General features: G+C 33.7%; 2 protein-coding genes across 2 annotated transcripts; both read left to right on the top strand.

Annotated features, from left to right (window-relative positions):
* The first annotated feature begins 17069 nt into the window (after positions 1-17069).
* On the top strand, positions 17070-80389 carry TBC1D9 (TBC1 domain member 9). Its single transcript, XM_051216223.1, has 38 exons — positions 17070-17130; positions 18865-19046; positions 19076-19147; positions 19185-19312; positions 19349-19402; positions 21341-21417; positions 22783-22839; positions 25055-25256; positions 27018-27128; positions 29262-29341; positions 31018-31124; positions 34691-34917; positions 36816-37005; positions 39939-40308; positions 41591-41651; positions 42849-43184; positions 44201-44431; positions 45749-46231; positions 47447-47593; positions 54510-54659; positions 55307-55448; positions 55493-55625; positions 56502-56577; positions 57473-57577; positions 59647-59960; positions 60927-61036; positions 62751-62842; positions 65188-65464; positions 66572-66655; positions 71511-71631; positions 72028-72085; positions 72440-72708; positions 73647-73692; positions 73824-73932; positions 74900-75252; positions 75947-76031; positions 77311-77403; positions 79164-80389. The coding sequence occupies exons 2-38, from the start codon at positions 19037-19039 to the stop codon at positions 79244-79246; spliced, it is 5643 nt and encodes a 1880-aa protein (XP_051066793.1). The 5' UTR covers positions 17070-17130; positions 18865-19036; the 3' UTR covers positions 79247-80389.
* Positions 80390-104280: 23891 nt separating this feature from the next.
* Positions 104281-114056, top strand: MS3_00007882 (uncharacterized protein). Its single transcript, XM_012936325.2, has 3 exons — positions 104281-105658; positions 109460-109923; positions 114023-114056. The coding sequence occupies exon 1, from the start codon at positions 104411-104413 to the stop codon at positions 105365-105367; it is 957 nt and encodes a 318-aa protein (XP_012791779.1). The 5' UTR covers positions 104281-104410; the 3' UTR covers positions 105368-105658; positions 109460-109923; positions 114023-114056.
* Positions 114057-144179: the final 30123 nt, after the last annotated feature.

The following is a 144179-nucleotide window of genomic DNA, read 5'->3' on the forward strand; positions in this document are numbered from 1 at the left end:
TAATTTGATAGTTAAAACTAGAAGCTTATGACCTATGGTTTCGAACGCTCTACAATGTATATGTGTACTTATATGATAAAACACAGCGTTTAGACACCATCTCATGAAGGTGTAATTTTGTGTATTACCTTAAATTGAACTGAACTGATTAAATAACCTTATGTAGATTTAATCTTCAAACAAAGATAATTTACATAATCAATTAAAATTTCAACAGAGTTCGAAACATTGAACGATATTCAACTAAAAATCTGACTATAAGACTATAATAGTTAAATTTTAATGATCCTCCAAAGTTCATTCACAATAATGTTACGGGGATTACTTTTCGCTTTCACCGATAAGTGGATAATCACTTATTACTTAATCCTTTGTCTATAACTATGATTTTCAATCTTATGAGCTCATCAAGTATTTTTTATTCTTTTCTATTATTGTGTTAACTACAATTTCAAAGCTCTAAATTGACCTTCAAGCTAGAAGGATTAGTTGAAATCCTAATTAGGAAGTTTTTTTATAATTTCTATGGTCACTTTTAATGAAAAGTGTTTTCAATTTAATTAAGATTAGTTAGTCCACTGATTTGAAATGTGAACAATAAAAATGAGCGATTTTGAAGTTGAATTAGTTACTTTTGTTTAATGAATTTTTATTAACTTTTCGTAAGGTTATTCACAACTTAACAAACAGATTTAATAGTAGTATAGGGGTTGTGGAGATTATTACGTTTTTGATTGAGATCATGAACCGATTGATGTTAGACCACCTTTGGAAACCTGGAAGCACTGAACATGATCTCAATCAAAAACTTAATAATCTCCACAACCCCTATACTAGTAATCAACGTGTGCTCGCTAGTGACTAGCTTCGTGAGGGAATTCTCGGAGTTCTAGTGAGAAGCCGTGACCAGTGGAGCTAATCCATGTCGGGTAGAGACAGGTGTCTACCTCAGTACAATGGAAGTTGGTCGCGCAATGTCGTGAATTGGTTGATGTTTAGTGCTTCCATGTTTCCAAAGGTGGTCTAACATCAACCGGTTCATGATCTCAATCAAAAGATTTAATGGTTTTTACTAGTCTTTAATAAGTTAACTTACCTAGTAAAATAGTCTTCCATATCAAGTAGTCGAAAAAGTCGGTATGTAGCTCTAAGTTTAGGGTTCAGCCAAAGTGAAAGATATTAGCCAAACTTATCTGCAATCATGAATTCCTTTTATGCGAAATCATGGATATTATCTGAATTTACTCTCAAATAATCAACACTTATACTTACTTTCAATTACTGTTTGACCAGACCATAGTTATTATTGACAGGAATAGAAAAAACTACATAGGAGAATTTTTGTGAGTAGCGTTATATCTTATAATTATTTGGTTACTGCATAATATCCTAGCAACATTCTACACTTTGGATGATAAGTTGTGGAATGGTGACAGTCAAAAATTAATCAAACGATAAGTTCACGTGGTTAGTCGGGAAACGGCTGAAATTTCCTAGGGACAAGACACACACCAATGGTGGCTTCGTTTCCTAAAGAATAGACGTGTATGTGTTTATAAAGTCCAAACTTTCAGTCTTTTCACTTGCGTAGCCAGTTGAGTTTATGTACAAGAAGACTACGTATCAGCATCAACTTTCGGATGTCGCATGTAACAACACTGTCTCTGTATTTAGAGCTGTTTTCGGATGAAAATCGTGTGAAAATATTAGGACAAAATATTTTGTAGTTTCAAAATAACTATGAAATTCTGTCTACTGTCTTCAGTCATTCTTCGTCTTTTATGGCTTAACGTAAAAGAATCTAGAAACCTACTGGATATTATCAATTTAAAAAGCTAAAACTCGATTTATCACTCCTTGGTGCTATGGCGAGGTTATTTGTATCTAATTAGCGAAATAATCGGTCATACCAGATAACTTAGTCCGGTTCAAAAATAAAAAACAACCGCTTTTACAATATTTAGTAAAAGAACATATGTTTGGATTTGGTTTACAACTAAAAATGTAACAAAAAAGGAAGGTATTTTGAAATTCTTTCTAATCAATAAATTCCCAATTTCAGCTTGCTTAGTTTTTTTTCTTAAAAATTAATTCTACAAGATCTTTTTCTATCCAAACTCATCAACCCCACCTAAATAAACACCTTAGGTTACAAGAAATCAGAAGATATATATGTAAGTTTACTGATTAAATTAGTTGAACATTGATGTCATATAAATTAAAACTCCTAACCACAAAATCAATTAAATCAAAGAAAAATTCTGATGGAAGTGCTTTGGTTCAAGTCAAACAGTCAATAACTTTTAAGCTCACCAGTGAGTTCATTGTATTGCTATTTAGAAATGGTTCATCGTTTACTTACTTACTTACTTACGCCTGTTACTCCTCGTGAAGGAGCATTGGCCGTTCATCAGCATTCTCCATCCAACACTGTCCCAAGCAATCCTTCCCAGTTCTTTCCAGTTGCTATTCATCCTTTTCATATCTACTTCTATTTCCCGACACAGTATGTTCTTTGGTCTACCGCTTTTCCATTTCCCTTCAGTATTCCATGTTAGTGCTTACCTCATGATGCAGTTTGATGAGTTGCATAGTGTTTGTCCAATTCATTTCCATTGTCTTTTACTAATTTCCTCTTCATCTAGATGCTGGTTTGTTCTTTCCCACAGAAGGCTGCTGCTGATGTTATCCAACCAACGGATATTGAGTACCTTATCCAGATGATTGTTTATCAATACTTGTACCTTCATCGTTTAGTAGAGAACAAAACACCACCAAAATCATCCACCTGAGCTACAAATCTTCTCCACCATCTCAGAAATATGTTAGAAATGATTGGAATGTTTACTTCTATCAATAAATGTACAAAATAATCAAATGTTTGATACTAGATTCAAGCTTTATACTTAATTTTTTAGTCTATAATATTTACAATGCCAACTTCTATCATCGTTTAAAGATATATTCAAAACATTATTAATTATCATTTTCCCATCAAATGTTACTCGCAGTCTAGTTGTATTTTATGATGATAAAAAATGAAACATTTTGTATCTCAGTTTGATATACCTTTTAAGATCATAATACATATAGTTAGTTAATAATGTTTAGTACAGAAAAGAGACTTTTATACCTAAAAATGTTCATTCATTTATCAATATCCATTATGGTAATAGTATTTGGTTGAAAATGAACCAATCATATGCACATCATTTGGTCTGTTCAATAAACTGAAGAATTGAGCTAATAAAGCTTTCACGGAACTTGCGAAAAACTCACAAAATTCTTGAGTTGTTGGGGAATGGTTAAAGAAATAATAAAATGAAGAAAATGACTTTTCAAATGAACTACGGGAATCAATGATGGGCATGAAGAATGAAAGACTGATCCGTCGTTATGATAGCTGTCAACTTTATTTATTGATGGAATCATCGATTTTTTGTGATTTATAGTTAGTAATTCACTGTCCAAATGACTGCTTAAGGACCAAAGTCTGTAAAATCATTTATGTAGCACAGCATCAAAAGCGTAAAAAGTTGAGTGACCACAACACAACTGAACAGTCTGACTTCTGAAAATTTTCAGAGATGTTTTGAAAATTTATAATGAAGTAGGACAGACACCTACCCTGATTTACTCAAAGTTTTCTCAAACTTAAGTTTTTATTGCTCCTGTTAGCGAATACTTCGAAAGTTTGATATAGTCAATGAACAATGAAGAAATTATGCTAACTAGATACTAGAGTTAACTTACTGACCTAAAGTGATCAGATAAAATGTTTGAAGAGAAGGTTCAACAATGAACTCAGTTTTTCTGAACGATAGGTGTGATAAATTCATTTAAAGAACGATAACAATAGCAGTAATACAATGATTCAAACGTTTTCGTTTGTTCAAAATAACAAAGAATAAATCACTCTATAAACTGGTTTGTAGTGTATATAGTTTTATTACAAAGTTGTTTTGATATGACCTTAATTAACGTATAGTTATGCAATTAAACACTATCTTAGTTTTGTATTGTAACACATGTACGGACATAATAAAACTAGATTTTGTTCTTCACCGAAAATATCACTTCAAATTTATGTTTAAGAACTTTAAAGTCATAAATGCTATTAAGATAAATCTTTATTTTGGTAATTAAAAAATAACGTAAGCTTTTCACAACCGTTATACTACAAGAATGTCCATAATAAATGTTCGCGGCTTTAGACTTCTTTCACTTTAACTCATTGTTTGAATGAGATATCGGAAAGCAAATCATTTATTTCCCTTCATTATATCACCTTTTAACTCCTCAATAGTTGCAATTTAATAAATGATCTCTTGAGAGTCGTTTTTTTTATTTCTTAAGAGATTGGAATTTCCGTGATCGATAATGCCAAACCAAAACGTGGCATCAGTGCTTGAAGTCACTAACTTCTAGTCTGAGCCATGTTGGTAGATGCAGACTACTTGGTTGGGGTCCGCGTGACTATCGTAACCAATGATTGGGGACTCTTGGTGACACGGCTCAGAATCGATCACAATGGCGTCGGTGTATACACTCCCTGTCTTCCCTTAAACTAAGAGATTAAAATCGCTTCATACCTTTCTTTCTACGAACCAATTTTTTCTTCTTGTACTATATCTCTATATGCAATCTTTCTCTTATATATTACCACCTTTGACCTGACCACTGCTATGAATCCGGTGTTCATCTTGTGTGCTGATGCGGTATGGCAACCTGGACCGTTGCACATATGTGCCTGGTCCTACGTTGTAGCTGACTGACTGACTGACTGATCGATAATAAATGTGTCAAAAACATCTAGTTAGCTAGGTATTTCACAAAAGAAGAAACGAAACTAGAAACATTCGTCAAATGAACTTTAGAAATAACTTGTCTTTTAGCTTCATATAATTCATAAACAAAGAAGAAAACAAGTTTGATAATGTTTACTATCGTTTGTAAAATAAAGAAACTCACGATATAAAAGTTCACGATTGTGTAAAATGAATAAAAAGCTAATCAACAAACTTTGATATTAAATGGTTCGTAATCATTATCCTGTAAAACATATTATTGTACTTATCATAAATAAAAGAATATTTCGGAAACTTTTATTTTAACGGTTCGTTAACAAGATGAAATATTTCTTTGTTAGAATTGAAAAACTTAGAATATCATACTCTAAAAAACGTATTCTGTGGTTTCAGTATATATATATATATATATATATATATATATATATATATATATATATATAGTGTTTGTTCATTAAGCAATTGACTTATTGCAATTTATTATATTATAACAGCAAGCTTTGATTTGACTTATTAGCTATCGGTATATTCGTTTCCATTCATAAATTACTGTAAACTGCTTATAAAGCTCATATTGAGATTTCTGTTGTAAATGTACTAATTTTGTACATATTATAATTCACTATTTATCGTGAATCACAGTCCTGTATTTTAGGCATATCATCATTTGCAACTAAAGGTCTAAATAATACAAGACCATATGAAACGATTGGCTAGTCTTCTTAGCGTTCCGATTGATAGATAGAGTGATGGATAAAAATTTGCATAGAATATTGACCATTAGCATTTTACAAAATCAATCTGACTTCAGATCGTTACCATCTTTGATACTTTATAACACTAAATATAGAGTGATATAAGGCCACTAAGAGCATTCAAATAAGTTGAATTCATGGATAATTATCATTAGGGTAATAAAAATCTTTAAAGACAATTTCTGTCAGAAATACCTGTGTAGATTCTATTTACCTGTCTAGATTCATGGCTTTAAAAAGCCTAAAGATTATGGGTCGTGGAACTTTGATGATTTTTAAGGTGATAATCCCACAAACTTTTAAAAAGCTCAAACATTTAACATCTCCTGTATTAATCAGTAAACCCAAGCACCTTTGTAAAATAGATGATCCAGCTGCCTCTAAAATAATGTCATGATTAAGTAACAATTAATGTCACGCAGTGTTTTACCACGTGATCCAACTTTCTTATCACTTAGTTTTCTGTATTTTTATATTTAATGATGTTTACTGTGTAAACTGTTGAGTGCTTCATTCCCATTTCAATATACAGTACATTCAAGCAAGTTTGTAGTGTTCTCTGTTTGCAGTTCTAGTCACTTCGTGATTAATATAGCACGTAATAGTTAGATCTAGGTTTCACTAAATCATTTATTATTTCAGAAGCTACTAATACTTCAGATCAATTTTATTTATCTTAAATTAAATTTAATTACCCATTTATGTTATATTTAATTGAATATCTCAATGGTATTGTGTTTTAAACCAGAGAAAACAGGATGCAGTTAAGCTAAAGACTATGGATTCCATGCGTATCACAAGAATTCTAACATGACTTACGAAGTGTTTCACATTTCCAAATCTTGACCGTAGAAAATATTTTCACCTAACCCCGAAGTCAATCAGAAATCCTAAATTATACGACGATCGCATTATAAACTGTGAATACATTAAGAATGTTATTGTAACTCTTATATATGGATGTACATTTGATAGAACTTAAAGTGGTTTCTTTATAGCACTGATTCATGAATTGGTTATTCGGGGATAAGGAAAAGATAAACTAGGGTCGCTCTGGAAAAATGCTTTAACTATAGGCCAACTAAAGCCACGTGCAAATAAAAAGACTTCCACTTCAGCGTATATCTATCAGAGATGTATAGGCAGTTACGTATATACTTATTGAGCATCATCCTCTCGCTTGTAAACTATATAAATAGAATGACCCAACCCAGTATCTTACACCTTGGCTTTCCTCTACACTCAAAATCTCCAATAAACACAGTATTTTTTGTGCTGCTTCTCGGTACCAAGTTGGTTGAATGATTGCCAATATTCTAATTCGAAATTTTGTTAGATTCATTATCTTTATACTCGGTGACCGGGGGAGAAATAAGTTAAGTAAGAACTTGAATACAAGTGTTTCTGACTTTATACTTAAGAAATTTAATTAACAGTATTAATGGTAGTAATTGAATAAGGCAAGGATTAGACCACTTTTTAGTTAAATTTAACTAAGATTGATACTGGTACTTCGAATCACCAGTAGCAATATTAAAATAGAAATGACAGTGGCAACAGAATATTCAACACTTGTATTGAAGCGGAATCAATCCAGGACTATATTAAACATCTTTGGCCAGCTGTGGTTTGACTCTGATTCGGATGAATGTATGAATATACTGTGAACATATACTTTTCATTTAACTACCTAAATTACCTGAGCTAACCCCATGGGTGTGATGGCAGTTATAGGAAGCCAAACACGGGTTTCGTTGGAAAAATTTATTTCAAGCATTCGTTTATCTAGACAAACATTCAGAACAAGAAACGGTAAAGCGAAGTAGAGCGGAGAAGGAGAGTAAACCTAATCGTTTTGGTAAAGCGTGACTCAACATATATAGTCAGAAAAAATTAAGTAACAGATACATAATAAATAGGGTGAACATTTAAAAAACGAATAATTAACATGGTCAGAAGATGACTTGAAAAGAATGAATAAATTAGTCTGTCCAGAAACAAGAAAAACTCATGTGAGCTTGACATGGTACTAGACGCTACAAATCCCTTAGTAAGAAATAGCACATTAACTTTAAGGAAACTATCTGTAGATGTTCACAATAGGTAGCGAAAAAGTATTATACTACTTCTGATGGAGTACAGTGTCACATGAGGGGTGAGTGTATAATATGCAAATGTCATACCTATGTAAACAAAATACATGAATGTCATGAAGACGCGAACAAAAAAGAAATGTTAACATGCGATTATGAGAAAATAAATAGGCAGACGAAAAATGACATGCTTTCACATCGTGATCGTCTAAGCAATTCAAATTTCTGTGGATACAGAGTAATAAATCGTTTATCGTTAACGGGTATGACAGTGTAATAAATCGTGGAAATAAGTAGGGTTATATCCTATAGCCCGTCAACTATCACGTGGCAAACCCGCCAATCAGGACACCGACGAATATGACTTTGTCCCTGTGCTAACATAATGACTCATTAATCAGAACAGCTAGTACTTAACCCCACTGGTTCATCAGCCTCCGCAATATAAATCGTGTATTTCAAATTGGACCGTATCACACCATAAAATGAAAAATAATACATATACAAGACCAGGCCAAAAGTGGTTGTGAAGGTAGGATACGGTCGCTGATAAATTGCGAATAAGAATGAAAAATCGTATAAGAATAACCAATCTATCAAATGAAAGCTTATTATAACAGAAATATAAATATACATAATTCAGATACTCAGTGGTCATACTATATATATATATATATATATATATATATATATATATATATATATATATATATATATATACTAGTTCATAAATAGCCCCAGAAGAAACCCATAGTTTAATCTTCGGACACCACATATAGAATATGACAGAAATTTATCTACTAATACATATGATTGTTCATGACAGGCAAGTGAAACTGACTTGGATGTGACGAACAGGAATGCATCATTGAGAAACTAGCTTTAAACTCTGTGTTCTGATTTACAGTTCTATGGGAACAGAATATTAATTACAGCAATGAAATACTGTTTGTGGGTAATGAATGGTGTAAGATGCAGTTATACATGTGAAGAAATAGATAAGATGGACATAAAGGATAATAATCTGTTACTAATGCGACGTCGAATATTCGATGCATATATAAACGTGACATTAAGGTTCATCGATCGAAAATCAATAACTAAATTTTGGTTACGATTGTCACTAAAAAAACGGAAAGCGATTATTTCTGACCGCAAATGCGGTGAACATAAGTTCCTACCGCCGGGAGTGTGACTCCAAAATTATATCTACGATAGCATTGCTAACGTTGAGGTAGTTGCTAACGTGGAGCTGTCAGTCCTCAGGAGGTCCGCTCGACTGTGCATGCGCGAGTCACTAGACCGCCAGTTTACTTTGCAGGTTACAGGTTGTTCGATGCACGAGCAGCTAGTAAGTACTTTGAAAATATATGATATTATCCTAGCAGAAGGTTTATTAGAATTAATGGATTCACAGACATAATAGGTAACATATACTGGTACAATCTGTTGTGTAGTGAGATGGATTAAAGCTGTCAACATTGTCAATTGGCCATGACCATATTTGCGTCACGCCGGAACCTGTGACTGGACAGTTAGATATAGGCTAAAATGCAAAAGCCATCGAGGAGTAAATAGGATTCTATTACATCAATTAGCTGTACGAATCAAGGTTACATCTATAGGGGTTTAATTAACGACGATTTCCGTCTTCGTGAAAACATTAAAAACAATCCATTGAAGAATTGCAATGGAATATACAGATGTGAGCCCGAATTTGGCAATTGCTTATCATGTGGCAAACTCTATTCACGCAAATCATGTACACCTCGTCATGACACGTCAAGTTTTTCTGTAGAGCTACTGTTCATTTCGTTACCAGTGATAAAAAATCCATGTTAGTTGGGTTTTATTATGTTCAGCAATCCTGTCAATCATGCGTTATACTTATTACTAACTCCAGAGAATTCACTTCATATTTAAAAACGGTTATGTTTATCCAATGGTGCTTTCTACCATTTTATTGTTCACACTCGTAGTATCGAATCTGTCATTTCAGTCCGAAATTTGGAGTCATTAAATTCCAATGCTACAACATAACCTACAAAATTTTCCATTACGAGTACTTTTGTTCATCGACTTCTCAAATATTGTCATTTGCTAATCAGAGATGAGATATCTTCAACTATAACTTGTGAATTCCACATCACTAATTAAGGAACATCTATCCTGGGGATTGAAGTTTAAGAATGTCTTAAGAAAAACTTTCCTTATTGACACCTTGATCAACAGAGAATTGTTGTGCGGAAAATTGAGCACTACCCCAAAACTCTCTTATTCCGATTCTCATATAGAAACTGTCAAGACGTTGCAAATAGCAAATAACTAATACTGTGTAGCGGCAAATAAACCCCCAAAATCAATAGCCCTATATGTCTTCGACATTTAATGCTGACCGCGTTAGTTTTAGCAGGCTCACCTAGCTGGAGGCACACGGTTATGCATTCGCACGAGATCACGAGTGAGTACCTCGTGCTTCACTTCTCCTACAACTGCTAACCAGTTTGGCTTAGTTAAATCTCGATACATCGATATTTTATCAAATATATCTTCGAGCCTCTTTGCTTCTGACTTATGATTTCACTGGGTTGGCACGTTTTGATTATAAAAAGTGTTACTGGTTAAAATGGTGTCAAATACCGAATTTGTTGCATCAGTAACTGTAGCAAAATTAAAAATCTCACAGGGCGAAGTAGATGAAATCTCTCTGTACAGAGATGCTAAACTGTATACAAAATAAACAAAACACATTCGGAGAACCCAGGTATGCTTACCTCAACTTCTGATGTCTATTTTGGTACTAATGGGCTTATTATAAACAATACTTCAAAAAAGAATCTGTGATGCATTTGACAAAGAGGCCTGAAATTGGAATACTCTGAGAATTATTAGCAACTGAAACGATTCGACTTCATTTAATTATCATTCTTACGCAAAACTAAAATTGTCCACCTTTTTGTCTCGTAAAAGTAACTGTTCATAAAGCGTGTTTAGCTTGTAGTGACTCACTTTTATCACGAGAATACGATTGGTTTGATGGAAACAATTAGTATTATTATAACCAGTTGTACCTGTGCTTGTTTAATGTGTTCTTTGTTTAACTGTGCTAAAAAGCATCCATTATTATTCACACACTTTGATTGTGACTTCGCGCGAATTCGGTTACGTTCTGTAACCAAGCTTGTATCCTGGCACGATCTCGGTATCCTTTCGATACCACGAGATCGCCAGCAAATATATCTCGACTTGGTCCATTAACTGCCTTCTGATATTTGGCTTCCGTGGGATTTTTGGAGTCATTTGGCACGTGTTTCTCTGTAGCGGTGCTCATAGTCCACCGCGACTCGACACCACGCTACAAGCTCATCAACAGTAGGACATGTGGATATTTGAAAATTTAACTGGTATATATGACTTGAGTTTTTAATAGGACGTAATTAGTCACCTTCCAAATAAATTATACATCATAAAGAAGTAACAATAATTCCTCTAACTTAAAACGTAAGGTCACTATTGAGAATTCTGTTGTGAAGAGGCAGTTTCTAGATGATGCCCTCTTAAGTGTTGACTTAACATGGATTCAGGACATACCGCACATAAATTTTGTACCAAAAATGCATTAAACTGTTCCCCAGTGTGTGTGTTTTCTACAGACGTCACAAAGAAACTATGATCCTATGTTACGGGAGAACTGAAGACATTTGGCGGATCAAAACCTTTTATCGTACAATAATAATTTACTGTGTTTTTGGATGTAATTGTTTTACTTAACTTTTGAACTTGTTTGTTTATATCTATATTTCGGACATTTTGGTTTGTCTTTGGTTTGGTATTTTGGTGCTCTCTTTGTCTATGGTTTGGTATTTGGGTGTTTTGCTCTGGGAACCTACAAAATTAAAGGTTGTTTTGTAATTGTTATAATTATTGTTGTTAAACGACGTTTCGTCGATTGTTTGTGAATTACGAATAAATTTGGTGTCTAAATTGGAGCTTGGTTCTGTTGTTAATTTGGGTTCGTAATTTGCAAGTAGATCGATAGTCCGTATTTCAATAACTGGAACGAGAAAAACTTGGACGTAACATCCTACAACCTCAACCATGCAACTTCATGCCAACTTATTATAAAACCCCCAAAAACACAAAAGCACGAATATTAGCTAAGCGCTATGAAGTGACTGTGATTACTTAAATCATCAGGATAAGCTTCAAAAACGCAAGTGGAAGTAGATAAACCAGGCTCACAGCCTGATGTGAAGAGCTCAACGGCGACGAAATTTATTTGTGGATGAATCCAAATGTCAGACGCGAAACGAGTACGAAGAACGTTTTGCCCGTAATTTCTTGCACGTTAATATTTTACTATCACATTATAGTACCAAGATTTAACAAGATGGGCTCAAAAGAGATAATGTTGGTAATAGCGCGCTTTACGAACGGGAAGTGTAGTCCTGATGTGATTTGCGTTTCTCAAACATCCTCTGTGTTCTTACGCAACAAAAGTACCGTTTCTGATCGAAAGAATCAATTATGAGCTATACGTTCGGTAGATTATTTTTTTCGAGTTTCCCCCAGTTTAATAGTTAGCTGTGGTTTTGCTTCACCTTACTATTCGTTTTTTTCTGTTTTTCGCGTAAAGGCTAGTTCAGATGATCTCATCCGTTTTTATCCATCTTTACCCGTTTTTAGTGCATTTTGTACGGTCTTAGGCTTTTGGTAGCATCTATAATACAGTATTCGTCAATATAGTCATGAAAAATTCATGCAAACGACCTGGATGCCCTTTTTCTGTTACATCTGGCATGCCTTTCGACAACTGCAAAGGTTGGTTCCATGAAGCGTACACAGTTCTCACAGCAACTGCTTACAACAGACTCAGCAATTCGGATCATAAGTAGGTATGTGTTACGTGCAGCACAGATGCTGTAGTTTTGCTGAGTAACATCATTGTCCTATTGACAGGTCTGCGGAATAAGTTGTCAGCCAACTTGGTAAAAGACAGTCATAAAACGGGTAGACAAGCAAGGGCGCTCAACGAAAACAAGAATGGGGATGTCGACAGGTCTACCATCGATGGAGCATGCATTGGCACTAATGATGACACGTTGAAACTCAGCACCATCACTACGTCGACGGTAATAGACTCCATCAGTAAACTAAGGTCTCCGAGCTCGGGGTCCTTGAATGCAACAGTAGTTCCCCAAAACTCTGTGGGTGATTGGAATCACGTCAACAGAGCTAAAAAGAACCTGGCGTCACCGTCTAAGCTGAACATCCCAAGTGTTGTACGGAAATCATCTGGTGATCTAATCGCACAGTCTACCCCCAAGAATATCCGTCCGGTCATCAAAGAGCCTAGGATTCACAAACGTGCTTCGGCCTCCAAACAGCACGGTGCTGAACCTGAACGCACTGAAAAACGTGGGAAAACAACAACGGTTCGTGATGACTCTCTCATAATCACGGACCTCAAAGACAACCCTGACATTCCTCTCAGTTTACAGGAAAGAAATGACAGGATGCTTTGGGGTGAATTGAACAAGAAGCCTGAACTTGCTAGAATAGAGCCTTTTACGATCACATGGCTCACTCGGGGAAAGGAATCTAAGCACCAAATTCACCCGAAGCTACTTAGTGTAACACTTAAGAATGCTACCGACGTACAGGATGTCTTACTAGCGAGTCATTTACTGAAGTCAGATGGGAACGTAAGAATACTGCCCGACATACCGTATTCTGAGCACAGTCTTATCCGGAACATCCCTAAAGAATCTCGCGAGAAGTTTTTCCGCGAGAGAAATATAATTGTGCAAGGTGTACCGGAAAATACAAACCCTATTCCAGCAAACTCTGATATAAGGGAATGGAAATTCATCAAACAGTCCTTGAGGCCCAAAAACATACTGACTCAACAAGTGGTGAGACTAGCCAAGAAGGACGGTGATTCTAGACCCCGGCTGATGAGGATAACTTTCCCATCTTCCCATATGGAGGCTGCAACTCTGCTAGCATTTTGTGCCAACAGACGTCGGTTGCCGACTGGAATCCGCATGCACCCGGACAGGCCATATGAAACTAGGACCAAGCATAAAGGCAAGTTGGAACTGACCACTCCACTTGTGGACTGTCTTGATGATAAAAAAACGTGTAACAGACAGGGCGTACCAACTTGGCAAGCATTATATAGATAGGCTGTCTGTCCATTCACGTAAGGCTCATACAGACAAACAGGAGGAATCTCACGTGTTTCAAACTGAGAGCATAAACTGCTTATACATGAATGCTGCGAGTCTACCAAACAAAATGGATGAGCTACGTGAACTAAGCAATGCTTATAAGGTTCATCTGATAGGAATATCTGAAACTTGTACTTCTTAGTTTTCAGACCAGGAGTTAGCAATACCTGGGATGTCTTTGTTTCGAAGCGACAGAAAAACAGGAATTGGGGGTGGAGTATCCTTGTACATACGATCTTGCTTGGAGGTACACCAAGTCCACAACCATGAGTTCAACAATCTTGAGGAATCCATATGGTGTTCTGTAAGATTGTCTACTACTTCGAGGTGTCTAGTCGGAGTCATATATAGGAAGCCCACTGCCGACATCGAGTACGACAGTCGTATGCTGGAAGGACTATCCCACTCTACCCGTCTCGGTTTCACTCATATCCTGATTCAAGGGGACTTCAATCTCCCTAGAGTCAATTCCGTGGAGCATACGTATATTGGAGGTGAAAACTCAACTGAAGCTCGATTCTTCAACCTCATTGAGGATTTGGGATTATACGAAAATATGAAGTCGGCAACTCGTTGGAAAAACAATCCTGGCCTATTTGGGGCAAAGCAATCACGCTGTTATAGCCTTCAGTTTCGTCAGCAAAACTGAGCCAAGATATCACACCGACAACAGGAACTGGAATTTCAAACGGTTAAACGTGTCAGCTCTACAGAACTATCTACAACAGGTGGATTGGGATGTTCAACCTCAACTTGGTGTGAATGCTCATTGGGACTTCTTACTGTGCACGCTCGTATGTTCTACTAGGCGGTCAGTTCCTCCAACGGTCCCCAAAAGCTACAAGCAACCTGCAATCATCAAGAATCGCACTCTTCGCCTGCTAAGCCGCAAAAGGCACTGTTGGGCAGAATACAAATGAGCTGACAAAAACTGCGCGTACAGGCAATATAAACATATAAGGAACATATGCACGAAGGCTATAAGCGAAGACAGGCTTCAGTGCCAGATAAAGTTTATGGATAAATTTGTCTCCGATCCGAAAACCTTATTCTATTATGCAGCCTCTCTTCATCAAGCCAACACTGGAGTTTCTCAACTGCTAGGTCCTAACGGCCCAACCAATAACGACAGCGACGCCTCTAACCTTTTCACTGAACAATACTCCCGGACATTTCAAACGACACACATCAACTATACTGATGACTACTTCATCTGAAACTGCACAGGACTTTCTGTAGTAAACCTGAGCTCTGAATTGATGTTCCGAAACTGCAGCACCTAAGAAAAGACAATCCTCCTGGCACAGATCTGGTCCATTCTGCCATACTGAAAGAAGCAGCCTCAATCCTGGCAACACCGCTTAGAGTGATGTTCTCACACTCGCTAAGCCGAGGCAAACTACCGGAAAATTGGAAGCTGACTCACACCACACCGATTTTCAAGGGAGGTCGACGCAGCGAACCTTCAAGTTACCAACCGGTGGCTCTTCTCTTAATACCTTCAAAAATCATGGAGTCCCTGATATGCGATGGTTTACATGACTATTTACTGTCCTTAAATTTCTTCTCACCCCAACAGTATGGTTTCGGTAAGGGTTACTCTTGTATAACCAACCTTCTGACTGCGGTGGACTAATGGGCAAGCATCCCCAATCGCAAGGGGAAGGTTGATAATATTTACTTTGATTTCTCAAAACCCTTTGATAGGGTTAACCATACAGGTCTCATCAATAGGCCCAATCGATTAAGTATCAGACCACCTCTAATCGATTGGCTCACTTCATATCTGAAAAGTAGACATTTTAAGGTAAGAGTTAATTTCACTTCATCTCAGGCTATGGAATGTCCTAGTGGGGTCCCCCAAGGGTCAGCACTTGGACCTCTTTTCTTGATTTATATAAATGATCTTCCTCAACCGGTAACGTCAGACCTATTACTTTTTGCTGATGACGTGAAACTTTGGAAAGAGATACGCAACCAAGACGATATACAGGCATTTCAGGAGGATCTGACTCGACTTCAAAGTTGGGCAGACGATAACGGACTTACCTTTAACACTTCAAAGTGTAAAGTAGCCCATCTGCGACATGTCGCAGACTACAATTACAACTTAGAAAACTCTTTTTTAGTAGTGTCTCGAGTCAAAAAAGATTTAGGAGTCCTAGTGCCCTACGATTTAAAGTCTTACTCTAACTGTGACAAAAATGCCTTTCGAGCAAACCTTGCACTGATAACATTGAAGCGCAGTTCTGGCCAGTATAACGGAAGAACTTTCTACGTAATCTTCAACAGTTTTATTCGTCCGCTTTTACAGTACGGAAACATAGTGTTTCCTCCCTCACTCCAAAAGGATGAGGACACTCTGGAACGTATCCAACGATGAGCTACAAAATCAGTTCGAGGACTTAAATTTAAATATTATTAAGAGCGCCTCCAATCACTTAACCTTTACCCATTAAAGTATAGGCGTCTTAGAGGTGATCTATTTATGGCTTATAATATTCTCAACACTTCTGGACATCCTCTTAAACACCTACTTAAGCTTAGTTCGAACACTAACCTAAGGGGTAACAACCAGAAACTGTAGACAGAACAGAGCAAAACGAAACGTAGACATAAATTATATTCCTTAAGAGTTGTCGAATGCTGGAACTCGCTGTCGGCCGAGCTAGTCCAAGAGACTTCCCAGAAGTCCTTCAAGAGGCAACTTGACCTATTATTAAGGACCAAGGACTGCATCATACTATGATTTACCAATTTCTTTTTCCTCTTTTATTGTTAACATACCTAGGTTCCTGCCTGGAGGTATTGATGATCCCCTGCTGCTAGACACGGAAGCCTGTTAAGCGAAAGCTCCACAAACATTTGAACAATTTGAATTCCTACAATCAGGCTACGAAAAGGTGACTTTTTCAGCAACAGACTGAATACCTTTTATCAAAAGGAAGAAATACATAAGTGGGTGTTTTGGTCATCGAACTTTTACTGTTCTTACGAACAACATCAGCACAAACGTCAGGATGATATACATTTGCAATGGATGCTTCAAAGAAGCCCTTCATATGGATCCGTTTTGCAGGTGTTCTTTCAAATTCCATCAAAATTAGGTTCACATGTGTTAAATGCAGCAAGTATTTTAACAAACTTTAATGATCGTTAGTTATTGAAGCAATGTAATGTCGTCTGCAAACGCTCTTGTTTCAAATATAAGCGTTGCGTCTTTACTCAACTGGGCATTTAGGTAGTTGTTCCTTCATATCATTCTTAACTGAAGCATGTTTTCGATAAACAAATCTCCCCATTATTTGAATTTCAACCAAAACAAAAGTATCGAACATTATTCATATTTGAATGTCTAAGTCGGAAGATCCTATGTTTTTATTCAAATATGACGTATGAATAGTTTTCTCTCCATATTTCTTTACAAATGGAGTAGGACACTTGTCTTTTTCTACAGAATTCAATACATCAAGGTGTTTTAGCATTTATGAACTTTTGAAGTGCTGTGATCACATGCGAACTCTGAATTCGAGTTCATAGTTCTCTACATTATTTAAGTAATTGGTATCTTTCGTACACATGTATCGATTTCCTAAGGCCTAACCACTTATCTTTTCGAACGAAATGTTGTAAATACGTGTTCAATTATGTTATTTTGGAGTTGTCTTTCGTCAACACTACAAAGTGGCTACTAAATTAGTCACGATGTATTCCCAATGATTTTCAAATATGACAGCAAATACTATCTTAGGGTTTTATAATCAAATTTAGTCCCACATTCAAGTGGCTAGGATATTTCACAGCGCGGCTATTTTATCAGACCATGCCTTTACGTTACTTAGTAATGTACATTAATCCCTAAACTTCCTTTTATTCTTCAAAATGCATAGTGGATTTACTTCAGGATCGAAACTATCTTCAGTGAAAGCTTGATATCAATACAATATTGATAAGGAACTGACATGGAAAAACTCAATTTCAAACCACCTAATCGCTGGTTTGTTGATGTATAATCCCTAAATATAATATGCAAAGAAAAAAGTCAATCTTTACTTCTCAGCTCAGTCTGTGATTTTCCTTCCGTTTACTTCAACGCATTTCGTAGATTCAAGCTATTCTAAGTGAATGCTGTCCATCAAATTTCCGTGTATTCCATTTCTACTTAGTTTATGTGATTCGCAACACTTTTTCTCTACGATTTGTGTTCGGTGATAGTAACTTAATTCACAAATCATACGTGTTTTGATCGTTACATGACTGATTAACTTAAATACAGACGTTATTCTTTCGGGATTACGACCTACAAAGTCTCCATGCAAACTGGATTTCTCACTAGTTAATGGATCAGGGAAGAAAAGCATAGTAGTCTCGTTCATCGCACTGAATTTGAAGCTGTAAAATAGTAGCTTGGTGTACAAACGTATAAGGGTTTGGACTTATTCTGACTTGCACAGTTAAATAAAATAACTAGCATATAGAGGAAATATATGTCGTCCACAGGTGAGTACATAAACAGACACTTATATAAATAAGTTGCATGAGCTAAACCTATTCGTTTTGGAACCCTCAGCAACTCATAATTCAGTTTAGCGACATTTTGTATTTTTTTTTCAGCTCAACAGATTGTCAGACGTGTTTCATCTAATGAATGTGATAAGATGCAAAATACCATAGATATGCATTTCGTTTGTTTGTTCATTAAAAGTAGCCGTGGGTGTTTTACATCGAACACAATCGTGGTACATACATGGTATCGCGTCCTGTAAAACTGGGTTTAAGATCACTATACACTATACAAAGTTTCAGTTGTTTTCCCCGTTATTGTAAATATTGAAGTTTATTCATCAAGAATTTCACTGGTAGTGCCGCAACACAAATGAATGCTGTTAATACTTCTTTTGGTTGTTTTCATTTTAACTTCAAAACTCGCTGCTTTACTCCCCATGTTTTTGTTTTGCGCTTCATCTATTTATAGCTATTGTAAAACCAATCTCTTTTGGTCGAAAAACAATCTAAACCCAACAAATGTTCACTTCACTCAACAATTCATTGGATTTGTATCTTTGATAATGATTGTTATGCTGTAAAAATGAGCTTGGTACCTCCTTCCATGTACTGGAGATTCTAAGGATTTTCACCCTGGAAAAATGGAGGATAGTGAGTTGATTGTATAGATTAATCTTTAGAAAGTGGTAGCTATACACCAGAGAAACTTCGGCAAATATTCAACTTTCCGTTTAAGGAAAGAGAAGTGATTCGTAAGAATGGACATTTTTGAAACTCGAATCTTTGTAGATTATTTTTGTTTTCTTGTCAGTGGGAAGGAGTCACGTCCAGGTTGGATGATCCTAACTTTGAATTACTTATGCTTTTATCCTAACGTATTTGGCACCAAAATATGCACGCCCTGGATTCACATTACTGTATGTCCATGTCTTTGTTTAATCTCAGTATTATAGTCTGTCTTTCAATCACGATTGTACAAAACTTGTGTACAAACACGCAACCAAACAGTAAGTTTTGTTCAATATTTAGAGAATTAGCTGTTCTATTTCGATAAAAGTATGGTATGTTCTAATGTTGTTTATAGTTTGCTGTACTTTTTAGTTTATTCACATCTTTACTTACTGTACTTAATCAACGGTTAAGTATACATATACGTCATGTAGTGCGTAGTATTATTAGCATATTTGTATTGCTGTGTTACTTGTACTTCTCTTCTAAAGAAATATTTATTTGACAGTCATTTGAGTTGTGAGCGCCCCCTTATCTTAACAGCTCTGTTGAGGTTGAACCTAATAATTAATCATATGTAATATCAGGGCATTATCGGGTTTTAGGATCGATGGCCCCTTCCTGTTACAAGCTCTCTTGTTAATTCTTAAAAGTATCGCGAGCTCTTTTGGAGTAAAGGACGTTAAGTATTCTACTACATATTAGTTGGCCAAATAATCATTGCAGTTGCCGAAATTTTTAAGCGGATAATATCTTTAGGTGGACTTTTGCCCTCTAAACTGGATGGTTTGGTCGTTCTTGTGAACGACATCATCAGCACAAACTTCAGGTAGAAGTGAAGTGTTCGAATTTTTTCATATATAACCCACACCTTATCCTCTCGACCTCGATCTTGGTTGGTCATTGCTAACCTTTAACCTGTCATTGTCTGCTTTATTCTGATTGTATCTCCCATTGATTTGATTCTGATTCCCATATTTGTCCATGATTTTTCTGAGTGGCTGATAGATTGGATCGATTTCAGTATGTTTGTTGATTACCAACTGACATGAGTGCCAAGATTCTAAAAAATTCTCTGGTGCTTTTAGTATTTCCTCTATATACGATCTCAACATTTCCCCAGTCGCATGTATGTCAACAATTGTCCACATGCATCGATAGAAGCGAGGATTTGTCATGGCGTTTGACTGCTGATTGATGTTCGTGCTGGCGAAGCTGAAGGGGTCATCCACTTCTTCCTATATGATGATTTGCGCAGTTGCAACAATTTATTTTGTAAATGATATTCGGTTCTTCTTTTGTCATTTAGTCCTTTGGTTTGCATAAGATTTATTGAAGTGATTTTGCAAGGTTGTGTGCTACAACTATTCCGAACGGCTTCAATAATCTCGTTGTAGTTTCTGATGTCTTTTGTACATGGTGGGGTGGTACGTTTGTTGGTTTCCCTACTTGATTTTGGTTCTGCTGATGCGTTGGGTTGATTTTTTTGATGTTGATTAGGTAGCCGTTCTTTTGAAAGATAGTCTTAAGATATCTTGCTTCAAAAAATATGTAAATATGTATGAAGATGGCTATTTTCTCCAAAAATATTGTTTAGTATACTCATTGTTGTCATAAACAATAGTGAGCTTCAAAACCAAAATACTTCCGATACAGACAAATTATAATTAGCTATCAATCTGCATGTTGGTAACTACGTGATGGAGTGTCGTCCCCATTTGTGCTCCGGTCCATTTTTCGTCAAGTATATTTTACTACTGTCTTATTTATTTCTGTTTTGGTCTTTTTTGTCCATCAAAGGGAAATCTTTGTTTGCAGGCGAATATAGAGTCACTATATGACTGACTGTAGTAATAAGTTTAACGACTTTAAAAAAATTAATATTTACTTTGATCTGGATTTTACCCAATAATCTGGATTCAAGTCATTCTTTTCCCAAAGTATTTTCTGCCTTGTGTTTTTCTATAGGATATATTACATATTTCGTGATTAATGTACACTGATTGAGTCACACTAACAAACTTAAATAATACTGCCTTGATAATTATAAAGCTTTCAGAAGTAATGCTTCATTAGATAGCTAGAGAAAACCCACGAAACAACAACAAATACCAAATAAAAGTGTGACATTAAAGGAACGAGATACTGTACAACAAATTACTTAAAATTTGTTCGCGCCAACTATTCAATGATCTTATCTTTTAAATATTTTTCAGTATCGCTTTGTTATCCCAGCAGGTTCCGACGAAGCACTTCATATGATTTTACAATTGGCTAATTATGGTGTTAGACAGTAGGTTGACCGTTTAAATTTATAATGAGTATATCTAGATAAACGTTTTATTGTTCTGGTTCTTTTTCATTTTTTTTTATTTCATTTCTGTGTTTTAGTTTGTCCTCAGTATAACCCACCATGAGGAATAATAGATTAGCTTATTATCGTAATAGTTGATCTATGGTCTTTTCGAAATCTTAAGTGTTACTTCATTGTTTCAGACTTTTGTAGATTGGCGAGTGCTCAAATATTGTTAGTGGCCAACATATTAATGTGATACAGCCATAATGATAAAGAAAAGGGTCTAGAAGTCCAACCAATTAGTTCTTTATTTTCAAAGCAAGTTATTACACACAGTTCTGAAACACCATTTTACATGTACGTATTTGAAACATACCATGCACCCTCAAGTTTTTGTTCAGGATATTCAGGAGATGTGGCATTTTTGTGTGATAAAAATCTACATATATGCTGTAGATTGATCAGAGAACTCATAAACTATTATTCAGTGCCAGAGAGGCTGACAAAAACGAACTACCTGTCAAATTACATCGAAAATCTGGATGTGGGTGGTAAAGTTTGGTGTTGTTCATAGATACCACTGATTATATTCACCTGATCACAATCCTCTATTAACTACTATATAGTTGTCTAATTTCGATTACGGCGTCTCTAGTGATACATTTTACTTGTTTGCTACTGCTTTTGAGTTCAGATACTGCGAAAACGTCTTTCGATCGATAGTACGAAATACAATGATGCTGTTATAAATATTAGGTAGTAGTCAATAAACGACACCAAAAAGATAAGAAATGGTGATAGATTGGAGAGAGTTTTGTGTTATTCAGAGGATATGGGAGTGTGTGGCTTCTTAGTTGATAATCTTATCAAAATACTGAAGAGAAAGTTTGGTGTTTGTTCTTCAACCCCTTAAATGACAGGTGAATTGACTGGATCATTTAGCTGATGTATTTATTGTTGCCCTAACGTGAACTGGAAAAAGTGTTATTACCATTAGTTTGCTTAAACAATCTATATGCAAACTCCCACATATTGCCTAATGGATAAGTGATTAATACTACGTGGTTTGCACTGGTTATTTTTCGCTCATTTGCCTGAATTTAGTTGCAATAACTAAATCAACTTGAAGTAATGATAGAGCAAATCGGACTTATTCTGATCAATGCAACAGACTTATTTGAATCACATTACGTATGATAAACTACACACTTGCCTAGGCTAGTAAATGAAATACAATTCAATTTTAACAACCCTAGACTACTAAATCATAGCTAAAGTTTTTCTCAAGTCAGGTTGATCTTGTCACTCGTATTTTTTGTTCCGAAAAAATACTCAGTTTTTTCTGCTTTCTAAATTCATCAGGCTCTTGGTCGATGACTGTTATACAAGTTGGTCGCAGTTCGACTTGCACCTAAAAATGTAAGCGATTTATTTATGTTTCTGTCTACGTTGCATCATTAATGAAGGGGTTTTCTAATTCACAAATTTGCTTAACGTCCTTTATCTATTTACCTTGGATCTGTTGTGTTGTTTCCATGAGGCGTACTTTGTTACTGAAACACCTTACATCTCGAACACTGCCCATGAATACACAGTCAGTCAGTCAGTAACAACGTAGAACTTCGTACATACGTACATCAGTTTGAGTTGCCATACCACATTAGCACAGAGATGCAGTTGTCGATTCAAATCCCGTAGTGGTAGAGGCGGTAAGAGTATAAGCAGTAATCAGGAAAATTAGTGTTTGGAGATGTTACTTAAAGGGTATAATACAGTGAAATAAACTTGGAAAGAAAATAAGGGACAAGGAGGAATAAGGAGATCAAAATTTGGGAGAACACAAAGAGTGTATGCACCTGCGCCATTGCAAACGATTTTGAGCCATGTCATTCAGGGTCTCTGACCATCGGTTGCTATCATCTCGCGGTCCCCAACCACGTAGTCTACACCTACCGACATGGCTCAGACCACTTGTCAGTGACTTCATGGACTTGTGCCATGTTTTGGTTTGGCCGCCCCTAGCTTTCTTCCAACCTACTCCTATACCACTGAACATCGCACGTCGAGGCAGTCGGTCGTTGGGCATACGTAACACGTGTCCCAGCCATCTCAACTGATGAATTTCCACTACTTCGTCAATTGATTTGCTATCCTTACCTAGTACCCGTTTCCTAACAACTGCATTACTTACTCGATGGTCCCAGGATATACGAGCAATATTTCGAAGACACCTATGATCAAATACTAGTAACCTACGAATATCCTCTACTCTTACCGGCCATATTTCACTGCCATAAAGTAGGACAGAACGAACTGCTGCGCGGTAAACCCGTTCTTTGGCTGATAGACGGATATCTCGCCTACGCCATAAATGACGCAAGTTGGTAAAAGCTAGTCGAGCCTTCTGTATCCGTGCTGAGATTTCGTCACACACCAGACCACAAGGGCTGATGAGACTTCCAAGATAAGTGAAGCGGTCGACACGCTCAACTACTTCACTCCCTATCATTAGTTCGGGTGATGAACATACTTTAGCTTTTACGAAATCATATAACTCTGAAACTCGCTTGTTAAAACTGATTGTAATAAATTACAAAATGAGTTTTCCAGATATCAATTTTATATGAATATTTGTTTATTGCTAGTTTGATTACTATGTCTCCCTCTTAAACGATTTCTATTATGCATGTAATTTTATAAGTTACGATTCGTGCGGTTATTAGTAATTACTTGAAGTTATTTCAGTATAGGATGGTGAAGATAAGTTCAAGCTTACTTTTCAAGATGAATCCAAGTATCTTCAGTTCTTCAAGTACGCTTTGATGTTTTCATCAACACTGCATATCCGCTGTTTCAGGAACTGTATTGCAACTCAAAGTTCCAGGTATTCTATTAGATATGTGGGTCGGGAATGCTACTTCTGAGATGCGAGTTCAGTGATTAGTCTGTTGTAAAATGGTATTGTTACTTCTGCTCTAATATGATGTTCCATCTACCCATCTTAAAGACTCAACCATATTGTATTGGCCACGACATATGTTCGATGAAGTCTTATAATACTAAGAAAGTGGATTAGGAAAATAGCATAACTGGATATGGATAACGAATATTCACAAATTCGGCCTATTCTTGATTCTTATAAACATAAGGTTAGGTTCGAAAATGTCTTTCCCAAAGTTAGTACACGTTAATATTAAGTGAATCCGGTTGACCGTAAACAAATATTCACAAGGAAGCTCTATGTGACTGGTTTTTAGCTGTGCTGAACTTTCAATAAATATGACTACCTGAATGATGTAATGTGTACGAATTAGTTTTCAATTTATAATCATTTAAAGTTAAAAGTCCTGTGTTCGAATCTCGAACTGAACATTAAAACCGGAATGCAAGTACGTTTGACTAATGAGACGTGCTTCCTGTATTCTACTGCTATCCACAATTCAACTTTGATAAGTTAGAAAAATACAACAGAACTTCTGAACTTTTCAATAATTTCTTAAGTATACTATTCAGGTGAAAAATTCTTTGAAATTTCTATCTTAACTAAGCCAAAGTAACAAGTGCTAAATTTTATCATTTTCTCATCAAATCACTTAGTCACAAGTATCTATGTTCCCTCTTTCTTTTTTATCAGTTTACTTACTCAGAACTCGTCCAATTTACTGGATAAGTTGGATGTACTAATCCGTAGTCAACATTTTCAAGATTCGTTTCATTTACCTGCATATGAAATTATAGAAACTTCTTTTGATTGTAAACTGCAACGGTTGGATAATACTGAAACTATTTCTGGGAAAATGTTTTTATCTCCTCAATTTATTTGTTACTGTTCGTCGGTTAGTTTATTTATTTGTTCAGTGAATTTTCAATTGATTAGACTTTTTGTAATGATTTGGAACAGTGTAATTACCTGAATCAAATAGTGATTCCTGATACTGATACGACTGTCTACCATGACTGTGGAATAGCTACTACCTGCTACCTACTATTGACTACAGTGGAACAAGACACAAGGAAAAAAACTACAGAAGACTGTTATATTCATTAGTTGATAACTAAACGACATTCATAATAATAATAACTGACATATCATTTCAAATGTTCAATCAACTGTAAATTTGAATGAATTATGCTAGCAGTTAATCAGTGGTCTAATGTGAATATCATCATTTGCAAAATTGAGAAACCAGCTGACTTGACTGAAAAGTGTAATCTATCACTGAATTATGTATTTGTTTCCTCTTTGACACTTATTATACTCTAAACAATGATGCTATATTGCCTACAATGATAAAGAGATTAGGTCAATATCTGTGTGATCTGTTTTAGTTCATTCCCGTTTTTGTAAAAATGCTGGCATTCGTAATTCATTTTGACGAGATAAATTGTGGACTTCTTATAAAGTTTTAGCTGATTTATTTTCGTGAATAGGCACTAGAGAAATAATTATTATAAACCACTGAATACTAAGAATTTGCTTTTAATCTCTTATTACAGAACTCATCAGCAGTTTTTAACCATGGCATCCTTTCTAGATTAGATCCCAAACTGTCTAACTCCTTGAAAGATATTGGCCTTTAAAATACAAATTCATATTTAAAAAACCGAATAGATTGAAACTTGTACCAACTCATTGTTTGGTTAATCATATCTTTGGATGACATGTGTGTTGCTTTCACTAAAGAATACGTAGTTGATGCTAGAAATCGCAAGGGATTTCTGGATAGCATGAAACAACTTTCTTATACCTCCTAAGTTTTACTAATTGTTCAACTTTTATCACTATTTATCGGCATCACTTACAGAAATATAACTAATAAAATCCCCTCCCTATAAAAAGTTATGTCTTCCAATTTACTCTTGGAATATTTCTTATCGCCCAAATGTTTGATAGGTTAATAGTAGAAATTTATGTTCATGACTAAGAAATTTGTAACCCCTGAATAATCCAACTGATACATAGTTACAGTAATCAAAAGAACATGAATATTAGATTTAAGAGAAAGCTATGTCTGTTTTTTCAACTGTGATTGCAGTACCGTGCTATTCACATTGTTACTATTTTATAGCTCTTTAGCTTTATGTTGTTTTACCTATCAATCATGATGTTAAAACATATTATATTGCAATTATTTCCTCAGTACTTTATATTAATGGAGTTTGAACATTATAAGTCTTTTTGTCTGTTTGTGATAAACTACAGTCAATTTAATTCGATAAGTATATTATTAGAGCGTTTTGGCTTATTCATTACTTAACAAAACCTGGGGGGGTATAACATATGGCTAGTTGGTATCACGAGTTTCTAGGTAAACAAATGTTGGAGAAGATTTGTAGCTCAGATGGATGATTTTGACGGAGTTTTGTTCTCTGAGCTGGATGGTTTGGTCGTGGAGCTTTCATCGTTCTTCTGAACGACATCACCACAAACTTCAGATAGAAGTAAACAAATGTTCTACATTTTTCTGGATATATTCAAGAAGTGTTTTTTTTCACTCATATTTTCTTCTATGCATTCTAATATCAGTCTTTAGCAAATGTAAATTTTAGTTCATGTTTTTAGTAACTGTTGTATTGTTATAATTTAAAATGTACAGGGTGAAAGCACTAAGATTATTCTTCCTCTACGTGAAATAATTTCAGCCGAAGAATTTCCACAAAGGGATTCAACTTCCACAGGAGGAGTCATCATAATAACAGCTGATAAAGTTAGTTACTGTTTAATTGTTAATGTAAATGGTGATTTTCTGGCGTCCTGATCAATAAGATAGCACTCAATAGTTTTTATACACCCATTCACTTGCAACAAAGACCATTACGACGTCAATTTTTGTCTCCTGTTATAAGCTTTTTGAAGATGGTTCTCACTATGAACTGATATCGGCTAGAAATTCATTAAAATCTATGACCACAATGTCTTACTGACTAACATGTTATACTGATGCTAAAACCGATGCTACACTAAATAAAATGTTATATTGTGAATGAAAACAATGTCTAACTGTTGCACTGGGAATAAAACTAGTGTTATGAAATGTTATATTTAGTCAGAGAAAACCCGTGAATTAACTTTCTTATCCTAACTTATCACTTTCCTAATTGTGGCTTTTCACTACTGTCGGTCATAATGACTTTCTCTTTGTCTTTCTGGCCGGTAATTTCCCATTCGTCTCTTTTGGTGGAAAATATAACAATTCTGATTAATTCACATTCATGGTAGTTGATTTGTTTATTTCTGTCTATCGAACCACCTTAAAATCGAAACAGTTTCTCAGAACAGTATGAAATTAATCTGGTCACGTTCCATAAATGATTGATGATGATAGGGTTGGTCGATTCATATCTTACAGTGATTTTAAATACACTTGGAAGGTTTATTTGAGATATTATTGTACCTGATACTTTTCAGCACTTAATTTAAATCTATAAAACCAAACAAAACGGATCTTAGGGCACACTATCACAATACTGTTTTCCGGGACCTATTTGTTCAGTCTATAAAATACCTGTCCACAGAACTGCATGTCTTACTCATTCAGTTGAGGCTGTATAACGTAGATATTTTACGCTGCTGTTTGGGAGAAATGGCTGTATGTAGATAAAGTTTCAAAAGTAACGGTATAGATTTTTCTCATTACCTCATGTTCAGTTTATCGGGGTACTTTGGTTACGTCTGTATTTGGACGACTTTATAATGTTTCTAGCTGATAAAGGAATTTCTACTATTTGGCTTCAGACTGTAAGGTCTCAAATCCGGGCTATTTATTTATTTGAATACATAAACATTGGTACAAGGGGACACCAAGTAAATTTACGCCACACAATAGCAGTGAGACCAGCAGTAGTTATCATTGATTTGTGTGAGAGCTGTGATACTTCCCGGGCGTACGAACTCTTCACCTACCTGGGTTTGGAGATCTGTATCGTTTCATTAGGTCTCACACAAACAATGTGAAGCACATAAATATATACTTATCAAGTATTTTTCACTGAACGAATTAGAACCATTTTAAGTTTTTTAAAACGAGAAACTTGTTTTTTGGTTAAAGAACTCTGTTCTCACCCAACAGATTTAAATTCCATTTCCTTTTTTTGGTAACTGATTAGTATCATTAGTTGTTACACGATAAATGCTGCTTAAGACCAAACATCTTCATTTGATCACTGAGTCATATTCATGATTTTTTAATCAACCCAAGTGCAGTAGTGACTTATCGGTCAGGGTGTCCGACTTTTAACCACTAGAGTTTAGTTCCAAACCCTACTTCGGTTTAGGAAACAGGGTGGTATCATTAGCCCTTTCATCTAAGGTGTGGCCCTATATTCAGTCAGTCAGTCAGCTACAACGTAGGACCAGGCACATATGCGCATCGGTCCAAGTTGCCACACCTCATTAGCACAGCAAGATAAACACCAAATTCATGGGAGTAGTTAAGTCAATGGTGTAATATATAAAGGAAAGATTGCATATAAGGATATAGTACAGGAAAAAAAGTTATTTCGTAGAAAGAAAGATGTGAAATAATTTTAGTCTCATAGTTTAAGGGAAGACAGAGAGTGTGTACACCGACGCCATTGTGATCGATTCTGAGCCATGTCACCAAGAGTCTCTAACCATTGGTTACGATGGTCACGTGGGCCCCAACCAAGTAGTCTGTATCTACCAACATGGCTCAGACCAGAAGTTATTGACTTCAAGTACTGATGCCACGTTTTGGTTTGGCCACCCCTAACTTTCCTCCAAGTATCTGGTAAACCCATGAGTTAATTATTAATTAATGAGTCATAAAGTTTTATGTTTAATAAGTCTCGTTTAAATTATCTGTACTGTCTTTTTTTAGCTTGTTTATATATTTACTGGTATTGTCGGATCCGAGGATATTCTAAAGAAAATTGGCAGTAATTTGGAAGTATCAAGAGGGTAGGAATTATTTGTGTAGTTTTTTTGTGTCACAATTAAAAGCATTTATCTACTGGCTTGTACAATGATGTGAATTCTAATTCATATAGATACTAGTCGTTTGGATCGTTCCATTGATGTTTAAGACTGCGATTGATCAGTCTCGTTTAGTAGTATAAGATTATATCTTGATGAAGTTGTATTAATTCTTACTAACCACAATATTGCAGAACCTTGTTATCCTAACAGTATTCATACACAGTTGAAACAACACCACGAAGCAATGGATTTATAGTTCTTAGTTTCAGAATTTCAAAACTATGCTTGTCAAATTTCTCTTATTTTAAGCTTTCATAATCACCTCTTATCACTAGAATACAGTTTACTAGGTAACATTGTTTAAACATTTGGTAATTTATAATTTTGCTCAATTATTATACAGTTCAGTCAATGGTTTTATTCACTTTTTCTCTTGGTCTCAAATGCGTACGTTCATAAGTCATAGTTCTTTTTAAGTAGGGATTTTCTTTCTGTTTTCGACTGACTCTTGGATAGTAAGATCATCGTTTCAATTCAGAGGTTTTTTAGTTTGAAAATATTTTTTCAGCAGAAAATTACAAAAAGTGTCTGGTAAAAATGTGCTGATTGGGTAAAAAGAAAAAGGTGTTTATTGAAATTTAATACATTTAAGTTATCTTAATACTTAACATAAGGCGTTTCTTATGAAAACCTAATTATTATATTATTTTAACAAGTTTGCAGTTATATTTGTTTAAATAAAGTGTACAATCAGTTTGTAATGTGCACTTGAGTTTGTGTTTTATTCTTAGTTATAAACTCAGCAGGCCTTGAAATATCTTACGTTTTTTTAACTCTACTTCATTTTAACCTGACTGGTAAATGAATCCGTTCAAGTCGTATCAGTTGAGTTAGCTGACCCTGAAGAAATCGATAGACGAAAACAAACTAAACAAAAAAAAATCATCACTAGCAGTAAGCTAAGATAAACAAAACAAAAAAAGAAAGGAAGGCTGATAAAAATGACGAATCAGAACTATGAGATATTGTTTACTTACCTCCTGAAGTCTAAAGAATCAATGTGCAGACTACATGGCTTTATGCTGTAGCTGGGAAGCTTATAAATTTTCAGAGGCTCGTAAATGACCTTGATAGGGTAAAGACGATTTTTACTCAACAAGAAAACAGGTGATATAAATAACTAATTTCTTACATGGAATCCAATAAGGACTGAGAGTTCTGTCAGAGATTTTGGGTTAAGAGTTTCATTCGGATTTAGGATTAGGAGTTTCAGTTAGACTTAAAAATTGGAATATAGTGTTAGTTGTTAGGAGCAATTATAAGAAATCGAGTAGACAAGTGCTTTGTAACCCGTATGAATAAATACTTATGTAGTTAGTTCCTTGATTTTTAGTAACAATAAACTTTGAGTTAAAGCTATAGGTCACAATCCCTATTCTTTATTCCTCTCATATTTACCAATGTTAATTAATTTAATAGCCCTAACACTGATAGAATTTACTTAAATTTCATTCAGACACAAGCTATCTGTCACAGCGCCTTGAATTTCGTACGAAATTGAGTAGTCCACTACTATCTCACCGGTGAATCTTCATAATAATGTATTTTATCTACTATTTTTATGAATCATAATAGTTGTTTGCTTTTATTTATTTCAGCACTAAATCTGAACCTTCAGATGTCATAACTTCAATAGCAAGTTCGTTTAACGATAGTCTAACAGTTATTAGTTCATCAAATACTACTAGTCAGTTAAATTTTTCAAGTAAGTTGTGAATGATTAACCTGGACACTTTGTATTTATGGTTTATAATAAACCATATATCTTAAACGACAACTAACACTTTACTATAGTAGTTAGTACTAGCTCTAAGTTCATCATTCAAATAGTAAAATATCTAATCAGTGAATTTATTCACTGTCGCTTTTTGGCCTATATTTTGTTCTGTTTTATAATAAGTAGTCAGTCAAATAATTTACAGTTAGTTTTATAATGAACTTGTTGTAATATTTTCAGTTGGTTGTTGACATTTATCATATTTGGTAAATTTAAGTGTATTTTGATAATCCGCCTTAAATAATTCATCATTGCTTAGATTACATTAGCCATTGATATTCAATTTTTGGGTAGTAATTAACAAACAAAGAATTTAGTGATAATGTTGCGCTTAACCTTGGTATAAACATTTATGCTACTTTACTTATATGGATTTATTAATACTTAACAAGCTACTTATAGTCGATTGGTACATTAAATAAAACTTACAATAATTCGATTTGAAATATGATTAGTTTCAATTTCACGATTAAATGGCTTTCTGGACTTAGTAGCTAAGTGAACAACGCGATGCCATTTGAAGCGTACACTGCTGAGTTCAAGTCCTGGAGTGAACATCAATTCTGGAATACAGGTACAGTCAGTCAGTTACAACGTAGGACCAGGCACATATGTGCATCGGTCCAAGTTGCCACACCTCATTAGCACAGCAAGATAAACACCAAATTCATGGGAGTAGTTAAGTCAATGGTGTAATATATAAAGGAAAGATTGCATATAAGGATATAGTACAGGAAAAAAAGTTATTTCGTAGAAAGAAAGATGTGAAATAATTTTAGTCTCATAGTTTAAGGGAAGACAGAGAGTGTGTACACCGACGCCATTGTGATCGATTCTGAGCCATGTCACCAAGAGTCTCTAACCATTGGTTACGATGGTCACGTGGGCCCCAACCAAGTAGTCTGTATCTACCAACATGGCTCAGACCAGAAGTTATTGACTTCAAGTACTGATGCCACGTTTTGGTTTGGCCACCCCTAACTTTTTTCCAACCATCCCCAAAACCAGTTAACATCGCGCGTCATGGTAGTCGGTGTTCAGGCATGCGTAACACGTGACCCAACCATCTCATTCGATGAAGATTCACAACCTTATCAACTGATTTACCATCATTCCCTAATACCCTGCGTCTAACCTCACTATTACTTACCCGGTGATCCCAGAATATGCGAGCAATATTTCTAAGGTATCTGTGGTCAAATACTAGTAACTTACGAGTATCTTCTACTCTTAATGGTTACGTTTCGCAACCTTAAAGTAGGACGGAACGAACTGCTGCGCAGTGAACACGTCGTTTGGTTGGTAGACGGATATCTCGCCTTCGCCATAGGTGACGTAATTTGGCAAAGGCCGGACGAGCTTTTTGCATCTGTACTGAGATTTCGTCAGACACCAACCCATTAGGGCTGATCAGACTTCCAAGATAAGTGAAGTTGTCAACGCGTTCGACTACTTCACTCCCTATCCTTAGTTCAGGTGTTGACGCAGACCAGTCCTGAAGCAACAACTTGCATTTAGAGGGAGAGAAGCGCATTCCAAACATTCTGGCATTGTTGCTTAGTGCTACCAAAAGACTGCATTTTATCAGCGTCTTCACCAAACAGGACTATGTCATCTGCGTATTCTAAGTCATTAAGTGGACCTCCTGGATGGAGATCAATACCCGAGAACTCAGTCGACGAGAAAGTTATTTCCATCAGTAGATCTATGATGAAGTTAAACAAAAATGGGGAAAGTGGACAGCCTTGACGGACACCACTTGAGGTTGCAAAAGTAGATGACAGTTCTCCATAAGCTCTGACTCGACTAGTAGTGTTCGAGTAAAGAGCCTTTACAAAGTTTATGTACTTCTGGGGTACGCCTTTCAATGACACACTGCCACAGAACCTCTCGGTCTACCGAGTCAAATGCTGATTTTGGGTCAAGAGAGACCACCATTGTCGGACGCCGATAAGTATGCCTGTGTTCTAGAACCTGACGAATGGTGAATATGTGGTCAATGCAGCCACGACCAGGTCTGAAGCCAGCCTGATTTTCACGTGTTTGCAGTTCACGAGTCTTAGTTAGTCTCCCGATAATTATTAAGGCCAGCATTTTATATGCTATATTAGTTAAACTAATCCCTCTATGGTTGTCACTGGACGATTTTGATCCCTTCTTATACAGGTACATCCAACTAAGAAGTCCCTCGTATAGGACGAAACGCTTGTCCTCGATTTCACTACTAGTCATATTCCATCTATTCTTTACTGATTATAAATAAGAAGTTTAAAGGACAAGTTTTTCAAAATTTCTATTGGTCAGTACACTTTACAACAAATAAAGTTTTTAATTTTCGGGTTATCTTTGATTAAGCATTCGGCAAACTCACTAGTACTCAGTAATTTTGTACTACAAAAAATTAGGATGGAGGGCGGTACGATCATTTTAAGAAATGACTTTTGACGATTATCTACGAAAGTTTATACATGATATCGTCACAAATCTATATATAACTTGATAGCTGAACTGCCAGTCACATTATCTCTTATTTAAGTTCTATCAAGTCATCACGTTTAATTAATATTAAACACTTTTCCGTTGTATGCAGTGATATATGGTCTGAAATATTGATCCTCTTAAAGGGACTTGTAATCACAATTATACTGTGAAGAACTACAGTTTTATTGACATATGTTAATTGAAACAGCTATTCAAAATATATGATCAGGTGATATTTTGTAGTGAATTATACCAATCAATAAGTTTGTGCACGTATAGCTTTTGTTGTGATAACCTGGATTTACTGATCATTTTATAAGATTAGAGTATGTTAGCTACAATCGATTTTAAGTTTATGGCTATCCTCGTTATTTGTGTTCTATCATTACAAACATACATATTCTAAAATCTCTTATCATGGGTACATATAAATGAAAATTTGCAGAACTCTATTGCTTTATGTGTTTGTTGATAGCAGTTTTTACTTTTAGTAAACAGTAAACTTATCCTATCACACTGCTTGACATGTATATAGAATGGTTACCAGTCATCAAGTTGATTCAGAAAGGAATGTAACATTTAGATGTAAAAGGAAGCGAATAAATTATTCGATAAGATACAGTTCATAAACTGTTTAATAAAACATTTGTCACAAAGATTATAAATGTTCATTTATATTTATTTGTTTAGTGTCAAACAATTAAAGATTATCTCTACATAGTTGTTAACTTAGGTTCTGTACCTATTAGCATAATGTAGTTTTTATTCAGCACTGAATAATCCGATATTTTTTTGGAGTCCCAGTTTAATACGTTTAGCAATAACTATTCTATTCAAACTACATGTAACTTATGTTTGGAATATATATATGAACAACCAATATTATGTTCTGCACTTGAAATCATCGTGTCCTTTTCAAAAAGTGTTTAGTGCCTTCGTCATTTTAAGTTGTTGCTGTTATTTTCTGAATCCTCTTTTTTCATTGAACTATTATCTTTGTGTTTGTCAATTAGATGGATCCGGATGCTTCGCTAGTCGTTATTCTTATAATAATCCTTTCAGCGTAGATAATCCTGATGCTGAAAATAAACGTTTAGATGATTGGAAGGAATATTTTGAAGAGTTTGGGTCTGGCATGTCAATGTATCGGAATGAACGTCTTAAACACCTTGTTTTAAATGGATTACCTGAAGGAAAACGAGGAATTTTATGGATGATTTTAAGTGGAGCTGAAAATGAGGTAACGAAGATTACAAATTTTTCTAAACTCCTACCCTCTTATTTAATGAATGTCATTTAGTCATTTTAGACTCTTATTTTTATACTTGTTATTAAGTTAATGTGACTGTATGGTGTTGCTGGCGTTTCGATAAAATTTCTTATATGTGTGTGGACACCTATACGTATGGAAATGTAATCAAGCCATATGATCAAGTATGATGATACACTAATCCATATTGTTGAACAGATCGTTAAGAAACCTTACCTTTCAGTTTATAGGGGGTTTCCGTTACCTAATAGATTACTTGTTTAGGTAAAAGTACATGTGCTACAACATGTCATATAGCATTTATTTATTCATTTTCATATCTCGAACTGTCTTTACAGTGAAATACTACAAACTGAGCAAGAAATTGACATTTATTAAGTCTTTTCTAGCAGTTAAAACATAAGGTAAACAGATCAGTAGTGAAATTAACATTTGCTTTTTTTGTTTGTTTGAAAAAATAATTCTTCTTGTTGAAAAAAGTAAGTATATTTTTATTGTAGTTATGTTCCTGGATAATAGTTGCTTTAAATAGTTGTTTACCAATTCGAACTTAACGTATCCACTTCGTTATGTTATGAAACATGTGGATACTATCAGTCTGTCATCTTGAATATTTTAGTTAAGAACATTTCATTTCACAAGTGAAATTTTATTATCGGGAGAACAATAAACATTTTTATTAAACGCTGTACTATTTACTATAAAATTAACCATGGAATCTGTTATTTATTCATTTTTAAAAAAAATTATACCAGTTTTACCTCTCAATCTCTTTCCACTTATTTATAAGTCACTTAAAATTTTCCCATGTGAATTTTTTTTCGTTTGAGTTACTCAATATACATTAAAGTATTCTTAAAACTTTTTCAAGTGATTATTAGGTTAAGTAATTAAAATAGAGCGAAAAATAAATAAGTAGTTCTCTATGAAATACCATGTCAACATATGTATTTCACATGTTTATTCAGATAAAAATGACATAACTACTTCTTCTTCTTCCTACATGTGTGCTTATTATCTTTTATTTATAAAAAAGAGAAGTAATCATATCATTGTTCTTCACCATCGATCACATGACGAAAATCATTGTAATTCTTATTAATACTCTCCTTGGGAAATAAACTTTTTGGTTAATGTAGAGTTTTCAACTGACGCTACAGACCGACATTACTTAGACAGCCATTGAAAACTAGGAAGCACTGGACAGGAGTCTTATCCTATTATGGAACTATTCAGCAATGTTTATCCATGGCTCTACTGGGGATCGAACACAGGGTCTTCAGGTCTCTCAGCAAGCACTTAAACTTTAGATCATAGGGCCGGCATCCAATTTTTTTTTACGTTTCTAATCTCAGCCCATTCATCCTATTGCTCGGAAATCTTTCAGTGCCGTTGGTGAGCGACTGCTTCACACTCAAAATGGTTGAACTCCACTAGTCACGTCTTCTCACTAGAAATTCTGGAATTATCTCGCTACTGTTCACATGAGTCATTAGTATATAGGTTTAAGAAGACTTAATATTTTGACTACTTTGATATTCATATTTTTAATTCCCTGTTTCATCTCATCGAATGATGCGAAATATGATAACTTTGATCAATAGACAACCCTATATTATTTTGGTTAACTAGATAGCATATCGCATTGATTAATCTAAACACTTGGAGAGCATTAAGGTGATTAGATACTTACAATATAAAGCAGGGTTTGTTGAAATAAGCGGTAGGCTTTACCAATTGTTTGAATCTATGCTTATCAATGGAGCGCTTGATTCGAAGGCGTTCAGAATATGCAGTTTTTTTAAAAGTTGATTTAATTCCGCACATAATTATCTCATATATTATTTGTCTGTAATTATATTTCATAGATGTTTGCCAATCCAGGCTATTACGATAAATTAATCAACGGTGTTCAAGGATGCAATAATTTTGTCAATGAAGAAATTGAACGAGATTTACACCGTTCATTCCCGGAACATCCTGCTTATCATACACCAGAGGGTATTCAGTCTCTTCGACGAGTTCTTACTGCGTATGCTTATCGTAATCCTAATGTTGGTAGGTTGGTTTGTTTGTCGACGAAAGCGATGTTTTTTTTTTGAAAAAAAAACATTTTCGTTGGCTAGTTAGTAATTTCGTACTAAGTGTTTATTATTCAATATAATCCAATATTTAATTAGTATACTTATTTACTAATATTTTGTTCTGTTTTGAGAGTTGATATCTCCACGTAGAAACCACTGGTACAACATCGGATGTAACGTCGTGTGTCTTATATATGATAACTGTTCAGTCATACCAACCTCCTCACACAGCGATAAAAGATCATACTGACTTATGTGAATGTCTTTTTATGCTTTAACTAAAGGAAGTAGACTGATCGAATTAAACAATACAGACAGCCTCGAAACGACCAACCAGCTTAAAATGTCAGTCGTTGAAATGAAGCGGCATTTTCAGAGCACAATTGCAGATCACCTGTTATAGGGAACCATGTTTCTGATGAGATTCCATATTCTGGCTAGTTTGAATGATGGTATCATCGTTCACTTACAAAACCTTGTACTAAAGAGAAATACTATCTTATGTAACTGTGGGCACCAAATGACATACAGAGAAGGTATGAATAACAGAGACAACGTTATTTTACGGGGTGGCGTATGTTGAGATAAAAGTCTATTAGAGGTGACAAGTTTTGGCTAAACCAGTAACAGTCTATTCTTTTAATGATTGAATAGATTACAGGAACACATGTAGCCACTGCTTCATTGATGATAGTCGCTTACTTAACCTGAATTCTGATTATTAAGGTTAAGATGCTAAAATTAGAGTGCTAAACCTAGCAAGTTAAGATATTAGGATTAGACAGTCATCCTATAATTTATTGAACAACCTTGAGTGATTCTTAAGTGACTTTTAGCAACTTCAACCACTTACTAGGATTGTGAATCAGTGTGAGGAACTAGAGTTTGGATTTTCATCACAAGCTGAGATCAGCTATAATGCCAAAATACTATTTAACTATTTAAACAAATGACATTCGCTCAAAAATCCGTGTCCCTATCCTAAATTTAATTGGCCTATCCATAATTTATAATTTCATCAAAGAGACATGAACCAACAGGATGAAAGACTAATTAGACGTCTTATAGCTAACACCAAGGACCAATCAATACACGACAGTAGTAATTTACAATACAGTAGTGTTTTAAGAGCAATCCCCAACAGCTCAAAATGTAGTTGTTTGGCACAAATGATTCTCATCAATATTTCTCGATCTCTACTTAAACTCCATAAAGGAGATCGAAGTTAATGGTGATAAAGTCATGAAAAAAACTTTCGTACTGAATAACTTTAGAGTATTTAATACTCACCATTTAACAATGATTAATGTTCTGATAGTCCATATCTTGTTTATGTTTCAAATAAACTTCCCGATTTTAGTTAGATTTAAAGAAATATTGAACAGTTTCGTTTCATTCTAAAACCAATCAATAATAATAATCATTTTGTCTTTTACTATGTGTGTTTGATCGTATGAAGGCGTTTTGGGGCACGGAAAATAAAGTATTACAACAATTAATATTTTAACCGTAAATACTTTAAAAAAGTATATGAAAATAAGTTTTTGATTTGTTCTATTCCTGCACCTTGTTCCACCATCCGATATGTGTATTAGATAACGTACTGTGACTTGTCTATATAGCCTTTTGAATTTATGAATTTCAACTCGGTTATATCCTGTTTCCCTAAATGACATACCTGGAAGAAAATATAAATCACTTTTAACGATATCACCACTTGAGGTGTGCAATATTTATGGTAAAAGTATAATCTACTGATAACCTTGGACGCCTTATCAGCCAATCAGGAAACGCCTAATTATAAAACAATTAACAATGAAAACCAGTGGAATAACAGCTTTGATTTGAATAATTAGCCCTCACATGTCAAATTATTCCTTGTATTAAAGGAAAAATCCCAAGTTTACATATAAGTAGTCGAACTACTGTTGTGTATTAGGGTTATCACTGCATAGAGTTTTCATTATCACATGACATCGTTTATAACGTAAAAGAATAAGATTAGGTATCAAGAATGAGGTTGAAGTTTTGAGTTGGGTTTACAAATTGGGGTTGGTGTTTTCATCACAAACTTACATCAGTTTTAATTCCATGCTTTGCCACCCTTTTGTTTACAAACTTAGGGTTGTGATTGACAGTAAGAGTGAGAATATCATATAGCTTCACTAAGCAATCTCGATTATACATTAAGCACTTTGGCGCACAATCCACCTTAGGCGCATCTATGCTGTGTCATTTAGGTTAAACGATATCTTGACGTTTTGGTTGCGCAAGAAATATTTTTATTGACTTCGATCATTTTAAGAATCAATTATTGTCAACTTTCTTCTATTTAATAACATCATGCAAGTTGTCTATCACTGCCCTTTGAATTTCTTGCAAAATCGATGAGGAGTTATCGTAATTTGGATCGTTTAACTCAAGGATGTTCGCATATCATACTTTTACCACATTTATTGTCAGTTTTAAGCCCTAATTAAAAGTATATAAGAATATTATGTAGTTAACATACATAAGTAGATATTTAAGATAAATCAGAAATAGGTAAATGTACCTCAATATCTACATAGTTACAAAGGGAGGTGATTTAGAGATTTATGGAGACCTCTATTGCGCACAACTAAATATTAGATCGTGTATCTAAGTAACAAACGTCTTCTGTCTATAATTTATTAAATCTAACCGGAATCACTTATCTTTTCAACTTCAAGTAATTTGAAATGCTTGATATACAATATTAAAAGTATAATTTTCAAGCTAATTCTTTATAATAGGCTGTATTTATGTCTTATTATTTATTAAGAGTTTTTCACTGTATAAATTGCACAATATGATTTTGTTAAAAATCATCATTATTAGTACAATACGAAAAATAAAATACTTTATTTCTTATAAATTATTTTTCAGGATACTGTCAATCAATGAATATAGTAGCCAGTGTTTTATTACTGTATTGTACAGAAGAACAATCATTTTGGTTATTGACAGCAATCTGTGAACGTTTACTACCTGATTACTATGATAGTCGTGTTGCTGGTGTACGCGTTGATCAACAAGTACTTCATGCTTTAGTCGTTGAATATATTCCAGAATTAAAATCAGTTTTACAAATTCCAGTACAAGATAGTTTGAAAAATATTGTCACTTCTGAATATAATATTGAATCAATGGTTGGCGGTTTTTCAACAGCTTCCAATCATCATTATATGTGTCAGTCATTAGGCTCAGAATTAATCAGTATGCTACCATTAAGCTGGTTCTTGACGTTGTTTTTAAAGTAAGTATCATTTACAGTTAATATTTGTTAGATTATTCTGAAGTTCTATTCTCTGATTGAAGTAGAGCATTCGTTTAGCTTTCATTATCTCTCTAGACAAGATCAATAGCGCAAACTTCAAACAGGAGTGAGTTATTCGAAAATCTCTATATGCAACTAACAACTTGTTCCATTAACCTTCAATTTAATTGTTTGTTAGATAGATACTTGTTCTGTCACCTAATTGTTTTTGCTGGCCTCCCGCTTTCTGGGGTTTGATGGAAAGAGAACCTTTCTGATTAAACTATCCAACTAAATGGGCTGGAATAGTTCCTTTTCATTAATACCATTCTTAATCAATATGATAAGCTTTCATGAGATAATATTAACTATTTTACACTACTAATTATTTTCATTTCTCTTCAATATATTTGGAAAGTATAATTAGACCATGTGGTCATTGTTATGTCCTTATGTGCTGTTAATATATTATATGACAACATCGCCAATTAGAACACGGCTTATTTGACATTGACACTGAGCCCAAACCAATGACGCGTAAATCTGTACGAGCAGCTTAGAGTCAACTCTAAGTTCTTACTGGTCCTCTGAGATAATGGCTTCTCATCTAATTCAGCCGGTTCAGTCCAGAACACCAATATTAGCCTCTGCTATATGAATCATGTATTTTAGACATATGCAGTTTATATACAAGCCAATCAGACCGCATCTTACCATAACTCCTAACAGTTGCTATTTATTTATTCTTCGTTAAAATATAACAATCATGATGATAATTGTTCCTAGTTCTCATATGGTTTTTGAATTTCTAATAAGCATCAAATATAACTTGAGCTATACTATTTTTGTGCATTGAAGGTCATCGTTTAATTTCAAACTTAAACCTGTAAATAACTATTTTTACTTGTTTGTCTTTTTCCCGCCATGTTTAAAACTATAACTGACTAGTCTCTGTTACCATGTATACATACTGAGAGGATTGCCTTGAAATTACCGTTCAGTCACAAGTTGCTTTTTGAAGTCAAATAGTGGTTAGTAGTAAAATCCTGAACGCACGTTTCGTTGTATTTAGGACTTTTTAGTATCAGCACTTGGATGCAAGTACATTTAGCCAACGTATCTCAAATAAGAATGAGCTCATATCCTAGATCTCATTGCTAGTCACTATCTAACTTTAATAAAAATTATTTATTTTTGACGTTTTCTTTTAAATATATTTTCTTATTTCTATATTAGTTTTTTTCTGACCAACTTCCATTTTACTGATTTTTTCTTTCGTTAGTACTATGTCCTTTCATTGTTCTGTTTACGTTTTGGATTTTTTCTTTTATGGTGGAGCTCGTGTAAGTTATTTGTTTAATGTTTACTACAGTAATACTCGTTAAATATCATTTGTCATCTCAAAGCCTCTAGTTTTGTTTCCTTATAGTGGTGTCAATGTTCTAGGTTTATTTTTCTCATATTCTAGGGTTTAATACTATGTTCTTATATGTTACGGTAGTTCTAAACAATAACCAACCAATGCTATATGAATCGTCATCCATCAAATGCCACAATTGAATTGATGATTGCTTATTCTTGATGAAGAGATTTTTTGGAGATTTATTTAATTACTTGGTGGTATATTTCACAGATTGAATTCAGTTAGGGTAGCATCAAAAATCAGGGAACACTGTACTACTATTTCTTCCTAGTGTAGAACTTTTCATCAGTGTGAACTCACAACTTTTACAACGATCGAGCTCAGGACCTTCAAGTCTTGTTGGTAGAGCTTTATCTTCGTAACACTCAGCTGAAACTCAATGGACATTCAGTCTGCCTTTAGTTAATTCGCTATGTAGCTCACTCAGTAGATAAATGCCATAAATTCCACATAGCAATTGATTTTGTTTATCAGAGTCGAAATTTATAGTCTATACACAGACTGGAATAAATCTCAGAAATCATGATTTTGCTAGAATCTAATGTGTACTCATAAGGGAACATCAAATTATGTAAACATCAAACTTTTCACGAAGAGTGATGGGATTCTTATGACAGAAAAAAAACCAGTCATTAATTGAAAGTATAGTGTATTTAATATCTCAGGTCAATTAGACTTGTGACTACAATCCAACGTGATCGGTAGAATAGACAGACATAGTATTGGTTAACAATCAATATTATATTAGCTTCACATGATCCAAAGAGAAAATGAATTCCTTTAGATTTATCACTAAGTAATACATTTAATAATTAGGTCTTATATAGTTATTATCTGCTAACAATTGATATCATATAAAGTATTCCCTTGTTTTCATTTAGTGTAATAACTGGATTTGACTATTTGGTTAATTAATATGAAAAATATCGTTGATTTCTTTAGTTAACATCACTCTGTTCAGTAGTTTTGTGTTATAACAAATATACAATCGATATTCATTTATACTCCCGTAGTAACTTAGTACTCTTCAAAGTATTTCCGTTTGTTTTATGTATATTTTAGTGTTCATTTTGTTATTGTTTCTGGTGTTTCTTTCACTTCTCTCACCACTCACTAGGTTATTTTCCAAATAGCATTAGATGTACTTCGTCAGCATACATCGTTTATCAAAAAGTCTGTTGAACAAAACGATGACAGTAGTGTTTTAACTAAACTGAATGCATATTTTAATAAATTACGTCATCAAGATCATACATCAAATGAATCTATATATAATCTGTTGACTTCAGCTGATCGGAATTTTAATATTACAAATGAACTTATCGATCAGATGCGTTTACAATATAGACCTAAAGTAATTCAATCACTTAGTGATTACACGTCTAAAGAAGTTGCAAGAAGTTTAGATCGTGAATGTCCTGGGGATCTGATATTGCTTTTTGAATGTTACAGAGTAAGTTCCTTCAGGAGAATAATAGTAACAATTTTTAACTTTTAATAAAGTGTACATAATTCGCGCGTGCAGGATCGTGGATGCGCACTGTTGAAGAGTCCCATACTAGGACGAAACGGCCGTTCAATGCTTCACAGTTTCCATCGCCTTATGATTTCATTGGAATTGGCATTAAATATTAAACAACTATGGTATCTTAAAACGGAGCACGATGTGAAAGTACACTTAATTCGACTGCAAAAATCTTATACTAAAAGCACATTGCAAAATCAAAGTATATGTTAACCTACGTAATGAAAAAAATTGACGTTTTACTTTTCAGTCAACAGTTGTGTAAGCTTAATGATTTGTTCTAAGTTATATCGTTGCGCTTCAGTGATTTACTTGTTTGGCTGCTTATAACAGTTAGTTAAAAATTCATATCTTATGTAATTCTGTTTATCTGCCTTGATGTTTTGTAACTGTCGCACAACTAGCTCAGTAAATTGAGCTATCCCCCTGTTGTCGGCCTGCATATAAATCGAATATTTCATTGATCATTATCTTTTTGGAACCAAAAGATGAACTTTGTGTTAGAACATTTACATTCTGTCGTCAGTATTTCTTTGTTCATGATGGTATTTTGATTATAATTATGTGAATTTTTTCTCGATTGAAATGAAATCTACACGTTACTTTATAGTAGTACTACTGCTTACTAGTAATGAGTAGTATGGTATGGCATACCGAAAGGCGATTCTAAAAGAAATGATGTTATAGCTTTCTGTCGGCAACCTCCAACCACCCCATAAAATTCTTAATTGCTTTAACTTTAAATGATATTCCACCTGAACATTTATGATGTCTTTTAATAGTTGACAATAATACATCTTGATTTAGTTTTATGCCAATGTTTTACATATTTATTCAGCAACGCGTATTACGTTATTGTAGCATTTATATCATAAATAAACATATAAAGGTACTTCCTGTTTTTTTTCGAGAAAAATCACCTTGATAATAATTCTATTTTGTAGGACCATTATATTCTTTCGAAATATGAGCGAATCCATCAAATAGCGCCAGCTAAAACTCATAATGAAACAAATAATCCAAATCGTCCAGCTTATGATGTTCATCGTATTGACGCACGTCAATTTAATAGTCTATTTCAGGGATTAGTTCCATGGGGTGCTGCAGCTGAACGTTTAGGCCTTCCATGCTTTCATCTACTAGATCAAGATGAAGATAATCTAATTAACTTTAAGGTGAGAAATTGAAAAAATATGTATATGAATTTATCTGACGAAGATGAGATAAGTAAATTTGAATTATCCTTTAATTAGTATTTTTGATAAAACTATACTCTTCTGATGGCCTTATGTCATTTTACAGTTGAGATTGCGATTACCTAATTAGAATATAGCTTTTGGGAAAATCGAACGTATTAAAGCTAACTGTATAGAAATTTTTCTATGAATCATAGTGCCATACTAAGAAATCATATAGAACTTATGAAGGCTCTCTACTCAGACACTGTTTGTTCGGACAGGGCTTATGAGGAACTGTCACTAGAATTATCAACTTCAAGCTGTATTCGTCATGGTTGTCCACTTGCTCTTTTTTACTTAATTCCATCATATATGTCCTAAATATGACATTTCATCCCTCCAGTTTTTCAGGCGTTCATTTCCTACCAAGTGGTTCACTTACCAACTTAGAGTACGTTTATAAAATGCAAAGTCATCTGGCCTGTTTGAGAAACAATCCATGCATGTTTGACTCACTTCTCATCTAAATCCGAAATGTTGCTTTAGGTCTGATGTACATCAGTGCCCAGACTAACGATGGTGAGTGAGGTAGTTGAGTGCACTTAACCACTTCACTTATTTAGGGATTTTCACCAACTGTGGTGTGATTGTATCCGACGAAATCCGGCCATGAATTCAGAAGGCTCAGTTGGTGTTTGCCAACCTGCATCACTTGTAACGTAGGCGAGATATCTGTCTACCTACCAAAGGGGTTGTTTACTTTGTAGCTCTTTCCTTTATATTACTTCATGACTATGAAACATGGACCTTCAAAGCGATGTGTAGGCTATAAAATTTTGGAGTTTGACACTTTTGTAATTATCAGTAACGAGATTTGTGGAGATTGTAACATTTTAACAGTTGAATTCACTTTTGTATTTGTTCAATCTTCGTAGATAAAAAATTGACAAATATTCTAGCGTTTTCTAACATTTAACGATAAATGTAAGAGATTCTTCATTAGTTCCAGTGTTTTTTTAGAGAAAATTCTTTGTCTTACTTTATTATGGCCTTATCAGTTATGTGGTTGGTTATATATTTCTTGTTTATGTGTTGTGCTGTGTCCGATTCTGATACTGATACTCAATTTTCCTATACACGAATGTATACATATATATATCCTTTAGGAACGCAATTCATTCCTTGAACAGCTATGTGCACTTATAGTTTGGATGATTTCTTACTAATCCAATATATTAGTTTTTCACTTAGTTACTTTGTTTTTCAGGCGACGTATGTCTAACTTTTTCAATTTCCCCTTTTCTATTTGTTTAGAGTTTTGTTTGGTTAATGGAAAGTATATGTGGTCATGATCTAAATACAAAACTACGTTTATTATTCTTATTACATCGATCTCCTTACTGGGTTACATCTGAACAAGGAAATGAATCCAAGTGGAATATACTAGGTGGTATGCTGCCATTCAACAATATTGAAAGTTGTAAAAAAGATAGTAATAATTCTATTTCTTGTGATACAAGTATTGACAGTTATCATATCTGTTCTAAATCAGATTTCGATACAGTAGAGATCGGTACTGATATTATTGCTGAGGAGTCTATAGAACAACACCACACAGCTGATAATGAAAATGATGAATTTTCAAAAAGTCATGTTTCCGGATATACTTTAGAAATTGCACATGAAATTCCAATTGTTATTCCTGATCCTTTAGGCTTCATCAGCAATAAATACAGTTCAAGAGATATAAGTGAACAGATTTCACTGAATTATAATCAGTTTCAATGTTTAACGGAGGTAAGAGATCATTCTCGGACTTTCAAAGTTTCAACCGTTCACTTTGTGTGCTAACGTATAAGAAATGTAGTTGAAGTTTGATTGTCTCATATGTCTTTTTAAACAAGGAGCTCAGGTTATTTTTTTTGGTGTGTGGTGACGATATATGGTTATCATAAAGAAAATAATTTGGAAAAGTACAGTCTAATGATTTCTAGTGTGTACTTTTATCAATACGTGTCAAGTATTATTATGAAAACTTTTTTGTAAAAAAAAATCAGCGATGACTGTAAATTCTTTTTATATGAATGCGAAAAGTTGTTTGGTTTGGAATTGTTGTTATGATTATGAGTATTTGAATTATAGTACATACTGAGAATCTTAGAAATAACGCAATTTAACCAAGGAGTGTTAGATGAGCACGAACAGACGTATTGTATTTGGAATTCGAAATCATAGTCAACAAGCACAAAGGAATCATTAGTTCATACAAGCACCATAGTTATCCATGAAATAGAGAAACAATGCTAAGCTTTTTTGGTTCTTTTTAGTTTCTCAATGCGTTTGTTAGATTGAATGTACGCTTTCATAGAAGATGACACTCTCTTTCCTCTATTGAAGACTCAAAAATGATCAATAATCGGAGGAACATTTTCTCAAATTCTATGGTTATAGAATCCTTGGAACGGTGTACGTACGTACCAGGTTCTACGTTGTGACTGACTGAGAATTTTCTTGGTCAACTATTGACAAGAATATTTTGATTGTACATCTACAATCTACCCAGTATTCAATCAGTAAAACACTGATTTAAATCATTGACTATTTTATCGGGGTTTTCGTAGACAATAAGATCTGTAAACACAGTGTGTATACCTCATAATGAACTAATGAAATTTCACTCTAAAATATGTTTTAAGTCTTACTAATTTCGGATGGGTTTTTGTGGAGATTGTAGTAATTTCAATGGTTAAGATCATGACTCAGTTGAAGCTAGACCACTATGGAAAACCTGAAAGCACTGGACGGCCGTTTCGTCCTATTGTGGGACTCCTCAGCAGTGCGCGTCCACGATCCCGCTTGCGGGATTCGAACCCAGGGCCGTCCAGTGCTTCCAGGTTTTCCATGGTGGTCTAGCTTCAACTGACTCATGATCTTACTAATTTGTTTATTCTTCATGTTCACAACATTCTAATGTGTATTTCAAGTTTCCTTTTTTATCACTGATATTTTTAGACAATACGAGTAATCGTAGAAAGTGTAGACGAAGATAAAGAAGAAATGTTGGATTCTGTCAATTGTTTATTCCTTGAATTGTTCACACAAGAATTACAAAATATTGAACGGTTTAGTAATTATACTTCGACCAGTTCAACTGACAACGTTAGTACGCATGGCACGGAATATAACGACGGACGTCCTAGTGTTGAAAGTATGATTCAGTCATTTTGGAGATTGAAATTATGTGATTTTCAGAAAGCTTTCTGGAAACAGGTATTGTTACGCAACCATTTCTCCAAAGAACTATCTATTGAAAGACAATGCTCTAAGTTTCGGGATTGGCTTTATTGTGGCTAAAATGGTATATCCCTCAACTATTTGACTGCTTTGGTTCCCCTCTGTGTTCTAAAGTCTCATTATCATTGTATTTCAATATTTCATCCCTCCACTTCCGTACAGTGGTGTTAATTCTGTACAAGTTTATAGATGTCTTTTTCTGTCTTGTTTTCATATTTTTGGTAAAGAATTTATTTATTCACTGTGTAACTATAATTTCTATTGTTTTTAGATAGTATCGTTGCATAATTTTGTGGCTTTCCTGTTTTTTTTAAATCAATATCCCTCCCCCTCCTTTCAACCCGGTAATATTGATCGCCCTAAATGATTTGAACTTTTTATAAATGAAAACTTCATTTGGCAAAAATAAGTCTTTCCAAAATAAATTTATTGTCTCTTTTACCAATGGTAATAACTAATACTTCATGATCACATATTGTCACAGTAAGTGACAATATCTCAGTTCTTTTGTTTTCCTTATTTTAATTGTTCAACATATGATCTGATTAGCTCCCGTTAACTTCCTTATTATTTGTTGCACTCTGATTTTGTTGTCACAGATGTTTTCTTTGCTGACTTTTTTTAAAATAATATCGTAAATGTTACAAATTTCTCGAATCTCATTCAGAAATACTTTAAATAAAATTGATACAGTAGAGTTTCGTTTTTATTAACTTGGTGGTTAGTAAACATACAATTCAGTTAGCCTTAATTTTTCATGTACTCAGGCGATTGATATATTTCTTTGGGGATTCAAATAAACTTAGTAGAAAAAGAATATTCTCTTTCTTTTCATCAGTGAACGCATAATATTTTATATTCACTTTCATCTGCTTTGTCACTTACAGGCCAAAACTGAATATAAATTCATTGGCTGTCAAAATGACCAGTACAAACATGTGCGACCCACCTCTTCAGGGTCCAAAGGATCATTGGAATTAATAACTGAGGGTGTTATGTGGTATAGCTTGAAATCGGACGTAGTGACGTCCGTACACTTACGCTTCCTCATTTTTTATTTCTTAAGTTTCAAAATTATTGTACACTTTCAAATACATGAACTCATCCTCCTTTCTCAAATAATTACTTCCGTGGTTAAAACTTTCTAATAATGTTACTTGTAATTCTACTACTCAGGGTTTTTTCTCGGCAATTTTACCACGCAGTGCTAATGGCAGCACGAGTTGATGTACCTGTGCGCGTGTTAACACGTATAACTGGCTGAAAAACAACTAGTGTCAAAGAATCTACAATAAGTTATTAACATTATGCTCATCAGAGTGTGGTAATGAATCTCCTCAAAATAGTCACAGGCCCTAAGAGGAGGCGGTTTATTCATACAGGCTCATATACGTTCATACATTTCCATCCCTTAGAAAAGATGCCATCAGATTAGTAGATCATGTCATTCTTCGCGGTCGGTATTAAGTGGGCTCTGGGTTTTCTATAATGGTACGAATCATAGTGTTCTGCAAAATCCTTCAGGCTTAAACAAACACGTAGGTAAACTGATTCATGTTTCATTTAGGAAATTAGGCCATCATATTTACATTGGCTATCACACCACTAAATCCTCCAGATTCAGAAAGCCGTTTCGACACCTTACTTTTTCATTCATTAGTACGTCTAGACATATTACACCTAATAAAGTGCAGTATAATTCTTTACTTCTCAGCAGACCAATGGTAATTAGTATTCGATACGTCTGTCACAAGCTTGTGAAAGCCAGTCGATCTCTTTACAATCGCTCCTCGTCCTCTAATGGGTAGTGGTCTAGTCGCTCGACCGCACTAATTCTAGTCAGTCTGGTAGTTGTTCATGTGTTTGCACATTTTAAAATCTGGGTGTGTTGGTCTCAGGGCAGTAAGGCTTCTGAATAGCGGTAGCTATCTCGTTACCAGGCAGGGAGTTTAGTGAGTGCAGAAAGAAATGAGTAAGTCAGCCAAATAATTAGTAATGCAGTGTTGGGGACGTTAGATCCCCAGAACTCACTTGGGAAAGGACCTAATTTTATAAGTCTATTTAGAAAATTTGAATTTCTTTGTTTTCGCGCCAAAGGCGCTTTTGTCATCTTCATGTCGTATTTCCCACTGGGAAATATCTTAAATGCTATCGGTCCGTTGCGTCTCTTAGTATGCTATTTGGTAACTCTCCCAAAGAGAGTTATTGTCGCTCGTTTCTGGCTGTTTGTAGATTATGATTCCCCATTCCAAGCTTGAAATTCTCCCTCTAGTTAGCGGGACTGGGACGCATCAATAGCTAGCTTACTGATCTTTGGTCACCGAGTCCTGTTTCTCGTTCGCAGATTAAGTGAACTCTTGGTATCTTCAACCATAGCATGCAGAAACCCGTGAGGAGATCAAAGTGTAGAAGTAAGAGGAACGAAGATGATTGTGAGATACGGGGCAATTACTTAAATCTGATAATGAAAACAGAATATAAATTATCGGACTGTAGTGGCTGGCGCTATGTTCAAGCCGTCATAGGCTATTCTAGATTCTGTAAAAACCAATTTATTCATTCTATTCAAGCCGCATTTTGACATTGTCGCTTATTGAATCAATCGTAGGTAGATAGGGTACACGCGAGCTGGAAGGCTTCAATATCAGAAGGTTCCAAAAGACAATTATAGGTCCACTCCTGGTCCGGGACTTTGTTAACTAACTTTTAGATAAACTGAGATCAGCGGCACTAATCTATGTAAGCACTGCAAAGGTCTGGAGGTCTGTTAAAATTCAAAAGAATTCAAAAGTACTTCACAACATAGGAATCGATAGTAGACAACGTATTAAAACTTATTCAGTCAAAATGTGATGTCATAAACTTTCTGCCCTATTTGGCACAAAGCACTTAAACCTGTAGTGACTCACTATTATCACGGGAAGGCGACTGGTTCAATGAAAACAATTATTATTATAACCAACTGTACCAGTGCTTGTTTTAATGTGCTTTTGTTTAGCTGTGCTAATTACAGCCTTTGCTGTGCTTCCATTACCTTCCATCATTGTTCCGCGGTTTTTGGCTTTGTTCGCACGTACTCCGTCCTCCTGATTTCGCTTGCACCATTTCTTGGCACGATCTTGGTATTCGTTCGATACCACGAGATTGCCAATTGAATAAACTTGTTTCCAATCCGCCTTCTGATTTATTTGGCGTGTTTCTTGGTAGCGGCGTTCATAGTCAACTGGGACTCGACGCCACGCTTTAAACCCACCATAGAAATGCACCCCTGGTTGCTTCCTCAGAGTGCGAACTCAGGCTACTAAATACAAGGAGACTATACACCACTTCAGTTTACACAGTAGATATAGCTAAGGCAAACATAGCTCTCTGCATCATATTTAGAAAACCTGGCACATTCATCAGGGCTGTCCCTAACGCTGTTCGGAGTATACGCACAGCAGCATCTTCGAGTCTACAATATCATTGCGCCCCTCTCTTCTAAAGAGACAGAAATCTCTTAGGCCATGTAGAGAGACGGCCAACAAAGTGGGTGACAGTTGTAATACAAATCTTATGGGGACAGTTTACAACGCCATGGGAAAATAAGAGGTGGGTTGATAATAACACCTGGCATATTAAGTACTCCAAGCATCTTCAGTACTATCATATTATCGGAAAATCACCACAGCGCTGCTCGAGAGATTGCATATTAAAAAGCAAAAACTCAAGTAAGCCTCCAATTTTTCTTGTTAAAAGTCGCACTCGGTCGGAATGCTCTCGTAACTGAAGTAAACACGGCCCCACTAGTGGATAACATTAAGAGGAGACCTGAAAACATGTACTGACACAGTGATTACCATCTCCACCTTGATACGACTGCGCCTGATGCATGTTACATAATTTGTCTACTTTTACCATGCATTATTGATACTTCGAAGGATGATATGTGCCGTCGATATTATAATGGTGTCCGATGTACATTTCATACTTTCTGGTATACATTTCTATGTACCAATCCGGAGACCATTTAACCAGTTTGTGTATTTAAACACGCAAATCAAGATGATCAGCTTCTCCACATATCATTCTCCAGAATTTGATACCATCTGAAAATTGCAGTTTTGACAACTGAAGTAGTCAAATTCGTAGAGCTGAAAAATGGAGGACATACTATGATGCGTTGGATTACATCTCTTTTGACCGGTTTCCATTCAGATAATATCCAGTTTTCCTACACACACTGTTTTAACATTTTACTCACTTTTGTATGGCACCTCTTATTTCAATGTGCGAGAGTTTCTGTATTCATGTTCGTGAGAAGCCTTATCGAATGCTTTGCTAGAACCTGTGAATATCACAAAGACAGAAGGACCGTTAAATTGAGCTTAAAGATGCCCTCAATAATTAGGGTTTAACAACATTTTTGCCCGTAACAGGTTTATAACCGAAAGATACTAATCCAGTCAGATCAGAAGTAATATCGAAGTATCTATCACAGCTACAATGAATGACACTAATTTGTCCACTCAAGCTTCTGGTTCATAGAATTTATTTCTTAGGCTGCGAGCATCGATTTGTAAAACGCCGTGAAAGAATGGCCCATACACATATGCATTGGTAGCATTCGCTTCCAAGACTCGACTCTTCGAAGACCCACTAAACGGAGATTCTCCTCACCGTTTTGTTGACGGGTTTCTAGTTCAGTTATATATTCAAGAACCATATCAGGTCTTACTTGGGTATGACTACGAGCGCTACTCATCAGAAGATCACTTTGCTTCTCCAACCCTAGGATTACCTTAACCCAAATTATCTTAAAAGTAACATGACAACTAACATTGAGATGCGACAGCCAAGAAATCAATTAGTTTATGTGTAGCATTCAAACATTAGAGGGTTTTTGTGTGCCTCCAAGGTGTTTTGAGAACTGAAGGGTTGTGAGGAGCATTAAATGAAGCTGTCTGGAAGATAGAAGTGAACCGACGACTCGAGGACATAGAATGCACTTACACTTGATAATGAGAGAAGTAGACAGCAGTTAAAATAACACAATAACGAGAATAAGACAATCTGGTTATCGAAGCTAGAAGTTTATAGCGTAAGGTTTCGAATCCGTGGCATATCCGAGCTCGTCATAAAAATATTATACATTGAAAGTCGTGTCCAAGGACAAGCGACTTTTCAAATGTGGGTTAAACTGTTTCGTGATCCACCTGTTTCTGCTTTACATATGAATTAATTCTAGTATGTGATAATTATTCAAATGATGGCGATTTATCTACTTCGCAATTCCATCATTTCATCTGCGTTCTAATGAAATTGGTTGATCACTGGCTTTAAGTGGCTTGACATTCTGAATCCTTTGTATGAGTCCAAAATTAGTTTTGTAGCTCACTACAAACATTTGGCGGCTTTTCCGCCCATCTTAATAATACAGCATGGTAAATTTGCGGCATATCTTTGAATTTGGTTTTCGTATCTAGCGTAAGTAGTCATTTTACTAACCACCAATACTCAACAAACCGGGAAGTTTTAGTTTCTTATGTCTGGTGTTAAGACGTTAATCGAGTACAAGTGTCGTTAACTTGACGTTTCTAGTTCATCATTATGGCCAACTGACTGTTGGTATCAAATGTAAATTATTCAGTGAGACTAATATATGGACGACCTTTGAGCTACCCTAAAGAGTCCTTGAGAATTCCCACCTGCATGCTACGGCTCAATGAGGGTTATAAACCAGCGTGAGGAATTAGGATTAGTATTTACAGTTGATGGCTAGGGTTAAGAATCAGATATGGAGTTTTCATCACGAACTGACAACATCTATAATGCCAAAAACTCAAGACCTGTTGTCGTTAATCTGATTGGTCCACCCATAAGTTATGGTTTCGATGCTTGCGTGAAAACCACCATATTTAATGGTCTAGAGTTGATACTTTTGTGCACGAATGTACTACTGTTCAACTCCAACGTCAACACGTTGAACGCGACTATTAATATCTTCTTTCCTGTCCTTTTAACTAAAGTGAGTAGTTAAGATTCTACATAGAAGATTTCTTGATAGATACCCTGTGATAATCAAGTTTAAATTTAGGTTAGCTAGTTATCGATCATAACATTTATAACATACGGACTTGAAAATTTGCTCTAAGTACAAATCATAGTGAACAACTCACCGAAAGCCCTTTAATTAATGTGGGAACGTTGGGATTCGACCTTACATTCATGTTGACTTGGTGTTGATCTTCTCTACCATAAGTTATATTTGAGGATTTCACATCCCCAACAGAAGCACTGCCAAATTATGAGATGCGATTGCGTCTGGCAACTCCTTCAATTGCTGACTGTGAAATGTTAAATTATTGCATTGTTAAATTACTGTACAAATAAGCTCTTCCTTGTCAATCTTCCTGAAGGACTATCGGGTGGCGAGTCTGATAGCATTTTTCGCGATAATATTGTATATAACATTTAAATGGTAGTAATCTGCCCACATAATTAGTGGTGTAAATAAGTTTCTCAATCTGGTTATCTTTCTTACCCCAAATACATGAGGTGTACGTAGCATCATTGAAATACAGAAATACCAACGACTTCGATGCGTGGTAGCTAAAGTATACTATCTGATCAAGTAGTGCTCCAACATAGTTGTATCATTTATTTTTATTTTATTATAAAATGTATGCAAGACTACTAGTTTCTGTAACTTTTATCCTTTTTTTCAAATACGTACGTACTTTGATCGATTGTACATCCGTTAACAATAATTTCTTTATTACATTAAATCTAACTCTAGTAGGGAATGGTGCTAATCGTGAATAATCCTACTATTTCACCAAAAACGTCCACTGTTCTATCAGTAAAAGATCCCATTTGTACTACTGGAGGATGTGTAGGTTCTTCTGAAGATAAGATTGCCATTCCAACAACCGAAAAATTATATATTTTGGTAAGTTTTACCCAACTATATAGTTACTGTCAATTTGATAAGATGTCCGTCAATACTACATAAATGTAATAGCACTTGTCTCATCTACCACTCTTTAATGATATTTGCACTTCTAGGTTGGTATGTGATCGCCTAAATAAAGTACTAATAAACTCCCTATTTTGTGTCCTATGTAGTATGAAATTCAAACCTCTTGCTTTAGTTACTGGATTTTGTAATGATATATATATGAAGTGATTTTTGTGCAAAGTTTGATTTGTTTTTTAATATCGGAAACCGGTTAATCAACTCCTTGACTTACATTGCTTACTGCTGTACTCACTTCGGGAGTCCATCTAGTCAGTATTTTGGTGACTCGCCAGTAGTTTGCACGGGTTGCATTAAGTCACGATAGTGTTCCAGAGGGTGTTTGTTAAATAATTCGATAAACGTTTGGTGTGGGTTTAGTGCGTACTCCTCACGGGTAAACTAAAATCGGATTTCTAAAAACAGCTATTGTAAGACTCAACGACTGCTGAATTACTTAAGATTTTCAGTGAGTTATCTCAGTCATCTACTATTAATTCCCACTATCAACTTCAACGACAGTTCTTGTGAGCTCATATCTGTCTTCTAATAAATACATTTATTTTTTCCCTCCTATTTAGAATTTTTCTCTTTCACTTCATGACGACCATTCTAAGAAGATAGCAATTGCTCAAGAAGTTGACTTTGTTGCCCGTGGTTCTTTAAGGATCGAACTTGATAATGATTGTGTGTTAAAAGGATCTGAAGTTGACCATGAAGTCAGTAAGCTCAATGATTTTGTCTCCTTATTGTTTTTTCAAACACAGAATCCTCACTCAAAGAAAACGTAAACAGATCTGTTCTCTTTCCTTATGAACAAATGAATCGAGATATCTTGAATCTCAAGAATGGAGCTCGGTTAGTTTCCTGGAGTCCAAGAGGAGTTGACAAATATGAAAGGTTGGTTTTCGCAAATTTGGAATACGTTATTTCTTGTGCATGAAAGTTGCTATCCGTAATACTCAGGATTTAAACTTTCCTCGTGTTGTCTGACTTTGTGTATGTGAGATATATGTTTTTTTCTAAATAGTGCTCTATTTTGGTTCAAATGTTTTCATAATTGTCAATGGTTTCATGCGCAGAACATATAAGATTTATTAATTTGATATATGCTAATCTACCAGTGAGTCACTATAGTTTACGATGTTCTCGATACGTCGTTAGTGTGTGTACTCTATGGTTGATTAGCATCGAAAATATCTTTGTAATTAACACTAAGATCTTACATTTGGAAAACGCTCTAATATGAACCGTCTCAGTGAATGCAGATAAGTATTTGGAAAATTGGTGTAGAAGTAGAACGTATCCTTAGGGTTACTGAAATGAGTCTGTATTCAGTGAGCTGATTTGGGACTAGTAACCGTCTCAACAAAATAATCCATTCAGGTTCATGCGTCATTCTTTGAACCATATCCTTTGTGTGAAGGTATTATGATATATTTTTCTGTCCATTCTGTAGTTTATAGAGTAGAACGTAAAATGATGAAATTACTAAAAGTTAAGTGTTCTGGTCACTGAGTTCTCCATATCATTAAAGCACGTAGAATGTATAAACCCTCTGAAACGTAAGTTTTATTGACTTTTGCTCATGCGCTTTGTTAAATGTGCGCTGTATTTTTCAGTCTACTAAAATTTTGTTGAGCTTGGTAGGTGGTTAGAGCACATAACAATGAAAGGAGCATTTATGAGACAGATCATATTATGGAGTTGATTTTCAATAATTTGTATACTTCATAGACAGCTTCTAAAGTCACCAATTTTCTTTCAATTCTATAGGTGTATAATGAGTTTAACAACAATGGAAAATCGGTCATTTTTGTGCACACTTAAAGGAACTGAATCTTGGGAAGAAGTAAGTTGTATTTCTAATCCATTTAAGTATTTTTAGTTATTACCTCGATAAAGGAATTTCTTGTTTATAATAGTTTGGTTGATGAATAAATTAACCGCTATTTGAACTGGCCTAAAGTGTCTAACATTAAGATATTACTTGTGTTTACTATAAAGTCAGTAGGTCTTATCTACTAGTTATCCTGATGGAAAAAATGGTGACCGGCTACCATGGGACCGGATATCCTAACGTTGCTCCATTGTCTCGTGGATTAGGGTTGTACGTCAAAGGTTTAAGAAGTGGCACTCTAAGAAAACGACCTGTTTCTGTTCAGTGACCGAGACAATATCCCAGCCCACACACTAACTGAATGATTGAATATTATTTCAAGTGTGAATTGAAGATTTACGGAGGTTAATTTCATCATGCTTTTAGTATGCCATAGCTGTGACTTATTTCTGAATCAAACTCACGCCTCCAAGGATTATATCCAGATTAATCGTCAATTGGATTGACTCCCACTGATAGTGTGCCCAGAAACCCTTTCTTGAAGTTGAAATATATCATAATATGTTCCCAGGAAAACTGAGTTCTCTCCGATGTAAGTATCATAATGTGATCTCATTTACGAGTGCAAGCCATCAAGAATTAGTTAAATGCCACAAAAGTTAAACTTCATATCGTAATGTCTGAAAAACATCGGCACTGTTGTGAACGAAGTCATTTGAGTGTACTACTTTTTAGCTTTCAATCCGAACAATAAGACTTTCGCAGTACGTTTCTGTTCTCAATGATTATTCATGTGACATCAAGTAGTTTCAAAAGTGATTATCCCATCCGTTCAGTATCTACTAACTGTAATTTTTTTCTTTTGTACACTACTCCTTTATTTATATCCTTTTGATTTTTTTATCAGTCAGTCGATCTATCATTAATTTGGCAGCAATACTATGTTGAACATGGTAGGATCGCGCAAAGTCGAAAGGTGGTTGTTGATAGTCGACCACAGTTTATTTTCAAAGTTAGTGTTCTTATATTTATTATCCTAACTTATTATTCCTAAATATAAATCCCTTAAACTGGTGTTAGTACGCAGGGTATCAAAACTGCCTAGTTGTTCTTATAATCACTTGTCTTATTTAGTTCTGTCGTACATTTAGTAAAATCTTGATGTGTCATATTATAATGAACAGTAATTAACCTCTGGACTGAATAGAGCTTCTCTATTTAGACCTTTTTTAAATTTGTGCAGCTTACACTATTAATTACCTAGCTTTATTTAGTGGAAATTTACCAAAATGACTCTTCACTTTAAGAATTCCAACTAAAAGGCTCTTGAAAGTGTTATAGAATAAAACTTAGGTCTAATGGAGATGCTTTTGTATGAAAACGCACAAATGGCTTAGATTTGAAGTTACTGACCGTAAGCTCTTGGGTTCGGTTCCTAAGATGACAGGGGCTTCCACTGTCCACTCCTCAGTTGATAAGACGCGCTGTTATATCTGCTGTATGGTCAGCTGACTTGTGCTTGGCATGAAAACCCCAATCCGATGATGCATGGTAAGGGTGTAAAGCACGACAACGGTCGGGGAGGGATGTGTATTTTTTGTGAGAAATTACAAAGTATTTACATAATGCATATACTTAGCCTTCAATCGTCCATTTTCATCTTTCGATGTGTTCTGTTATCTGAACTGACTTCTCATCTGGTCACCGATTGTTCTACCAACACCAACGTTTCGATGCACTGAAACTGTTCACTCCATCTGACGATTGTTGCAACTTCGACGTCATTTCCTGCCACGCACTACTTACAAACATTCTTGTGAGTAGTAGAGTCACTACGATGGTATAAAGACTGGTGATATGGATTTATTTGATGATTAGTTAATAATTATCGGATATAGAAGGAATACACAGAATTAATACAAAAACTGAAGCTACGAGTATCACACTGAATTAATACAAAAAATATTGTCTTGAACAAATATCATGCTAAAATATTTCACTGGTATACTGGACAAAATATCACATTGCAGATAAAAGAAGTATTACACCTAATAAGCATCATGCCCAAATTAAACGAAAGTGGTGTTGAACGAAAATCACAATGAATTTAAAACGTAATTTTGCCTTTCTATTCTGTTACATCACCTTCCTTTCCTAAAAATAGGTCTCAGATTCAACTAAAGGTGTTTGGATGGGCTTATATCATCTCATTTTCCTAACGAATGTGTAACCACTGAGGAGTGTGCTGATTCTAGCAACCGATATCCTCTTGTAACTATGCTTCTCTTCTGATTGACGTAATTGAATGTCAAGACTGTACGATTACAATTTATCATTAATCTGTAGGACACTTTTTTGCCAATATAACTATATGAATGAAAAGTAACACACCAATTAATGTTGATAATGTGATTATCAAATCGATAAATACCTTCGAATTAGTACACAAAAGTTACTTGTAACTCATTTGTAAATAAGATGAATATTTGCAACCTAATCATTAATAGAACGAATACTTTTCGCATAATCATTATTAGTAGTATGAGTACTGGTAACATCAGCAGCTAATAGAATAAAACATTTGATCGACAAAGCTCCGGACATAGTTTACATAAAATGAATGGAATATTTAAAGCAGTTTTTAACTGCCAACTTTCAATCATTAACATTAGGAAGTATATAATTATGACATAACTTTTTGATATAAACAGTAAAGGGATTTCCAATTGACTGGTCACTGCTCAGTGGTCAATCAATTATTAATACATCTCACTTCTGCAGGAGGTCATTCATGAACCAAGCAGCACAGTGGTAGCATCTCTGATTATGAAACTGAGTGACATAGGATCAAATCTATCAGACAGCATCAGCTCTCCCAAGATTACAGTTACTCTATGTTGACGAGTCGGCTATCTCCAACCCTCACCCTACAATAAAAAATTTATTTATCTAATTACTCAAGCATCTTCCAATTTTGTTTATTATTAATAATTATCATTATCATTAACAGTAATATTCTTCGTTTTCTTCATCATTATCCGCATAGTTATCCCTCAGTAAACTCTCTTGTCTATTATTTAGCCTACTGAATGTAGTAATATTCCACCATTAATATGTAAAAATATTATGGATTATTTCGATGCAATAGAAGATGTTATAGTTGTTTACACAAGTTGGTGTCAGATAATTCGACAACCTCAAATAAAATCCACTAATTCAATGAATTTGAAAACTGTACCTGGCTTAAATAATAACAGGTCCTATTTCGTGATACCAGTTGACACAACTCAACTTGTTACTGAATCATTTTCATTATGCCCAGTGACATTTTTGGCAGTCTTAATGAAATCTGGTGCATTCTCTATATGGATGGTTTCAGTACCATTTTCTGGAGTGTAAGTTACTTTATTTTTGTTCATTTATTGTATTCTCTTGACTTTCACAAATCTGAATTAAAGACACACTTATATCTTAGCGGTCAACTACCTGCAATGTTGATTTCCCATCCAATAGGTACGATGCCCAAGAATTAGACCTATTTATCATATTTGAATTAATTGGGGAGTGACTGACCTGGATACTAAGTTCTTTCAATTCTCTATGACATTTTATCATGCCTGTTTCACATTGATACGTTGTATGGAAGCATGTCATTTCATTAAATGAAAACATATTCTTCTGGTTAGTGTTCTTGTATTTCATTTCAAATCGTTTGAAGGATTAAGTCAATAATTTTCCCTCTTCACCATCCATACTTAGTCATATCGTATCATTGTGCATCATCTATCGATAAGAATTTTTTTCTTTTGTTTCAATGATCGAAAATTTATTCGTAAAGATTTAATATTCTACTTACTGTAGAACATATATAGTGTTAAGCCAATATTTTGTGACCCCTCACATAAAAACTCGTTTGATTCTCGACCTGTTGTTTATATTCCTAACCTTATATTACACACCTCTGGAAAAGTAAAGTTTACTGTTTATTAGATATTTATTTACGCCTGTTACCCCTCGTGGGAGCATAGGCCATCGATCAGGGTTCTCCAACATACTCTGTTCTGGGCTCTTCTTTTCCAACTGTCTTTTAGAGCTATCCTAGGGTTACTGTCGATCCCAAGCCCGGGTAAGAAAGAGGAGTTGGGCATTTGGTTACCTACTCAACTCCCATCAAAAAAGACCTTACTAAAAAATACGCTAACCAGAAAAAAAAACATTTAAACTATTTATTGCTAGATTGTTGCCAAAGTGGATCCTACCTTGTTCTTTTTGACCTCATTTTACTTTTCATGAAGATAAATAGTTGATATTCATTTGATTGCTTTATTTTCATCTGGAATGTGGGATAATAAATGACTCAGGTCATCAATGTCATTGTTGTGGGTAGATTATACATACACTGTCGGGCGCAGCGATTCGATGGATAAACACCCAAACTATATCAAACTTTATGATTTGGATAGTCTCAATCGTAAGTTATCACTTTTCCCTCAATGTTTTTGCTGAATAAAATTTCTTGAAAAGAATTTCGCTGTATTATGTATAGTTTCAGCTCTCGATAGTTATTGTACTTACGAGCGTATAGAGAGTTCACACTTCCTCTCGAAATCCTCTCATACTCTTATGCATTTATAGTTTTTGACTGAAAAGTTCTACTGACTGAATCCAGAAGGCAAGGGTATTGTTTATAAAAATGAGGTGAAAAAAGCGAACATTGGGCGCTTAAACCGGACCAGTGGGCCCACTTAGGGGTATTGAAAAACCCTCATTCCAAGCCAATCTTGTACATATGTTCCAGAACCTTGTGGAAACGAACTTACTTCGGTTGCCGACTAGCATGGGACGACATATCCTGATGATTATACACTGCACTGTGGATTAGACCTTTACATCAAAAGCTGGGAAAGTGGGTCACCGAAGAAAACCACCTGTTTCATTTCGAGCGTTCGTTCAGTATCCTAAACCACATACAAATATTATTTGTATGGCTCATACTGTTTTTTGTCCCCGAATGTACCAGATTACATGTGGATTATATATATTATCGTATCAAGTGGAAAAGTAACTAAAAATCTCAAGTGATTATATCGGATGTAGTGTTAATAAAGTTGATTGATTAAAATTTATACTGGAATGTTTCTGTTTCTTTATTCACTTCATGGACCGTCTATATTTCGTTCGAAATTTAAATTGAAGCTGTAAAAAAATGAAGGTTTTAGTTGAAGTCTGAGCTTTATCTCTTACAGCGAGCATTACCTTAAGACTACTAAGTTTTATTGCCCTTAAGAAGACTTGAAGTTCTGTTTCTAGTAAAGTTGTGAGTGAGCGATTCTGAAGTCCCAAACTGATTATTCAGCAAGTTCATCATTAATGCTAACTTCAAAGTAAACAATCTTCACTAATTCCCATCTTAATGATAAGAATTTATCTGTTTTTCGAAATTCAAAGCGTTGATGAGGTTGTGAATCTTCATCGATTGAGATGGTTGGGCCACGTGTTACGTATGCCCGGACACCGACTACCACGACGTGCAATGCTAACCGGTGTTCGGGATGATTGGAAGAAAGTTAGAGGCGACCAAACCGAAATGTGGCATCAGTACTTGAAGTCAATAACTTCTGGTCTGAGCCATGTTGGTAGATACAGACTACTTGGTTGGGGTCCACGTGACCATCGTAACCAATGGTTAGAGACTCTTGGTGACATGGCTCAGAATCGATCACAATGGCGTCGGTGTACACACTCTCTGTCTTCCCTTAAACTAAGAGATTAAAATCGTTTCATATCTTTCTATGAACTAATTCTTTCTTCCTGTACTATATCCTTATTGCAATCTTTCTTTTATATATTAACACCTCTGAATTAACTACTTTTATGAATCCGGTGTCCATCTTGTTGTGTTAATGAGGTATGGCAACTTGGACTGATGCATATATGTGCCTGGTCCCACGTTGTAGCTGACTGGCTGACTGACAGTTAACGCTCTTCATCCCATTCATTTATTGTTCTAGATTTTTCTGAGTTTCAAAGTTGACGAGAGTATAGTATAAGATTAACTTGAAACAACCGCTAATAATTTTCAGTCGTAAAATGAATGTAGTAGTAGCGATAGTACGTATATATTGTTATGCTCCTAATCAAAACTATTCTTATACACATGAACTTTGTTTTTCTCTTTCTTTTAGTCTTACTTGTTTTGGGTTTTACTGATGGTTCAGTGAAAGGTTTAGTGTTTCCTATTGAATATTCTCCAACTGGTATTCTGGTATTAACAGTAGTAAGCGAAACTAAACTTATTTTTAAATCTATGTTGCTTAGTACTCGTGTAAATTTCCGTTCTTCTGTCACTTTGATTGCTATGATTCTATTAATTGATCAACTAAATTAACCTAATTTATTAGGTACATCCAACTCGTAAGTCTCAAATGGGACGATACGCACATTCTTATCCAGTTTGTAACTTTACTAAAGAAAACCAATTGTTAGTTTAAAAACCTTAGTTTCAAATCCGTTATTGTTTCTTCTTTTTCTTTGTTTTCAACAAAGACTAGTCGTTTTACTTCTGTTAATTTACTGACTGTTTACGATCACCGCCGTATACTTTTGCTTCGTACCCATCCTTGATATAGATACTGTTAGATTCACGGAATAACGTACCGGGTATCGATTAAGCTCATGAACCTATTTGGGTTTCCGGGGTATTTACATATAAATATATAAAGTGGTTCTATTGTAAATAAGAATTAGCTTAGATTAAAAATCAAAAGTGCTAAGCTCAACAGTAACAACTATCAATACTCATCACAGAACGGTAAAAATATGCCAAGTTCAGTATGGCTAAACAGATTAAAGATCTATCAACACTACGTTGCTTGTGAAGATTATTAAATATTATAAGGCTGGTTTATGATGTGAAAAAAATTCATCAACCATTAAGGAGTTTGGGATTAACAATGGAAAAAATTATACGCTTAAAAACTAGTTACTCATAAGTAATACAACTATAGTACTCAAATCTCTCAGGTACTTCATATTATTCACCAAATGATCTCAATCTAATAATTGCTCCATTTTATAGATACGTGGACTTACTGGTCGAATCTTATCATAATTGCTACGAGTCCTGGCTGTTTAGCATTTAGATCAATCTGATGTTTCGGTACCTTAAGCATGAAATTATCCACTAAAATGGATGGTGGTTTTTATTAACCAAAATATTTCAATCTGATGATTAACATATTGTTATAGACTCATAAAAAGGAACTTCTGCCTTTAATTGTTTTGAACCAGTTTTTTCTATTAGTTTCCACACTGTTATTGTTCACTGGCTTATCTGAATATCAAAGAAAAAAATTGGTCTGACCATAAGCTATGGATGACTTGTGATGACTCTGAAGTGACTTGGAGACAACTCACCTACTTACTAGTATCAATAGAGGGTTAAAAATCATTAAGAGGAATTAGGATTAGGATTTACAGTTGAATCTAGGGTTAGGAATTAAAGCAATGGTCTTACCACGAACTGATGTAAGCTATAATGCCGAAATACTATTTATCAATGTGAAGGAATAAATTCCGCGCTAAACCCACGACTTACCTGTGACAAGACTACCAATCACAATATCGATTTTTATCACCTTGTTTCTGAGCTAACCAATAACACAACAACCAGCACTAGTAGCCTTAAGTCGATTTCGAATCCTTATTGGTTCTTGATAAAGTTGCTTCTCTCCTTGACCAGTTCGTTGAATCCAGTACACGATAACCAGCCCCCACTATATTAGTGTTATCTTTCAAACGTACGTGGTCGATACATAAACAGCTCAGACTGCATCACACCATAAAATGAAAAGTAACAACTGTGCACGATCACGCCAATAGGGGCTGTGAGTTTATTTATTTATTTATTTAAACACATAAACATTGGTACAAGGAGTCACCAAATACACATGCGCCACACAGATCTCATTTGATATGTGTGAAGGCTGTGATACTGCCCGGGTGCCCAAACCGAAGCAGGTGGTTTTCTTAAGGGGACATACACGGAGCCTTCGACCTGGAGGTCTGATCCACAAGGCAATGGAGCAACGTAACGAGATGCAGTCCCATGGAAGCCGGTGACCAACGACTGGTTCATACGCCATTTGTTCCTTCAGGATACTGGAGCCCATGTGCACCATTGGTTTGGAATGAGGGTTTTCCAACTCCCCTAGGTGGAGTCTCCATGTCCACCAACCCGGTTAAAGCTCCGGACATTCTCTTTTCGTCCTCTCAATTTCGTAAACAACACCTCCGCCACAAGAAGGTAGTCAATAAGACTTCCCTGGCAGAGGCTATATACGCGTGGCCATGTGAGTGCATTTCGAGAGGGAGAGCGGACTCTTCCCACTCTCGACCGTATTTGGGCATTTGGGCAGAATGTAACTAATAGTTTGGGAATGAATTAAGACTACTAACTTGTATTATAGTAGTTAATGTGCCAACCGAAAGCTTATGCTAATAGGAATATAAATGTAAATATTAATAGTTTATAAATAATTCCTTGAAGCTACCATTCGTTTGGTCTTCGTGTTATATAACAGCTTTGCTTCTTTTTTTCCTTTCTCAAACTTTATCATATAGCCTTATTTATTCAATCTATGGACAACTTCATTGTATCATGTAACCATTTTAGCATCAGCCTGGTCAATGTCTCGTCGTTTATTATGCATTGGCTATGGTCGTCATTTGTTATTATTTCATATAGCTAAGGAAGATTTAGAGATTTGTTTCCAACAACAGAACCAGCACCAAGAACAACCAAGTAACCAATCAACACCATGTCGTGGACGAGATCCACTGTATTTGGTTAAAAGTCAATTTGTTAGTCAACCAAGTCCTATTTTAGGCTATATTACTGGTATGTCAAGATTTTTAAAAAAAGTAAACTGAACTTTAAAAGTTTTTTTTCCGATTCAGTAGTTTTTAAAATGTCCTCAGTTGTATTGTTAATAAGGGTGTTTATTTGAAGTGTATGTTTCTAAAACAAACTGTAGATCAATTGTGTTGGCTATTTCATGAATGTTCAAATACCGACCATATGAATGGGTTATGGCTAAGAATTCTGTTGATAGTTCTTATAAAAGACCCGATTAGTCAGTAAACTTCGAAAATTATATATTACTAACTCATATCATCTCAAACGTGTTATTATTTCACTTAGATGTACAGATTTTATGATTTTTAGAGTATTTATAAATCGTAGTTTTAGATGCTTCAGTGTTGAGTTCTCATTTTCCGTCGGTATTGAGTAAGTCTTTCACTATCCATTAATGGTATGTTTTCTGAAATTCTGTTCGTTTTTAGCTTCTTTCAGTAGTGACATATTTCAAAGCAAAATATTTACGAAACCTCGCCATTAATTAGTACACCTTATCATGTGTGGCGCATATATATTTGGCGCACTCTTGTACCAATATGTATGTGTTCAAATAATTAAATAAATAATAACACCTTATCATATGCGGCTTATTATTATTGCTATTATTGTTATTATCATTATCACTACTATTATCATCATTACTATCATTTCTATTGTCATTATTGTTACTATTGTTATTATTATTATTATTACTAGATTGTCCGAATAATAGGAAGTGTGTCTGCTTTTATTCAATGCCGAATTTCCAAAAGTACTGGTCGAATTATATTGATGATTTTACAATTTGACTATCAGTCTATGCAACTCTACCTCCCATGTACTATGTTAGATGTAGTTTCAAGGTAGTCGTTTCTCATAGTCTCCATTATTCACTGTTAAGGACATTTAACTCATTTTTCACTGCCATGTTTAGATTTTTTAAAAATATCCGTTTTATTTCTCAGTTTAAAAATTTGATACATTCCCGTCACGAACTTTTTCAAACATGTAACTCTACGATTTATTTCAATGAAAAATCCAATTTTTCACACTACATATTCAACATAAACTTTTGTAAAATGTTTGTGTAATTATATCTCTGTTTAGGTATGCATTTGGACAATGAACAGTTATTACTGACTAGTGTGGATGGTTACGTAATGCGCACCAGTCTTGATGAAGTGTCTGAATGTAAGTATTTTTTGGTTTAAATTTTATTTTACATTATATATATATGATATTAGTATAGAACTTTCGCTCTCATAGAGAATCGTAGACTTAGTTTTTGCTAAATACTTTTTGGTGTTAGATCTTACTTTGTTGTATGAATACGCATGTGTTTACTGGCCTGATCAACATAGCTAATGAATTTAATTTATATGAAGGATGTATACACGATGGAAATTCTCAATATCTTTTGTGAAAGAAAATAATGAAGTTTGGTTTCATTTTTAATCGTTTTATTGTATTTTAAATATTGGATTTGACTGGATCAAAACAGAATAAATTAATCTCCAATATCAGGAATATGACAACATTGATGATTGAAATATTAATAGGATAGTAATGTAACTTTACTCATTTTATGAAATAAGATGTATAAATTTATCGTTGCCACTGTATAGTCTTTTAAAATTACATCATTTCACTTTTCAATGTACTTTATATCAAACACTACACAGCTTAAATGCGGAAATTGTAGTCTTCATAGATTGATGTCATATCTCTGGGTTGTTAATTTGTTGGTTTATTTTCAATTGTATTGTATTCTGTTTAGCATGCTGAATTAGGATTGGTCATGGTTATACGTGTATATCTTTCAGTTAACTTAATCAATAATGTTTCACATTTTCAACTGATTTACCTTATTCCCCTCTCCATCCTTTTCTTAATATTGTCTATCTGATAGTGTTAAGATACTTGTGATTTTGTGCCATTAATTTTGTACTCACTAATTTCAATAATTATCTTTATTTTATTTATTATGCTGCGTAGTTTACATATTTTTTGACATTCAGTTAATTTATCCCGCCAGTTGCATAACAAGTGATGTTTAGAGAGAAAATAATGTTAAGATTTGTTAGATCATCTACGTTTTAGGTGTGAACCAGTTTGTGAAATAAATAAATTGATCAATATATGTGAGAATGCCTTCGTGTTTCATTCTTAAACTGATCTCAGGAATAGATCTATTCTGCCGCACCATTTTGTATTGAAAAACTACGAAAAATCCAGAATATTTCATCGTTTTTCGTCTTTTATTATGATAAGTTTTGAGATACTTTTCGTCTGGAAGCCATTAAAAACTAAGTTAGACTAGACAGATCATTTACTGTAGTTTGAAGTTCGTCAACGGTGTGGACCCACTAATTTAACAGGGGATGAATCTAAACCGTTTATTTCTCATGGCAAGCATGTTACTTTTAAAAAACACCGTTGGTTCATGTTTCCGGCGTCAGTTAATTTTGCGACATAGTATGGCCACCATCTTGACATCGATGGTGCCTACCGCGTTTCCACCAGTTATAAAATTGTTCTAAAACGTCCAGAATCTATTTTGACGTTAGTCGGCTGTCAATCACATGTTTATTGTTTGTTTGACTAGTTGAGCCAATCTTCACAACCCCTAAATCCTCTGTTACAGATGATATTGGGGGAAGTTGTCTCTCCCTCTCGAAATGCTCTCATATGGTCACGCGTATATACACACTCCTGGAGAAGTTCTGTTCACTGCCTTCTCTCAGCAAATGTTGTTTACGAAGATGAGAGGATGGAAAAAGGTTGTCCGGTGCTTTAACCAGGTTGGTGTTTACGGAACATGGAGTTGGAAAACCCTGATTCCAAATCAATGGTGCACATAGGCTCCATTATCCTAAGGGAACAAATAGCGTATGAACATATTGTTGATGACCGGCTACCATGGGACCGGATCACCTAAAGTTGCCTCGCTATCTTGTGGATTAGACTTCTAGATCAAAGGCACAGGGATTGACTCCCTAAGAAAACCACCTGCTTCGTTTTGAGCTCCTGGGTAGTATTCTAGACTTCACACAAATCTAATGACGAAGTATGACGCATATCTATTTAGTGCCTCCTTGTACCAATGTTTGTGTTTAAATAAATAAATAAATAGACAAGATTTTAATAAAGTTTCTTAAAAACTCGAAATTTTTCTGTGTAACCAACATGCATGTTATGATTCAAGATCTATTATATGAATTAGGGTTGTAATTGATCCCTAGAAGTGCCCCCAAATGCCCTGGTACGGCCGAGAGTGAGGAGAGTCCGCTCTCCCTCTCGAAATGCTCTCATATGACCACGCGTATATAGCCTCTGCCAGGGAAGTCCTACTCACTGCCTTCTCGTGGCGGGGGTGTTGTTTACGAAAATGAGAGGACGAAAAGCGAATGTCCGGCGCTTTAACCGGATTCCAAACCAATGGTGCACATGGGCTCCAGTATCCTAAAGGAACAAACGGCGTATGAACCAATTGTTGGTCACCGGTTTCCATGGGACTGCATCTCCTTACGATGCTCCACTGCCTTGTGGATCAGACCTTCAGGTTGGAGGCTCGGGGAGTGGCCCCTAAGAGAACCACTTGTCTCGGTTTGGGCACCCGGACAGTATCACAACCCTCACATATATCGAATGAGATTTGTGTGGCGCATATGTATTTGGTGCCTCCTTGTACCAATATCTATGTGTTAAAATAAAATATAATAATAATAATAGGGTTGTAATTGTTAAACTGAATAAATAGAATTCCGTTCAATAGATGATATACGGCCATGTAATGCCTGGTCACGAAATGGAATTATTATCATAAGCTTCCAACTGAACTGATATCAGAATATAAGAAACTGTACACGTGAATCGGCTATTTTATTTCTGAAATAACATGATTGTACTCAACATATTAACAGGAAAATAAGCAGAATAAAATCTTATATATGATTGCCCTTTATATCGATTCTTCGTAAAAGAAACCATCATTCCACCCCTTGTTTCGGGAAATGATATATTTTTAAAAATCTCAGAATAATGTGATACATAACGACAACATATTCTCACAATGAAATTACCTGCAGAATTTATAGATTTATCCAGTTTAAACTGAAAATAGAATAGGTTCCAACTTTCATTTTCTGAAATCCTATCTCTTTTCCACTTCATTTTTTCTATTTTAGTGGAAAATAGTATTGTATCGTCATTTTTTTGTTTTCAAACAATAAAGGGCGTTCTTTAATTTAGAATAGGAGGCGGGTGATTCATTTACAGAATTTTAAATATTATTAAAAGGTTTCAGTTCTCCTTACTTTTTTTTTATCAAAAAGTTTTAAACTTATAAATTGTCCTGGTAAATTCATTGTATTGCAAATAACATGGAACGGTAGCTTGATAACTTTCAGTCACCAAATTCCAGATTTAAACATCGCTCCACCTACTTCAGTTTATGGAAGCTCTTAATGTCATTGGCTCTCACTTTCACTTAGTGTGGCTCATACCCCATGGACCCGGTGAATAAATTGACTTATTTATTATATGTATATCTTTAACCCATGTGTTTAAAAAAAGACAGTTGAAATTTCCCTTGATTCTTTTTTTATTTGATCGTAGACCTTCACATATGTATCCTTTTTCAATGATTCCAAGTATTTGTCACTTGTCCATTTTCACTAATGTTATTATGAAATGTGAATGTCTAAAATCGTTTTAATTGCTCTTTAAAAGTCACTTTAATAGAACTTTAAGTTAATTTATAATTCAAAGATAACGCCTTCACATTGTTTATCAGTGTTTCTGGTTATTTGAACTAAATGACTTCGTCATTAATAATCCTTCAATGAATACAAGGAATATTGTTTTCAACGTGTTGACTATTCTGATTCTATTCATATCTATACATATAAGTTTTAATTAACACAAAAAATCTATTTCTCCTCACAATACACAGTACAATATTCAAACTCAGTAGTGCAAGTGGCGTAATATTTGAAGCATTTAGCTTTCAACCACAGAATTCACGTTTTTGTATCCATCTCTGCCTCTTTCAGTTTAGATAGTCAGGTAATATCATACATAGACAGCTCTCACATAACCAAAAAAGGACGTATACGATTCAAGATTAAATCATTTATCTGGTACATTTTATTATCTAAATTTCATTGGTGTTTGTAAACATCTAAAATTATACAACTTTGGTCTAAGTATAATGTTTTCGAAATTGACAATGAAACAATCAACTAGAAGTGAGCCGAGTGGTGACCGCATTGCTACGCTGTCAGTTTGTTTATACGACTTGTTTTTGAAAGATCAGACAATGACAACTGATATGAAAGCATAATAAGAATAAGAAATAAATAATTAGAATTCATAACTTCATTTTAAATAAAAGTTCATTTATGAATGAATTGTATGTGTTTAATTTTGTTGATTACTTTCTGAATGAACAAATTATAAAAACCAATTTCCCCCTCCGAAATATTTCATTTGTATGTTCAAATCAAAAATAATCATTCTGCATTTAATATTCACTATTTTATAATCCTTTATAAGTTTTGTTTCTTTGTGCGTCGTTGTACCTCTAGGATCGTTGCAAAACTGTAGTTGATTATCAGCCTCATTATCTTCGCTCTTCATTCATATTCCACTGAATTGACTAACAACACCGATCCAGGTAATTGGTCCGGACAATCAATAAATGTCTGACAGATTTTTAAAAAGAGATCAACTAATATTATTTATTATTTACACAACCGTTATCATTTGGTTTATAACAATGAGGCGATTTTCAAACTCATATATCAGCTACAGATTTGTGTGCTTGATTTTGTTTCATATTCTAATTGTGGGGGCAGTGATGCTATTCAGTTACCCAAATTGAATTAGGTGGAGTGGGGGTTCATACAGCCCTTGTAGTGTCTCTACGCCGAGCCTCTTAACCATTGAGTTTCCGTTCGACCAACTTATGGGGTATACTGTATATCGTATTCTTGTAGTTTTCATGTATATAACAATTTCCTTGTCTATATTATTATTATTGTAGGTAAGTTGAATTGGCAAGTTGTTTGGTGTAGTTCTAATTACGATAAATCTGATGTAATCCATTGGGAATTTCATGGATTATCAGTTTCAACGAATGGGGTTTATATATGTTTTCTTGAAAAGTATGTTGTATTTAATTATTTCACCATCTTTTTGTCATTTGATATTTGATAGTATTCTTTTTCGTATTTAGTCATTACTAGTGTTTACAACGCAGTAGTAACCAAATAAATTTTGTGTTATAGGTTACCAATTAGGCGTACATTGTATTGGTATTCATTATCACGAAAGGCGAGTAAAACAATTATCACTCTGATACTTGTAAACCTTATGAATTATTTCCATATGATGAAGATAGATAATTAAAGGTCGGAGATGACATAGTGATTGATTTTATTGACAATGTTGTATACGCACTCACATATTAAAATAAAAGCTATTCAAACCACTTAACTCTGTGGACAGTGTAATTTAATGAGTTTAAATTAGTTATATCTTATTTTTCTTTTTCTTTACAGACCATGCAATTATTTAGATAATAATCGTGCACGACGCAGTGCTCTACTTTCACCTAGAGTTAGTGATTCTTTATGAATGTGTACATATGTTTATGTTTTTATTGGGTATCAATATGTGTTTTATGAATTTCACCTTGAATAGGTTGTAATTCTTATTACTGATGAGTAGTAGTGCTAATAAGGACTTGATTATGAACTATTGTGACTTCTTTTCTTCTAATTACATTTGTTTTTCTTTCTATTAGAAAAGTTGTGTAGGAAAGTAAACGTTTGTAAATATTAGTGTAATATTTTCATGTTGGATTACACTAGTCAATTAATATACTTTGTAGATCCAGTTTATCTCTAGCTACATTATTCTTCATAATTTTTATCAATTATCAGCCTTAACTTATCTCTCATTCAATTTTAGGTCCATTTTTTATCGTTTTGGTCAAATGATAGTTTACAAGAAATTATATTTAACCCTGAATTACCTTTAAATCGCAAAGTTGATTGTTTACAAGAGTTACTACAAAGATGGCATTTATCAAACGACAAAGCTGATAATTTATCTAGCGATACAACAGATTTACGACAGATATGTTTGGAGAAAATTGATTTTCACCAGTCTTGTCTCACTGATTCTTCGTTTCCTCATAGTTGGTTGAATAAGCCACTTACAACGCTTCAAATTTACAGGTGTAGTTTTAATTGTTACCATGACCTTTAACGTAAAAAAACTGTTCTAATGAGCTTCCTCGTTATCATTACAACTGATTCTGAAAAATGTCCCCTTCAGTAGTTAGTCATAAGTGTTTATTATAGTATTCGACTTAATAATTGATTGATCTATTGTTTACAATAAGGTCTGTTGCTTGTTGGTTAGATTGGCGAAGTCAGTTGGTTAGCTGATGGTGAACTTAAATCTAATTTAAACAAGGTAGCTACAGTGACGTGTAAAATTTCTTATCTTACACAAAATATGGCATTCTGTAACGGGAACAAATATACTAAAAAGGACGAAATAATTTTCGAGAGTAAAAGAGAACCATTGGAGATTAAAAAAAACAGATCAAGTAGAATAATATATATTTATCAATGTTATTGGTTCTATCTAACTACTTACATAACTAACAAGGTTTAATAGAAGAACTTATCGGTTCTTGGCTTGGTCACGATTGAGGACTTTGGATGCTAATTATTAAAGAAGTTCAACTTAATACATGTTACCAGTAACTGTCTATTACTCGATGGATTTAAACGACTTTGTAGCTAATATCAGTCTTTTATGAAAAGCCTCTTGATATTAAGTTAGTCTCTACAATGTACTTAACTATACTAAGTGTTTCTTATATAACTAAAATGTGGGATTGCAATACTTATAATTGAAAGTAGGGGAATTGGCGGATGGTTTCGTTAATTATATACATTACTTTGGGTACATTTGGGTACTCTGAAAATGTTGTACTACTCATAGGAAACTTTTTAAAAAAAGAATTCAACACTTTTTTCCATCAGTTATTCAAAGAGTTCGCTTCATCTTTAGTTTCTGTTCGTTAAATTGTATTCTTATATTCCAATTAGCTATGATATTTTCAAGGATTTTGTAACATCATAATATTTAATATTGTTTTCAGGTTTATTCTGTGTATGCTCAACAAAGACACCGATGAATCTATCAAAGTGAGAAATTTATTTCGTTTTTTTTCTAGAAGAATAGCTGTTATTCTGTCATACTGTCCTGTTCTTAAATTTTATGAATGACAGTATCGATTGTGTCTGACTGAGGCTTTTTCATTGTGTTTTTTCCCCAGTCTCGTGCACAACTTTGGCTGACTAATTTAGATAATTTTATCCAACAACGTCATTTGGAACGATGTTTTCGTTTATTTCTTAAATGTTCTATACAAAGACAAGCACGTGGTATGTATTGTTTTCCATTTTACCTTGTTCGAGTGAATCTGTTGAACTGTTTATATTTAATGGTGTTGTTAGCATGAACTTCCATTCCAGGTAGTATCAGACCACCCAAGTTTACCAGTACACTTTACTGACAAGTGTTAAATAACACGAAGCATTACATAGTAAACTGTATATATTATTCACGAGAAATCATTTAGTTTATCAGTTATGGGGAATTGATGGTAGTTTTACATTTCCAATAATAAAATCACATTTTTCAAATGGTTACATAATTACTAGTCTTTTGGTAATTCACAGACAAATAAAACTTTCCGAGCAGTCATTTTCTCACTTGTTTTGAATATCTTTTGATATATTGTTTTTATCTCAAAATGTGTGTGCTCTCTGAATTGTACTAGTTTAGTGTATACTAATAAGACGATATTTGAACTGATTTTAATCCATCTGCCTAATAAAAAGAAGGAAATCAGTCTTTTGTAGGACAATCTCTATTATTTCTACAAGAATATGGTCTGTTGGTAATCTCACATGACAAAACTTTCGCATATTATATAGTGATGCAAACAGTAATGGAAAAGCAAATATCTTTATGGTAACTATGGATTCTGAAAGTATGATGAATGTTTAAGGTTTAAAAGTGTGATTAATACTAGTTTCTTGTATATTAAAATGATTCTTTAAGTTTCTGCGAAATACATACTATCGGTGAATTTATTGCTTTCTTCCTATTAATATTCTATTATGTTAAGGTGTTTTCAACACGAATTACTAATAGTAAACAAATGTTCATAGATTTACTTTCAAATCCATACTTTATATTCGACTGATTTAACCTTAAGATAAATGAATTAAGTCTCAAACAAACAATGTCACTTTCTTGTATCAATGGTTTTCATATTTATTATTATTTGATTATTAAATAATTTCATTTTTCAATATTTTTTTAATTTGTTTCTACTGATAACAGATTGTTTATTAGTTTCACAAATGGCCACAATAACTTTAAATATTTTCCGACCAACGTCACAAACATTGACTAATACACCTAGCACTACGACAACGACGACCACGACCACCACTACCTCTACCACCATTGATACTGTATCTAGTTGTATATCTAATAAAAACGAAGATGATACAATGATTGTCAATGGAACTTCGAATAAATATATATGTTTTGTCAAAGATTTACCTCAATTAGCTAGAAATGTTCACCAATTAGCTATACAACTCTATGTGCATCGTTTTAAATTTCCATATGAAAATATCATCAATCAATTACAGAAATGTCCAATATGCTCAGAAAATATCCTTTTGTTTGTTTGTTCTTTATTATACTGAATATATTAAAATTTCTATGTATTTGTTAATTTAATTTCTTCCAATAATTTCCTAGAATAATAAATATAATCGAACAAAATAGGGTTTTCAATTTGATTTTCATCATCTACACTACTCTCTAATGCATAGTAAGAAATTTATATGCGTCTATATAAAAATATTGGACTGATGAAGTACAGTTTTTCTTTCTATATTCACATTCCTTGAGAATAAGAACTTGATGTTTTACTCATTAAAATTAGCCATTATACAATCGACAGTCAAAATGTCGATGCCATGGTGTTTGGAGCGAATGGTACCGAGCTTAAGTCCCAGAGTGTACATCAACTCTGGGATGCAGGCTGATCGAGTTGATAAGCCCTGAATAAGACGAAACGGGTGTCCTGGGTTCCACTGCTAGTCGCCATCCATCTCTGCTTAAAAAATACTCTTTATACTATTGATGTTGTTTAAGTGTATGTATGTATGTATATATGGCTGCCTCTAAATCAAGGTGAAAGCGTAAACCTGGATAATATCAAAGACGCTGACGTAATACGTCTACCTCAATGCTCAGTAAATGAACATTTATTTGACACAATTTAGATTATTCTATTGTGTGAGTGGAGTTGTATGATTGTAGAAACATATACTGCAAGTTGGTGAATGTTTCTTTTTTATGAATCAATTTCAGTGCTACATTCTATTTTTTATACCTATTTTAACTATAACTGTATACTACAACTATTTGCTAGTCAAGTATTTTCGTTTAAAGCCCAGTTTGTTTAAATTAATATACATACGTTGGATACTGACAGTTAAAAAAATGGCGTATATGAACTATCGGTTACTTTATTCTTCTATATTTTGATCTAGAAACGATAAATATAGTCGTGCTTACAGTGTACAATCTATTTCCTTAAGTTGTATGGTGGATATATTTTTCTTTTCTGTTTAGTACATGTCATTCCGGACCTAATTTATTTGAATTGCTCTCAAAACCATCCATTTGGTGAGTTATTCATATATTGCCCTTTTTGGGGGGGGGTTATAGTTGCTTAGCACTGAAGATTCCCACATTACAACGAAACAACTATTTAATACTCTCTTGTTTTTGGTGATATCCCAACTAAAATCAATCTGTCTTAAACACAACATATATATATTCAGTTTATTGTTGATAAGCTAAGCACATGGTGATAAAGAAATCTGCTTAGTTTATTTTTCAAATAACAGTTCATTATAGTTTCATGTATTAGTCGAGGTACATAATGAATGAATTTATTTGTCAGTCTATTATGTTATGTCTAATAACTATTGTGTCTACTTTATTAAATGACATATATTCACGGATTTTCAATCACTAATGAAGTTTTTTTTAAATTATACGATAATACAAATTCAGTTTGGGCATACTATATGAACTAACAATAATAACAATAAAATATAGGACAGAAATTACTAGCAATTTAAGGCAATTCATATCTGTTCTGTAACATCCAAATCCATATCTATTCACTTTTTTGTATACCTTGTAGAAAGCATCTAAATTGATGAAACCCCCCAACCACATATTTTTCTCATTCAAATAAGCAAAAAAAAGATTGTAATAACCAAAATATTTGATCTCACAAAACGAAAAAATAATCCAAATCACTATTCTTAAAGTACAATTCTTATATCATTAATTAGAGGGTAATTAAAAGAAAACAATATTATACTAATTATAATTACTACCCATTACATTCATCAGATAAATGTTAAGGGGTTACAAGTATTAAACTAATGTACCCCACCATCTCAGTTCATACAATTGAAAGTGTAAATTTATTTTCTGTGGGATAAAGATATGTATTTATGAATAAGTTGTACATTTCCTGATTCAGTTGGCTAATAAAAGCTTCCTACTCCTGGTTTTCTCACTTTACGTATTTGATTTAGGCACGCGTACAGAGAGCGTATATATCAGTAGCTGAATTGGATAATAGTATCATACAAAAAATACCTAAACTTTTTTGGTTTAATAGTCGTTTTTTCGTACATTTCTTTTTTCTTCAGAGCGTTGCATGCAATCTCTAGAACCTTGCATTGATCCTATGTTTCGTCATTGCATTCGGTGTAATCGTGTAGCTCTTAGCGTATCTCCTCAAGGTATGATGTAGAATTGTGTGATTTTTGAAGATTATTATCACTACTCTTCATGTTATTTCATAAGTCTCAATCTAGTTAAAATCTCTTTGAATAAATACTCATATCCTACTTTTACATCACTACATAATTGATTGACATTGTGAATAGTAAACTGTTACGGCATGAAATCTAGTTTAAATGCCAAATGATGTTTTGTTACATCAGTGATGTTCACAAATAAAGTTATAATAAGCCTGTTTTTGTCATCTGCATTTCTGCATAAATGACATCTGTTTTTCCTCGATCATGTATTCATTTTTCAGTTTTATATCAGTGTAAGATTATTCATGTTAGTTATTAACAACTACTGAATAGATTTGCATTCATAATCGTTGTACCGTGAATGATCTTTATTTTACTGTTTGTATCTTCGTAAAATGATTATATTAGTTTGATTTAAAATATCAGGCAATATATGAAATGAGATGGGCTTAGGGTACTACTCAATTACTGCATTTTAAAACACCGCATAGAATGAATATATCTGGATTATCATAATAAACTTTGAGCCATGTCACTGTTTTCGTCTGACCATTGATTCTAACTACCTGATCGGAAATTCCAAGTAGATTACCAATTCACATACTATAATTCCTTTTCCGATCATCACATTTCGAGTAAACCCGTTTATTGACATCCTGCTCTATATTGATGGAAGGTTTTGATTCAAATTTATCAGATTTGTATTTGACGAATGTTCATAATTTAAAAGGCATGGAGTTCTTTTTGTCTATAATATTCAAAGTGTTTGATTGAATTGGACTCACTATTATTTTATCTACTTGCATACAAATGGGAAACACACTCATAAATACTTGGTTCTCTGAAATATATCTCGAAACAAATCGGCATGAAGAAAGTAAATACAGTCTCCGTCTTATAGAACGACTAGTACTGTACACATCTCTTCGATCTGTAATACTAAACTGATATTGAGTTTCACGGACATGTGTCGTTTGTTAGTGTGTGTTTATAAATATCTTTGATATTTTTCTCGTATATGCTGGAACCGTTAAGTGTATAACATTGAAAATAGACGTTGAATAATATAACAATCGTAAATTAGTTGATCAGTCCTTCAACGTTCATCTTCTAATATCGTTTAGACAGTGTTACTGATGTTCAGCCATCATCTACTTCGACGTGGAGTTGTAGCTGTGATTCCAGTAGATCGGGAAAATGCTATATGCAACCAAATCAAAACATACTATCAATCTGTGAATTATTTAAATATTCAACACAGGTGTTTCAGAAATTGTAGACAATGTGATTATTTCCCACGTAATAATCGTAATCCATTGTTCATTCTTTTGTTTGGCATTCAGTACTGAATTTTCATCCGTCTTGGCATATGTACATCATCAGGGGATTGCCTCTATATAACAATTCGCTATAAGTTTTAGTACATTTGAATTTTGGCTAGAAGTGGCTAGCACTAATACGAGTAGACGTAATACGTGTTGATAAAGCGATTAGTTATCTGAACTACTTAGTATAACGGATAATGCGTTTGCGTTTGTAGTGTTAGATTCTGTTTTTCGGTCATAGTGTGGATATTAACACTAGGATGGTGGTACATCCAGTTGACGATCTTAGAAATGGACGAAACTGCTGGTCTGTAATCCAAATATAATTATCTATAGGTCGTATTGTTTCTATTTTACCGTTGAATCATCAGTTTAGCTATTGTTATTTTTATTCTCCAAACCATTTGTCATTAGATCGTTTATCCGCTTGGCGTTCAATGATACTTCATCCAATGTGTATATATTGTGATTTACCATTGACGTGGAAAGAATTCTAATGCTTATTTTATCATAATTTTTATTCCTTGAATATACCGACAAGATCCTTATGTTTTATTTCATCTATATATAAATGTCCATTTTAAATTCGATTTTTATTCTGTATTGTCGAATGTAAATTGTAATAATGATGTTAGTACTTAATTAATCTTTTCTAATATAAAGTTCTCAGTTTGTTGTCTGTGTATGTATGTTTGATGTGTGTGTATGTAATTAGCATGTATGTTTACTCTTTGATTCAATAATGTACGGAAGATGTCCTTAGTTTAAAGATAATTTTCGAAGCACGCCAATAGACCGGTCGACTTATTGTGACGTGCAATGTCCCAGAGTTGATAATGGTCTGCATGTGCCTAATTACCAGGTAGAAAAGGTGGATAAAGGATATTCTTTTGCCCAAACTGAATGATATATATATGCATATATCCCTTAAGAATTTAAGTCTACGAGTGGTTCAAATTCTATCCCTTGAAAATAAAAACTATATCTTGGCCCAAACACTTGCATTTATCATTTGGCTGTTTCTGACTAGCCCTCCTGAAATATAGATCCGTTTTTCGGATTCAGCTGGACGACTTTTGAATGGATTTACACGTCAGTTAGTAGTATTTTTGTTTCCGATTTTTTTCTCACAATAACACTTCAACTATTCAAGTGTGATCTTTTTCATGTTATTTAATATATTAATAATTCTTATGTGATTGTCAGTAGATGGATGGTTTAATAACATTTACAGTAATAAATTGATGATAGAACAAAACAGTTCATCATCATATCTATGAAATCAGATTTTCTGTTGTTGTAAACAACTAGATCATAGACTTCACTGTTTATACCAAGGTGTATTTATTGACTTTTGTAATAAAATATTTTAGTGTAGAGTATGAGCAGTGATTGCATAGAACAGAAATTAGAAAATAATTGCTGGCTGATATGTCGGATTACTTATTTTATAGGGTCTTTTGAATTGATTCACTTCATTAGATCTGATTATATCAAACCATACTTCATCAACACCGAGGTCCATGGACCAATATAAGTACCTGCTGTATACCGAAATGTTACCAATTGTTTCATGATTCACATAAACTGATTACATAATGTTAGCTATTTTTTTCTTCTTCTTGTAATTCAACTTTAGCATGGATATATTTGTAGATGAAACTAGTAAAAATTCTCGTTATGAAAAAGTATGTTATCTTGGTGAAGGTCAATTCGCTAATGTATTCTTAGCTCAGGATAATAATAGAAATGGACAATTAGTAGCTATTAAAAAGGTAAATGTATTTCTCATTACTTATTTTGATAATAAAATGATATCTTGATTTTGTATCTTACCATTCAGTGTTTTAAGCTAAAATGCATTATTCAGTCAACAAAATAAAATATCTAACTATTTTGTATTGAAGATATATGGTACGATAAGAGTAAGAATTAAGCCTAATATTTGAGTACTAATTCTATTAGATAATGTATAACTTATAGTTGCGATTTCTCCCTAATCGTCTACTTGTTAAATAACCTTAAGTCTTATTTATTCTTGTATTCAGTAGTCTGTATGTGAGCGTGTAGTTTAATTAGAAGAAAAGCTGTTCAACTGAACATTTGTCTTATCTTCTGATATCAATTCAGTTAAGGGCTTCTGTCAATCATTCAGCCTCATGAGCAACCATCACTTCACGGCCAAATTGTATTATTACATTTCCTTTGTTAATCGGCACTCTATTTAATCTATTGAGACTAGTAGTATGAGAGTAAAACTTGTGGGATTATCGTACGTATGATTATCATTTATATTTTTATTGTATAGTTAGCAAACATTTAAACCATTGTGTTTTTATATTATCGTCCTTAGCTTTCTTTTAATTCATGTACCGTTGTCATACTTCTTATCATTCCAGATTTATTATTAAGTTATATACACATGATCAGCCATTTCAAGTATACTATTGTTTGAGTTTCGAATTGTGATTGACTCTTTGTCTTCTGATTGAGCACTGGGTTAGAAGTAGCCTCAGAAGAAATAAACATTAAGATGTTGGGTTTTGTTCATTGGGCGATGTGCGTCTATCGGTAACTAGAAGGTGACTGATCCTACTGACAATATAAGTAAACTAACTGAGGAAAAAAAGAGAAAGAGCGATTATACAACTGCATGTTTGTCACTAAGTCCCGACTACACACAATCCGATTAAGCAAATTTGTTTTCTTTTCCCAACATAACGTCATTTTAGCAATCGGAATTTCATTCCTTGAATTATAAAATCCTACCATACACAAAATAATATCATGTTACGATAATAATTTCTATATTTCAGTTTCTACTAAGAATATTTCATATTAATATTTTCAGTTAAAAATCTCTAATGAAATTTCCTATTAACAATGTAAATATCTAAATTCAAATGTTAAGATACTTTAGTTACTCTTAGTCTGACTTCAAAATGACCGAGTTGTTAACGCAGACGAAATATAGATCCTACCTACATTATACTTGTTCTATCGGTAAATCACTTTAATTATAATGAAGATTTAAAAGTTGGATGTGAATGTTTCGGATATTTATATTTCATACATTCGTTTTGCTAGATAGACTAAGTAATAATAAACGAAGTCAGATATCATTAATCAATTTAACGAAAACGTGACTTAATATTTATAGGCATGAAGGAAACAAGCAAACATTTCGACACATTCTTTAATATACACATGCTCAAAGTCACATGTATAAATGACGAAATAAGTGAAAAGATCATAATAATTCATCTGTTTAAAAGCTGAAACAAATTGTCTAGTTTTGTAATACAAAAGAAGTCACTACAATACTGATATTAAAATTACTACCTTAATCCACAAAGTTGACACGTATATTTTTAAACAACTCCATTTTATCTATCCTGAAAATCTTGTACATTTAATTCCACCGCTTTACTACAATAGCACAAGTGTTTTCATTCTTTGTTTTCCACCAGTCTATATTTACTTTACGAATCGTATTTCCGATGCTTAATCTTTTCTACCGTCACGAATAGTGTTATTATTTGTACCACTCTCGGATTTGTTTAGGCGACTTCATCTTATTTTGCCAATGGGGTGTGGAAACTTGAACCGATATACATATGTCCTAGGTTGTACTTCACATATGACTGATTAACATTACTATGAGAAAATAGAGAACGAAATTCATTTTCATATATTGTATATTCCGCTTTATCATATCCCATTTAATTTAATTTTAAAATTTCTGTTGGTCACTGAAAATGGAAGCACATACAAAGTTTTAATCTACTATTCGTTCAGTACTTTCTAGCATAATTCACCGTTTCAAATCCCGGTCCAGTATGGTTTGAACAGATAGCTTCGGCAACTGTTATACATGAATAGTGTGACTTTAACCTCATTACAGAATGCATCCATTTAATTAATGAGTTGCATTAATGTGAGTTTCTTGGTGATGTAAAGTTTCTTCAAACTGATGATTTAGTAATTTTGTGTAGTAGTTCTAGTATTAATGTAGTGAACGATGACTTGGTGAGGATAACCAATTTACCGCTAAATGCAAAATTACAGTGTCTTCTTAAAATATGAAAACCATACATCCAATACTTCATCTGCACATCATTCATCAATCGTCACTTACCAACTTTATCGTTCCTTCATTCCTGTTGCCATATATTCCACTTCTGATTGCTGCTATTTACTACTTACGTCGACAGACATAAGTAGCATACACCACCGTGGTAGTTGTTCGTACAGATCGATTTGATTGGCAGTACTGTATGTCTATGTTCCTCTTTTTTTCTAAATTTTGTGTTTTGATGGTATTTCATTCCACTATTTTAGTCGTTCGTTTTGAATGTGACTCCATATGTTCGTGTTTCATTATCACTCATTACATTATCATTATTATTTAAAAATATTTTTTACCATCTGTGCTAATATCATGTCTCGGGGAAATTTAACGAATGTACATTTATTGTGTTGTCATGATTTTATATTCATTCAACACTTTTCATTAATAGTTATTTATATCATCCGTTTTATTTGCATTGTCTAGGTTAAAGCAGGTCCACGTTGGGTATTAGCTGATGGCATGAATTTATCTGCTATTCGAGAAATTAAAATTCTTAAGGAAATTGATCATCCCAATGTTTTGACTCTGCTTGATGTATTCAGTCAGGATAGGTGTATTTGTTTGGTATTCGATTTTATGTCATCTGACTTGGAAGCTTTAGTACATGATCCAACAGTTGTTTTGATACCAGCACATGTTAAAGCTTTAAGCTTACAGGTGATCTAATTATTATCTGTCTAAATTGTATTGAAATAGTAATAAATTGATGAAAATGTATCATTCATGTATTTTTCTGATTTTATTTATATTGTATGACATGTTTCTGAAATCTCGTTTCATTTGGACAAATGCTAGGGGTAACCAAATCACAATGTGCCATCAATCCACCAATTTATTAACTATTCGTCTTATTCATGTTGGTGGCTGCAGACTACTTGATTAGAGTTGTCATGATAACCCTGATCAATGATTGCAAACCTTGCTCGAGATAACGCAAGATCATTCATAATCGGACAAATTCATTCATATTTTTATCTTTCGATTTTGAACTCTAGCATTCGCTCAAGGACGCGTACCTTTTCATCCTGTCTTTTCGTACCATATTCTCTATGCTTGGTCTTTCTCATTATCACTACTACTACATCGTGTCGATCTATTTTATGATTCATCTCGTCGTGTTATTGTAGTACGACAACTTACGCTAGCAAATGTTTTTGGCAGGCTCTGTGTTGATTTTGACTGACTAACCGACTTGGTCTATAAATCCGCTGCCGTTCAACCTGATATTTGTTTGTAATTTTATGTGCTTTACTCTACTAACTAAGATTTCACTGTATCATTTTTGTACTCATTCTACTATTTGTGTGATTTATGATTTTTTGAGTTTACTCTTGACTGATTCAGTTATCTGTTCTCAAACGTTTTACGGGTATAATGACATAATTGAATGATCATTCCATTTTCATAGGTTATCTTTACGTTGGACAGGAACTATTAGAATTAGTTCTCAAATGACTTGATGAAGGAATCCTCTAAAATCGTATATCTGTTTCGTTTTCACGTAGTTTAGTGAATGTTATCATCTATAAACCTTCATATCTTCTTAGTTGAGTGATTCTACATTAGATTCAGAGTATTTTTCAGTTCAATGTACATTTGTGCTTTGTATTTTAATATAGCAATCACTTCATTGTTAGGATTGACTTCTGTTCGACAATCATAAGTTATTTTCATTTCCGCAGTATTTTATTATTGGATATTTATTAAGGAACAATAACGAATTCTTTTAGTTGATATCAGGATAATAAATTTATTTTAAAAAATAACATCCCTATTTGTGATGCCTCAACTTTTTACAAAATATTTGTATCCTCTTAATGCAGCTGCTTCGAGGTGTAGAATATTTACACGCCAACTGGATATTACACCGTGATTTGAAACCCAACAATCTATTCCTCAGTAAACAGGGTAAAGTGAAAATAGGCGATTTTGGTCTAGCTCGTCAATTTGCCAGTTCACCTACTCGACCAATGACACATCAAGTGGCTACTCGTTGGTATCGTGCTCCTGAATTATTTTATGGTTGCACTTTGTATGGTGTCGGTATTGATATATGGGCTGTTGGATGTATTATAGCGGAATTTCTTTTGCGAACTCCCTTATTTCCTGGTGACTGTGATTTAACTCAGTTGGCCAAAATATATGAGGTATGAAGAGAGGTACAGTATCATTCATTGTGTCTTTCAATATTATTGTTTTACAATTATTAACAGTTTTTAATCTCATCTCCTAGAAAATGGATTTACGTCTTAAAATTTTTCTTGATCTCAGTTCATACCAGACATTCACACAAACCTGTTTAAACCACAGTACAATGTGCTGGTCAACAAAATCAGTGTACTAGGGCCATTATATCATTTAAGGAAAGTAACGGATATGTAGCATTGTTACATTGTCCGTTTTACTGATGCTAACCAACACAAACTATGCTTTTTTAAAAAATTATTATTAGTTTCTACTCATCAACTAAACGGGTGTGATTGTAACTATGACTTTTTACGTAATTTTCATTAACGTGTTTCTATTAAATGATAATTTTGAAATATTTAATTATAAATTCTTAATGAGTTGGTTTTGTAGTAGTCTGTCTTCATTCATAATTAGTATTACTTGGTAAAGGAGTTATTGTCACCATTAATTGAAACATATAATCATTATTTACACGGTTGATATTATTTTTTTTTAAACACTCAATGATGTTAACTCATTTATAAAATTACTTACTATTTCATGTTTTCAACCTCTTTTTTCATTATCATTATAGATCACAGGGACACCAGAGGATGATACATGGCCTGATGTTTATCGTTTACCTAATTATGTAAAATTTGAACGTCGACCAGGTATACCATTCTCACAGATATTTACCGCAGCTAGTACGGATCTTATAAATTTACTAGAGACTTTGTTAAATTTAAATCCAGATGCACGTGGAACTGCTGCCAACGCGTTACAATCATCTTATTTTACATCAAAACCATATCCTACACCGGAAAATGAATTACCACAGCCTAAAGTTAATCGGACTGTAGCTAGTTTACTGAATCAACACGAGCACCAACGTGGTTTGCATAATCCTCTAGATCCTGGTCTAGCCAAACCATCACGATCAGATGTAATAGTTCCTAGTTTAAAATTAGAATCAACTAATGTAAGTACACCAACGCCGACTGCAACCAATCGTAAAATAACTCGTTCTTTGAAAAAATCAATGGAACCGGATGATTCAATATCACCGTCATTACCACCTACATGTGCTAAACGGTTACATTTATGAAATTTCTGTGTAATATCTTCCATGGGTTTACAGACACACATACACACACGTATTTTTGTACATTATCCCCATTCAATCGTGTTCAATAAAATGTTTTGTTCTTATATAGATTTAAATATTTCGTTTCTTTAATGTTTGTATGTGGCCTTTCCATTACCAACTTATTTAGATTAATTTCGTATTAGCAATTGACTTAAACAACCACGCGATTGTTCTTACCGCCGATTTAATAATAGTTAGATCACGACACTCAGTATTACTACATAAGGTTTATTTCAAACAAGCTTGTCCTCCAGTCAAATGATTAGGCAAACAAAACATGAATAAACGTATGTATTAGGTATATGAAAGTCAAGCATATATATATATCTGAGTCATCATCTATGTATATAAATAATGTCCTGAACAAGTGATATAGTATTTAGATTTGGTTCGCCAATGTCGTCAGACATCCCTAAACGCATATGTGTACACAGGTAAGAGGTTTACACTCATTTATAGAAGTGAGTACAAATAATCAATAATTTAGATTGGTTCATGATCTCGATCAGATTCAAAATTCCCTATAACCCCGTACCGATAATTACCATGTGCTCATTGGTTACTAGCTTATAGGAAATTTCCGGAGTTATAGTAAGAAGCCATGACCGACCGTGTCATAAATCTGTACATTATATGTTTCAAAAGTACTTTGACGTTTGGCTATTCTCCAGTCTACATCAATTCTCAAGGAACATTATCTTAAAGTGAAACACATGAACTAATTAATAACATCCATAACAACATTTTAGGATAGTGAAAGAATAATAATGTTTCATGTGCCACAACCAACTTAATACATGTATCTCTATTTTAGGTAGTTTATTTACAAATTCCATGTTGAATAAATGAATTGTAACTGTCAATAAATCTTAAAAATGCTCTTTTTCCTATTTTGGACTCACTAGCTGAATGTGCTTACATTCGAGCTCAATGAATAACACGTTGGAGTTTGAAGCAAAGGATACTGGGTTGAATTACTAATGTGAACATTAACATTGCAATTTAAGTACAGTCCATTGAAAAGTTCCAATAAGAACGAAATTCACGTCTTGGATTCCACTACTTACCATTATTCATTTGATTTATAAGACATGACTATATATATATATATATATACGTCAACTGAGCCTGATTAAAACTCGGTCTTTCATATCAACAAAGGGATAATTCAAACCTTTATTAACAATTTCTGTTAATTAATTAAAAATCCTTTCATATGGACGTCTACTGCTATAAAAAATGATTAGTTTGTTATGGTAGAAAACATTATTTTAAAAATCTCAGTTTGAAATCATTGTAACTTTCAAAATTATATCATAATTTCAGAGTTTTCAATGAAATTTAATTAGATTATTTCAACTTAAGAAAGAAATAACTGGCAGTGAATTAACTGTGAATGATGAACAAGTAACTATAATACAAACAAATCATGTGGTGAATAATTTTGTAGGCATTAACTATAACAAAATCTCATATATTTCAATTAGTACACTCTAAAATAGAGAAGAAAAACACTAGAAATCTCAAAACCTTTCAGATTATGTATATTTTTTAGGAGCATAGATTTTGTGCAATGATAATTAAAGCACTTTTCTTTTAACTAGTAGATTACAGATTTTAAACCTCATATCACTTAGCTTAAATAGTATACTATTTGTGTTAACGGATATAAGTAGTATGTAACATCAATCAAATGTGGAATACATGGCAACAGAAGATTGAATTGAAGACAACAGGAATGTAAACAGAGTAATTGTAATATCAACAGGAATGAAGGAACGATGAAGTTTGTAAGTGACGATTGATGTAAGATGTGCAGATAAAGTATTGAATGTATGGTTTTACGAAGACACTGTAATTTTGCATGAAGCAATAAATTGGTCTTCGTTCACCACCTGGCTAATGTTCACATGAAGAGTATGGCTCTATGTCAAATACATATATCCGTAATTTCGAGATAGCTGTCATTTTATTTGTTCAGAAATACATCACTAGTAAAGCAAAATCAGTTATCGAACATTTCAATGATACAAAAGTCCCTCCACTAATCATCTCTAATGTATTTTTGGTACAACGACACTTAGTCTACTAAAATATTTCATTTTTAGTTTTTCTCCTAAATCACATCTATAGAAATATATCACTGCTAAGAGAAACATGATAGTTATCACTGAAATAACTGGTGTTACTGTTTTTATCTGAACCATCACGAAATAACATAGCAGGGATGATATTCGACAAGCTGATTTCTTACATCCGATAGCAAACAAATAAATATAAATTTGGAAATCTGTCTAACTGATTGTTTGTTATTGAGAAGCACAAAATCTAATCTTATTTAAAATAAACTTTGGTCATCGATCTAATGGAATATATATAATGTAGGTATTTTTGTGCTAAGCTGTTGAGCATAGACTGTTATTCTGACCCACTTTTGTAGGTGCAGTCTGTTTATTTGAGCTCGCCGCGATTGCCCTAACGAGTAGTTGGATATGTTGAGTGACATAGCTCAAATGTAGTCATTCTTCTCTTATATCTTATAAAATTATTCTTAACCTTTTATTCGAAGAACTCTGTCTTATTTCTTGAGTCATACTCTCTATACTCAGTCATTCCTACTACCATTGATACTACTACTAGTACTCTATTCATTTTCATACTTTCCTCTGGCTGTGTTGTTGTAGTGCGATAATTTGGGTCAACTCGTAAATCCCCAATGTTCTACTGTGATAATTAGAAGTATTTGAATTATTATTATACAAACTAGGAATTCCAGAAATAACTCAATTTAGACCAAGTAGGATTGGGTGAGCACGAATGAACGTATTATATTTAGAATTCGAAGTCAGACAGTCATCAAGTACAAAGGAATCATTAGTTCATAGAAATACCATATATACTTTGCTTTTAATTACTCTTTGTAATTTTACTTGCGTTGCTCTGAGTAACAATAAATACATAATTGGGTGTGAATATAAAGAATATATGTATAAGAGTTGGGTAATGATGGTCAAAATTGTTATGTCCCGATAAGAATAATGAATGGTAACTGTTGGGATCCATTTATGGACCAATACTATGCGTATATTTTTATCGTATAATTGTTATGCAACTAAACTATTCATATTCTGGGCTTTATTTTGACCTATAAATTATTATTATACGATTTACAATTCTTGAATTATTCCCTGTCTGTTAATCACTACCTCCCTCATTCATAGCCACATTTGGCCAAATATTGTACAAGTGCTGTTTCCTATTCTATGGTACGATGTGGTCTGTTTGATTGGTATATAAACCCCGCATGTTTGAAATATATGATTCATATTGCAGAGGCTGAGATTGTTGTTCTGGACTTAACTAGCTGGTCTAGGCAAGAAGCAGAATCGATTAGTACTCTAGACTGCTCTCACGGGTTTTATGCGTCACTGATCCGATCGATAATTCACTGTTCTCTAATTGGCGGTATTATCACATTATACATTAACAGGGCACACAGGTCACAAGTTATAACAAAAAAGAAACGTGATACTTCTAACATCTCTCTACGATAGATGCCTTTAAAAAAACCAGCTGCCATCAAATAATTGAATAATTATTTATGTGATGGATAGTGGTTAGCAGTGGAATCCAGGGCGCACGTATCGTCCTAGTTGAGACTCGTCAGCTGGATGTACCTGCACCTCAGAGTTGATGTTCATCATGGGGCTCGAACCCAGTACCACTAGCTTTAAACGCCATCACGTTATCCACTCATCTACTGAGTCCTGCTAGCCACTTGCTTGTGCAGTGGGGTGAATTTGAATTAACTTGGTATTGTTTTGCTTGTATCTTCCCATCGAAGTTTGAGACTGCAATATCGAGGCATACGCACAGTATGCACATACGCCAATAACAGACTGATCAATTGCAGTTTTAAACCTCAATGAGAAGATACAAGCCAAACAATACCAAGTGAATTATTTATGTAATTATATCAGATTTGAACCTGAGAAAAACTTTCCATTTTCTCACTTGATAATTTGAAATTTATTTTTATTTATAAAAATGTAATTTCTGGTTTTTTCTTTTAATTTAAAAGTACTGACATAATATCTCCGTATTATTGATCAGTCGATCATTAGTTTCATACCTACTCAATTTACGTAATATATTGACAAATTTAATGATTAATATACTGGACACAAAATTTCAATGAATCCTATTGATTAAGTAACTATAAGAAATGAAGTAACGAAACTCATTGTTACATTGTATATTCTTATAAGTTCATATATTCTGTGCAGTTAGTCAAACGCAATCTAGGACCTCGTACATACTTACATAAGTTCAGGTTGCATTACCACAGAGTGGCAAGATGAAATTATTAAGACAAGTCCTAGAGTAACAGAATTAGTATAAGAAAAGTAGATAAGATGAGCTATTAACGATATCATTCGGGAAGAGTGATTCTGCGGAATTAGAAATAAACAGTATAAGTGAATTTTGAAATTCAAAATCTTAGAGGGGCAGAAAATTGAATTCACCTATGATATTGCGACAGAGCCATGTCACTCAACGTCTCTAACTGTAAGTTACAATAATCATGTAGTGTTCAAAAATCTTGCCGACATAGATTTCACAACAAGTGGAGACACCCTTAAACGATCATTTATTTTTTACAACTCGTAGTTGATATTCGAAGTGATCTGCCTTAGTTGTTATGTGTGCACCATGTGTAGGTTACTTACGTATAACCAATTTTTAACAAGAAATACATGATGACTTATTTCATTATTCTCTGAAATCAGGTTTTTTTTAGTTTATTACTTAATAATCGTAGGTTTTTGATTGTTGTAACACAAGGAATGTGGAACGCTAATCATAAATCGAAAGTGATCGTGATAAATTTGTGATTTTGTCGATTTCTATCAAGGTGTTCCTAAAAATAACCTTAGTGTTGGATACACGTCGGCTAGAATCTAGTCTAATATTCTGTCAATTTATTTGTCCTGACACACACGTTGACTACTTATTTAATGTCATTAAAATGCAGTATTCATCAACCTATGTGTTATTGGACACGTAGTAAAAGGAAGCATAAACACTCAACCTTTACAACCTCTCATCAATGCACACAAATCATTTAACAGTGTGACAACACTCATATCATTTATATTTTCCACTATATCAATCAATAATTGCATTTTCGGATTACATTGCAGCGGAGGAGTCCGTAGCAAACGTTAGTGATAAGATGGAATAGATACATCAAAGTTAGACCATTATTGAAAACCTGGAAGCACTTGATAACCATTTCGTCACTGTACGGGTTCCCTCTGGAACCTTTGGTATTGAGCGCAAAACCCTAAACCTCTAGACTTCTGAGCCAGGTTCCAATGGCGTCAATGTCCCACTACAATCAGTCCACGATATTGCGCGACCACTGTAACGTCATGATTCAGGAGTTATATAGTTCAACTTCTAACCACTAACTCTCTCGTACCGCTGATTTCAGTATATTCCTCCGTGTAGAATCACTAGCAAAGCAGATGAGTTAGTCAAAATCTTAAACAATTAACATAGTATTTTTAGGAATCTCGAATAGAAGTAAAAAGTACATATTAAATGGACACCCATTTAGATATTACATTATTTGGAATACAATTAAAGAAGACATCTCTTCATCAAACATAGGTAAACGAACCATTATATAAGATCTATGAATATTGATATATTCTACCAACTTAAACATGAGCTCTTCGTTAGGCGCAGTAAGGATTTAAAAATCTCAGATCTTTCAAAGTCAATCTTAAGTTTTTGCATCATATATATTTACTTTAATTTATATTGGCTATGAGAGATTTATTTATTCGGGTTAGCGTTTTTTTAGTAAGGTTGTTTTCTACAGGATGGGGTTACCGACCTCACACTCAACCCTCCTCTTTTACCCGAGCTTGGGACCGGCAGTAGTCTTAGAAGGGCTACAGGCGGAGTTGGACGGAGAACACTGGTGGGCGGCCTGTGATCCTCGACAAAGGGTAACAGGCATAAGAAATAAGTATGAGAGATCTATGCTTTCGGACTTCATCCAGTTGGTTCTTTTTAATGATAATTTTCTGCGTTTGATCAATTCAATCATTTCTCTAATTCGACTGACATTATGCTGTGAGAGTTCGTTAATTTCTTGTTGATTTTTTTAAGAACCAATATGTACTTTAAAACCATCTAAATATATTTATTTGAAATATGCAATCATTATTTGTTAACTAGAAAGTTTTGGGTAATCAAAGAGAATATATATATTTATTACACACACCAGATGGATAAGTGTTTTTATGTAAAATGCACATGATAGTATCATATTTAATTAAAGGTATTCCCTATTTATCCAGAATTTGGATTAAAAAGAGTAATTTAATAGCAGTTTGAAACAAAACCAATTGAAGAAGCATTGAAAAGTGAAGTTTCGTTCCACATTAGGATTTAATAAATACAAATGACCCTATAATCGGGCCCACTATATATATAGAAACTAGTAAATTACCCATCTAATCGGAATCTTATGATCCCCATTTTCCAACTTTAGTTGGTCCTTGAAATGGTTGACTAGATCGATCACAGATTCATACTTGAAAACTACATCGTAAAACTTGCACCGGACACTTGTTCTTCCAATCTGAGACCGCAAAATTTAGTTAATATTCTAATCATATTAAGCGTCAGATCAGTCGACTCGATGATGCACAGAAATATTTATGAACCAATTATTAATTTATTTATAATTTCATCATAACTTCATTAGTAAAATTTGTCGGGAATAAATTAGCCAATAAATCGTTGTTCCACCCTTTTAAATATTACATTACTTGTTCTATATGGCCAACTAAGACTGTTCGACTGTTCATAATATACTATTTGAAAGCTACTGCTGATCTTTTTTTAATATGGTTAATAATCACCATTATTTCATAGTTGATAAGGCGTAGTATTACTGTGAATTTAATATTACTTTTATGATAAATACAAATAAATGATAGGAGATATAGTAACTAATGTAACTAGTTGACAAGGTAATCAGAAAACAAAAAAAAAAATCCACGAAAGTTATATTTTTATATTAATATCCATAAATTGGAATATGTAGTAACATATTTATTTGTTATATTCAAATTATTATATTTTTTTATTATTTTATTTATTTTGCGTTTACCACAAACGGGATATAAATAAATAAAAATATTATGTTGACTCTTAAACACTGACATCCATACCTATACATACATACACGCATACATACACATACATACATACATTAATGCAAAAACTTACAATCAAATCCTTGAATTCCTGAAGAAATACAATAACAAACTATAATTCCTTTAATATGATCTACATAGGAATCAGTTTATTGTAATATCTAAGTTTATAGGTTGAAAGGAAAATACTACAGAGAGAAATAAGGAAATACTCTGAATTCATCTTTGTATCATAGTAAGTAAGTAAACAAGTATTGAAAAGTAACAAACAATTATCTATAACTATACACAAACTTTGAAAAATAGAGATAAAAATGATATTGTAATAAATATTCCTTTTTAGCAAATGATTTCAATAAAAGGATTAAGGGGTTATTTTTTTCTTCTCTTTAATAGAAATAAATAAGGAAATTATAAAGCTGAAAACAAATAATATTTAAAACATACTTACATGAAACATAATCATTGAGCAATAACTTATTGATTAAAATGTTTGATAGTTATTTAATCTACTTAGTTTCTACAGCTAAATAGTACTTAGAAATTAAAGAATAATCGTCAATAGTTGAAATCATGAGTCAGTTGAAGCTAGACCACCATGGAAAACCTGGAAGCACTCCAAGGCCGTTTCGTCCTAGTATGAGACTCCTCAATAGTGCTCACCCACGATCCCGCCTCCCACGACATTCGAACCCAGAACTTATCGGTCTTGCGCGCTAGCGCTTAACCAATAGACCACTTAGCCGACCAGCATCCAACGGTGTTAATGTCTAACTTCAACCAATCCACAAAGTTGCGCCACCGTACACCATTGTCTTCAGTGAGTTGATATCTCACAACATACCTGGTTGAACTCCTCGTGCATGAGGCCGATAGGTCCTGGGTTCGAATGTCGTGGGAGACGGGATTGTGGATGCGCACTATTGAGGAGTCTCATACTAGGACGAAACGGCCTTAGAGTGCTTCCAGGTTTTCCATGGTGGTCTAGCTTCAATTGACTCATGATTTCAATCATTGGAATTTCTAAAAATCTCCATAAAACCCCTTCTGAGAATAATCGTCAGTTGTTTTATTTTTGCTTGATAGACTTCCACGATGTGAATCCATAACTTTACAATTAAATTGAACCGTAGACCTTCTGACTTTCAAACGGATCAATTATCCCTAGATAATCATTTGATGAGCTATATGTTATTAGTCAATTCATAACATTATCATTTGTGATAGCTATCTCACTACTGATATTATTTAATGACACTTTTATGCATTTCTTACGAACGTGAATTTACTGAATATTGAATATCTCAGTTCCATCTAAGAACAAATCTTAGTCCTGTTTATCCTTCTATGGTTGATTAATTATTATCGCCAAGATCCACCTACCCTGATTAAAACTACTCTAGGTTTCTCTTTGTTTTAAAAATAATAATCACCTATGTTATTAAAGCTGTAAGGAAGTTGATATGTTTAGGAAGGAAAGAGAAAAGTATGGAGTTGGAATTTCGAAGTTAGATTATTTCGTCATAAAAACATCATTATTTGTTCACTCTTAAATTTCAGTATCATGATAACACATATAATTCTTGAATCATAGATTTTGACAGTTCAACGGATTTACAATTTCAATTTAAGGTTATTCATAGAAATTACTGAATTCTTCATCTTCTTCTGACAATAATGATCATGACTTAAATTTAAATTCATTGACTTGAGTTTATGCAAACTTTAAAAAAATTACAACACACTACAAGTCAGTTGCCGTTAGTATCACATATCGCACTTATTTGATGAGTAATAACTATTATTATTAAGCAGCGTAGCAGACAACAATCTTCTGTTTAAAGGTCTTGATTTTAAGTTACTACATAAATATAACAACAATGGAATCGAAGCACTTCTAGCTAACAGTCAACATTAAGCACAAATGATAAATTCAATATTTCACTACTGAACAACATTCGAATTATTATGTAAATAATGTTTATTAACATTCAAATACTCTTATAATGCATACTATTTGTTTTTAATCAAATAAACCTGAATTCTCTATCCACAAAAGTTTATTTATGTGTTTACGTGGTAATGACCGTTAGAATAGTATGAATATCTTTAGTTCATAGTAAATAATAATCTGTTATTGTAGGTAAACCATGTAATTTTTGCCTATTTATAATAGTACATTCTATGTTAAATATTGAGTGAATTTTAACAAAAGCAATTAGATAGTTCAAATAATTAAGAATGTAAATTATAAAAATTTGTTTGAAACATATGATTATGATCTACATCGTGAATTGTGACTCTATAGTACACTGCTGTATTCTACTTTTATGCATTTATCATTTCGCTAATATCAGTCAATCGTATAAAAAAAAACTTGTAACAAACTCATCACTACTAAGTTTAATTAAATCTTCACATTTTAGTCAAATACTGAATATTCACTTGGTATTGTTTACTTGTATCTTCCCATTGTTGTTTAGGATTGCAATTGATCAGTCTCTTGTTGGCATATGTACATCCTATACGGACTGCCTTGATATTGCCTGAAGTTACAAGCTTTATAAACAAAGATGGATAATGGATAGTAGTGAAATCCATGACGCGCGTTTTGTCCTACTTGAGACTCGTCAGCTGAATGTACCTGCATCTCATAGTTGCAATTTCCTATCTCTCATATATATCTATACAAGCAATTTAGCCTGAGAAATTCAAACATTTGTCATACTTTTTATAAACTTTCTAGTTTGACTGAATAATTTTTTAAATTTGTCTTGCTTAGGCAATCGTTTGTCTAAATAAATAAACAATATATGACTTGATGAAAATAAACGGTTTTTAATTGTATGTTAAATGAACGTATTTCAGTTGTCTGAATGTATTTCTTTCATTGATTAACTCTGGTTATGCTATCTTAACCTTTTTTTATTTTCAAAAATAGTCCTCTTCATAGAATAATATCAACTATAATGCCGATGACGTCCAAGAAACACATAACAGCTAAGTTGTTTTAGATTAGAATTCTTCAGCAATTCTCACTTACAACCAGATTATGAATTAAATCCAGCATACGCAGATTTCTCATCGTTCATAGTCCATTCAGACAAATCTCATGGCACTTGTTTTTTTAACATATCCGCATAGTAGCTTAAGTCATTCAGATTTGTTAACACGTATGAATGTTTAGTTTTTCATAAGTTCTTTCACTGATCCTCAGACGTTCCCTATCTTCTTTGCCTGATTTTTTTTTCAATCATAGTTATGGTTGCGCATTTTTGAAGTATACCTTAAAGATGGAATATTGAGAATAAAGTTGATGACCTCTTCATTTACAAATACACTAACACAAACAAACAATGAAATGACGCTATATATGGTAACTGATATCAATCAACGTTGACAGGCACAGAGCTTTATTTTACCGAAAAATCTTCGAGATTAGGAAATGAGGAAATTTTAAGAATTTCAGAAGATTTCTTAAAGCACAGCAATCAGATATTAATAAACAACTCATTCACAAAAAATTACTAAACGGCATGGTCAGAGGTCAGAAGAACAAGGTATAAAGCTTGAATACATGAAAGGCAGTGAAACCTCCCAAAAACAAATCATTTAGAGCTTCGTTGTATCCAGCATTATAAAAGTTTTTCAGAATAATAATAATAATAATAATAATAATAATAATAATAATAACGGTACTGAGTTCGAGTCCCAGAGTGAACATCAACTCTCAGACGCAGGTGCATCCAGCTGACGAGTCCCAAATGGGACGAAACGCGCGTCCTGGATTCCACTGCTAGCCACTGTCCATCTTTGCTTATAATGCTTGTAAATTAAGGCAATATCAAGGCATACGCACAGTATGCACATATGCCAATAAGAGACCGATCAATTTCAGTCCCAAAACATCAATGGGAAGATTCAAGTAAAACAATACCAAGTGAATAGTAATAATAGTTCAATAAACTAATGACTGTTTATTTCCAACATTTTTTCTTCGTTAAAAGTACTATTTCTTGTTTTCATTCATGAAATGTTTTCTTAATCGATTTTTAACATGGAATTCCTTCTAAAGTAAAATTATCCCCACAGTTTTAATACCAAAGAGAATGCTGGTGAAAAGACATGTGAAACATGGATGTGGGCTAGCAATGTAATCCAAGGCTTGTGTTTCCTACTACTTGAGACTTGTTAGCTAGATCTACACATATGGATTCATGTGTTTGTTCGATTAGCTAACCTTTAACCAAGTTCAGAACTGATTATTATAACAATCCATCCTTACATTTGTCAATATATTTAATTATCACAGAAAAACCAAACATGATTAAAATATTGAATAGTAAATTTTAATAGTCGAAATGAACATCAGATTCATTTCTCCAGTCGATTTATTATTTTCAGAATGGGGGGGGGTGGAGATTCCAGTAATTTTAATAGTTGAATACATGAGTCGATGCAATGTAGACCACCATTGAAAATCTGAAAGCACTGAACGGCCGTTTCGTCATTGTATAAGACGCCTCAGCAGTGCACATCCACGATCACACACGCGGGACTCAGACCCAGGATAGCTGATCTCGAGCATGAACATTTAAACTCTAGACCTTTGAGCCGGTATCCAACAGTGTTACTGTCTAACTTCAATTAATCCATGATCTTGTGCAACTCTTTATCCATTGCCTGATGTAAATACCTGTCTCTATCTGACACAAATTGAACTCCAGTTGTCATGGCTTCTCATTAGAAATCCAGCAAATCCATCTTGAAACCACTCACTAGTGAGCACATGATGATTATTATCAGACTAGGAGTTTGTAGAGACTGAATTCATGAGTCAAGTTTTCTATGATAGTTTCCAATGATGGTTTAGCTTATCTTAAAGTAATTGGATAACTAAATAAAATCTTGATTATAGTTTATAGTGATCAAGTTGAAAAATTTTAAGATCACTAGATTTGCCCATAGATAGATAATTATGTATGAAAAGAATTTTGAATACTAGACTACTTATTAAATTATGTAAAAAGTAGATTGATTGACAATTTGATAGATAGGTAGATAGATAGATAGAGTGAAATGAAATTCAAGTTACTAGTATATATATATATATACACGATATGATAAGCATTCTTTAGTGAATTAACTTGTAGATTATTGCTTGATATTAAATTGAAAATATTGAACTGTCTTTTAATCGAATGATTATCATTATTTACTTGTGTGATTACAAATAACAATCAGCTTACCATAAATTAGCTACTAAGTTGCATGGATAAAGCATCCAAGTTATATTTCAGTAAGAAATCATGGATTGTAAAACGATGTGATATGGTATATAGATGGCATAATCACGTGAGTTAGGAATGGGGAAAATACAAGTGATTTTTGGCAATCATCATATGATATTTCGCTTCACAAATTGTATTTTTGGGAAAATAGAAAGTGGTGTGTTTTATTGGTTATGTGAAAAAAATACAGTAAGATAAATGGTAGATTCATTATGACCTACTTACTTATGCCTGTTACCCCCACCCCACACATGGAGGAGCATAGGCCACCCACTAGTACTCTCCATCCAACTCTGTCACAAACAATCATTTCCAATTCTTTACACTTGCTATTCATCCTTTTCATGTCTGCCTACAGTTCTCGGTGCAGTATGTTCTTCAACCTCCCACTTCTACGTTTCCATTCAGGATTCCATGTCAACGCTTGCTTCATGATGCAGTTTAGTGATTTCCTCAATGTGTTTCCTATCTACTTCAAACGTCTCTTTCTAATTTCCTCCTCAACTGGAATTTGATTTGTTGTCTTCCACAGTGGACTGTTGCTGGTGGTATGCGGCCAATGAACATTGAGTATCTTTTGTAGATAAATGTTTATAAATACTTGTATCTTTTTGATGATAGTGTAAACGCAGCATAAAATAATACTTTATCTAACATTATATGATTAATATTTGGGATATTGAATTGTATTTCAAGAATTCTATCTAGGGTTTTATTTTAAACTATTCTTAATAAGATAATTTAATTAGGTAACTTTAGACATTTAGTAACCACAACTTACCAATAATGCGAAGTATACGACAAAATTAGTAGTAATGATGGTATGTTTATAATGAAAATATTTTTTTTCCTTTTTCGGTAAATTATCATTTTAATTCTATATTAATGTTATTCTTGAATAAGTAGAGTACTTATATACGTTACAGAAAGTTCTGTTTAATAAGTTCGTATGAAGTAATTAAGGTCATGGATAACAATGATCAACTGTTTGTTTTCAGATATTTTCAATGTATATTTTCTCATTAATGTTAATGATCAAAATGAAATTAGTCACATGAATATAGCGGTACACATTAAACACAATAAACTACTAGGAACAGATTTTCAATGATGATAATTTATTCCATAATTAGATCTAATAAAACCATGCAGTACATCAAAAAACTGGTACCATTCAAAATTTAGGTAATGATAATGAATAATTGAATTTTAAACGAAGTGAGATATTTAATTAATGTAACAGTTAAACACAGTCACAAGGTTTATATTCTATCTGCTACCTTGGTACTATAGTCTTGTTTATCTAATGTGATATTAAAATTGATGTTTATTAACTGGAATATTTGTTCCTCTAGGGCTTACCATGCTAAGTAGGTTGGTTGAAGTTGTACTGCCAACTGTGTAGAGGAGTAATAATAGTAGTGTATCTTCAGACAACCAGTGTCTGAAGTAGTAATGCCATCTCACAACAAAGGTTATAAATGTTTCCTCTAAAAACGACGAACCTTACTTTACAGATTTTCATAACCAGCAGTGAAGATCTAAAAGTACCGAGCTGACGCATCAATGACTACCCATAAAAAGATTGTATCTCAACAAGCTTACGTAGTTATTCCTTTAGGCACTGTGATCACGCTGCCTGATCGTCAGGACTACGCATAACCCAGCTTTATTTTCAGATAATTAGAGATGTGTCCTTCCACAGTGTGGGTAACCAGAAGATGACAACCGCTCTTATACCTTTAACAACACTGATGATTGCCTTGTTTACGAAAAATATCACATATGAATAGTTGAATGAATTTTTAGTTCTTATATTAGTTAATAAATCCTAAAACATTAGTTTATTACAAAATAAATTATACAATCCCTGTTTAATGATGGATATAATACTATTTTTGTATGTTGGATGACTCAACAGCTAATCCGACTATTTTTTTTTATTATATAGTACATTTTTTGTTGTATAGTGTAAGAGTCAAGTCTTAATAACTAAATCCTTCAAGGTTATGTCGTAAATTTTCATATCTTTTAATGCACCATCTGATGTCTACACAGAATAAACTTCGTATGTGCCTATATATTTTATATATTGGGGAAAACTAAGGTACGTCATTAACATAAACCAGAAGTATAATAATTCATGGTTTTCTTTAAAACTGACATCAATTTATATAATAACCTAGTTAGTATAACTAATAAATGGAATGTAAGGAAATAAATATGAGTAAAACAAAGTTAAAAACGAAAGCTTATCAAAGAACAAAATGTTTTAGTAACTATAAGCTCTGTTAAGGTATTAGGAATAGGATGGTAAGTCTATAGATGAGGTAATCAATTTTCATCAAATGAAGTGGTTGGGACATGTATTACATATACTTGACCATCGCCTAACTAATGTTTTCTATAACCACTGACCCTATTATCACTTCTACTAATCTGGTATTTGTCTTAATAGTTTTGTTCTACAGTGCTAATATAGTGTAGCAACTTGAATCGATACAGATCTATACTAGATTTTTTGTTGTAAATGACTGTATGACTTAGGGAACACTATGTTAAACATGACTACTGAACACTTTAAGGTGTAATGAGAGGGTAACTTTGCTATTTCAGAAAAATTAACACACTGAATAAAATACATTATTTATGTTGGTTGTTCACGGTATCGATCATCTTAAACATGAGTGTATGTAAAATGATATGGTTTATTTTCATTTACCTCCCTGATGAGTACTGATATTCACAACACTCAATGTTTTTCATATTTTTTTATCCTTTTCATTTGAAGACATCTAAAATTCAATGAAATTAACTCAGTTCCATTTTTTTTTTACAATCTGTCATGATTTATTAATTCATAAATAGTTGTTATCTGTTATATCAAATTTCATTATAAACCGATTTTTTTTATTGTTGTAATCCTCCTTCATGTACTTATTCACTGTATTTTGTGTGGGCAGTGGTAAATGGATTTTGTGGCTGTCATACTTCAGTTCTAGTTTGTGTATGAGTAAATAGTTGGTGTTTCACTAAAACACTGATCATTTTATGGATTATTCTTGTTATATCCCGATAAGAATAATGAATGATAATTCTTGGGATCCATTTATGGACCAGTACTATGAGTATATTTTCATCGTATAGTTGTTATGTAACTAAACTATTCATATTCACGTCCCTCTTATTATGAGCTTTATTTTGACCTATGAACTATTATTATACGATTTACAATTCTTGAATTATTCCCTGTCTGTTAATCACTACCTCCCTCATTCATAGCCACATTTGGCCAAATATTGTACAAGTGCTGTTTCCTATTCTATGGTACGATGTGGTCTGTTTGATTGGTATATAAACCCCGTATGTTTGAAATATATGATTCATATTGCAGAGGCTGAGATTGTTGTTCTGGACTTAACTAGCTGGTCTAGGCAAGAAGCAGAATCGATTAGTACTCTAGACTGCTCTCACGGGTTTTATGCGTCACTGATCCGATCGATAATTCACTGTTCTCTAATTGGCGGTATTATCACATTATACATTAACAGGGCACACAGACCACAAGTTATAACAATTCTCTTATCAAACATTTGAATTCAACAGATGTAAAACCATCTAAAATCAACCAACATATTTATTTTATAGTTTACATCACGGACTGGACTTAATCAAACAACCATTGGAAACTAAGATGATTTATACCTATCTAATGAATTTTTCATTTCGAGCTAACAACTCACATAAATATATAACAATTATGTCCGTTTTAGAAACCGGCTTAGAGATTGTTTTTATTCAGAAATTATATTGGGGAGTTGTGAACATCTTTGAGTCATTATTTGTTTGAATTTTATTTCTGTCTTTAATATTTCAATTTCTTTCTAACATTTGTTATAGTATTTTTAATTACTATTGTTTGAGTAGAATAGTGTTTTAGTGGGTTTTTTCTCCATGGAGAACTACCACAACCATCATCAAAAAGATGCAAGTATTTATAAACATTTATCTACAAAAGATACTCAATGTTCATTGGCCGCATACCACCAGCAACAGTCCACTGTGGAAGACAACAAATCAAATTCCAGTTGAGGAGGAAATTAGAAAGAGACGTTTGAAGTAGATAGGAAACACATTGAGGAAATCACTAAACTGCATCATGAAGCAAGCGTTGACATGGAATCCTGAATGGAAACGTAGAAGTGGGAGGTTGAAGAACATACTGCACCGAGAACTGTAGGCAGACATGAAAAGGATGAATAGCAAGTGTAAAGAATTGGAAATGATTGTTTGTGACAGAGTTGGATGGAGAGTACTAGTGGGTGGCCTATGCTCCTCCATGTGTGGGGTGGGGGTAACAGACCTAAGTAAGCAAGGTACAGTAGTACTAAAATTTGCATTTATAAATGCTTCACTTGATAGAATGCTTCAATCAACTTTGCAATATAAAAATAAAATTTGAGTATTTTGGTTACTCTTGTATCAATCGGTGATGATATCATATCTGAATTCAATGTGTTCTCTTAACAGAAATTTTGAATTAAACCAAGATTCAGTCAGGATATTTTAAAACCATGTAACTAAGCTGTCCAATTCACTTGGGCTTTATAACGTCCCTATTTGAGTTACTAAATTAGGCATCCATAATGTAGTACTGAACGAAACGACTGGTTACAATATGCCAAAAAGTTGTATTAAATATTCTTCTTACTCAGTGATTATTAGTGATTACTGTTCATACATATAAATAAATGTAGTCATCACTAGATTATCTCCGACATGGCCGAACTCAACTTGTCAGGTCATTGCACTAGAACTCTGACAATTTTTTTCTAGCAATTAGTTATTAGAGAGTACACGATTACTATTAGTGTAAGGGATTAGTAGTCATTTTTAAGTTTTATAGTTTGCATCCGGACCTGAGTTTAGTTAATTAACCACTAAAAGCTAGGAAGCAGTAGGAAGTTGTTACATTTTATTATTAGATTACTCAGTAGTTTACATTCATGACTTAACCAGGGATCGAGCGCAGATTCATCAGGTCCTGTGTCTAGAGCTCATCTTGACTTTATATTCGTACTTCTGTGGAGTCCCACTCTAGGACGAAACAGCCATTCAGTGGTTCCAAGTTTACAATGGTGGTCTAGCACTGATTGGTTTATAATCTCACAACCCTATACTGATAATTATTATGTGCTCATTAACAACTAGTTTCGAGAGGGAATTCTAAGAGTTCTAATGAGAAGCCGTTTATACTTCTAACAGTAGGATATTTTTGGGGTCAATTTTCCTTTAATCATACAACATTTGACAGAAAAGCCAGTACAATACATAGACACATCACTTACATTTGATCTATTGATGGTTTCACCAAGGAAATATTTAATAAATTAATTCAATTAACCAATAGATAACAGACTAATGTCACCAATCAAATTAAAAACTTATAATAAACCAATAAACTTTTAATTGTATTTTGCCTAATATTTTAATTGGTTAATTAAAAACCATATGTTGATGAGTCGATAATATTTATTTCAATCCTTCTTAGAGTTAATCGAAATGTTCATATTGTGAATTACTTTCAACAACTCTCCTAATATATGATGTAATCTATCGAGATTCAGCATAGAAAGAATTGTTGTTTGTTAAAGGGGATTTAAAACTAACTTTTGAAAAGTATGTATCAACCTAATAACAATAATAATAATACTTCTCATTATTGTCCAGAATACTCAATGGGAAATTGTTCATTATGTAATCACGCAAATTATGGTAATGAATATTTACATTCAGAAAATGACACTAACAGTGATACTTCATTCCAAAATTTGTATAATATGTCAAACTCTTTATCATATCCACTACTTTGCAGGGAGTTTCATAATACGCTAACTACTAATACTGATTCTCAAAATATAGCTTCAGCAGATACAATGCAATCAGATATATCAACAAATTATGATACTACATTATTAATGAATACAATAAGAGATTTTGGATGGCCATATTTTGAAAAATCCACTTCTGCTTTTTCTTTATGTTCACATGGAAAATCTAATTTCAGTTCAAGTTATCGTGATTGTCGTCTGCGTTATATTAAACAAACAAGAAAACTACAAAAATATCTTCGTGTTACACCTGAAGGTCATATATTAGTGAATAATCCGAAAATTGAACATCACCATATACTACATCATAGTTTACATCAATCACCTGGTACTCAATCTTACAATAATTCCAAAATCAATACATTGGAATGTAAAGGTAACTTAAGTAAATTTACTACAAATGGTCAGGATTTATGCAATAATCCATTTGGTTCATTAATTAGCACACCAAAAATTAAACGTATATACACAGCATTTTGGAATTTGGAACCACGTGAAAGTATCACTGTACACAAATTACCTTCATCAAAGACTACAACATTTACAGAATCAACAACTTCATCTCTGAATCATTATACAAATGGTTATGATTACTTAAATAGTACTAATCATGGACAAATTGATGAGTTGGAATTCCCAACGCATAATAATAGTGATAACAATAAGGATATTACACCAAACACTCCACAGTTAGAACCTTTAATTGAAGATTCTATAAACGATAAAATAACAGATTATCAGATCTAGTCATGAAATCAAAATAATTTAGAATATATTTATATATTTTTATTTATTTCCTTTTCAATTCATTACTTCGCCCTAATTTATTAAAACGAAAACAATTAAAATCAACAATAGATTATTCTCTTAGATCTGTATACATATGCATATTTTTTATGTACATAACAAAATGCATTTATCAACTGAACTAGACTTTTATTTCTGGTATAATATCCTGCTGCTGGTACTACTGCTGCTGATGATGACGATGACGATTATGTTGATGGTGATACAGATATTAATGACTGAAGTATAAGGGTAAGATTAAGATAGATATCTTAAGTTTATGTATGTAGACTGAGTGTTCGAATGATAGACGATAACCAACTTCTGATTACGTTTAGAAGAAAACTTTATATATTTAGAGATTTGTTTCCAGATAGAAGTATTAAGAAAATGTCTATCAATAATATACATATACTTAAGAAAAGAATGGTCAATTAAATTAACTGATAATTTTGTTAACTGACTGAAAAATCGATGATCAGTTAATGACAGGATATTTAGTTATAAGCTAATTCAAACCAAAGATATTTATGCCATAAATTGAATAATATACTAGCAACGTCACAATCGATTGATCGCTGGGTGGTGATCAATTTCATGTGTGTCAAGTCCTTATTTAGTGAAGATCAAATGCTATCGACCAGGTTGCAATGTGGCCACCAGTCTAGGCGACTCCGCCAGGGAGCACCAGTTCCCTCAAGATTACAGGTACACCTTGCTGACGAGTGCCAAGTAGCACGAAACCCGGGTCCAGGGTTTCCTATCGACTACCTCCAACCACCATCTAATTTCAATACTAGCAATGTGTTAGATATTAAAAAAAGTTGTTGCCTTGATTCTGTTTTTAAAACTTAGACTGTACAACCAATTTTATCTACATTAAAAGTAAAGTGGAATATCTCTTTCAATATACTTTTAAAGTTCTGTTTAAAATATTAGTAAAGAATAGAAAACTACTGAGTAATTAAAAGTTTTTCTAGTAAATATATCGTTGCTTACACGCGTCTTATGTATAGTCATATATTTAATGATAATGATGTTCATGAAACACATGAACACTTCGAACTATGTTAGTAGACTAAGTATAATCACTTCAAAAATCCAATGAGATCATTTCTATAATAGTCTAACAAAACGATACTAGAAACTTTACTTTTAAAAATAGGTCGATTGATTTAAATCGGTAGTGCAAGAATATAATTTATTTTTTCAACACAAGTTACCATAAATATTATTGGTTCCTAGGAAAGACTTCTAGTAAGTTGGGTTTTCAAAGTACCTCATAGAGCTTCAAGACATCATTCTCTTTAAAAATAAAGAGAATTCAGTGAAAAAAATTTTCTTTTCGACGAAATCATTTACTTAAGCTGTGCATTCATAATGATAGTTATATGAAAAATATATGTCTATAGAAGTATAGGAAAGATTAGATCATAAATTGATTCGAGACTCTTATTACCGACAGTACAAAAGAAAACTTTTTATGAATATGGAATTTGAAGGAGTTACGGCTACTGACATCGTAAATAAAAGGATTTTAAAGTCGTGGAATAAAACCTTCTACTCAGCTAATCTCCGAATTGTTTTCTCAAGCCAGCCTACCATTCACGGATGTGTTAAAGATAAACCTCCGCTTTGAGCCATATCAAATTTACTTGCTCATGTGGGGCAGGTAACATCGACCACACAAAGCAATCACACTTCAAACGCTTCTCAGAACATTATCCGATATGGCTTTTAAAATGAGAATGCAAAACAATTACCAGTTCAATACAGGAACATTTAATCAACTGTGGACACATCGCTCTCACGGAGTCTTCTTTTAAAGTAATTTACACAGTCAAAAGAATTGGATCAAAGAGAAGTCGAATCAATATTTTATGCACTGCTGAGGCATTGGCAATCGACGAACTCAAGCCCGAACTTTGCATGCAGAACGATTCGTCTAACCTCTCAACCTTCATTGGCCCTAATTCCCTTTATTGGTATGTTTGCGTTTTTTTCTTCATTTTCATTTGGTTATTATTTTTTAGATTATTATTTCGTAGTTTTAAACTTTAATCAGTTATTGTTATTATCTTTAAACAAGTTTTCTTGATTATTATTCAGTTTTTATTATTATGACCTTTATGTTTGTCGTTTTTCTTCATATCTGTCAATTGGACAATTATTTGACCCGTAAATTATTTTCATCTTTATATTCCTTCCTTACCCCTTGATTATTGCGTAACCTCATTTGATAATAAGAATCTATGATCAAATTATGATCCAATCTTTTCTAACTTTCTATAGAGATATATTGTCCATACAACTATCAATATGAATGTACAGCTTAAGTAAATGATTTCCTCGAAAAGAAATTTTTTTCGCTGAATTATAAATGAATAACTCCAAATTCTTTTGAGCGAAGATGGATGGTGGCTAGCAGGGGAATCTAGGACAAGTGTTTCGTCCTATTAGGGACTCATTAACTGAATGTACCTGCATACCAAAGTTGATGTTCACTCTGAGATTCAAAACCAGTAACATTCACTTCAAACCCCATCGCGTTATCCATTCAGCTACTGAGTCGTGCTAGCCAACTGCTTGTGCGATGAGGTGAAGCTTAAATTCATTTGGTATTGTTTACTTAAATATTCCCATTGATGATTAGGATTGCAATTGATCAGTCTCTTATTGGACTCAGTAGATAAGTGAATACTTGGTTGGAGCCCCAGAATGAACATCAATTCTGAGATACAGGCACATCCAGTTGACGAGTCTGAGATAGGATGAAACGCTTGTCTTGGATTCCACTGCTAGCCACTTTCCAACTTTGCTTATAATACTTGTGAATTAAGGTACTATCAAGGCAATATGCACAGTATGCACATATGCCAATAATAGACTGATCAATTGCAGTCCTAATGATCAATGGAAATATTCAAGTAAGCAGTATCAAGTGAATTTAAACTCTAAATTCTATTTTTATAATATAAATTTAGAGTTTTTTGCTGTAAACCACGGTAATTTCAATATTTCATATAGTCACCAACACCTTATCTTACGATTTCATCGAATACTTATGTCTAAGTTTGTCTTGATGTGCTAAAACTGATCGCTATTCATTCTATAAACGTAATCTTTGAACATATATTTTAGTCAGTCAAAAACGTATATTTCCAAAAAGATGACTTTTTCGACTGGGAAAATAAAACATATGTGCCTATTGAACCGAAATGTATTAAGAAATACTTGCCAATAACCTTTTTTGTAAATAATATGTCTGGAAAGATTGAAGTTTGATAAGCAAACATCTTACAGTCATTTATTTTAAAGGCATTTTAATCATGATTAATCCTCTGTTTGAATTTTGTACGTTAATTGGTTAGTTTCCTAAGAATAACTAACTTCTTTCTACTAGCTATTCTGTCTCTTGAATCTATTATTTTATTCATTCAGTATTTATGCGTAATAGTTCCTTAGTTGCATGTTACATCAGTTTTTGGCAAAACCAATTGTAAACTTACAAACAAACATACAATAATTGTTGACAATTTCTCTATTAGTCAAAATTGGAATGACATAATATGCCGTCTACAAATGTCTATAAAACTTGAATGTGTTTTTTGCATTGTAAAAGAGAATATTCATTTATTATTACTAGTAATTAGAATGTAAGTGATTTTTATGTAAAGCTCAATTGAAACTATGAAGAAGTGACTTATATTAAGTCATTAAACATCAGAAATACAATTTCCTACTCATTAGAATATCACAAAAGAAGATATTCATTATTAACTTTCTACCCAATGTTCAATTTCCGTGTTACTATCAAGTCCAGCCTGCGCCATTTATACCGATAGAATAATAAACAGTTTATAGATTTTCTCTTATTTACTATTTAGTTAAGTTGAACTCATTCTAAATGTAACAGCCTAGATTGATGCACAAATAAGTCAGGTTGTATGTTTTTTTTTTATTGAAAATTGAGTTAAAAAAAGCGTGTTACTACCAACATATCATTGACAACCATAAACTATGTTACAAACAATCTCTTCATAACTATTGAAGGAAAGTTTCTTGCTGGTATTTGATCAACCATTTAAACAAATACCAAAAATTAAATGGGGCGGAAATCTGGAGAACTACGAAAGCCATCATCCAGATGATACAGGTGTTTATTAACAGTTGTCTACGCAAAATACTTCGGATCCGTTGGCCGGACACTATAAGCAACAACGTACTGTGGGAGAGAACAAACCAGATCCCAGCGGAGGAAGAAATCAGGAAGACTGGTTGGGAGTGGATAGGACACACATTGAGGAAAGCACCCAACTGTGTCACAAGACAAGCCCTCACATGGAATCCTCAACGCCAAAGGAGAAGAGGAAGACCAAAGAACACGTTACGCCGGGAAATAGGGATAGACATGAGAAAAATGAACAAGAATTGTATGGAACTAGAAAAGAAGGCCGAGGACAGAGTGGGTTGGAGAATGTTGGTCGGCGGCCTATGCTCCATTAGGAGTAACAGACGTAAGTAAGTAAGCAAATAAATCTGATCATTTAATATATTTAATTAATATAGAAAATTGGAAGTAATTACATAACTTATAGATTATTTACATAGAATTAAGTACTATATTTTATGTATTATGCTGATCATTAGCATAGTTTTGACGATTTACATTACCTATTCAAGTAAGGCAAGTTGTAGATGAAGAATATCAACAGATCTAAAACTAAGTTTTTGAATTACTGCATATCATTTAAAAATATATTAAGCTTAAGTGACAGTAATGCTTACAACTTGATCTACACATTTGAGAATAGTTCATGTGAATACACTGATCATCTTATTGTGGTGTGTGCTACTTATATTGCCATAAGTAGTATATGATGTTAGTCGTGAACAGAAGGTCTGACAGCAGAGAGACAAGAGGATCGAACAGCAAAGAATGGAAACAAAATGCAATTTGTATGAAAATGCAAGAACAATGAAGTCTGAGTCATTTTGAGACAACTGGTGGACATTTTGCAAATTAAGCATTTACTTTATGATTGTTAGATTTTATCAACAAGTCCTGTAATTGTGTGTTAAATACGTTCGATTGTTACCCACTGGTGTTCGTGTTCGCTACATTATCACTTCTAAACGTAATCTAGTTCGTAATTAGTATTGCTGGATAGGAACTTTATGTATGATAATTTAAGATATTATGTTGTATATTGTGCCCAGAAACCTACTTGTATATTGAATAGAAAGAAGTTCTAGTAGTTAGCTATAATCGTCGGCACAGTGATATCTCACTGTGAAAGTCAAACTTTCACGAGAACCGTACTTTTCTTAGAGATAGTAGTATATAATACTGATAACTACCAACTAAATTGATAAATGAAGCTCAAGATCCCTTGCCGACTGCGTTTAAGTCACTTTTAATAAATATCAGTGTAGTGGAGAAGTAGGAAATGTTGCTAACTAACTGAACAATCATTTGAAAATCAGTTGTTTTGTACTTATTTAAGGCTATTGAATCGTGTTCAATCATAACTTTGCCGTGGTGAGGAAACGAAAACTTTTCAGATTTCGCGTTGATTGTATTTTAGGACCATATTAGTCAGAATGGTACGCTCTTTCAATTATGATAATGGATTTAATGTCCAGGTCTTATTCATTAAAATAACAAATATGAGCGAACAGCATTATTTTTAATTATACATTCGTTAGCCTTCACCTTAATTTGCAGTCAGATTTATTTACATATGTTCAGAAGCTAGTCAAGATCATTTTATAGTCAATAATAAAAATGAGGTAGATCGTATGACTGATAACAATAAGCAAACTGTTAAAACCAATATTACGTTGAAAGGTGTCCTGATAATAAAAATAACATCTTGTGTAAATAAAGATGGATGGTGGCGCGCGTTTAGTCATATTTGGGACTCATTAACTGGATGTACCTGCATACCAAAGTTGATGTTCACTCTGGGATTCAAAACCAGTAACATTCACTTCAAACCCCATCGCGTTATCCACTCGACTACTTAGTCGTGCTAGCCAATTGCTTGTGCGATGAGGTGAAGTTTAAATTCACTTGGTGTTGTTTACTTGAATATTTGCATTGATGATGAGGACTGAAATTGATCTGTCTCTTATTGGCATATGTGCACTCTGTACGGATAACCCCGTTATTGCCTTAATTCACAAGTATTATAAGCAAAGTTGGATAGTGGCTAGCAGTGGAATCCAAAACGCATGTTTCGTTCTATTTAAGACTCGTCACTTGGAAATGCCCTTTTTGATCAATTCCAAGCCTAAACATCAATAGGAAGGTTCAAGCAAGCAATAATAAGTGAATCTTGGTTAAATATTTAAATACAGAAAGTAGGTCAAAACTATACCTTTTACAGATAGAAACCATCAGAAGTTTGTATGGATAGATGTGTGGGCATAATCAATTTAAATATATGTGACGAAGAATAGATATAAATTGTGAGGAGAGAAAAGAACAAATATTTAAAAAATAAGCAGTATCATCTATTAAATTTTCTACCAAAAAATGAACAATAATTAACAAACTCCTTTCGGTTACCAAAACCAGAGTTATTAATTTGAATCCAATTAGTTTTCGCTATATGTACAATACAAAATTAAACTTTGTTGATAAAACATGACGGCATATGATATACTTAGATTCTATCCATCACAATGTAGCGAACAAGAACACAAGTGGAGACAATCAAATGTATTTGAATACAAAATTACAGAATCTCTTAGTAAAATTTGAGAGCCATATTGTAAATACTTCATTTGCAAAATGTCACTCAAGTGTCTTAGGCTTGACTGTTCCTTCGTTTTCACACCAATCATTCTCTATTCTCGTTCTCTTTGCTTCGACCTTCTTAACCTTCTGCCACGAGGCATTCCACTTTCGATTGGTGATATATACTACGGTATTAATATCTAACAATATTAAAAGCAATTTCTATTTTATGAAAGTGAAAACATGATAAATCTAAACTGAGCAATGTTGGTTTCAGTCGAATCATCGTCAAATTCCACTGTAAAAAAAACACATATTCACATAAATAAATCAAGTGATTTTATGAGTCGATCGAAATAATGAAGTAGATAGATGTGATAGTAGTATTAGTATTAGTAGTGATAGTAGTAGTAGTAGTGGTAGTAAAAATAATAATGAAAAAACGGCTTATATTCTCACATTCACCTAAGGTTTATAAATGGATTCAATAAAATAATCATGTAATCATAAAACTAAGAAAATAATTAATCATAATATTTGATACTGAAATACATTGATAATTACTATAGTAAACGTCAATTATTTTGATTTGTTTACTAGCTGATTTTAGTGATTAGAGTAAGCTAAATGCGAATAAAAAAGTCTTAATAAATCTACTCTCCTGATAATGATAAAAACAATAATAACCGTCTAGTTACTAACTATTTACAACTTAGAGAAGAATCCATGTGGTTCCCGAGGGAAACCGTGATAGGTGAGGTTCAAATAAGTTGAAAGAAAGATATATCAGTGATAGTACCAAGGTATGGTGATAAAAATTTAATTCACTGAGTGAAACTGAAAATAATAATTAGTATCAATTAAATTTATCAAGGACACTAAGGGCTCTGTGTTTCATTACTGGTGAAGTTTTGAATGTTGTTTTATTCTGTGTCTTAAACTGAGATATAATGCTAATTCAGTTTTTCTTAGTTTCATTGTGTGTCTGAAATCAGTGTGCTTTGTGAATTATCTTTAAGCTCGTCTTAGATATTTCAATGCCAGTTTAATCGTGGTAATCATGTAATGTAGGATGAGTCATCCCATTTATTTATTTATTTATTTAAACACATAAACATTGGTACAAGGAGGCACCAAATACATATGCCCCACACAAATCTCATTCGATATGTGTGAGGGCTTTGATACTGCCCGGGTGCCCGAACCGAAGCAGGTGGTCTTCTTAGGGAGCCACTCCCCGAGCCTTTGACCTAAAGGTCTGATCCACAAGGAAGTGGAGCATTGTAAGGAGGTGCATTCCCATGGTAGCCGGTGACCAACAATTGGTTCATACGCCATTTGTTACTACAGGATACTGGAGCCCATGTGCACCATTGGTTTGGAATCCGGTTAAATTGCCAGACATTCGCTTTTCGTCCTCTCAATTTCGTAAACAACACCCCCGCCACGAGGAGGCAGTGAGTAGGACTTCCCTGTCAGAGGCTGTATACGCGTGGCCGTGTGAGAGCATTTTGAAAGGGAGGGCGGGCCAAACCCACTCTCGGCCATACCAGGGCATTTGGGGGCAGTCATCCCATTGGTTTGGCTTGATAGCTTTTCTGTGGATGTCAAAATTGTTAACGTCACCAATAAAAATAACTAAAAAACTAAACGGACATACAGTTATCTGGTGCGCTATTTAATGTCACTAACTGGTCTAAATAGGAAAGAAGGGCAATGAAATATTATCATTTAAAATGCCAAAAAATTCTAGTCGAAATAGTAATTCCAGCTAAATTGATTGAAAAGAGCTGTCCGATCCAAATTATATATATAGTTTCATGAAAAAGCATTACATCAACAATCAGTACCCTATCTCTCTCTCTCTCTAGGTGTTTTCAAAGTTATTCGTTATCAATAATCAGGTCAGCTTAACTATTATATCAGTATCAAGAGTTCAAAGTGAAATAAATTGATTATCGGATTTTCACACTCCACGTGAAGTTAGTTCCGAATTATTCATGTGGATCAGTTTGTAAAATGATTATCTGTATTTTATTTTCTGTATTGTATTCTATCTTTAAATTCTATTCAACAATTGTAAATCATTTAACAGAAACTAGTTAAACAGTCTTCTTTATATAATAAAAAGTGATTACCACATATTTCTAAATGAAAGTATCTAATAACAACTGTAAACATTTGTTCTATGGTAAAGGCCTACATCATGTCAGTCGTTGTTGCTACTTCAGTATCATCATTTATCTTATATAACTTGTGTAAAAATAATTTTGTATGTTTAAATATATCAAAATATATGATTAAAAATTTCCACTATTGATATGATGCAACATGTCTCATTGCAGTGTTGTGGATCGACTAAAGTTGGACAATAACACCGTTAGATGCCAGTCTAGTGGTCCAGAGATTAGGCGTTCATGAACGAATTCTAAGACCCCGGGTTCGAGCTCTGCTTGCGGGATCATAGATGTGCATGGCTGAGGAGTCCAGTACTAGGATGAAACGGGCCTCCAGTGATTCCAAGTTTTAATGGCGGTCTAATATTGATCAGTTCATGATTCCAATTTAAAAATTCCTTATTAGCCCCAGCTTTGTTGGTCTTACTTTTAGAGAATAGACGAAACTAATAGATTCTTCTTACCCAAAATGTTACTAAACATATATATATCAGTATAGAGGCTTGTGGAGATCAGTGAATGCTGTTGACATCACGAATTAATCTTAATCGAACACCCGTTCAAAGATTTTGTAAACTGTTTGAAGTTGCATATATATGAAATTGGATATCGGCTCAGTGATCTACATTTTGATCGTTCGCGCCCTGAACTGAAAATTTTAGACTCAAACCCCTATGGAGGATTGGTGAAAACATATAGCTGAGAAGTCTCATACTAGGATGAAACATTTCTCTAGTTCTTCATAATTTTCAACGATTTTTTAACTGAGTTCCGTTTGCCATGTCAATAAAAGGTTTTAAGCATAAAAAGCTATTGGAAATTTCAAAATCAAATAACTTTCATAATAAAATTGTATAGACTGAATCATACTTTTTGGTTACTAAGTAATTACCAAGATATTTCTATTCCTTAAATAACCATTGGAAGCACAATAACAATTAAATTTGAAAATCAAAGTAATATAAAAATGCTTTTTTCAATAGTCGTCTTACATGAGGTTAAACTTCAAAGACGAATATTTACATTATTTTTATTCGCTAAACATTTTGGGAAAAAAAATCGTGTATTCATATATCTAACAGTAAACTATGTGCCATAAATTTTTAAATAAAGCCAGAACAAACATAGATGCAGAATAATATGAATTCATGATACTTCGTTGTTTCTCATTAGCAGCTTACAATCATGTATGTAATGAAAGTTTACATTGACATAGATGAATGAAAACAATTGGAATGACATAAATATATGTGGAGGAGTAGGTCCAAGGTCATTTGGTGTTGGAATTTTTAAAAAAAACATAAAGGGCGGTTGATGCATTTTTATCTAATTCAAATGAAATACACTGGCGAGTGTAATTGATAAGTTCGACTTTAGAACTTTAAAAAGATGGATAGTGAATATAATAAGTAAACATACTGAATTAATCCTGTATATCTAACTTTGAAATGAAACAAAAATACATGCAAAGGAGAAGAAAATTTCAGCAAACTGATTTCGCACTGTTTTGCATATTAACAACTAAACAGAACATTGAATATAGTGGGTAAATTGTAATGAAAATATAATTTATAATCTACCTACAAATAACGTTTGATTACGTGATTGAATTATAAATCAGTGTTATATTTATAAAGTGTAGTTAGATAACACTGTTGTTCGTTACAACCTGTTACATGTTGCCTTGATTACGTTTTGAGTCAGTTTACAATTATTTTGTGGGTTATCTGGTAATATAAAACATAAGCACAGGTGGTTTTTCGGTTCGAATAGCTAGAAACACGTGCACACCTAACAAAATGAATGTAAAATTCTATTTACCATCATGCTTGTTTAGCATAAGATTTTTAAATTATGTTAGACCAATACCATAGTAACCATCTATAATGTATAGTGTTTAACTATCTTATGAATCATGGTTCAGTGAAATGGCATTTTCGGATGTCAACAGTTTTTCTAACTGATAATTTTTAACTATGATGTAAGTACATCAGGCAACTACAAAGACCATCCTTAATAGAAATATTACGTATAGTAGGTTATAGCGAAACTTTTCACAGTACATATATATGTAATATTGCGTTAACTATGACAATAAACAAAATTGTTTCGAATAGAAGATAGATTGTTGATTGGCATGTTATACATAGATCTATATTAACACTATCGATAAAGATTCTTGATGGTGAAATTATAAGAGAAATTATAAGGCACTTCATTTTTCATTTTTCAAACAACACAAGCTGTTGAAGTAAAAAAGGTCTTCATAAAGATGAATGCAGAAAATCACAAAAAGCGTTTTTAACATAGAATTATAAATATATCTGGTGAATTAGTTTTTCTTTTTCTATTCTACTGACATAAATATACTGTATTTTTCAATCAAACACTGAGATATATCATCAGAGGGGGATTTTGTGGACATTATAATAATTTAATAGTTAAATTCATGAGTCAACTGAAGCTAGACCATCATGAAAAACCTGGAAGCACTGGACGGCCGTTTCGTCCTAGTGGTTAAGCACTCGCGCGTGAGACTGATAAGCCCTGGGTTCGAATCTCGCGAGGCAGGGTCGTGGATGCACACTGCTGAGAAGTCCCATACCAATACAAATCGGTCATCCAATGCTTACAGATTTTCCATGGTGATCTAGCTTCAATTGATTTATGAATTAAACTATTGAGATATATTACAATTACAACCAGTCTTGAACAATCTGTTCTATAGATTAAACACATGGTTTAGTTACGTTTAAAAGAAATGTATTGCAAAGGAATATTATTAAGAAAAAATATTTCCTATAACCTGATATTATTATTTCCTATCTGAAATATAATTTGAATATTCATTAATACAAATATTTAAAGAGGAAAATCACTTAACGGTACAATTATAGAACATTCATTATTCATGGAATAATTTATAACTCATTGTTTTAACACTACAGAATAAAACGTGTATCCACCATTAATGAAAACCTGGAAGCACTGGACGGCTGTTTCGTCCTAGTATGGGACTTCTCAGCAGTGTACATCCACGTTCCCTCACGCGGGACTCGAAACAATGACCTTTGGTCTCGCACGGGAACGCTCAACCTCTAGACCATTGAGCCAGTATCCAACGGTGTTTCAAATAATTTTTTTATTTCATCTGTGATGAATATTATTATAAATAGTTACTAGTGAATATAATGTGAATATATGTTTGTTAAATAAATGCAATACACACAAAATCATCGATGACAATGTGTATGCTTTAAGTCTTCTTTCAAATATTGGGATTATTTCTCCCTGAGTAAACATTAAAATTATATCAGTTTAGCATATTATTTGCTTATGTGATTTTATAAAAATGTTATACAACCTATTTCTATGTAGTTGATTATAAAGCTCTATCACAACTAGACAAAACTACACTCAAATATATTGTTTTCACCTAGATCGTTATCAGGCTTTATACTAATATACATGGATAGTTATATGAAAATATTTTATGAGTCATTGATGGAAATGAAATAGATTGGATAACTAATCATGATAAGGAACATGTACAAATTGATAGTGGTAAGACTGGTGCACTAGTTGTTTTAGTCAGTAGTTAAATGTATGTTAAAGAGAAAGTTTTAGTACAAAATTTTATAATGAAAGCGTATTATGATAAACAAATATATATAAAACTGAATCAAGTAATTGTTATCATTGATCCATTGATCTTTGTGTTTAAAATTTTGTTTGTACTCAAGTCGATTCATTTTATTTCGGATTTCATTTACTTACGGGTAAACAAACAGAGCTAGTAGAATTCAACCGTATCGAGTATATGAATGAAAATCAATAATAGTTACGTAATATAACGAACTGAATGAAGTTCGATATCTAAAACCACTGAATGACTGCTCAGTAGTCTAAATTTAATTACTTTCTTCGAAGTCTAAAGGTCCCTGGTTCATGACTCGGGAGGGTTGTAGATGCATACTACCGAGGGATCCCACTTTATGATGAAATAGATATCTACTAGCTCGTGAGTTTTCATCGATTACCTAACTAAGATCATTCTGTGCTTTAAAAAAAATGAAATTCAACAACCTCCAGAATACCCTGAAATAAGAATCAGATATGTTGGAGAACTAACCTGAGAAATAATATTTATTGAATCAATAAAATGACTGGAATATATATTGAACATCTTGTATGCACCAAAACAAAATCATGCTCTTAATTATAATAAAAAATGGTTTTCATCAAATGTCAGCAGTAAGAACAATAGTTACAGATAAAACTGGATCAAGATCTTACAATTTCACTACTCAATTAATTGAAAAAAATTGTAAATTAATATAGATCCTAACTGATCGTGAGACTCAAATATACTATGATAGAACGCATGATTGATGAAATCTCATTGTTGAGCAGTTCTAAATTAAAACGAATCAGTCAACTACTTCTGCTTAACTATTAGTATTTCCCAATATGATGTCAAATGAGACAACAACTGTAAAGCTCTGTATTCTAAATTAATTAATTGCCTAGTTAGATGATGGTCACCTGAAAAAAATTATTATCAAGCTGTCGTTCATCGAAGAAAATAACATTTTGGTTAAAATAGCCTACAGCTATTACAACAGTAACAAAATGTTCAGGAAAAAAAGTTTATTATAGTGAGTACATTTTACTAAAGTTGAATAACAACGAACTGTGGAATCATTCTACCAAGGGCTCATCAGTTGGTTATATATTTCATCCTTGGGGAAATCAACTGTCAAGTTTAAATACGATACAGTTGAAAAGAAAACCTGCTTTTATATTTGTGCTTGAAAAGAAATGAAATCACTGGGATAAGTAACCACAGGATAATTTCCGCGTTGAAGGTGCCTTATCCATCAGCACAAATGATGACGTTATGTCAAAGTAACTGCTTGCTCAAATAAACAAAAATTGGTGGATCTCAGATATTGATACTTATATAAATTAACTAAACAGTTGAGAATTCAGAATATTATTTTTAGAAGACCAATACTGTGGTGACATTTTAAAAATGAAATATAATCAAAATAGTTTTGAAAAAAATCCTCTGATATGTTATTACGAAGTTATCCATTTTCCCAGTAGACTTGCTAAATATATCCATTTCATCAGAGATGTTTAGGAAATTATTTTTACCTTTTTTCTACAATGTTCGTCAGTGAGTGAAAAATGACAGCCTATATATATATATATATATATATAGAGAGAGAGAGAGAGAGAGAGAGAGTTTCGGGCCAGATTCTGGGCAACTACGCACTAGCTAACCATTTCTTTCGAATCGTTACTTACAATAATGTTTGAGATGAAAATCTGTTGGTAAATTACATACGTGAAGATGTGAACTATTATTTACTCACGTTCTTACTAAGGATATGGATAGTGACTAGCATTGGAATCGAGGCAGTGCGTTTCGTTCCATTCGGGGCTCATCAACCGCATAGTAGTGTTTATTTGACTACAGGAAGTTCATCCTTCTTCAAACGTCTAACGTGTTATTCACTGGGCTAATGATTACAGATATTCACTCTCTTATGCAATAAGTATCAATCCAAATCCTTACAAATTGATTTGTCCTTAGTTTAGAAAATATTTCTAAGTAAGATAAAATAAATATTTAGTGTTCCCCGGTTCTCCAGGTGATATAAATCTGTAATAAAATCCCAGATCTCTACGAACTTTTCAACTAAATATTGATTAGCTTTATCCACTCCAAATCGTTATTAATATAGCACAACTATCATTTATTTTCAATAAGTACTTTTCATTTAGAAAACATTAATTTATGAAAACTAAACTATTTTAGATTTAATTTAGGTTAATATTCTTTTCGATAATGTGATAAGAAGACGAAGATTATCAGAACTATATGATATATTAGCGCAATACATTTCGAACAATCTGATCACACATATACTTGTGTGTGAACATGTACCAAAGTGGTTACAGAAACAAATAGAATCAAATGATTCAATAAGAGTAGAGGATAAACATCCATCATCTTCTATTGCTAAACATATAATCGAAACAGGTCATATGATTGATATTAACTTGGCTTTTGCGGTGTTGTATAAAAGTGTAAAAGAGCATATACTAAGGTTAATTGAAGCCTAAGTCATACGAAAATTCAACCTTCCTTTGTGTATTCAAGAACAGTTTGTTCTTACCTTAAACCTACCCTGGTAATATTGGCTTATTATCCAGAGTGATTAGGTTTCAAATTGTGTTTACATTATCATTATTACTCTTATTATTATTATCCTTTTCTCAACTTACCCCATTTCCAGTCTATATATATATATATATATATATATATATATATATATATATAAATGTTCTTAACAAGTATATGTGTGATCAGATTGTTCAAAATGTATTACTCTAATATATCACATAGTTCTGATAATCTTCGTCTTCTTATTACATTATCGAAATTTATCAAAGAAACTAATGGCTTTAATATTCTTTTAATCACTTTATCTTATCACAGTTCCACGAGTGATTATTCTGTTTTATGCTTGATAATTTCTTTCACTTCTATGATCATAATAGTTATCTACTTGCAAACAAACAAACAAAAAAACTTGTTTAGAATTAAGATCCGATTTTTCAGATTTATGTCTAATATGAATTAAATCCAAAAAAAGTACATAGACAAGCGTAAAAATTAGATGAGCCGGAATCAGTTTGTGTATCTAAAATATAATTTTGTCTATTTCTTTGTCAATTTGAATGAACAGAAAAAACAAATTCATAGATTATTACTACTATAATTTTGATTTAAATCAGAGGCTGTTTTAATTTCATTGTCATATAGATAGAAAAAATTTTCAATATGTTACATGGCATTTAATCAATAAATAGTTTTAAATGACAATAGTCTTACATAGACCTTCCTTCACACTCGTTAGTATCTTCGTGAGTAATTCAGAATACTGGCTCAGTGGTCTAGTGGTTAAGCGCTTGCGCGTGAGACTGATAGGTCCTGGGTTCAAATGTCTCGGGGGGAGAGGGATCGTGGATGCGCATTGATGAGGGGTCCCATAATAGGATGAAAAGGTTGTCCAGTGTTTCAAAGTTTTCCATGGTGATCTAGTTTCGATTAACTCATGATCTCAACTATTGAAATAACTAAAATCTCCAAAAAAACCCATTCTGATAGTAATTCAGAATCCCTGAGCAGTTGTATATTTTTAGTTAGAAACTTCTCAGAAGCGTACAGCATAGAATTTTGCAACATAAAAGATTGAACTCAGAATTTTTAAATCTAGTGTCCAACAGGACAGTTTTGAATCATTGATTCGGAACATAATTTTTTTTGAATCCCTAATTGTAACACAAACTAAGAAATAATACTATTCCTTTTATCAAATTTATAAAGGAGAGTTTTTGATCGTTTAGTTAAAGCACTTGTAAACAGTACTGAGTTAGCAATCTGAAATGGTCACTGATCACCATCAGTCATCAGTATAAACTATACAATCCTAAAGTAATTGATTGTATTAAATTTAATTTCAATAGTCCTTCCCTTTTAACAACTTTGTCATACAATATGACATTTATTATTACAAATTTGATTCTATGAATAAACATACACATGTTCATTTGTGTTCTATAGAAAAAATATGGTAGTAAATTTTTAGTTATAATATTTAGGTAACTGCTGATTTTGCTATAAAATCGATAAATCAGCCATTCATTCACAAAGGTTTACATTTATATTTGTTAAGCTCTCAGCCTGATTGGCCATTATTGTTAACAGAAGGGGTTTGTGAAGATTTTAGAAATTTCACAGATTGATATCACGAGCCAATTGAAGCTAGACCACCATGAAAACCTGGAAGCACTGGAAGGCCGTTTTGTCCTAGTATGGGACTCCTCAGCAGTGCGCATCCACGATCCCTCACCCCATGAGATTATTCCATGGTGGTCTAGCTTCAATTGACTCGTGATTTCAATCTGTGACATTATTGTTAACATCCAAAAGCAAAAAAACACAAAAATAATAAATACGGAAGTAATATATTTGAGTTTCTTGTCAGTTTTAAGTAAACCATGTGTATTGCTGACAGTTCGCAACTGCCGCATTCTGTGTATTCACTGAGTTGTTAAATGACATATTTACTCTTTCTACCATCTTCTCTCTGCTCATCTAAATTCTGTTAAACATATCAGTCATCTAGGAATAGTCTATCTCTTAGCTCTACACAGATGTATCATCAGCTGTGCTGTATTTTATTCAGGAATACTGTAGTATAAATACTGATAACTATAAGTAAGTAAAAACTTCATATAGGTGTATATCAATAAAAAAAAGTCCGCCATCTTTTTGCTAAGTTTAATGATGATTTACGTGTGCACATTTAACGAAGAAGAAAGTTAACAGATATGAGTATATTCATCGCGTGGTGATACAATCACATGATTATGTAGACTAAAAAACCGCTGTCCATATATTAACAACGTGTAAGGGATGTGAGCTTGAATAAAAAATTAATTTCCAACTTGTAAAAGAATCTAGAGGTGAGACGAAATGTAGTCAATATGGATGATTTCATATGCTGAACATATTACGATTACGATATTCAGGAACTCGTTTGGTTTTCTACAGTTAATTATTGGTGTGTATCAACTGTATTCTGATTGGCTTGAATGTTATCAAGATTATTTGAAGATCGATCAAGGCCATCAAGATAGTATATATTTACCTTGAATTAAAAGTATACACTATCACCATCAGTAGACTAATCACTAGTGAAAGTATTTATTCATGGCTGTAATTTCATTTATATCAAAATAAACTGAAAACTCTTATAATAAAAAGCAATATGTGAGTAAATCCCCCCATAAAAACTTTCACTAATTAAATTTACAAGACACTGAAGTTGAAGATGACAGTCATTGCCTAAAAGTAAAACATCATTTGCTTTAAATTTATTACCAGTAATGAGGTGACTGTCACTGATTAATTAGTTCGCTATTGTAAACATAGAAACACAAAGCAAAAAAGAAGAAACAAAACAGAAAGTGCTTCGTTTAATTAAAGTACTTATTTCTCAAGCTTTATTTAATGTTTTTTCTTTATTTTGATTATAGACGGTTTATTTTGACTTAGATTTAATTAAATGGCTGTATTATACATCAGAAAGGGTTTTTGTGGATATTACAGTAATTTTATTAATTGAGGTCATGAGTCAATTGAAGCTATACCACCAAGGAAAACCTGTAAGTACTAAACGGCCGTTTCGTACTATTGTCGTATTCCTCATCAGTGCGCATTCACGATCCCATCTCACGAGATTCGAACCCAGGATCTATCAGTCTCATGTGTGAGCGCTTAACCACTAGACCACTGAGCCGGCATCCAACGGTGTTAATGTCAAACTTCAACTAAGTATATTAATTATACTAATTATATGTAAAAAATAAATGGTTTTTGACAATAATTCAGACAGCTATTTTATGATGAATAAAATTTTATTTTGTTCAGTTGAAGTAATCTAATGATAAAGAAATTGAAATGTAAAAAGTACCATGTTTAGTTTTAGGTATTTGTTTATTGTAAAGTAGGTAAAATGAACTTGATTTTTCGTATAAATGATGATCAGTAAGAGAGCTGTCGAAAACCGGAGAGCGCTGTAAAGTTGTATCATTTTAATATTAGACTACTTAGTGCGGTATCGTGGATGCACACTGCTGAGGAATCCCATTGTAGGACGAGACGGCCATCCAATGCTTTCAGATCTTTCATTGTGGTCTAGCTTTATTCGACTCAATTACGACAATATCCACAAAACTCTATTCTGATAAGAAACCTTTGTATTTAATATTTATGATCACAGGTAGGATCAAATCTATGACCTTCATGTTTTGAGATATGTTCGATATCTTCATATCACCATGCTTAAAATAACTTATATATATTTTTTCATTTCATTGAATTCTTGTTACATCGTCGATGATAAGTACTTTACTATAAACTAGATCTATCTCTATCAGTCATAAATTTCTGAAATTATTCACTAAGGATTATACTGTCTGTGCTAAATAATGAAAGAATAAAGTTTAAGATTTTTATTCACTTCTTACAACACAATCTTTCAAATGTATTTAACTAATAATAAAGAAACTATATAAGTTCTTTTTCAATCATTATTTCACCAATATTTGCTTGATATGTATTCAATCTAGTCATAGAAGTAGTATTTTTTTTCTTGAATTACCAAGGCAATAAACACATTCATGTGTCCTACAAATTAATAAACATACTTCAGTCTCAACATCCAATCTATTGTCTTTAAAACTGCATTTAAAGTAATAGACATTACGTCGACTCATTAGGGCAGTTTATTAATATCAGAAAGATAGGCGAAGTAAATAAATAAATATACACCACATAGATAAATTATTCAAAAGAATATAACAAAAAGTATATCATGTTTTACGGAATATATCTATATACATCTGGCCACTTGCTCTGTTTCTGTTACTTTCCTTGTTATAGATGAATACATGTTAAAAAAGAAAGAAATCAAATTACAATATATTATTAGCCCTACCAATCAATGATGCTGGTATTCAAGTATCCTACAGCCGTGAAATTCCGGATGACTACAAGCTGGCTGTTAACCTTAACGATGCTGATCTCTCCAGTTTGCCTGAAGCTTAAGAAGCTTCTAGATATCTAAATATAAAAATTTACTGTGTTCTAACGTCATCCACAATACTATTATTGACTTATTGTATCTATTTTACTTCGATAAACCGTATACACATCAGTATCAATCATACTCAGCACAACTATAAACTACATGGCAGCAATGTTCCTTTCAAATTGATGAGAATAAACAGACTAAAAGAAACAATGTTCAGAAATCTTCACCTGTCAACCTTGAATACATTATCACGATCCAACATACAAAATATATATCCAAAACATATAACTCTAACACATACCTTATTATTTTTGTTAGAAATCCTTCCTATAAAAACATCAAGATATTTGAGAAATTTGTCGTTTTGTATTCTATGACCACTGTAAGACACCTGATGTAAATGCTATCAACAGTTTATCTTTGTAACGCAACATCCACATGACGTTCCACCTTTTACATTGTACATTTCAGTCTTAATTCAATAATTGTATTTATATGTACCAAAATTTTATTATATAACTTTCGTCATAACGAGCTAACCAAACTGAGTAATTCAGGTTACTGCAATAAATACCTTAACATTTGTTACAGTTTGATCTTATCGTTGAATTGATATGCCTCATGGAACTTATGGTTATTGAGAATAGATTATTATTATCATCATTATTATCAATATCATCATAAAAGTGGGTTTTTTAAAACTCTGTAATCACCAAACTAAAACAAAAGATTCCATACATATAGTTCCCTTTATCATTTTGAAAAGAGCAAGAACAAAGATTCTAGCGGAATAGCAGAAAATGTTCCAGACACGTTCCACTTTCTTGATGTTGCCATAAAACGCAGGGGAGACGGGACAGTCCAACGTTCAGTTAATAGAAAAAGTAATTGGAATGGCCTCTACCTGAATTTCAATAATTTTTGTCCAATTAAATACAAGAAGGCATTGATTAAAACACTATTTTACAGGGTAGAAAAGATATGTACCATCTGCTTGATACAGGACATCAGGTAGATACCTTACAATCCTTTAGGGTGATTAGTAAGCAGCCGAACTCCAGTCTTCTGAAGTTTGCTGAAGCCGTTGCCATCAGGCGTCAAAAACCTGACCTATATGTTCAAAAGGAGACGGTTGTTATTCTTTCCTTGCCTTGGTAACAAATATTCTTTCGCTGCACCTTAAAATATTTTTTTTTCTTTTTTATTTATTACATCATTGATTTTATTTTTTCAACTATCTTTCAAATTAATAATCTTTCAACTGAACTCCACTCACTATATTCCTATCAATGTTTATTCATTATGTAATCAATTGTTTCTACCCCCCTTTTGAACTGTTGTCACAATTAATGCTGTAGAATATTCTTTCACATTAGGTATATATTTACAATATTCAGTCTATTAATTTCATTTACACCCGTGACATACTTTACGAATATGTCTTCAATATAACTTCCAACTAAACCCTCTCATGTAAACAATTTAAACCCATTATGTAATTATGATTTTTAAATATCACAGGTTGTAAGCAGCTGACAAGAACCTACGAAATAAAATGAATTCATGCTATTCTGATAGAATCTTTTTTCTTGCTCTTTTAAAACAGAAAATCTGAATTTAGAATATTTACCTAATTCGTTTTTAAATACATGATGTTCAATACATTTTTGTTTGAAACAAACATAGATTTCCTTATACAGAGATCTACAAATAGATGTAGGAAAGATCGAGATATTCTACAAAATATCTATTGACTAATCAGTTAAAATATCATTACAAAAGTAGTAAACTGGGTTGATTTAATATTGATTCGTTAATTATGTAATAAAATATACTTTAATTTAAAAAGAAAAAGGCACATTTCTATAACTAATCATAACTCATTAACTGTTATTGATGATAGTAATGATAATTTAGGAAACAATTCAATCTATAGATAATACACTTATTATTGTATAAAGTTTCTAAAAAAAGTAATTTAAGTCACTTAGTGACAAACAATATTTTTGTTTTAAAATAATAATCAGAAATTTAGACAGTTGAGATCATGAGTCAGTTGAAGATAGACCACGATTGAAAACCTGGAAGCACTGGACGGCCGTTTCGTCTTATTGTGGGACTTCTCAGCAGTGCGCATCCAGGACTCCGCCTGGCGGGATCCGAACTCAGAACCCAGCCTGGCACGAGACCGATAGGTCCTGGGTTCGAATCTCGCGAGGTGGGATCGTGGATAGGCCGTCCAGTGCTTCCAGGTTTTCCATGGTGGTCTATCTTCAGTTGGTTCATGATCTCAACTGTTGAAATTACTACAATCTCCACAAAACCCCTTCTGATACTAATAATCAGAAACTAATAGTTTTTTTGATTGATATGGAAAAATTTCTTTCTTTCGATTTATTTACTGATAAAAATTTCTTCATCAAAATAATAATAATCATGTTTTTATAATTAATCAATGACATGTTTTGATTGTAAGTCATATCAAAAAACATGGGAGACATTTTGGTTATTACTTGATATATATGTATAGTGATATCAGTTTATTGGGAAACTACAAAAACATTCTCGTTTAGTAATAATTTCAGCCTACACATTAAATTTTATGCTTGGAAAATCGTAAAGATAATTTATAAGCTTCAGTTTGTTTATTATTGATGATATGGCAAATCAAACTATGCTAGACAATCAATGAAAACTAGGAATAACTGGATAGTTGTAAAGTCCTAGTATGATATATTTCATCAATGTACATCAATGAACCTTAACTGGAGATCATAATCAGGATATTCAGGTCTTATGTCCAGTTCTTCAACATTAGATCAATCATTCATTGTCACTAGCGATATTTGTCTCATATCTGACAGGTCTTAACTAAACTAGTTAGACCATGTATCTATTAAGACGCTAAGTAAACTTTAAAGCTACTAGATGTTTCTTTAAAAGGAGAAATTCGACTAGTTTTAGCTCAAGTCACTATGGGTCATGATATGTTAATCTCAATATTTCCCACATTGAATATGGTTCGAATTATCTATTTAATTAATTAAATTATCAGTGTTACGAAACGTCTAATAAAAAACAAAACATCTGAACAATGCATTTTGATTTTCATCAGTTAAACTCAGCTCACTATTAGAACCGAGTCTGTTTTCTAGAATATCTAACTATGTTTATAAAAACAGATAACTGATGTTGAATTATTAGGCATATTCAAAATAAGGTAAACCACGTCAAGATAAGCTCAATACTTGTATGTATATCATGTTACCTGTAATCTAACAATTTTGTTTGTGTCTGAGAATGTTCAGAAACAATTTTTGCCTTCAGAGCTCTAAGTTCACAGTTAGCTAATTCGTATAATCTTTAAAATAATATTCGCACCACCATAACGATGAACAGGGAAAATGAAAGCTCTCTGTTTGTGAAAGACAAACTCAGTCAGTAATAAATAAAAGATGACTGTTCATATATATGTGACAATATGTCACCTTCGTTATAATTTTATCTATTTACAACCGCTAGCATACATCCTACAAAACAACACTCAGTTTACAAATACAGAGAAAAATGAATAATATGGTGGATCAAAAATATATCAACTCAAAATTTCAATAGTTGAGGTCATGAGTCGGGTGAAGTCAGAACACCATGGAAAGCCTGGGAGCACTGGACGGCCGTTTCGTCCTACTGTGGGATTCCTCAGACGTGTCTATCTACGATCGCGCCTCGCAGGATTCGAACCCGGGACCTGTAAGTCTTGCGTGCGAACGCTTATCCTCTAGACCACTGAGCCGTCATAAAACGATGTCAATGTCGAACGTCAAACAATCCACGAAGTTACACCACCGTCCACCATTATCTTCAATGAGTTAATATCTGAAAACAGACCCGTTTGATGTCCGCTGGTCACTGCTTCTCACTAGAACTCCGAGAAACAATAATAAAGTTATTACGTCCAAAAATTAATGTATTAATATATTAAACATAGTTTATAAACACAAGAAAAATTTACTGGGTGTGTTCGAGTTTCATTTGGTATACTAATCCATAATTCTAAGTAATTAATAATTCCAATAAAGATTGGGCGAAACAATAATTTATGGATGAACCAATCAGATTTTCAGTAACAGGTTTTGTATTTTGGCGCGAAATTCATCCATCCATTTGGTTAAAGAGAGTCTTAACATTTTAGCTGATGTCAGTTCGTGATGAATACCCTAAATGTAATCCCTAACCCTAACTGTAAATCATAATCCTTATTTTTCAAATTGCTTTACAACCCTCATTTAGCTCTAGTAAGTAGGTAGACACTCTCAGGGTCATTTTAGCGTCGCTCAAAGGTTGTCCATAAATTATAGTCTTACCAAAGATTATTATAATTCGAGTTGTATATCCAGACGAAGTATATAATGGGAATATACCTGTGATCCGTAAATGTAGATAACAAATACATTAACGTCTAGTTATCATAACAACAAACATATCTATGTAGCAGTGTATTTGTGAACGATTATTAGTGTGTTGTGCTACAGGGGTGGAGATTCAGTACGGAAAAGGAAAGATCCAAGGTCATGCGATGTTAAACAATCATTTTACAACCACTCATAATAAATGTACAAATTATGAGAATTAATGAAAGAAATACAAATAGTATCAAAAATTAATTATAAAAAGAAGTTTGTCGTGACTATCTTCACAATATAACACTTAATGAAAATCTATATTTGAAAAAGAAAATTAGAACAAAAGTATAAATAAGATATTCATAATGTATGAAAAGCTATTAAAATCTATGTAGAATATTAAAACCAGTAACGTCATCACTCTGGATAAATGCACATAAACATTGAAACAAGGGAACAACAAATATATATGAGCCATACCAATATGAAGTTGTTAAAAGATTAAGAAAGTAAAGTGAGTATAATATGAATAGAGACTAGTGTTCAACAGTGAAATATTAATAGTGAGAGTAATTTGGTTAGGAAAAAATAACTAGAAAGAATTCTTTCAACTAAAAATGTTATTCTTACTTTTATGACGAAAATAAATGGAAATTACAGCAAAATAGACATTTCATACCACGATGTCTTGTTATACAGGGATCAACTTTTCGCTTTTCCCAACCGGTTCCAGAGTCAGCAAGTAATTAATGGTAAATAATTCAAACATCTCTGAACCACAGAAGTCGGTGTTTTAAGACGGTTAAACCAATGTAATTATTGTTGCTGTACCTGAACACACGATGCTGCATTACTAACAAGATATTGCTACTGGACGTTGATAGTCCCTTGGAGACAACCATGATCAAACGCAGAGAATCGTCTAACATCCTTAATTCGGAGAGTCCAGATTTCACAATCACAAAACAAAACTGTTATAGCTGATACGCTACACGTCCAACCTTTTACAACCAGACTAACATCGCTAAGGTGCCAAAGATGGACCAGATTGGCATAAGCCGCCCTGGCTTTCACTATACGTGAACTGATATCATTACGTACGCAACCACCAGCACTTGCTCAGCTATCCGGATTCATGAATTTCCTAACTACTTCTATCTGCCCACTTTTCAGAGTCAGTCCAAGTCCATGGTCCCGCCGGTCTTGTAAAAGTGCTTTTCATTTCCAATTTTTTTATCAAGCTCCGATTACCAGGCTTTTCGGTACTTTTGCAAGCTTTTCACAATTAAATTGAGTAATAGTCTTTGTTCATGGTCAAATTCACGGTTGACCAGAGGAGAACGATGTGTTTCAACGAGTTGTAAGGAGCCTGTGAAAACCTAGTGCTTATAGGCAGAACGTTTCACGAGGCGCATGACGTCGTACAACTGAAGCCAATGCTCACCTACAGATTTCGGCGGATTGATAGCTAGCTTTGAACCTAGCTCGGTTTGACATTTAGTCGCAACAAAATTTGCAGCCAATTCACTAGTGTCGATCTGTTTAGAGCGATGAATTTGTTGGCCACTGAAATGTACACTGACTGGCTCAAATAAAACCAGGAACAGAGACCATATAAGTACACAACCTAGCCTCTCACGATGTGTTCAACCTGAGTCCAGGCTTGAGATTAAAAGGCAAAACTCCAAGTAACACATTGTCAGTGACTGTCCCGATAGTTAGTGCCAGTCAGAAACACGTTGTAGTCTGCGTAAAGTTACAGTAGACCGTCCCCATAATCTGACGTGAGACCCCATCGGTCACCCAAACGACTCTACCCTGTGCCTAGACGCCCGGCCCAAACACTCGAGTCTCCGACTTATACTACAATGTTTGTGAAATGCACCTTCTGTAGAAAAATAGTTATCTGATGGTAAAATTCATCCGTAATCGCGTCTGGGTTGTAATCTGTTAGAGCATAAGATGAGACGATGAAAATACATTGTTTCCCTGACAGTGACTGTATGCGCGTGGCCACATGTAAGCATTTCGAGAGGAAGAACTGACTATCAACACTAACGGCAGTACCAAGGCGATTGGGGGGCAACGCTTATACATAAATATTGTGTATTGTCCAAAAAATGCTTTTGTTTACAAGATAAAAATGGCACTTCATTTGAACAAAGAAAATTTGTTAATAATCATGAAAAATTTATGACTGCATCACATGTACTAAAACATATCAAATATCCGGTTGGAGTAATTTATTCAGTGAAAAAATGGAAATAACATTTTGACCAATTTCTTCTATGTTTACATACATAATATACATCTAAACTTGAAGTTGATGTGGATTTTTTTCAGCTTGCAATTACTAGTTAATGATAGTGTAGGATTATGTAGAAAATCTGTCAAATATATTTCGATCACATTCAATATGTTACTTTTCTCTAGATTACAAACTACTTTCAAGAACATACAGTAATGGTTATCGGTTAAAGTTGATATAATTGATGAATTTTTCAGCTGAATAGTGTATAAATAAAATCATTGTTTAGTGTTATTACGTAGGTTTAGATTGGAAAATTCAATCATAATAGAAAAAGTCTATGCTAAACATGAAATACATGGTGTTTCAACCATCTTTAACAAATTAAAAACAATGCCAATCGAAATAAAATTTCATCAAGATCAACTCTTGTTCACAAGTAAGAAACTGTAAATAATACTGTAAGTCGCTAACCCCATACCCAACCTTCCTCCTTTATCCAGGCTTGGGACCGGCAGTAGCCCCCGGAGGGACTCCAGGCGAAGTTATATATATATATATATATATATATATATATATATAAAGAGAAAGAGAGAAAGAGGGAAAGGAAGAAAGAATTATTTAACGACCCAATGTGTTCATAATGAAGTTTTCTTATGCATAATTCTTATTTATTTATTTATTTTAACGCATAGATACTGGTACAAGGAGGCACCAAATACATATGCCCCACACCAATCTCATTTGTTATGTGTGAGGGCTGTGATACTGCCCAGGTGCCCAAATCGAAGCAGGTGGTTTTCTTAGGGGGCCACACCCGGAACCTTCGACATGAAGGTCTGATTCACAAGGCAGTGGGTCATCGTAAGGAGATGCAGTCCCATGGTAGCCGGTAACCAACGATTGGTTCATACGTCATTTGTTCCTTTGGGATACTGGAGCCCATGTGCACCATTGGTTTGGAATGAGGGTTTTCCAACTCACCTAGGTAGAGTCTCCATGTCCACCAACCCGGTTAAAGCTCCGGACATTCGCTTTTCGCCCTCTCAATTTCGTAAACAACAATAATGCCGCGAGAAGGCAATGAGTAGGACCTCCCTGGCAGAGGCTATATACGCGTGATCATGTGAGAGCATTTCAAGAAGGAGAGTTGACTCTCCCCACTCTCAGCTGTACCAGGGCATTTGGGGGCAGTGTATAATTCACCCTTATTTATATCTGGATTTTAAAGTTAAGAAAAATTTGTACCAGTTATGGTGCATATTTCATATTTCATTGTTTACAATAATTACAATAAAAGAAACTATGTAATGTTTACTATTCTTCAATAAATATCATGTCATGTTTTCCTCCGTAATTTATTGTAAAAACCCTAACCATATATAATGAACAGAATATTCATAAAATGTTTCGTATAAATAATTTTTAATTAAAATAAATACTCTGTATTATGTGATTCGTGTATATTTGTCAATTGGAAGATTAAATTTGAGAAGTTCAATACAAAACGCTATGTAATTTCTTGTATCAAACTATGATTTACGCACTCCTACTTATATTGCCTTTAAACATTTAGATGTGACACCAATTTTCGATGTTCTTGATGTTTTGACACGAAAGTGTTTATTCTAAAAGCAGCGAAAAAGATTAAGTAAATTAGTTACACTTACAAATTGCTTCCTTTCATAGTTCTTCCTGTTCATGTGCAAATTAGTTGCCTTGATAGTATGAAATACAAAATTGGTTATTTTGATATTAGTAATCAAATTATTTGTATATTTATTCATAGGCTGACATTTGCTGGGGAACCAGTGAATATCAGAGATCAAATTTATTTATTAGGAACTGAAATCGATCAACAAGAATCGATTACCTATCAATTATCAATACAAGACCTCTTTCGGTGTACATCCACGGATTTATCAACTCATGGCTTTTAAGCGTTCATGAAAAATGTGTTACTTTTAGACTGGTAAGATGGCATCAAGAGGTTTACATTTATAACTTTATATATTAGTAATGAGATGTTTGTAGATGTATTGTTTTTAACATTGCTAAAAATTTAAGATTGTACTTTAATATCAGTCACTAAATGTAACTAATAGGACGGTACAACTGATACAAATAAATGAGCACTGTTGAAGAGTCCTATATTACGACGAAACAGCCATCCAGTGCTTCCAGGTTTTCAATGATGGTCTAACAATAATCGGTTCGTGATCTCAACTACAACTTAACAATATCTGCAACTCTATACTGAGAAACAGGACACGTTATTTATGGTCAAAACATATTGTAATGAACAAGAACCTAGGTGGGGAAAACCTGTTTATTGCTTAATATAGAATTACAAAGAGTTCTTTTGTAAAATGTGAAAATCACACGTTCAATACACTTGTTTTGCAAAACCTCCATCAATCGTCTCATACTTCATCGTTCCCTCATTGATATTATTACAATTACTCTCTGTTCCCGTTTTCTTCTATTTGATCTTCCCAACCTTCTGCTACCAGACATTCCAATTCTGATTGGTGTTATATACTACTTATTTTTGTCGATATAAGTAGCATAAACCACAATATTACCTAGGAAATATAAATTCAGTATTCTAAGAAATATGCACAAGCTTTTCATAAAAAGATAATTTGTAAGTTTGTCACGCGTCATAAAATCCCTTAAATATGTCTTAATTTAAATCGCTGTTACTTAATGGGTGAAAAAACTGTCTAAAACTGTGAACATTTTTACCATAAAATTCAGGAAGCTGAAAGCATTTTCGAATGAAAACTGAATGCAAAATATACATCTCAACATTTTTTACGGCATATCCAAGACAGAATAAATTTGTAATTGTGTATAATTGAGTTATGAATCAACGGTCCAAAAGTAGCAAGATAGATTTGTGTTCTAGAATTGATAGGTTATGTTTTTACATTGTACTGAAATCACACATCTAGACGAGTCAGGTATGAAATGTTATATCATTTAATTATATGCCAACTAAATTTAGCCTGTAAGGAGATCTGATCAGTAAAAACAGTTTCATCTATACATATGAGATAGTTCATTAGATATGAAGTCACTTTAACTAGTGACCAAAATGCAATTTGATGGATAGAATTTGATCATCACTTTGAAAGACTTGACATACATGACACCGCCCACTACTAAGTTATCAAACAGCTTTAAGTACATTTCAGTCCTACAAGAGATCAGTCATAACCTGAATAGCTCAGTAGTAGTTTCTGATTACGGAACTGAGTAATATGAAATCTAATCGGCCAAGGAGCATCAGTCCCCTAAATACAGGTACAACTTGATGGTGAGCCGTAAATAGCATGAGACCAAGATCTAAGTTTTCTTGTCCACTATCTCCAATCACCACCTCATACATCTACCACGTCTTCGTTACTTTTGCATACGATAACTTATTTAAATAATTTTGTTGAGGTTCGTCATGAAAACCTTCATTGGAACATTACTCATGCTTTAGGAAATATTTCATTCATAATAACTCATTCGTTAACACGTTGGTGATGTTAAGCTGAAAGGGAATATAACATTTTCATAATGATATACAACTGTTCCGCAATCATTTTTCTATTAATAGACAATTTTTGTTTAGACTTGAAAACTTTTTAATATTTGTTCGACTTAATCAAAAAAGATAACCGTTAGGCGATTTCTTTGTCCTATTCTTCCTTCCAAAAGCTTAACCCAAACACAAAATAAACAAAGTGATAATTTAGTAAGACAGTTGACATTTATTGTAACTTAGTTACTATACGGAATCAGTCATGCATGATTAAAGTCTATTTAACCATGTTTATACTAAGTATTATCATTCTTCTTAGCAAGTCGGACAAACTGAATCCTTAAAATGGAATACATTAGAATGATAAACCAATGATTTATTGTAAATAAAAGTCGAAAGTGTGTTGTTTCCTCAGGTAATGCATAAGTCATAACTCATCATAAGTTAAATCCGGCACTTAACTTATCGTAGAATTTGTGGTTATTAATCCTACCCATTATCTACTAACACCACTTATTGGATCATACACAACATTAGTCTTAGAATGATTGAATACGACAGGCATATTCATATTTCATACAATTGTAGCCATAATTTCATAAGGGTTGATACATTTTGAATTCTGTATTTTAATGGCCACTTTCAAGTATTTTAGGCTCATCCAAATCACTAATAGATCTAAGTTAGACCACCATTGAGAACCTGAAAGTCCTGGACGGCTGTTTCATCCTTGTATGGCAATCCTAAGTAGTCGACGCCTAAGATCCTTCATACGAGAATTGAACTCACAACCTTTGATCTCACGCGCAAATCTCTAACTCTCAAACCACATAGCCGACATCCAATGATCTATAAGTTTGACCTCAATTAATCCTTAATATCGTCCCACCATCTTCTATTGTCTTTGGTGGAAACCTTCCTTACGTCCAACACGACTAAGCCCCACTGGCCAAAGGATTAGATGTTCTACCGTATCCAACACATGCTTATCCGATCTTTAAAAAGCATTATGATGAGGAAACTAGAGGGATAGTAGTAAGGTATTATTAGTATTCTTGAGAATGGCATCATACAACAGATAGGATTAACAATTAAATTCAAATTTCAGTACGATGAAAACATTGTGTCCATGTACCAATTTTCTTTTCAACATCATTTAGTCGAAATTGTAACCAATGAATACCAGTATGTAAGTAAAGAACTGTATTTATTTACCAAAATTGCTGATCGTATACACAAAAGTGAACGTATAAAAATCAAACGAATATTAAATCCAAGAAAAAATAATGGAATAATCTTTATATAAAATTATATCATATAGTTTTACACAACTTATGTGTTCTACATATTTTGCTCCTAACTTCTATGACGAATATCCGTATAACTAATGGGAATAGCTGAAGTCAGAATGGTAAGTCAATGAATTAGATATGTTTATTAATTTTCCTTATTTCATAATGAATCCCCATTGTTGTTGTTGTTTTTGTTTAGAAATCTTCTCATAGGGTTTTTCATCATTTCATTTATTATCACATATGAACCTAATATTTACTCTTTTAAAATGTATTTTGACTGAACTACGTTCGCAACTGTTTAACTTCGATTTTCCGGTTCATTTTATTTTTATCATATCATTGTTATAACAACAATTGATTATATTTACTTCCTTCCGATTTCCCTGTTTCAAAATCATGTTAATTACAGTTGGTGATAGTGTTTTTTTATTGTTTTAACTTAGATCCGATGGTCTAGAGGTTAACCTGTCTAGCACGGAATTGACGTTTTTTTTGTTGGGGTTTGATCACTACTAGTCGAGTCACAGATGTTCACTACTAGAACAAAATAGTTGTCTAGTACCTTATAGTTTTTACTAGTTATTTAAATAAACATAGTCCGTGATATAAAATATGACAATCCAAGTGTTATGTCCTTTGGTATGTCTACCCACTTTTGGTGCTGAGGATACTTATCTAATCCAGATTAAGACCTTGGTGCGATAGGCTGACCGACCTAACCTTGAGGCTAGTACGCGTGAGTTCGAAATGGGGTAGAGAGAAGAAAACTATTCTATCACCTGATTGACTGACAAGCATGAGAATGAGAGAAGACAAGGCAACGGGAACACTACTCGATCTATTCCCGATATCCTGATTTTCCTGATTTCAGTTCAGTTCGGATTAGTGTAAAAAGGTACATGAATAAATAGGTGACTAAACCGACCACAACGTACAATAATTAGGGAAAATACAATTATGTCCAAAGCTGGGAATTAGCGTAGAAAATTGGATGTAAAATATTATGTTTAAATTACAACAGTTTCGGAACAGAAAATGATTTAGCAATGAATCATACATTGAACGAAAGCTTATGTTCTGTAGAATAGATTAGGGACAAAAATAAATGTTAGTGTTTTACAAGCTTTTCATAAAATGAAATAACGTCCTGAAAAATAGCTTTCGTAGTTTGTCAGGGCTTCTTGTTTCCCTGTTCACATCACCAAGTATCCCTATAAACCTCTTACGTTATAATGTAAATCTTAATATTCTTTCCTTGATTATCTCTCCTTTATATTATCCATTTCATGGATGAATAATAAATATAAACATTCGAAACAATGAATATCAAATTAGGCTAAGTGATTAAATTATAGATGTGTCCTCAAAAGGTTTTTTTCTTGTTAAACAAGTATTCAGAGTAATAAAAATCGAATAATATAAACCTGTATTTTCCAGAAAATTCTATGATATAACAACATTATAAGACAGTGAGGTCATATTTAGTAATCACTTTAAATAATATATTACTTAATCAAGTTACTAATATATAATAGTGAAATGTAATTAGTTGTACTCTCTGTCAAATTATATAATACAGTAACCTATTTATCAAAAATATCAATTATGTAGATAAGTGAACTGAAGAGACTTAGTTCTATATCGAGATAGTTTTTTTCTATAAAAAAAGGATAAAAAGAAGTCGAATGTCTATTCAAAACTTGTGAATACAGGATATACTGCATGATCTAGAGATTATATGGTTGGTTATGTTTGATGGTATGATATCATATTGCCTGGATATAACACTGACTAATTCTTTTGATCAGTTGTACGACTATTGTTAAATAATGATGAAAACATTACCTTAAATACAAGGTGACTAAATATTGATTGTTACTATGTTCTGTTAATTTTTTAAAATCATATCTGAGTTTCTGTTATTTGAAATCTACCATTTTATAATGATATAACTGTTAATATTAGCATTGAAGTAGATCTTTAATCAAGGTCAGATATCAAGTGTAAATCACTAATAACCAAGATATCCTGAATAGACATTTGTCTCACTTGTCTCACATATAAGAAAAAGCATAAGACCACCAGGTCTCTTAGTAAACAACATACTACTAAGCTATTAGTTTTTTCCAATTTCGAGTGCCGTTGGTTGTATATCGAGTTCTGTGTTAATCAAGTATCGAACTTAATACTAACCAATTAATTCATTGGAATACAAGAGGACTATATCTTCAAATTAGTCATCTGACAGACAAAATCTATTTATTCTATCATAGTACACTGGTTTACTGACGTTTATTTACGCCTGTTACCCCTTGTGGAGGAGTATAGGCTACCCACCAGCATTTTCCATCCAAATCTGTCCCAAAAAATCCTTTCTTTCCAATTGCCATCTATTCTTTTCATGTGTGCTTCCAATTCTCAGTGCATTGTGCTTTTGGACTTTCTTCCTTCCGTTTTCCTTCAGGATATTAAGTTAGGGCTTGCTTCGTGATGAAATTTGGGGATTTCCGTAATGTATATCGCATCCACTTCCATCAACTTTTCCTAATTTTCTCTTCAGCTCGAAGCTGGTTTGTTCTCTCCTACAGTAGGCTGCGGCTGGACACTAGTAGGTAAACAGGATATTATTTTATTACATGTTGCACATACAAACAGCTTCTTTATAACGCTTTCATTACATTTACAAATTGATAAATGAACTTTTCCTGGTTTCTTCAAGCTGTATACATCTGTTTAGTCAGTTTTATAAAGTATATGCTACAATTTCGCATTTTTTAAATCGCTAATTATTAAATTTGTATTGATTAATTAGGAACATGATACACGCAACATCATAGAATTCATCAGCCCATAGACTAATGATAATGATCTGGTTAATTGTGTGACTTTTTGTAATTATTACTTTAAAACAATATATTTCGTGAATGATATATTATTGAAGGATAACTAATGCCATATTTCTCTAGACTTTTCAGTTCTGATCGAGTTGTAATATGACCACTAGCCCAAGTGACTCAACATTGTGTGTACATTATATTGAAATGTTATGTGCTTGTTAAGTTTCTTGTTAGCTACCTCCAATCGCCTAACAATAGACTATAATGTCAAAACGAATAAATAATAATACCCTACAGTCTCACACCAAATATAATCAACAATGTACGATAAAGTTTTTCACTTACTTAATTGTTAGTCTAGCCAGTTTCTATCATTGGTTCATTTCGATATTGTTCGATTGCTTACTAACTTTATATTATAAGTGGATTAACTAAACTGAGTTTAACTACATAACGAAGCGATTTTGCTCATTTTTATTCTACTATCAATGAAATTCTACCGGTACTAAAATTGGACAATGTGACATTGGTTGACATTCATTATCTGTTGTAAACAACAGGTATGTCAATCCACGAAAACATTCGGTAACAATATTTTTAACTATGACATTGTTTTGTATCGAAGTTGACATAAGGTAGAATTGTATACTTCCAGATCTCGATTATAAATCCAGATTAATAATCCATAAAATTGGCCAGATTTAAGGCAAAATACATCATTTGGAAATTGTAATATGTGAATCAGAAATTGTTTGTTATATAAATAAAATCAGAAGGGGTTCGTGGAGATTTTAGAAATTTTAACAGATTGAAATCATGAGTCAGTTGAACGTAGTCCACCATTGGGAACCTGGAAGTACTGGACGGCCGTTTCATCCTAGTATGGGACTCCTCAGCAGTGCGCATCCACGATCCCACACCACGCGGGGCTCGAACCCAGGACATACTGGCTTCGCGCGCGAGCACTTAACCATTAGACCACTGAGCCGGCATCCAATCGTTAATGTTGGGATGACTAATATGAAGTGTTAACTTGAATCAATTTATAAGTGAAATGAAATTGTGAGATAAATTATCAGAATAAATATGGTCAACATGGGGTAAGTGTTGAGGACGATAGATCCCCAGACTCATTTTAAATTTTATCTTATCGATCATCTTATCGATTAAATGCTAGATATTTTTATTGGGGTCAATTGATGAACTATCGATTAAATGCGCAAATAGGTCAATTGATGAACTATCGATCAATGCGCAAATAGGTCAATTAATGAACTCGTTGATTAATGTTTAAAAATTTTCTATGACAATATCGATTGTAAATAATTGTATAAATACGCTTGATTTGTGTGTTTGATTTGACTTGTTATCTGCTGTTTGTCTGTAGAATACACTTCTACACCTTACCCAGACTTCTTGATCGAGTTAGCAGAGTCGGGGACAACGAACCAGAATAGCTATCGAGTCGCTGAATCATTGATCCTTCGTTCCGTTCGAGTAAGACGCATCAGTAATAGCATTCAAGCAATAACGAAACATAACAAATTGGCGACGGTGGTTTTTCAATTATGGACCCTGCCAAACTTGAACTGTTACTTGAGCAGCAGCTGAAATTGATGCAAATGTTGATGGAGACCAAGGTTACGCCTCCCTTACAGCCAAGCACGTCTAGTTCAACCACGGCACCATCGGTAGATGGCATCGCAAATAGCATAGCTGAATTTCATTACGATCCTGATTCTAATGTTACTTTTGAGATGTGGTTCAGGCGTAATGAAGATCTATTTAAATTTGGTTTCGCCAATCAAGATGATGCTTGGAAAGTGAGGCTGCTACTTCGTAAACTGGGTGCAAATGAGCTGGACAAGTATTGCAATCTGATCCTGCCGTTGAACCCACGAGACCGATCATTTGCAGACACAGTTCAAACATTAATCCAACATTTTGGCGATAACTCGTCACTGTTTAATACTCGTTATCGTTGCTTGAAGCTAACTATGAACGAAGATGATGTTTTTCTTACGCATGTGGGCGTCGTCAACCGTGAATGCGAACGCTTCCGGGTAAAGTCCTTGACTGAAGATCAGTTTAAAGCCCTGATCCTTATTTGCAGCCTACAGCACCAAAAGTTTAGTGACTTACGAACAAGGCTACTAAGTCGTTTGGATCAAGAACCGAAACTCACCCTGAGTGATATAGCTAATGAATGGTGGTTCTAGCCGATTTGAAGTACGAGCGGTGCAACAGACACCTCACAAAAACAAACACGTCCTCGCTTCATCCAGTCCATCTCACTCCAGCTCTAGACGACAGACTAAAGCAACTCCTCCTGCTCCTTGCTGGCAATGTGGTGCATGGCACTACGTTCGAAACTGCCCATTTAATCAACATCGATGCAAGAAGTGTAAGGTTATTGGTCATTAGGATGGTTTTTGTCTGAGGAAGAAGACTCCAAGTCAATCCAGAAACACCAAAAAGACCCTTCCTAGATCCCGCACCAATTCATTGAGCTTAGTATCTTCGTGTCAAAGCTCATCACCAAGTCAGAGAAAATTTATTACTGTTAACATTAATGGGCATTCATCTAAATTGCAAATAGATACAGCATCAGATGTCACTATCCTCTCTCGTAAGACTTGGATCAAAATGGGCAGCCCAAACTTGCAGCATACAACGCAAAAGCCTCGTACTGCGTGTGGTAATTACCTTCACCTGCTAAGACAAATGGGATGTACAGTTACTTTCCGTGATTTGGCATTTGTTGGGGTATGCTACATAACGCCAGCTGATCTAAATTTGCTCGGGTTAGATTGGTTTGATCACTTAAATTTAGCTGATGTCCCGTTGAACACCATATGCAACCTGGTATCACAACCCCAACTGCGACAACAACCACATGACTTCGAATCATATACGAGGACCCTAATGACGCAGTTTTCAACTATTTTCCAACCTGGATTGGGTCGCTGCTCTGTCATGAAAGCAATACTTCGATTGAAAACTGGGGCTAAGCCTGTTTTTCGCCCAAAGAGACCTGTCCCTTATGCAACATTACAAACAGTAGATGAAGAATTGAACCGCCTTGAACAACAAGGAGTTATCACTCCCGTTTCCTACTCTGCATGGGCAGCACCTATCGTGGTTATTAAGAAGGCCAACGGCACGATACGTATATGTGCTGACTTTTCAACAGGTCTCAATGCAGCTCTGGAACAACATCATTATCCCTTGCCTGTTCCTGCAGACCTATTTACCATGCTGAATGGGGGAAGATTTTTCGCTAAGCTGGATCTAGCTGATGCTTATTTGCAAGTGGAAGTAGACGAAGCATCAAGAGAGCTGTTAACTATCAACACTCATCGTGGTTTGTTCCAGTATAACCGTCTACCTTTCGGAGTCAAAACTGCACCATCTATTTTCCAACAACTAATGGATACTATCCTATCGGGTATCTCGGGAGTCGCGGCTTATTTGGATGACATTTTAATTGTAGCAACGACATTAGAACAGCTACGACAACGCACGACATTGGTACTGCAACGCATCAGTGACAACGGGTTCCGGTTACGCCCAGAAAAATGCCAGTTTTATTTGCAGTCGGTAAAGTACTTGGGGTTCATTTTCGATGCCGACGGCCGCAGGCCGGATCCTGAGAATATCCGAGCTATCAAACTGATGCCCACTCCCACTAATGTCTCGGCATTACGTTCCTTCCTGGGACTTGTCAGCTACTACTCAGCGTTCGTTCCATCGATGCATGATATTCGCGCTCCACTCAATAGCTTACTGCAGAAGAACAGCTCTTGGAACTGGACTAAACAGTGTGACACTGCCTTTTGTAAACTGAAGTCCATTATTAGTTCGGAATTGCTATTGACACACTACGATCCAGCCATGCCGATCATCGTAGCTGCAGACGCTTCAGCGTATGGCCTAGGCGCTGTTATCTCCGATCAGTTTCCGGATGCGTCGGAAAAAGCCGTTATGCATGCATCCCGCACACTAACCCCAGCAGAAAAAAAATACAGTCAGATAGAAAAAGAAGCGCTTGCGCTTGTGTTTGCTGTGCGCCGTTTCCACAAGTTCCTGTACGGCCGGAGATTCATCCTTCTCACAGATCACAATCCTTTACTCGCAATATTCGGGTCGAAATCTGGCATTCCAGCTCATTCAGCAAATCGTCTCCAGAGATGGGCTTTAGCACTCTTGGGGTATGATTTCGAGATCCAGTACCGACGCACTCAACAATTCGGTCAGGCGGATGCCTTATCACGACTCATTAGTGACCAGTTGGTGGCTGAGGAAAACACGGTAATCGCATCTCTGCTAGCGGAAGACCACGCCGAATGTTATCTGACGACCGCAATACGAACCTTGCCGGTATCTGCAACGGACATACAAAATGCTTCTAAGAGCGACCCCATCATCAAGAGAACTATGAGCTATGTCACCAACGGCTGGCCGACTAAGAAGTTTGATGGTGATATAAAACAGCTGTATCAGCGGCGGGATTCTCTATGCATTGTGAACGATTGCTTGATGTTCGGAGATAGAGTGGTTGTGCCAGAATCCCTTCGTGCAAAAGTGCTGAAACAGTTCCACCTTGGTCATCCGGGGATTAGACGAATGAAATCCATAGCCAGGAGTCATGCATATTGGCCGCTAATGGATCAACATATAACAGAATTGGTTGGGAAATGTATGCGGTGTCAGCAAGCGGCAAAAATGAACGCCAAAGTTCCACCAGTTTCATGGCCACAACCTGATCATCCCTGGTCCAGGATACACGTCGACTTTGCAGGCCCGATTAACGGAACCATGTGTCTAGTTGTAGTCGACGCCCTTTCGAAATGGCCT

The sequence above is a fragment of the Schistosoma haematobium genome, chromosome 4 (genome assembly GCF_000699445.3).
Source record: "Schistosoma haematobium chromosome 4, whole genome shotgun sequence".
Classification (NCBI taxonomy): Eukaryota; Metazoa; Platyhelminthes; class Trematoda; order Strigeidida; family Schistosomatidae; genus Schistosoma; species Schistosoma haematobium.

What these genes read in the sequence shown, in the direction of transcription:
- TBC1D9 (XM_051216223.1), top strand. An exon ending in TTCGACTTGCACCTAAAAAT is followed by an intron (nt 22,840 to 25,054) that starts GTAAGCGATTTA and finishes CTTTTTTATCAG; the next exon opens with TTTACTTACTCAGAACTCGT. An exon ending in GACCACAGTTTATTTTCAAA is followed by an intron (nt 57,578 to 59,646) that starts GTTAGTGTTCTT and finishes TCTATTATTTAG; the next exon opens with CCTACTGAATGTAGTAATAT.
- MS3_00007882 (XM_012936325.2), top strand. Translation starts at nt 104,411, where the DNA reads ATGTATCAACCTAATAACAATAATAATAATACTTCTCATTATTGTCCA.